Source organism: Bufo gargarizans, chromosome 2 (genome assembly GCF_014858855.1).
Source record: "Bufo gargarizans isolate SCDJY-AF-19 chromosome 2, ASM1485885v1, whole genome shotgun sequence".
In the NCBI taxonomy this organism is placed as follows: Eukaryota; Metazoa; Chordata; class Amphibia; order Anura; family Bufonidae; genus Bufo; species Bufo gargarizans.
Window position 1 is genome coordinate 241,020,509 of NC_058081.1, and position 144,179 is coordinate 241,164,687.

The 144,179-nt window shown below is 43.1% G+C and overlaps 2 protein-coding genes across 4 annotated transcripts; one reads left to right on the forward strand and one right to left on the reverse strand.

Moving 5' to 3' along the window:
* Nucleotides 1–844: 844 nt before the first annotated feature.
* PHTF2 (putative homeodomain transcription factor 2) lies at nucleotides 845–109,512 on the reverse strand. Of its 2 annotated transcripts, XM_044280139.1 has the most exons (19): nucleotides 109,267–109,512; nucleotides 63,035–63,105; nucleotides 46,848–46,904; nucleotides 43,939–43,950; nucleotides 41,547–41,616; nucleotides 40,379–40,537; nucleotides 34,030–34,195; nucleotides 31,022–31,186; nucleotides 27,787–28,003; nucleotides 27,172–27,330; nucleotides 24,347–24,565; nucleotides 21,678–21,806; nucleotides 16,196–16,468; nucleotides 14,545–14,676; nucleotides 10,429–10,515; nucleotides 8,328–8,483; nucleotides 6,252–6,347; nucleotides 3,696–3,821; nucleotides 845–2,634 (listed from the first exon to the last, which is right to left on the reverse strand). In XM_044280139.1, exons 2-19 carry the CDS (start codon nucleotides 63,077–63,079, stop codon nucleotides 2,614–2,616), a joined length of 2,289 nt encoding a protein of 762 aa, XP_044136074.1. In that variant the 5' UTR covers nucleotides 63,080–63,105; nucleotides 109,267–109,512; the 3' UTR covers nucleotides 845–2,613. The 2 variants fall into 2 exon arrangements, with proteins under 2 accessions (XP_044136074.1, XP_044136075.1); XM_044280140.1 differs by lacking the exon at nucleotides 43,939–43,950.
* A 246-nt stretch (nucleotides 109,513–109,758) lies between these two features.
* On the forward strand, nucleotides 109,759–117,149 carry TMEM60 (transmembrane protein 60). 2 transcript variants are annotated; one of them, XM_044280142.1, is made up of 2 exons: nucleotides 109,759–109,911; nucleotides 116,602–117,149. In XM_044280142.1, exon 2 carries the CDS (start codon nucleotides 116,651–116,653, stop codon nucleotides 117,053–117,055), a length of 405 nt encoding a protein of 134 aa, XP_044136077.1. In that variant the 5' UTR covers nucleotides 109,759–109,911; nucleotides 116,602–116,650; the 3' UTR covers nucleotides 117,056–117,149. The 2 variants fall into 2 exon arrangements, with proteins under 2 accessions (XP_044136077.1, XP_044136078.1); XM_044280143.1 differs by lacking the exon at nucleotides 109,759–109,911 and adding an exon at nucleotides 109,918–110,111.
* The last annotated feature ends 27,030 nt before the right edge of the window (nucleotides 117,150–144,179 follow it).

Here is a 144,179-nt window from a genome sequence, read left to right on the forward strand (position 1 = left end):
GATAGGATACACCATAAATGCCTGATAGGAGAAGGTCCCACCTCTGGGATCTGCTCCTGTCTCAAGAACGGGTCCAGGAGTGAAAGAACAGCAAACCATGCAAGCACAGCACCATGCAAGCACAGCACCCTGCATCCTATTGACATCCCATTAAATATTGCAGATGGGAATTACTCTTTAATATATTTTGCTCTTTGTGCTAAAATTTCTGCAATATTCATCTGAATAGGCGGTGCTTTTGTTACAAAAACAACTCCATTCACGTTGAAACTGACTTTCAGTTCTACAGAAATAGGCTCTGTTCACACTGGCATCACAGTTTGGAAGGGGTTGTCCACTTTTTACTATTGATGACCTATTAATATCAGATCGGCGGGGGAGGGAGCAGGGAGTAAAAAAAAAATAAAATAAAAAAACAGACATCCCCTTTAAGTCATAACTGAGCTATTAATTAAAGAAGTACTCCCACAAAAATATGTATTTTCTGACCTGTTAGAAAGGTACATGATGCAATCTGTAGTGAAGGTAATCTTCTCAACAGTAACTGTATTTGTGAGTTATAAGCTCCTTTCTGATCCTCAGCTGTGTCCTGTGACGAGCACTCTGACTTTACAACTGACACAGGACGGGACGTCAGTTACTTCTCTATTGAGGCTCCTATAGGAATACATAGAGAAACTGGCGCCCGGTCCACACATTAGATGCTGTGTCAGTTGGAGATCAGAGTGTTGGTCACATGATATAGCTGAGGATCAGAAGGAAGGTTATAACTCACAAATACAGTCTCTGGTAAGAAAATTACCATCACTACAGTTTACATCATCTACTTTTCTAACAGGTCTGACTATAAAACTTTTTATGGGAGTGCTTCTTTAATTACCTAATGGATTCTAATGAATAAGAGCATATCCCACTGATTTAGGATCGTGTCCATCAGGTTTCAGAGTTCCGGTATTTAACAGCAAGAGTATTGCTGAAGAATATAGTAATCTTAAAAATACGGGAACCACTGAAGGAAACAATATAACACAAGTGTGGCCAGAGCCTTTGCTCACTATCCTACACCAACAGAATAACACAGTTTTGATCATTTCACTTCGGACAAAATACACAGCAATAAATTGCAATATACTGATACTTCAAACTTTTTTAACCAATTTTTTTTTAAAAAGAGGTCACCTTTGATATCAGTTGTGATTAGAAAGATATGATCATCTCACAATGTTCTTACATTATAAATGTGCATTTGTTCTATTTGATGCCTTTATATTTTCCTTAATGTGAAAATTAAATAGGTCAGGTTTCTGCACTTACATAGTAAAAATGTCAAGCATTTAAAGGGGTGTTTCAACATCAATATGTTCTTTAAATTAACCTCCCACCTTGTGAGACCTGTCAAGGGACATACCTGCTCAACAACGCTCAGTTCTGGCTTTATGGGTCCTGGGCTGTCTTCTCCAGACTTCTGGTCTCTGCAGGTAAACCTCCTGCACAGAATAGGTCAGGTCCACTGCTGAAGCCGATGACTGGCTGCAGCAGTGACATGTCCCTAATCAGTATGTCACTGTTAAGTCACGTGCTGCTTGAGGGCACATCACCATTGTGATCAGTCACTGGCTGCAGCAGTGCACCTGACACAGTCTGTTCAGGAAGTGCACCTCTGGGAACTGAAGTTCAGTGAAGACAGCCCGGGACACATGAAGAGTCAGGGAACAAGTACACTTTCCTTAACAGGTCCTGCTAGGTGGGTGGCAGGTGTAATTTTAAACACACTGAAGTTGGAAAAGCCCTTCAAGATATTTCATGTTGTGAAACAACTCAAGAAATACTCATCTAAACTGGCAGTGACACTTTCTATATAGGGGATATATCATGAGCTATATAAATGAAGATGAAAACAAACAGTGATAGCGCCCCCTCACACCCCTCTTCAAGTTTTGGTTGACAAAACAAAATGACAAATATTAATTAAGAATGAATTAACCTGATCAAAAGTAATACCCCAAAAAATATAACGGCGGTTGAAATCCATTCAGTCGTAAATCTCAAATTCCAAGAAAGCCGATTAGCTTTTAGATCTGTAAATTAGATCAATTAGCTCATCAAATCCTGGGAAAACTGCTCATGCTTCTTGAACTTTTCAGTTGGCAAAACTGAGGAACAATGAAATATGGAGGCTTCATTCCTCAATAGATGACAACTTCTGAATGTCCAGTTCTGTCATATTTTCCCCGAATATATTCCTGGCACTGGATTTTCACACTGCCTTGAGTGCAATACCCTCACAACAATTAAACATGCGTCAAACTCTGGTTCTCCAGAGAGGTGCTGGTTGCCTTACCTTGAAGTGTAGGAGCATTGTCTAACACCATAGGCTGGTAAAGGCCAAGATAACAGAAACATAAAAAACATCAAACACTGACAAGGTAAAATAAATAAAGGAATTGCACAAGTCAGTCAGACGTAAACACTTCAGTTTTCAGAATCACGTCTTCCCACGAGGCCTCGGCTTCTGGACACAAGCACAGTAACCATCGTGAGGCAGCTTATTTAATGCCAGAAAGTCAGTAATCGTGCTCCAGAGAACGGGTGGAAACATCCCACTGTTCAGCGTCATGATTTGATCTTCCATAACTAGAAGAAAAAGAAGGGAAAAAAAAAAAACTATAAAATAGAGCAATTCAAAGCAGAGATTAGATTTTTCACAGCAAGATTCTGGATTTAAAGGGATATCTTGGGAGGACCCCCCCTGAACCCACCTTTCTCCAGTCTGGATGCAGCAGCCAGGAGTGGTTTGTACTATGGAAACACCCAAGTGTGCTGCTTTACGTTGTTTCCATAGCCCCCATTTACTTGTACCACCTCCAGCCAAAGCGTACAGTATGAAGAAGGAGGCCATCCCAAAATAGGTATACCTCTTTAAATAGGATAATCTTAAAACTTAAATACATCTAAAAAATGTTGGTCTCTATTTTTTTAAATCTTTCTACTTATGGGTGCATCCACCTGAACTCTTATTTCACCATGCTTGCTGCGCATGAAGACTGTTTCTGGTGTGATGATAGTGCTGTGCACCGTAAAGGTGCCCCATACACCTTTCTCCCAACTATCCCATACACATGCAGGCTCTGATCAGCCTAAAGAATACGCGTTTGCATGGGGAGAGAGGAGAAAGCCTCTGCCAGAAACCTCTGGCAGTGGCTTATATAATGGGGGAACTAAAGGGTCATGCATTAAAATTCAAAGTCCCCCATGCTTTTCTCCCGTGATATCATTTGATGGGGAGAGTTAGGGGGCACCATACATATTCGGTTTTCGTCCAGTCCTCTTGAAAACAGCAGGTTTGGCCATCAATAGCCAATTGTGTAAGTTAACTAGATTTCTCTCCATTCCTGCCCCCTCTCTCTTCACAAATCAAAGACAGGAAGAGCAAGAGAGGGAGAGAAAAAGAAAAACTGCAGCTGCATCTCCCTCCTCCTTCCTTGCATCCATTTGCTCTATTACGCTACTATTTATTTTTAGATTAAGAAAGTTTCAGAGTATCTACAGGGAGCCTTGAGGGGGAACAACTAATAAGATATAGCACAATGTTTCCTATACTTACATGTTCTACAAATTTATGTAAAAAAATAAAAATAAAGAGGTATGCTTGAAATCACATAAAACTGGAGAACCCCTTCAAATAAAAGCCTTACCTTGAGATTAAATCCCAGCAGATCACTAATAACACCAGAAACAGCAGATAGAATAACCACCTGGGTGATATTGTATAGCAGAGGATTCATTGTCAGACCGTATAACCTAAAGGGATTGTCCAATTCCTTAGAAAGAAACAAACATAATCAGGTTCGCTAGAAATTCAGCATATAAACCTAATTTTGAATAAAGGTAAATAATAAAGCATTGTGCTCGTTATACATTTTGAACAGTATTAAAGGTATTATCCAGTAGTATCAATTTGTTATGGCTCAGAGTGGCTTAAAAGTATAAAAATAAAAAAATAAAAAAATCCCCCCGCTATTGTGCCAACAGATTGGCTGTGCACTATGTTGTGTCGGACCAAAGAAGTGGTGAGTAGTGGGCACTGGGGTAGTGTCAGGACAGCCTTAGCAAGGGATCAGCGAGGAAGAGTGTGGCTTCTTTGATTTAGTTTTAAGCCACTGTGACCCATATACAAAAAATAATACTGCTGGACATCCCCTTTAAAATGCCGTCTGTTTCTGCTTGACACTTTCTGATTTGTTAGGGATTGTTCACATACCATTCTTAAAGGCATCCTAGAGATAGGAGAAGAATACAACTTGACAAATATAAAAGCTTTATCCTGCTCTATCCAAGAATCAACTTGCTGTTTAAAATAGAAAGCGAGAGCCACAGGGAAAAGCAGTGTGGATACTGTTACAGGCCCTAAAGCTGTTTGGAGCTGAAACGACTGTGTAATTTTACGTATCTGTTCTCATATTTATGCAGGAAGCAAACTGCAGCCCTTTGGGGAGAGCTGCCTAGCAAGCTTACTGTTATTTCCGACTGTCAGCACTTAAATATTACGCAACAGATAAATCCCATTACAGCTCTTACTGCTATTAATACGAGGAACATATGGGACACTGTTTATATAGACAATTTGGCTCACCATGGGAGGCGCAGAAACCAAGTAAAGCATACTGGGGGAGATTTATCAAACTGGTGTAAAGAAGAACTGGCTCAGTTGCCCATAGAAACCAATCAGATTCCATCTTTCATTTTTCACAGCTCCTTTGGAAAATAAAAGGTGGAATCTGATTGGTTGCTATGGGCAACTAAGCAGTCCTGCTTTACACCAGTGTGATAAATCTGCCCCCACTGTGTGCACTTTTATCCCTAACCCTCTCTTTTCTATTATTGTAATCTAGGGTATATTCCCATGGGTCGTTCTTCCAGTGTTGTGAAAACTGACCTTAAAAAGGCTCACTGTTCTGAACATTTGGGTCCGGTTATTGTGGATACATTTAAAAAAAAAAAAAAATTTAAAAGGGTTGTACATTGATGACCTACACTCAGGATAGGTCATCAATGTCAGACTAGCAGGGGTTGTCTGTTTGTAGAGGAGGCGTTGCGAGTGCACTTCCTCTTCCAGCTTACCTGTGTGTCATTTCGATTGCAACGGTGGCACAGATTCATTCCTTTCGCTCATCTGATTCAACTGAATGGGACGAGCAGCTGTAAATTACTCTGAGTCGTCTAAAGGCGAGACCACGTACATCTTGAAGATGAAGCAGTGCTCCCATGGAGTGCTGTCTCCTCTTCTAACAGCTGATGGGTGCGAATGTCTGGAGTCCCTATAAGTATTTTCTCATTGGGGGCACCTAGTGTCCATTGTGCCTATGACCCATGTAGTTGCTCTCAAACGACAGGAAGCCTTAACATATTTTAGGCACATGCTTAGTAGGTATTTGCACTGCTTGGAAGGCAGCAGCAGATCCACTGTACATGCGCTGAGACAGAAGACCACTGTGCAGGTGCGATAAGACAGAGCCAGATCAGATGTCTGGCCCTGTTAATCCAGAAGAAGGGGGAAGTGGCCTGAACTGTGGGGTGTTGACAAACTGGAGCTCTGAGGGCTCGGGCCGGCCCCTTGGTGCTCCAAGAATCTAATTTGCATATTAATTTAAAAAAAAACTACTTTTCTTAGGAACAGGGAAACGCATGAATAAAGGTGTCGTTTAACTCGGCATGATCAACCCTAGCAGGCAATATGAAGCCGACAGATGCTCTTTAACATAAAAATTGGATTTAAACTACAAATTGCTGGTAGAAAACAACCTCCTCTATGGGCAGAATTTATCATGAGGGGAATATTTAAAGTCTGTTTCCCTTGACTCTGTGTTTTTGTACTGTGCACGAAATTTATCTGATGCATCTTTAAAACTAACACCTTTGTCTAGCAATGTTACTTTGTTTCTTTTTACGTCGCTACTGGAATGAGTGTGTGATTTTTTTGCAAATTTTTTAAAAGTCTCAGTTAACAAATGTGGAGTGAAGCTCATTAACATATCTAACCACGCCTACTTTTTTTACAAGCTTTACAAAACTGGAGTGAGTGGTTTAAAAATTCCAAACGTCATTACCGATTAATGCAGTTGACCCCAAAATGTGACAAAGCCCCTATTCTGGGACTTTTTGAAGCCAGAATTCTGGAGCACACAGTGTGATAAATTTCCCCTTGTAGCGTATGTTAATGAGTTACAAAGGTTTCAGAAATGATCACTTACTTTTAACAACTTAGTAGCTAGTTTTAGCACATTGTTGACAAGTGTCAGCTCCTCTTTCTTGTTTGGTTTCTTCTCCATTTTCAAGTACAAATTAATCTGCGAATAAGGCAAATAGTTGCATGGTGGCTTGTTATAATGCGTCTTCGTGAATGTGATATCAACTTATCAAAGCTTACTGTGCACAACCATTCAGCAGACAGACACACCGCCGCACAGTAATAATATCATGAATATATAATATATATATAATATCAGGAATTCACTCTGCTTAATGTACTACACCTTATGGCTATGCCGTAGCTCCATTCATCTGTTTGTGGCCATGGAAAAGCAGATCATAAAAATGGCCATAAAAGTAATGGTTTTCATACAAAATGAATATTCTTAATGGTAATTAAGAATCACAGATAATTATCATTTGTGACTTGTCATAAGGCTAGGTACATATCACAATTCTATTACTAAAATCCAAGAACGTGTCTGATTTTTTTTCCCCCCCTAATTAATCAAAGAATTTAATTAAGTACCGATTTCCATGAAATGCATGAAATCATTTGAGCAGTTAGGACTAATCGTTTATATGACAAAATCGGTCACATGAGGGATTTTGTTAGTGAAAACTAACTGTGTATTAATCAAAAATACTAAATCTTAAATGAAAATGATTACATCTAAGGTCATTTTGAATCATGGCTGACTTGTCACTCCTTAAAGCAAATCTGTTGGGTGGTTTATACTGCTCTATCTGAGAGCAGGATTATGAAAGAGAGAAAGAAGCTGAGCTTTGTGAGATAGAGAGATAGAGATATAGATAGATAGATATATATATATATATATATATATATATATATATATCTATCAGGATTTCTGAGTAAGAAACAGAATAAATCCTGACTTCTAGGAGAGCCAGTGAGGGTCCTGATTACTCTCCCGCACACAGTGAGTTTGTCCATGTATAAATGTGTGTACACAGAAGGGTGCATTCACACAACCGTATGTATTTTGCGGTCCGCCAAAAATATGGATGACATCCATGTGACATCCGTTTATTGTTGCGGATCCATTTGGACAATTCCTATCCTTGTCTGCAAAAAGGACAAGAATAGTACAGGCTTTTTGGGGCTATGAAACGGACAAATGAATGCGGACAGCATCCTATCCGCATAAAATGTGGATCAGATGCAGACGAAAAATACAGTTGCGTGAATAGGGTCGAAGGCTGGTAATCATCCTATGTGGGCGGGATAATCAGGACTCTCACTGCCTCTCCTAAAAGTCCTGCCAGGATTTACTCTGCTTTATCTCAGAAATCCTGCCCCATAATATATAAACCAATATATCATAGAGCTCAACATGAGAAATCAACTGGCAGGTTTGCTTTAAGGGCTGTTTCACATGAGCGGATGCCGTGCGTGACATCCGCTCCGTGAATGACAGCCAAGACCCGATGCAGACTGCAGAGGCACGGAGCAGTAACATGACTGATAATGCTCCGTGCCTCTCTGTGACCTCTTTACTACGAAATCACAGTGAGATAAAGTTGTCACCGTGATTTCGTAGTAAAGAGATCACAGAGAGGCACGGAGCATTATCAGTCATGTTACTGCTCCGTGCCTCTGCAGTCTGCATCGGGTCTTGGCACTCTTTCACGGAGCGGATGTCACACACGGCATCCGCGCGTGTGAAACAGCCCTAACAGTTCATAAAAATAATTCTCCATAAGAAAAATGATCTCTAATGCAAAATACTACTCTGCTACGTTAATCATATCTCCTACAAAATCTAATTTTAATTAAACATATAAAAAACATAGAACAAATGACAGAGAATAGGAAATCAAGGTGGTAGCATGCAGGTATATGGTGTTCATTCCTAGAAAGCAGCACTCAATGCCCACCAGGGCCAAATAAACAACTTTTACCATAGCACTGTGTTCACTCTTGGTATATCCAAACTAGTACAGCCCGCCATAAGAAAGATAATAGAAAGAGCAGGAAGAGAGGCTCAGATGATCTAGGATTCTTTAATATAATATCAGCCAACAAGACTACACATCAAAGAAAAGGCTTTGCCTACCTGTTCTGTCAACAATATTGAGGTATTGCTATATTTTTTGCTGGTTTCTGATCCAAGTGTAACAAATCTCAATAAAAAGAGACTTAATGAAATGCACCAAATTACTAGTTCCCAGTTGTAGTGACACCCTAGAAAGGTCTCATGAATATGAAGAAGCTGGAACAGAAAAATAAAAATGTGTGACAGAAAGAAACGGAATTAAAAAAAAGTTAATTTTGACTTTAGTTTTTACGATCCTTAAAAATGTTAGAATTTTAGTTTTAGCACTTCCTTCAATAGCTCGTCAAGTGCATAATAAGCCTAGGGTCCAGTTTTGTAAAGGATCCATATTGTTTTAGGGTAGTGGGAAGGGGTGTATCAAGCAATGCCACGGAATACCTTCTTCAGAAGCCAAGTCTGAGTAATCAAATATCATGTTATACTCAATACTCGCAGCACAAAAAAGCTAATATGCCAGTTTTCCTCACTAGATGGCAGACCAATGCTTTAGCATCTAGGCCAGACAGCTTGATATTTTATGAATAAGGACTGCATGTACATTAACATTGATAGAGCTGATTGCAGACCACCCCTATTGTATGACACACAGTATAAAAGACCGTACTGACTGCCAAGTACAAATGTCGAAAATAAAGTTAGAGAAATGTCATAGAGCTGCAAGGAAACAAACGCCTTCTGTAGATATCCCGTTCACATTATTATTTGAAAATTTTCAAAAAGATTTTAGCAGGGTGGTTGAAAAATAATAAAAATTGTAGAAACCTATTTAATATATTTGTGCTGTGTGTTATACAAAATAGAGGAAAAGTTTTTCTCTCAGAGATTAAATGGGTTGTCTGCTTTAATTATATTGAAGACCTATCCTCAGGATAGGACATTAATGTCAGATCAGCGGGGGTCCGACCCCCATCTCCCTTGTCGATCAGCTCCATGCGAGCACTGCCTTCTCTTCATTGTTGACCTGCTCTCCATGTAATTACCAGTAAGCATCACTGGCCAGCCTGAAGAACTGCTGGGGGCACGTATTGATGACTTATCACCAGCTCTGCCCTCATTTACCTATTTTGTAGAGATGAATTAAAAAAGAGGTTCTATTGCCAATTCCGTTTTGTGAGAAGGGTCACCTGATAAGCTGATCAGTGTACATGGCAGCAAACGTTCAGTTCTCCTGCTGATCCACCACAAGGAGAAATTAAAGGGGTTGGCAACTTTCTAGCTACTCGCGACCAATGTGTAGGTAAGAAGACTATATGGCACTTACTAATATAGCCTTTGTAGATATTGTGTGCCATTTGCTATATTTCACAAGCCATGTCATCTTTTTAGGCAATGTTCTTTGCTGTCCTGTCCATAAGATGGCTGCTGACGGACGGTCATGTGACCAGGCGCTCCACTCATCTCCTGCATTCAGGTGCAGGATGTCTGGAGGAGATTGAGCGATGTTTCTGGTCACATGACTGCAACCATCTTATGGACAGGACCTCCGTGTGGACAGCACAAAAGAATTGGCCAACAAGAGGGCATACTTTATAAAATATAAAAAATGGTGCAGAATATCAACAAAGACTATATAAGTCAGCGCCAAACAAACACATTGGTCAAGAGTTACAAGAAATTGGCCAACCCCTTTAATATTTAGATAGTTCCATTAGGGATCACAATAGCAGTGAGGAAAACCTTAAAGGGGTTGTTCAACTTTTTGGGGGGGAAGGGGGTGGCCAGAACCCCCTCCTGGTCACACCTGCAAAGCTTACCTGCACCAAGCTCCTAAGCTGCCTGGATACTGCGCTCACATCCCCCGATGTCAACATTCACTTTGATGCTACTGCAATGGTAACTGGTCACATCACTGCAGCAGCATTCAAAGTGGATGTTGACAGCGGGGGAGCGGAGTGAGGCAGAGACATCCAGGCAGCAAAGGAGCTAGGACCCAGCAGGACCCTTTCCTGGTCTGGCCGGTAGGGAGGGGGTCTGCTCAAACTTTCTCCAAAGAGTGAACAACCCCATCAAATGGAGCAGCAGTTGGGCATGAACACTGCTGCCTCATTCAAAGTCTTCTATGGGAGGACAAAAACAGCTGAGCAAAAAAAACTAAACTCACCTGTGCACAGCAAATGAACACCGCCGATATAGTCAGCAAGAAAGCTGATGAAACTATCACATCTACTGAACGCTGGGGGCCTCTCCGCTGTAAGGAGAAGATTCTCAGTGTTAGTATGCAGAATTATGGTACATCACACATCCTCCACAGTCAAAGCAGAAAAACTGCAAACATCTTCTCGGTCTAGTCAATGGCCTAACTTGGAAAGTATAAAGTAGACATTTTCAACAGTAGCTGCTGAATCTCTACAATCAGACATTTATTTTTTAGGTCCATTCACACGAACGTATGGCCTGTGTCCTCGTGTTCCATACCGCAATACATGGGTACCGGCCGTGTGAACTCCATTTTGCGGACCCATTGACTTGAATGAATCCGCGATCTGCAAAATACGCCAAAAGATAGGACATGTCTTATCTTTTGCAATGTGGAGGCACAGACCTGAAAACCCATGGAAGGGCTTCTGATCCATGCTTCCTCTTTGCAAAAGATAGGACATGTCCTATCCTTTGCCGTATCTTGCGGATCGCGGACCCATACAAGTCAATGGGTCCGCATCCATGATACAGAGTTCCCACGGCCGGTGCCTGTGTATTGCACACCCACTATTTGCAGTCCGCAACACAGAGGCCATATGTTCGTGTGAATGGACCCTTTGGGAAAAAATAAAGGTTCAACTGTCCTAGCCAATTTCCACTGTGATATTAATAAAAGGGATAAACACCGTTAAATATGTTTTCCTAACTGTAATTGTGTGTAAAGGCCCAACTCATATGTCCTAGATTATTGTATATTTGTCCAAAGAATGCCCAAATGAACTCTTAGCTCTTATTTTATTATTTTTATCTCTTAAATGCAAAAATAAAATCCAAACACTTACTAAGGAATTTAAGCCCACTTTTCTATGCCGAACTCCTGCTACATACAATTTATGGTGTCCCCTGCTGTTCTTTTGATGCATTCTCAAATAGTCCATCTAATGTACAATGCCATTGACAAAAAGTCACTTCTAGTGTGCTAATGCCAGGCCTACACAATAGCGGGAATCACTCTGCCACCTGTGAACACATGGAGACAGAGCTACTGGGCATGTGTAGCCACCAGCATTGGGCCTACTAGGTGGACATTCTAAGAAGAACACTAGGGGGCGCTATAAGTATTTAAAAGATATCTAGACAAAGAAACAAAATATGGGGGTCATTTATTAGGCGTATTTCAGGTGCAAATTGCGGCAAAACAGCTAGGTGCATCGCAATCTGCGACTCCTTGCCGCTCACACCAGGCCTAAAATTGTGGGAGGGGAAGGGGATGGGCCGGCAAGTGCATCTCAGTTACCATTTTCTATGCCTGTTTCAGACGTAGAAAAAAGGTCTAAATGTAAGACTGCAAGGAAGCTGTCTTACATTTAGAACTGGCGAAAGATTCACCGAAGTTGTGAAGAGGCCGGCGCCGCTTCATAACTCTGGGGGATCCACCGCCAGTTTAGGGCTTTATTAAGACCGCTGTCTAAAATGCCGGTCTTAATAAATGGAGACAATTCAATAATCCACAGCAATCGCCGGTAAATGATGAAAATAGTGGTGATTTATTCACTCAAGCAGCCAGTATACAGCGACGTTTCGACCTCAGTTGGTCTTTATCAAGCAGTGATAAATGTGCACCTATGTCTTACATTTAAAAGCGCCTGTTTCAGGTGTAGAACAAGGTCTAAATTTAAGGCTACTTTCACACTAGCGTTTTGGCTTTCCGTTTGTGAGATCCGTTTCAGGGCTCTCACAAGCGGTCCAAAACAGATCAGTTTTGCCCTAATGCATTCTGAATGGATAATGATCCGCTCAGAATGCATCAGTTTGCCTCCGATCAGTCTCCATTCCGCTCTGGAGGTGGACACCGAAACGCTGCCTGCAGCGTTTTGCTATCCACTTGACGAAACTGAGCCAAACGGATCTGTCCTGGCAAACAATGTAAGTCAATGGGGATGGATCCGTTTTTTTCTGACACAATAGAAAACGGACCCGTCTCCTATTGACTTTCAATGGAGTTCATGACGGCTCCGTCTTGCCTATATTACAGATAATACAAACTGATCCGTCATGATGGATGCATGCGGTTGTATTATTGTAACAGATCCGCCCAAAATGCGAGTGTTAAAATAGCCTTAGACAGGAAGCTGTCTTACATTTAGAACTAGCGGAGGATCCACCGAAGTTATGTGCAGGCCGGTGCCTCTTCATAACTCCGGCAGATCCACCGCCAGCACAAGGCCATATTAAGACTGGCGTCTAAAACGTTGGTCATAATAAATGTACCCCTATGTTTTGTGTGATCTAAAAGACTAAATGATTATTATTTGATTGGACAACTGCTTGAAAGGAGTATTATCTCAGACATTGATGGTAGGGATCAGAATACCCATGTTATGCACTGGCCTCGTGGGCAGGGATATGTATACAGCCAAGTAGGCCAAGTTACACAGTTTCTGTAACTCCATTAGAAGTGTATAGGAGCTACAAAAACAACATACTATAGTGAACTACTGTTTCTGCAGCTGCCAAGTTAGGAGCCCAGTGTACATCGTTGTAATATGCTATTTCTTTAACTCGCATTAATTCTATGGGACTTACAGAAACAGCATAGCAGAGTCCACTGAACTGTTTCCTTAATCCCGGCCACCTCATATCACAAGTATTCAAATCTCCCATGAATGGCTAAGTTGTGAATACCCCTTTAATTCGGACCTACAGGCAGATTTTATGCTGTATCTTTCAGACCATGCCACACCCCTCATTTCTATTTGGTTTAAAGTGTAACTGTCATTTCACTTTTTGTGTGTGGACAGTGAGTGTGTTTTTTTTATTATACTTTATTGGGGATATATGCTTTTTTTTTTTCAATTAGAAAATTGTATTTAAAGTCTCTCCTTAGCAACACTGTAACTGAGCCTTACCCAAGGAGAATCTGCCTTCGGCATTCTACTGAAAGCCGAAGACGCTGGATAACTTTATGGTGCAGAGGCTTCTCAGCCTGCCTCTGGTTTCCCTGTCGCAGCCTCTGCCTCTATATATGTTTATGTAATATACAATTCTAAAAATCATGTGACATGGCTTCCCTGCAGACAGTTTATCTGCTGCCAGTGTTGATAGCTCCCCTCTAAATCCCAGCGCATTTCTGGTTAGCACTCCGAAGATAGGGAAACCAGCAGGCCTGCAGCGATCAGCACTGAAAGCAAGCATTCAGGAAAATGGCACACTTAGGCCTTGTTCACACTTCAGTGTTTGGTCAGTGATTTCCATCAGTGATTTGTGAGCCAAAACCAGGTGCTGCTCTAAACACAGAACAGGAGCAGATCTTTCCCTTCTACCTCATGTCTGTGGAGGCTCCACTTCTGGTTTTGGCTCACAAATCACTGATGGAAATCACTGACCAAACACTGAAGTGTGAACGAGGCCTTACTGTTAGTTCTGACTGTTGCAGCCTTGCTCACCTACCTAGCTTCCCAGAGACGCACTAGGTAAAAGAGAGCGCTGGCAGCAGATAAACTGTCTGCACAGAAGCATGTGTCATCATATAGGAAGACAGGGCTAGGGGGTAAGGGGACAATGACAGGGACAGGGAGACCAGAGGAAGGCTGTGAAGTGTCCACATCATACATTCAGCATTCAGTAAAAACATTGAAAAATTATCTTTAGAAACCCTCAGTTGAAAGGTTGCTAAGTTAGACACTTTACATAAAATGTTGGTATGTTAAAAAAAAAGTATATTACAAAAAAAAAAAAAAAAAAGCACACTCAAAACCCTAATTTTGTCTCTCCTCAGCAATTTGAACGTAGACTTTCTTACTGCATAACCTAGGTCAGTATCTGCTGCTTACAGATAAATGAAGGAATATTCTTTTGACAAATATCCTTGCACAGTGCAAAATTCAAGTTTTATTCAGGAATTCCAGGTTGTCCAGATGAGGCAAAAAAAATAATAAAGACCACCCAATCAACACCTTGACTGGTGGCATGATTTTCTTCCTGTCCAGGCACCCAATGTTTTACGACTGCCCGATGGATTTTAAATGTTTTTTTTTTGTGAATGTGTTATGAACAACAGAAGAGCATGTTCACCTACCTTTAGATAGGAACGAAGAGAGAGCCACATTTTTATATTTTGGACCTTCTTTAGACGGAAATGTGGAACTTCAGATTTTCTAGCTCTTCTGGCGCTAGTTAAATGACCAAATAATTTTGCAAACAGTAATCTCTGGAATGAAACAATCTGTGTCACTTCATAGCAAATAAAATTCCCTAGCAGGAACGCATCTAAACAAAAGCATACTAAAACATTGCCATTTGTTCACCACTGTTCCCATATACAGATGTCAAGCTCTTAAGTTAGTATTCAAAGTTATAGTCACTTAAATGTCACATTATTGCCAGTAAGCATACAATTCATACTGGAAATGAAAAGTTATAAAAGTTGGCAAATTCACTTTCAAATCTTATATTACTATTATGAGTGACATAAATAATAGGATGGCACTTTTGCAGGGCCATAACGAGTAGTGAAATAGTAAGTCAATTGCTGCTCGTTTAAATGGCCTTCACATGGGCCAACACAAAGTGTATGAGGGACAAACGATCATTAGCCCTCCATGAAGTTTTTGCATCTAGACAGCATTTGCTCTTGTCAGCTGCTTGGTTGGGGGTTTAGACAAGCTGTTGATCGGGTATGATCTTATATAGACTTATTTTGTAAATTATTGGCCCATGTCAAAGAGTCCTTGGGCACCACCACACACTGCTAGCTGACTCATTTTGCAGGACACACAACTAACCCGCCAAATTGGGTTTCCATTCCTCCCCAAAATAAGCAATTCTCTGGGTCCCACCCAACGTTTGTGAGTGGAATTGGTGTACAGGCCTTAATATATAGTGACCACCATGTTGATCTTTAATTGCAGGTTCTAGATTTCCCAAATGACCCATCTCTTGGAAAATTATGCACTTTATTTTAACACAATGGGGCAGATCTACAAAGACTGGGGTTTCATACACCAGTCTTAGTATAAAAAAATAAATAAAAAAACTGCCGAGATAAGATGTGCCTCTTAAAAAATGTTGTGGATCTTCCAGTAGTCCGCATGCCAGAAATACAAATCTACACCAGCTATGAGTGAAGGTTTTATGTAAATCTATTATAGTAAATCTGATGGCTGCTGCTGGCCCTGTCACCTTCTGCTAAGCCCTGCACCCTTTTCATGTTGCTTTTTGAAAAGTGTCAAGAATCGAAAAAAGTTACTAAACTGTAGCACAAATATGGCATGCGCCATGACTTACTTTTTACACCACAGAAGTGAATGAATAAATCCACTTTTTACATATTAGTATGTAGAGGAGGTCAATGAAACTCTACAGAAAAAAAAAAACTAACAAAAGCAAGAACCACGTCACAAAACAAACCACAGAAGGACGCCGCTCTTGCTACCTTAGGGTCCATGCACATGGTTTGTAAAGGTGTGTGTAAAGAACCTGGTGCCTCACAGGCCAGTGGTTCTGTAGGGCACCAGGTTCTCCCATAGTTGAAGAGTTTCTAAGGGAGAATACCTAGACGCATTTTGTTTCTCACGCATTCCAGAGAGGCACACAGAGATACAGTATGGGTCAACAGATGTGTATGGCACAGATCTATACTAGACATGGGCCTTCAGACTCATTTTCAGTCTTCTCACTGTCAATGAAGACTTTCTTTACCAGTCATGATAAAGTCCTATTAAACGTACCTGTTTGTATGTTCTCTCTGCTACACATAACAAGAAAAAGAAAATCCAGACCAGAGAAACACGGACCACAAAACTAATAACCACCATGGAAACGACCATGATGTCTGTGCTGGAACCAAAGGCAATGTTGTAAATTTCAGCAGCAGAAAGCGTCGCCAGCTGCTCTAAGTCTCGGGATTCAGATAGTCTAAAGGCAAATGGAGTCAATCCAAGAATAAGAGAGATAAAGTTTCCGAACATCTGATATCCAATTCCTGGTGTGTAGCTGTTCACCTGAAAGAAAGTACAGAGGTTTTATTTCATTGTACACAGTAACCTATAGAAACAGACTGTATTAACCAGCATCAGCAGAAAAAGGGCCCAGATACACACGTGCTCTTACCTAATCATTGGCGTAATTGCTTCCTTACCATTCTTATTCATTACTACAATAGGTGCTCCTAAACCTAATGCTGAAGCTACAGCACCAACAATCTCTAAAAAGTCATCTGTTTGAAGGAGCAATGAACGCTGACCAATGTCTATACGATGTGGTGATAGCAATCCATTTACACAGCCAGTCATTTCACAGTCCTTTAACCATTCAACACTAAAAGTACTATTCAGCTTCTTAGAGGCGAATTTTTATTTCAGTGAAATCAGATCACCATATAAGCTGCACTAGGACACAAGGGCAGCATTAATACGATCATATATAATTATATATTGCTGATCATATGCAAGCAAAACACAAAATATAAAAAGATAAAAAAATGAAACCTACAAATAATAAAAAAAAATATATATAAATATTGTATAGAACCTAGGTTTTTAACCCTTAGGTATGTGTATCGCCAGGTGGTACACACCAGAGGCAGACAGAGATAACCCTTATACAAGAACAGTGTATGGGCCCTGTCCTTGTCACGGTCACTGTCCTTGTCCTTTGCCTTTAATCAGGGGTGTGGCTAGGGGGCGCTGTTGTGGCATGTAACACTTGTGCAAGACGTTATGGGAGTACATTAGACGTTCCTTCGTCTTCCTTACTGGTGGGTAAAGATACTAACATTTTCTAGTCATGTAAATGGTGTTTTATCTTCACCTCTTTTCAAGCTAAGCAAAATGGTGATTCTTTGCAAATGCTTAGCTTTACTATTCATGGGGGATCAGGTTTCTGCATGTTGTTCTCTGAATGATCATTCTTTTCTATACGCTTTAATACATACTGATAGTTTTACTGTGACCAGACAACCGTTTTGTTCCATTCTGCTATCTCAAAGGTGATCCAACAACTTAGTTATTAAGAGCCTGAGACATGGGGGCGATAGTCTAAATGATTAATGATTCATATGATGGTTCATCCCAATTAAATGACCAGTGTAAACTAATTTATTCTCATTGAATGGGACTAAACACATACAACTGCAAATCCAGGGCAGATAGCTGAGGGTCAGACTCCGATTTCTGCTGACAATTCCACAGTGACTGAGAGAACAACGCACCCTATACATGTCCAGGGAATGAACATCAATCAATAAGGGGTTGTCTTATTTCAGCAAATGGTATTTACATGTAGAGAAAGTTATTACAAGACACTTACTAATGTATTGTCATTGTCCATATTGTCTCCTTTGCTGGCTTCATTAATTTTTCCATCACATTATTTATCCAGGGGCTATGGACCCCCTGCAGTCCAGCAGCAGTGGCCGTGCTTGCACGCTATAGGAAAACGCACTAGCCTCTCCGGTGGCCGGAACCAATAGTGTGCAAGCGTGGCCACCACTGCTGGATTGCAGGATGGTCAAACTCAAGGAGCAGTGTATAATGTGATCGAAAAATGAACCAAGCCAGCAAAGGAGACAATATGGACAATCACAATATATTAGTAACTGCCTTGTATTAACTTTCTCTACATGATAAATGCCACTTGCTCAAACGACACAACCCCTTTAACCCTTTAGTTAAGGATCATAAGGATCACTTGTCAGCAGCACATCCCCACATTTAAACAGGGGTTGGCTGCCTACAGTAATGTAAACTGTAAGCTGACTTAAAGGGGTTCTCTGGGAATTAAGAAAATGAAAATACTTAAATATTAATTTATTCTAAGTATATTCCCAAATATCTTTCATTAGTTATAATGGCTCGTTTTCTCTGGGGAGCGATCGTATATTTAATCTATTTCATTTAATGAATGTGTGTGTCGTTAAAAGATATCAACACTATCCACTATAACAGTGACATCTACAGGACCCCGCCCCTTCAGACTCCCTGACCTCCGTCTGGCGCAGGGCCTGGATGGACACAAGGATGTCCTTTTGAACGCTCACTCTCAGACAGCAGCACTGTGCTGTCTGAGTGTGAGCTTAATGCCTCATTCACATATCAGTATTTTGGTCAGTGATTTCCATCAGTGATTTTAAGCCAAAACCAGATGCAGATCTAAACACAGAACAGGTACAGATCTCTCCATTATACCTTATGTCTGTGGAGACTCCGATCCTGGTTTTGGCTCACAATCACTGACGGAAATCACTGACGTGTGAATGAAGCTTAAGGAAGAAAGTCACCGTCCCTCCCACCCCTTCAGCTGACAAGTGTTAAATTTTTAATTTAATTTTATTTTATCAATCTCTGTCGGCTGAGGAGTGGGAGGGGGTATGGCCTAACCGGATCAGGGGCATGTCCTTTTAAACAGCTCACTCTAAGACAGCAGCACAGTGCTGTCAGAGTGTGAGCTACAGGGAGAAAGTCACCCTCCCTCCCCCCCCTGCAGCTGACAGAAGTTGATTTTTACCTTAATTTTTTTTCAATCCCCGTAGGCTGAGGAGTGGGAGGGAACGTGGCCTAACCAGATCAGGAGCATGGCTAAGCGGGACCTGGGGGCTGGGTTTTAGGTTAGTCTTTTGAGGGTGGACACATTGTGGCAGGGGGCGTGTCTGGGCTCCTTCCTGCCAGAGTCATTCCCCTCTCGGCACCTTACTGGCTAATTTGCATACCAAATAAACTAGATTTTCAGAGAATAAAAACATCTATTGCTAGAACAAAGGCACATCTTGAAATAAAGTACTAAGTGCTATTAGGCCATGGCTTTACTGCAATAGCGATTATCCTGGTGACAGATTTCCTTTAAAGCTCACCTACAGCAGTGAAGAAAAATGGCTGGGTTGTTATGGAAACCTGGTGTAAAACTGTATGTGGAGGATAACGGCCTGCGAGCTTCTATTAGCTGATAATGGTCATGTGACCAAACTTCTATTGGCTAATGCATTTTTGGGAAATATCTCAGGAACGGTACGTCCTAGAGAGGCGAGACCTGGTCTAAAACCTTCCCGAACACCTGATGTACCTGTGTGCGGAATTTCGTGATTGTAAATGCGACAGTGCGGATTCCTTTAGCGGACATACATACACACACACACACACACACACACACTCTGCTTTATATATTAGATAAAGTTATATTTAAAAAGAGGACCTTTTACCGATTATGACACTGTGAACTAGGGATCGGCCGATTATCGGATTTACCGATATTATCGGCCGATATTTAGGATTTTGAACACTATCGGTATCGGCATCTATTTTGCCGATATTCCGATAGTGTATGGGGAACACAGATCGCGCTGTTGACAGCGCTCTCCGTGTTCCCCTTAGCAGCACAGGGGAGAAGGAGCAGTGTCTCCTCCCCCTGTGCTGCTCCTGCCGCTGCCGCCAATGTAAGGACAGGGGACAGGAGGAGGGGAGGAGCTATGGCCACTGCTCCACCAATGAAGATTAATCTATCATTCATTCATATACAGGAGGCGGGAGCTGCAGGATCACATAGCCGGCTCCCGGCCTCTATGAGCTGTAGCTGCGATCTGCGGTAGTTAACTCCTCAGGTGCCGCGGATCGCAGCTACTGCTCATAGAGGTCGGGAGCCGGCTATGTGATCCTGCAGCCAGCTCCCGCCTCCTGTATATGAATAAATGTGGGATTAAGCTTCATTGGTGGCGCAGTGCGACCCCCCAAGCCCCCCAGTATCAGACATTGGTGGCGCAGTGCGCCCCCCCCCCCCAAGCCCCCCCCCAGTGGTGGCGCATAGGGCCCCCCCACCCCAGTCGCAGTGCGCCCCTCCACAGGATCCCCTCTCCCTTGCTCCTCTGATCGGAGCCCCAGCAGTGTAATGCTGGGGCTCCGATCGGTTACCATGGCAGCCAGGACGCTATTGAAGCCCCGGCTGCCATGATGAGCTCCATGCTGCTGTGTGCACAAAGCACACAGCAGCAGGGACAGTGTGAGCTCCTATTCACCCTGATAGATCTCTATCAGGGTGAATAGGACAAGGGTTCTAGTCCCTAAGGGGGCTAAAAGTTAGTAAAAAAAAATAAGTTACAAAAAAAATAAAAACACCAAAATATTAAATATAAATGAAAAAGAAAGATTTACAAAAAAATAAAATAAATACACATTAACAATAAACATTAATTTTCAGCAGATTTGTGGGAATTTTTATTTTTTTTTCAAAAATGAAAATTCCCAGAATATCGGTATAAATTATCTGCTATCGGCCTGAAAGTTCACAAATTATCGGTATCGGCCCTAAAAAATCAATATCGGTCGATCCCTACTGTGAACTAAGAATACAGACATGGAGAGCAGTGCCCGGGGATCTCACTGCACTTACTATTATCCCCGGGCGCCGCTTCGTTCTCCCGCTATGCCCTCCGGTATCTCCGGTCACAAAGTTATGGTAGGCGGAGTCTGCCCTTGTTCTTCTGTAGCGCTGGCCAATCGCATTGCAGAGCTCACAGCCTGGGAGAAAATTACCTCCCAGGCTGTGAGCTCTGCGCTGCGATTGGCCAGCGCTAGAGCAGAACAAGGGCAGACTCCGCCTACCATAACTTAGTGACTGAAATCTCTGCCTACTATAACTTAGTGGCCGGAGATACCGGAGCTTATACCGGGAGAACGGAGCAGTGCCCAGGGATAATAGTAAGTGCAGCGAGATCCCTGGGTGCCGCTCTACATGTCTGTATTCTTAGTTCACAGTGTCATAATCGGTGAAAGGTCCTCTAAGTATTTTCATTTTCTTAATTCCTGGAGAACCCCTTTAAGCCCAATTTAAAGTTCAACTTTGATCTGGGCGTAAATCATCTTAGATTAAGGAGAGGTCAAAAAGCGGTGGATTTATCACAGAAATGCAGTCTGAAAGCACTATGTACTGAGAAATGCTGATGCTGAAGTAGACAAACCATGTAAACCTAAAAAAAAAAAAAATATGTTTGTTTGACATCTGTGATAAGCCAATAATAAATAAAAAAAAATGGCTTCAAAAGGTGTCCATAGCCTCCACTTTTGAATTATGTTTTAAGGTTTTCCATTATTTAAGTTACTTTATAGCTTTACTTTTTTTTTAGAGCCTTTTTACTGAAAACAATTCTTGACTTGAAAAACTTTTACACAGAGAAATATTTCACAATCTGTAGTCAATCTGAAGCTGGGTACGCAAGACACTCACCCTGTTCATGATCATTCCACTAATCTCCAAAACAGACATGTCTGCTTTCTTGCAGTCATTGCCCTCCCACACTATAGCGCTGACTTTCTCAAGCCCTGGATTAGAGCTGTGCAGCCAGGGTAAATTACTCTAGAAAGAAGAGAGACATGGTAAAATGTATGACCTGATCAGTATACAGTGCCGAGGTTACCAGCAGCCCAGTGGATTCATACAAAGGTATTACCATGAGAATGACAGCCTGTCATGAATAAAATCAGCTGTTAAAGGCTCCTTTCACACCTGCGTTCAGGTGTCCGCTCGTGAGCTCCGTTTGAAGGGGCTCACAAGCGGCCCTGAACGCAGCCGTCTGGCCCTAATGCATTCTCAGTGGAGGCGGATCCGCTGAGAATGCATCCGTCTGCCAGCGCTCAGCCTCCGCTCAGTGAGCGGACACCTGAACGCTGCAAGCAGCGTTTGGGTGTCCGCCTGGCCGTGCGGAGGCGAGCGGATCCGTTCCGACTTATAATGTAAGTCAATGGGGACGGATCCGCTTGAAGATGACACCATATGGCTCAATCTTCAAGCGGATCCGTCCCCCATTGACTTCAATGTAAAGTCTGAACGGATCCGCTCAGGCTACTTTCACACTTAGAAAATTTTTCTAAGTTATAATGCAGACGGATCCGTTCTGAACGGAGCCACCGTCTGCATTAATATGAGCGGATCCGTTCAGAACGGATCCGATCGAACGCAGGTGTGAAAGTAGCCAAACACAATGGGGGAGAGGTATCTAAACTGGTGCAAAGGAAAACTGGCTTAATTGCCCATAGCAACCACTTTTGATAAATTCCCCCCAATATGCCAAAATAAGTCTAGACATTACGTGCAGAACATTTCAATGTTGTTGTCGATGGGCTTATTTTTTTTTATCTGCCAACAGGAAGGAACATATGGAAAAATGAAGGACACATGTAACTGAAGCATAAAATCTGGCTCTACAATCTACAGTACAGTCTTTGTACAGGGGGGCCTGCGAAAAAGTAGCCCGCCAATATCTCCAAATCAAACTGCCTAATAATGAATCTGCCTTAGCTTTCCATAAGCAAACAATCAGAGCTCAGCTTTCTATTTCTCAGAGCCCAGTAGGAACTGAAAGCAGAGTTCTGATTGATGGGCAACGAAGACCGATTTACAATTAGGCAGCTTGATTTGGAGATATTGGAGGGGGCTACTTTTTCACGAGCCACCCTGAATATCTACATTATCTACTACTTAGTACATGATCATTTATTAGAATAAATACGTCAAATTGTGTAAAAATTTATTCACTTGGTTTGTTCTTTGGCCTAGTGGGCATATAGTCTACTCAACAAACATGCAACTATGAACACTGTCCATAGGAAGGGAAGTGTTCAGGTAACACCAAGGAAACCTGTGAAATTGTCCTTTTAACGCCTCATTCACACAGTCAGTGTTCGGTCAGTGATTTTGAGCCAAAACTAGTGGCGGCTCTAAACACAGAACAGGTACAGATCTCTCTTATACCTTATGTCTGTGGAGGCTCCGATCCTAGTTTTGGCTCACAATCACTGACGTGTGAATGAGGCTTAAACCAAATGCCAGAAAAGCAGACAGCAAAGTCTCCCTTTACTGTTGTGGCTTACTATAGACTCAACAAACCAGAAGAGTTTCATAGCCAGACCAGTCTCAGAGACTAAAGCGTCCAGGTCTATGACAGGAGTGTCAAAACCAATACCTACAGTAGCCATTATAGTTATCAAGTATGCCCACAATTCCACAAAGACTGGCTTAGTTGGGGGGTGGATTTTACAGAGCAATGGGTGGGGTACAGAATAAGATCATTTTTAAAGGGGTTATCCAATCCTATAAAAAGCCCCCCCAATATGCTGGGCCCCAACACTGAATATACTTACCTGGTTCATCGCTCCCTGAGCCGCTCCTGGTCCTCGCACCGACGCGACATCCGGTGTCGGGGGGGAGGAGCAGCCAATGGCAGGTGGGGGGGGGGGGGGGCATTTTAAAAGGATTAGATAGCCCCTTAAAGTCTTGACATCTTAAACCAAGGAAATGTATTCAGATCTGCAGATACCATTTGAAGGTTGTCTGATTATGTCAATATAATGGTTTTATTTTTACTCGTCTACAACTAAGGCTGGGTTCACATCACATTTTTGCCATCTGTTTAACGTATTCAAAAACCGTATAAGTTATTGAATGCCTCAGACAGATGCCATACAGTGGCATCTGTTCACCATAGGGTAGCATTGTAAAAAAAAAAAAACTTATACGCTAATGCATGCCTCAGACAGATGCCATACAGTGGCATCCATCACCAGAGAGTTCATCCCCAATGCCAATTTCTTAACATAACCCCTTTGCCACAATGAAAAGCGCTCATTGCCCATGGCTCTTCTGCTGCCCCCCCTCTTGCCCCTACCTGGTGCTGCCTGAGGCGATCGCCTCCCCTGGCCTCATTGGTGGCGCACCCCTGATTAATGTACATGTCTTTTTAACCAGACTCTGCAGGATAGAAAAGTGTGGTGTGCTACGCTTTTGAATCCTTTTTTCCAATGCACAAGTTACATGTGAACCCATCTTAACGTGTAAAATATAAAAGTACCAGTACAAACAATGACAACAACTTTTATTAAGGAAGAAAACAAGCGTACCTGGTGAAATGGATCATCTCTGAATTCCCTCTTTATGCACAAGTTTCCATGATTAGTGTCCGCATCAGTCTCACTGCTGCAGGAAGAGCGACACTCTGCACAGTGCAGAAGGTCTTCCCAGAGAACATCCTCTGTTTCGGATTCTGGCCGGGTGCTTTCGGAGTCCTGTCGAGAACTTGAGCAGCGAGAGCTACAACTGGTTCCTGATTTTTGAATGTCCTAAAATAATAATTTCTATTATTCACCATTTGTGCAATACATGAGCATAGTACAAAGCACAGTACGCCATCCTTTTCCATCCTGCAAGAGTTTATTTTTTATTTTTTTTTACAATGAAGCTCTATTGTGCACAGAGCCAACCATTTAACGAATACACTTTTTGTAGGTGTTAACCCAGCCTTCTATGGGTAATCCAAACATAGCCCTACAACCAGGAAGCCTGAGTTCTATCAATCTGCCACTAACAAATTGCTTCAAAATAGTTTGTCACAGTCAAATATCTTATGATGCCTCTTTGGGGAAAAAACTCCAACTAGCATTACAGGATTAGTTGTCTTATAAAACGAAAGGACAACTGGATATTTGTACAGCTTGTACCAATTATAAATTAATATATAAAAATTAGCAAAGATTTATGTGTGAGATAATTAACTTGAAAAAGTGGTGGTAAACAGAAAAAATATCAGAGAGAATACAACAACCAGCGAGTCATCAAACTCTTTAAGGGGTTTCCCCACCATAACAGCCATGCACAGGACAAACTCTAAGTATCTGATTGGCAGGGTCCAACCTCTGTGACGCCCACTGATCATAAAAGGTCTACTGCAAAATTTGAAATTCAATCAGGAATGGAATGCTAGGAGCATCTGGTACTTATGACTTGGCCAACAGCTGCAGGTGCCCTCTTGAGCTCAACCGTATCACCATTCTCAGGACTGTGATACAGTTGAATACTGTTATGAAGGTGGCAGTATTTTGTGCTGCACTGTGATATTTGCTTCTGCTGAGGATGTATATTGTGCTGCATTATGCTATTTGGTTCTGCTGGGGCAGTATTCTGTCCTGCATTACAGTACAGCATGTCCGCCTACTTGTGTTGCCCCACCTTCTGTCAATTTGGACCCGCCCACATGGGGCCACTTTTAGTTTGTTTTTCAGGGCCAATTTAAGTTCCTACTCCACCTCATAATTCTGAGGAGAAAAAAAAAAAAAAAAAAGCAAAATCTTCTCATAGAAGTTGTCCCAGGAAATTAGTGCCCCAATAATACTGCCAAGTGTGAACTAACATATCTATCTGATATCTAATAAAGAGATGCAATCATTAGGAACTTAAGTAAAAAATTGAAAAAGATAAAAAAAAAAAAAAAAAAATATGATTTATTTGCCAAAAAAAGATGTTTCATGTCCTAACACCTCTAATCTGGAAATTAAGGTTTTATGTCATGAAATGTGGGCTAGGCATGTCAAGATGATTAAAAAAAAAATCAATTAATACAGTAAATCCCTCCAAAAGCATCAAGAAGTTTTGTAATACCAGTGGCAATAAATTAGAAACACACTGGTAAATTTCTATATTAATAGCCGAATATGTCTTTAATTGAACATAAAATTATTTTGCTTCAGTAGTTAAAGCCAAAAGATGCAAATATGATGCTATACCTCTCCGGTGGGTGAAAGTTATGGACCTGCGTAATGAAACAAAGGAGATATCTAACCTGATTCCTTGACATTGAAAAAAGTACGCTCCCTCAATTACACTTGAAAATTTGATGAGAAAGTGAGACTGGACAGACCAGAGACCGCCTTCAATGTTCCTGCAGAGTGTTATTTTTTTCTGTATGGCACAGCGAAGCAGACAGCAAGAGTCAATGTGGAAAATGTATTAAAACAATTTTTGGGGCAAGGTCATTTTTTTGCCCAAAGATTTGCTAATATATCCTTTTTTCTTCCCACTGCTCATGGCATTTTTTTAAAGTGAGCAGTGTCAGTTAATAAATATGACTTAAATCAGCCCGCTAGGCTAACCATGACCACTTCCTCACTCACTTTTGAAAACTGGAGTGAGTGGTATCTGTCTGTCTCAGAACTAAGCTCCCTCTAGCTGAAAATCCATGACTCCATATTTCAGATCTCACTCACTTCAGGAGTCAGTAGCACTTGCAGTTCTGAATTACAGTGCTAGGAGTATTGTCTTGCATAATGCTGTAAATGGAAAACAACACTCCTAGCACTGTAATTCTAAACTACAAGTGCTACTGACCTCTGAAGTGAGTGAGCTCTGAAATATGGAGTCATGGATGTTCAGCTAGAGGGAGCTTAATTCTGAGACAGATATATAGCCACTTCTCTTTGCACGTACCGTGTCTTAGGAAAAGATCCTCTACAGAGATATTGTAGGTTCTCTTTATGTTCTATTCTTTTTCACCCAACAGTTTTAAACTCAACACAAGCACGTTCCCTATGGCTTTTTAAGATCTATTGAACCTGGTTTGATACTCGCAACAGAACAAGAACCTTTGCAATGCAGTACAATTCTACTTGACCTGAAGTTCATAACACAAGCTCCATTAACTTGTACTTCCAACTACTGGTCAATACAATAAGGATCTGCGAGCATTAACTGGCAAACCTTCAGACTTAATCACACTGTGAACATCCATTACATGCCCCCACAAGACATCAGCAATATAGAGATAATATACAAATCTACAAAAGCCAATGAGATTCCTTCATAAACCAAATTGAAATATGTAATACAGTGAAATAAACTCTGTAGACTCTAGATTTTTGGCACAGAGGAACATAGAAGAGGACTGATATTATACCTCAGTAGTATAAGGCTTTTTATAATGGTGAGGTTTTCTGTTCCTAAGCATGCTGTCTCCATGAGGCCGGTCCAAACTCCGCCGCGCCATGTATCCTGTACTTGGGTCATCTTCACTGGAGACCTCATCGGAGAGGTTAGCAGGGGACCTCTGCACATCCTAGATTTAGATACTTGCATGTGATTACATGAAAAGCACTACATTGCAATTTATACTGTCTTCTATGTTTCACATATATTTGAAGTGTCCGTTTTTCCAGGTTAATCTCTCTAAACATCCCAATACTTATGAGACTGGAGAAGTACTGTAAAGTCAAGGTTTATAAATAATTTATGGTGAAATTGCAGAGGACACCTGATGCGTCAGACAGCAGTGTAGGCACCATTAGAATACAAAACACATAATGACGATATTAGGTTTGTGGAAAATAATCTTGAACATAAGTAGGAAATAAGGCAAAAGCAGATACTTTGATGGATAAGACAAGACTCTCCATGTGCCTCTCTGTCTGATGAGACTTGTATTTTTGTACCCCCTGAAGAGCACCAGCTTCCTATTTATTCACACCTCAAATCTACAGATTAAGATAAACTGGAATCAGATTTTGGAAATTACCATTTTGGTTTTATTGTACATTGTCTTGGTTTGAGTCTGATTTGTCCTGTTTGTAACTGCCGTCCACGTCGTCTCTTCAGAGTGGATTGTTTCACTTTGGGGCTCATGCACTTGAACCCCATCCTCACTGCTTTTACCCGTTAACCTCCCCTCTAAAGACACGTAACCATTGTCAGTTTCTGTAGATTTGTCGATGGAGTTTTTTGATTTCTTTGAACTGAAGTGAAAAATATCATAAAGTTAATAGCATGAAATCATGGAATCTTCTAACCATCCCAGTGAGGAGAAGACAACTAAAGCGATTAGAAATGAAATCAGTAATAGAGAATCAAGATGTGCTTGGACAGCAGATAAAAATAAAAAAGTAAAAAAAGCTGTAATTAAAATAATGTATTAAAGTGACACGTGACCATCACAGTACGGTGAAAGCTTCTGGGTTTCCAGTCATCTCTTAGAATTCATAGCCCAGTCGTATATATAATAGTCATGTTATTTCAAAAGCTACCAAGGGTAAAAATATTCAAACTGGTCAGACTAATACATAAAAGAGAGAACATAAAAATCTACAATTTAGCAGTCAGGTCATTTACACCAACTTTTATTGAAACTATAACAATGCTGTATGTGATAAAAGGGAAGATGTGACAAGTATAATTACATAATTAAAATACTGTGGAAAAAAAAGTAGCTTGTCACAAGATTAAGGTATATAGAGTACATGGTGTGCAATTACCACATTAAGGTGTAAAAGACACCATGCTCTGCTAGAAGGAATAATGATGTACCGCAAACCTCTGTAGAATAGACTGAAGCTTGTATGCAATGTCTTTGGTAGGTTCTCTACGTTAACCCCAGGTCTTTCACTACAGTGATAGTCACAGATGAATGACTCACAACTACAAACAACGCAAAACGCAAGACCACATCCCGCTCATAAAAATTCTGATAAAGTTCATACACTACAGTGCGCACAGAAAGAAATTTAAGACAACATGGGAATTTACAGAAAAAAGAAGAGAGAGAGAGAGAGAGAGATCTAATAAAAGGCCAAAAGAGCTGATCACAACAACTTTTATGCGGCCTAAAAATTCCCATGGTCGGCAGCACATCTCAACGTGTGAATTGTATGGCGACCAAATGATCGTACTAATAAAAACGTTTGTTCTCTATGCAGACTGCACAGATGTGAGTAAAAGGCCCTTTGAACGAGCAATGATTGACCTATTTTATTATACTAACCTACTCCATGCTGCTCTGGCCTCCATCACCACTGAAGCCAGTTATTGGGTGCAGCAGCACACATGAACATGTCCATGCCTCGGGTCAGAAGAAAACAAGCCGGATAGGCAAGGGGGAGCCACTGATCAATAGAGCATGGAATTCTATGGAGCGGCAGCCGAACATTGTAGTTGACAGTCTGTGCCAGTCCTAAAGAGTTTGAATGTAGTGACAGGCACATGACAGGCCTGACCACCGCTTCTTTCAACCTTCTCCTCTATAGATTTGATGGATCTGGTCTATTAATATTATATCAGTGTGTAATGTCAACGATCAAAACACAAACACTATGGCCTTGTTTTATCATACCTTCACTACAGAATTCTGGCATCAAAGTTGCAAAAAAGGGCCTTTGTGACTATTTTGCATTCGCTTACACATAATTTATGTGATTGTGCATTTTTCTTTGACTTTTTACACTCACTTGCGCAAAATTTTACTGCTTGCATGTGTAACACCACTCACTCCAGTTTTGTAATATGGGTGGGAAAGTGGGTGAGGTGAGCCATGGTCAATGAGTTTCACTCCAGATTCATCACTGAGACTTTTTTTTTTTTTTTTAAGTCACAATCTCACTCCAGGAGCAGGGTGGAGTAGGAAAACTGGAGTAGCTTCTCTAGACAGAAGTGTTAGGTTTAAGGACAAGCCAAATTCATCAAACAACATGCAACATTTGACAAATGTGGCACAAAGTATTCCAACACAGACTGAAGTAAAAGTGACTTCAAATATCCTCCTAATGATAAATTCCCCCTATGTCAAGAGCAGCACTTTCTTCCCTGCTCAGTGCAGACTGTATCTCTTATTGCGGATTCAAAAATTTATAAAAAACTTCATCAGAATTTTTAGAACACTTGAGACAACAAACAAAAAAAGCTGCGGACAGACTGACAGAAAAATAACATGTATGAGGTACACAATATCCCTTCTCCTGGCAAGCAGACTTCTTGTGCATTTCCAAACAGAAGGAAATTAGATCTAAACCTGCCAACCATAAACTATGTATGAAGTGCTGTGCCAAACGCATTTCTGTTTCACAGCTACTTAAATTTTTAAACAGGTACAATTTCAAGATCAAATGAAGAAACAACCCGACAAATATCTTCTCTTTAGACTTCCCCTTCACCAAAAAAGTTCTTACTTTTACAGTTTTATTACAACATCAGAATAGTTTTTACAAGTCACTGATTTTCCACGTTATCATTGCTATATGCCTGTTGGTCTCTGTTTCTTGGTCCCTCTCAAGAAAGAAAGGGATGCAAATAGGCTCTTAACAAGCTCTGCCTCCAATGCCACCAGATGTAAGGCAGTCAATGTTCGGCCCTCAAAATAAGCCTTGAGGCATGACTTGGTTATTAAGTAAGCCAGCACCTCATCTGCAGACAGCTGTTTCGGGGCAATTGCCCCTCATCAGTGCAGAACAGAGTACTGGCTTAACTGGGTGAGACGCCAAAGTCAGGATTTGGGGCAGTACCCTCCTTGGGGAGCGAGCGCTCAAGAAGCAGAAAATATTTTGTCAAGCCAATTACTGGCTAAGGCGGGTCAATACGGTGACCAGTGATTGGCTGAGTGGGCACTTTCTGCATGTTGGGAAGGACCAGGAAGCAGGAAACCAGTCAGAATTGAAGTTGCTAATGGGAGAAATTGATGAGGTATCACTTTTTGTTTTTACTGTCTTATGCCATTATGAGCCTGGGTAAAAACAAACGTCATCATCTGAACAACCCTTTTATGGAACATATATTACTGCATAAATCTAAAATAGAGTTGCCACATACAGCAATAATCTTGGCAGCTGTATACAGAACGATTGTTCTACGGCAGGCTTTAGAGAGTTACTTACATAATAATGCACAGCTTCTATAATATATAGTGGATGCAAACTATAGTGCCAGGGATTTCCAGAGAAGGGATACTGCATCTCTCCAAGTACAAAAAGCTTGGAATAAATACAAACCCTGATAAAAAGAAAGCGGCATGCCAGATATCTCTGAAGACTGCGCCAATACTGTGAGAGGTGCTTGTACCGTAGTTCTGCAAAGTCCCTTCTTGTGTATTATCTGTGGTGCTAGAGCCATCGCCTTCCCTATGTACTTCCAAATGTGCTGCTTTTCTTAATTTCCTTCAGCAAGAGAGATGAAAAAGTTGGAAGGCCTTCATCATTGACTTGTATTGGGCAATGAAACAATGGTTGTAGCTAGGCTACACTTACCAATGTAGTGTAGCTAAAAAAATAAAATGATGATTTCTTACCATGAAATGTGATTTTGGATAATCTCATGATATAGTTCAGAGCCTAACAAGCCTCTGGCCATTTCTATACTGTACAGGATCGATGAAAAAGATGGTGTAAGTGGCCGGAGATGAGCAGTGAATGCTGAACCGTATACTATACTCCAACATACAATGGTACGGAAACATAAGTGACTATGCTTTTCAATACAGTAGAAGCTTAGTGGTTAAACAGACACAAAATGGGCATGTTATACATGTACACTCACTGACAAAAAATAACGCACAAAAATGAGTTGGAATTGAATTAAACTTTATATTTGTGAATGTCATGAAGATATATGCAAGTGATTATATATAGAGAAAAAGGATACGTTTATCGCGGAAAAGGAGGCTCTAGAACCCTATTAGGCCGCCTTTAGTCTGGATACATGATGAGACAGTTGGGCATATAGGTTCTATGTGGTATCCTGCGGCACATTTGCCAACAATGTAGCAGCTGGGTTTGTAGAGTCTTTACCCTCGCAGGATGCCAAAGCTGGCATCCCAGCTAGTCTAATAAATGTTTAATTGGTGATAAATCTGGCGACTGGGTAGGCCAAGGAAACGCTGCAATCTGGCCGACACCTTCCTGTGAAACTCATGCTGTGTGAGGGCAAGCATTATTCTGCTGAAAAATGCCTGTTGGAAGCCCTACCACGAGAGGCACCACATGTGCAGAATTTCCTGCACATATCGTGAGCTGTTAGTGCTCCTCGTATCACTACTAGCGGTGACCAACTGGCATATGTGATGGCTCCCCAGATCATGACACCAGCAGTTGGGGCAGAGCGTCACTCCACAGCAAAGGAGCAAACCCCAAGGCCTCCATACTCGAACTCACGCTTGTCTGGATATGGACAACAAAACTGTAGGAGCTGATCGTGCTTGTCTGCGGATCAAACAATCCACTCTTCTGGTGGTCTGTCAGGGCCATCCAGAGCCTGTTTGCCGTGTGTGCCCTCATGTAACCACTGCTCCCAACACCTCCTGACAGCTAGATCTGAACGGCTTAGATGGTGGGCATTTCGTTAAAACGACCATTCTTCTCTCAGTCCAATGATTTGCCTCATCTGAAAGTCTGTTAATTGGGCAAAATGTCTTCGAGTCATAGAGGCATGTCTACCAGTCAGCAAACTTTCCCCAAGAGGTACACTACTCAAAAGTAGCCTCTGGAAGCATTTTTACACCACAACGGGGGAACGCTCTTGTGGCAAGACCCAGTGTCTAATCAGACCACAGCTGTTCATTTACAAATCTGCTTAAGGTTTTGCAGAAATCCAACATTTCTATCTGGGTGTGTTATAATTTTTGTCAATGAGTGTATATCAAGGGGAAAATTTATTGGCGTATACTGTGAATATAGATCCTAAACATGGTGGGAAACTATATACTGTTGGGTGCAAAACCATATATATATATATATATATATATATATATATATATATATACACACACACACACACACACACTCACCTAAAGAATTATTAGGAACACCTGTTCTATTTCTCATTAATGCGATTATCTTATCAACCAATCACATGGCAGTTGCTTCAATGCATGTAGGGTTGTGGTCCTGGTCAAGACAATCTCCTGAACTCCAAACTGAATGTCAGAATGGGAAAGAAAGGTGATTTAAGCAATTTTGAGCGTTGCATGGTTGTTGGTGCCAGACGGGCCGGTCTGAGTATTTCACAATCTGCTCAGTTACTGGGATTTTCACGCACAACCATTTCTAGGGTTTACAAAGAATGGTGTGAAAAGGGAAAAACATCCAGTATGCGGCAGTCCTGTGGGCGAAAATGCCTTGTTGATGCTAGAGGTCAGAGGAGAATGGGCCGACTGATTCAAGCTGATAGAAGAGCAACGTTGACTGAAATAACCGTTACAACCGAGGTATGCAGCAAAGCATTTGTGAAGCCACAACACGCACAACCTTGAGGCGGAAGGGCTACAACAGCAGAAGACCCCACCGGGTATCACTCATCTCCACTACAAATAGGAAAAAGAGGCTACAATTTGCACAAGCTCACCAAAATTGGACTGTTGAAGACTGGAAAAATGGTTTCTTGAACATGACAATGAGTTCACTGTACTAAAATGGCCCCCACAGTCACCAGATCTCAACCCAATAGAGCATCTTTGGGATGTGGTGGAACGAGAGCTTCACGCCCTGTATGTGCATCCCTCAAATCTCCATCAACTGCAAGATGCTATCCTATCAATATGGGCCAACATTTCTAAAGAATGCTATCAGCACCTTCTTGAATCAATGCCATGTAGCATTAAGGCAGTTCTGAAGGTAAAAGGGGGTCCAACACCGTATTAGTATGGTGTTCCTAATAATTCTTTAGGTGAGTGTATATTCTGTATTTATTTTACACTTCTAGTATTTCTAGTTAGAGTAACGCATCACAGGAATTGCTATTCGGGAAAAGCAACCAAGAACCCTCATTTAACCATTTGAATGTCCTATAATGCCAGTGACATTTGTTCATTCAGCTAATTATGTATACACTGAGTAAAACATTCATAATTCCAGGCGTTAGCAAGTTTTCACACATTGATGCTTCCATCCACATAGCATCCGATGGGTTAAAAGGACAGCTGCCACACTAAAATCCATTAGTCATGAAAACTGTCCATGCAGGAAGAAAACACACGTTAGGAATGTCTTGTGTTTTTATCCTTTACCTTCTTCTTTTTCCACCTAGGACTGGAGGTGATTTAACCGTCCTTGTTGATACGATCTGACAATGAACTGTTCCAAGTAACAGCATTAACCATATTGGTCCAATAACTTCAGTTAATGGTACAGAGTGAGGTCCAGGTGATAGGATGAATAATACTACTGAGGCAACTACAAAAAATAGGTAGAGATCATCGAAAAATTGGTCAACTTCAAATATGTGAAAATACATGCCACACATACAGGAGATAGAAATGCACCGCAATCTGCGACTTTTCCCGCTCACTCCAGGGGAAGGGGACAGACTCGTCTCATTTATCATTTTCTATAAAAATGGTCTAACTCTACGCCAGCAAGGGAGCAGGAGTAGATTTAGGACAGGCAGTGGATACGCGGAAGTTATGTAGAGGCCGGCGCTCCTCTACATAAATTCAGCCCATCCACTGCCAGCTAAAGGGGTATTAACCCCTTAGTGACCAAGCCCGTTTGGGCCTTAATGACCAAGTCAAATTTTGGAAATCTCACATGTGTCATTTTAGCTTAGAATAACTGTAACTGTTTTGCACATCAAAGTAATTCTGACATTGTTTTCTCGTCACATATTGTACTTTACTTAGGTGGTAAAATTCTACCGATAAAATATGCGTATCTTTATTAAAAAAGTGAAAATTTGTGAAAATTTTAAAACAATTGCCACATTTTCCTATTTTCAACTGCAATATTTCACATCCATACATACATAAATAAATACTATTCAATATTATTTCCACATCTTTACTTTATTTTGGCTGCACTTACAAAAAAAAAACAACTTTTTTTTAAAAATTTAGATGTGGATGGGGGGGGGGGGGGGGCGCCCTAATAACTTTATTTAACACATCTAGGGGCCATATTGGGGACCCGATCAGGGCATAATTTGAACTTCTCTATCCTCTCCTGAGGAGAGAGACCTTACTGAGAGCAGCGGCGGTTAGCTTTCAGTCTGCGCATGCGCTGGGCAGCCACCGCATGCGGGTGGGGATGAGGATCGGGTCCCAGCTTAGGGCCAGAAGCGCTGGGGGACCCGATCTCTGCAGCGGAGACTTTCTCCCTCCTCTCTATCACGGCGATCACGGTCTCTGATCACTGCCCCGAGCCCTCAGCTACCTCGGGTAGCTGCGGGCACGGAGCTACAGCGCTTGATTTTATAGCTAACTTTGGCTGAAGTGCAGCCGTAAAAAGGCGGCGCTCCAGCCCAAGGCCCCTTAGTGACCACCGTAAAAACACGTATGGGTGGTCACTAAGGGGTTAAGACTACCATCTAAAACGCCGGTCTTAATAAATGACCCCCTATGCTTACCAACATAAATACCTTTTGTGAAGCTTTTATCATTTGGAGTAGTGTAAATATGATGTTTTATCCTAACATAATCTGCTCTTCAAGTGCTTTGCATCCCCTCTCCTCTGCCTTGAGTGACAGCTGTAAAGCTCTCCTAGTTGAATGCAACAGCCACTCAGACTACAGGGAGGGACTATGATGCAGGACCTAGCAGAATAAAAGTTCATATTCACAATACTCCTGATGACCAAATGGTCAAAACTGCTGACCGACTCCTTTTACAGAAAACTGCAGACTATGGACATCATGGGGGAATTTATTAAGACTGGTGTTTCATAAGCCAGCCTTAAAAGGTGTATTCCAATCTTGGACAGTGGGGGCATATCGCTAGGATCGCTAGGATACGTACAAAGGAGCCTGCAAAGTGCCGGATGTACGGCATCACAACAGTTAAACAGCCAAACACTGGTTTATTGCTACTGGCTACAAGGATACCGTTTCGGAGACAGTTTTGTAAACGTGGCCAAGACGTAACAATTTCTAGTGGGTGCCACCAAAACCAAATCATTCCATTTATATAGAAGAAATTGGTGGCGTTATATAAAATCAATAATTGGCATTTATTCTAACATGGGTAACAAAAAGGAGCAAGCTTGTTGTATTTCCAGCTTGGCTAGACTTGTTTCACATCACGTCACACAACGGACACCATTGACCTGTAATGTAGTCTGTCAGGTTCCACCAAGGTATCCATTGCCCTATAATGTAGTCTGTCAGGTTCCACAAAGGTATCCATTGACCTATAAATTTAGTCTGTCAGGTTCCACCAAGGTATCCATTGCCCTATAATGTAGACTGTCAGGTTCCACCAAGGTATCCATTGCCCTATAATGTAGTCTGTCAGGTTCCACCAAGGTATTCACAGCTTTTCTGTCAAATGTGACAGAATCTACAATGGAGCCTCTGGAGTAGAGGTGGCCCCAGCTAAGTAAAGAAATCATCCTAGGTAACAACCATTAGGTCCAGTGATCCCCCAGCCATTCTAGAAATCGACCAATCCTTTTGCTTTACGACAAACACTAGGATATTTCGCTTTGTAGATGGATAGACATACATGTAGATTTCCCCAGAGCAATGTGTTCCCACTGTGATCATTTACCATTCTGTATGCAATAAGAAAAGCCTTAGCATTTTAATCCAGACGCGGGGGGTGATTTTATCAAGGCTTTAATTGTAACCTCAATAAATGTAAAGCATATGTGCAGGGTAAAAATAAGTTACCATGGAAACAGAGACTGGTAAGGGAATGCAAATAAAAGCTACCCGGGTGCTCGCTAAAAGGTCACACATACTAGTCGCTTGATTATACCATAAATTATTTCATGTGCTTCCATTTAATGTAGCACAGGTCACCATAGGCCTTCGAATCAATAGTCCGCTGTGCCAACGGAGGAGTTTATTTTAATTGAAACTCATTTTCAGCACAATTTAACTAAATATGTGCAGCAGGAAAAAGAGCAGCTTACTGAATACACTTCTAAAAGTAAGAACGTAAAATAACGGCAAACACAATGATAGGTAGCCCGAAACTGAATATATTGTGATAACGCCACCAGGCAAAATGCAAAGAATTGCGCAGCCAGCAATACAAGTAATTAATAGGTAAATATTAGCTGCATCATCTCATTTTATGGGTAAAGTCATGCAAGGCTAGTTTCACTCTAGTGTTAAATAGATTCTGTCGAAACAGCCTGCTAGAGCTCTCTGGATTGGGCAGTGCCTGGCGCTACCCGATGCCCGCTGGTCTCATTACACCACTGGGATAGCAACCTGTGCATGGGTAGTAAACTGGCCATTCCCTGTGGCAAAGAACATGCCTACATACAGGAGTTAAAGGGGTGTCTGGGACTTACTGAGAGGCTATCCTTAGGATAGGTCAACAATATAAGATTGGCGGGGCCCCCACTTCCTGCACCTCCACTATTCGCCTGAACCAGATGCTGGAACTACACTACACTGTGTAACAGCTGAACCTAGGTGGGCTAGTTTCACACATGCAGAACAGCTATACGGCAGGCTGTTCAGGCAGAGAACAGCCTGCCGGAAGGGTCCATCGCAGATTCTGTCACATTTAACAAAAATAAAAAAAACTGTGGTGCACGCAGTGCTTTTTTCCTCGGTAGAATAATGGACACCTAGGTGGAACCTAATGGACACTATTGTCAAAGGGGTATGTCCGCCACTGATGGTGCCCATGCGTGACGGACCTGGCACTGCATTGTTTCAGTATAAACAGAAACCATGATGCGGATGTGAACACACAGGGGTACGTTTATTAATACTGGCGTTTTAGACGGTGGATGCTCCGCCACTTCTAAAAGTAAGACAGCTTCCTGTTTCAGGCACTGGGGACATGGCTAGGAGGAGGAGGAGATGGTGGAACTGGGGTGCAAGCTGATGGCACTAGGGGGGGCAGCTGATGGCACTGGGGGGGGCAGCTGATGGCACTAGGGGGGGGGGCAGCTGATGGCACTAGGGGGGGGCAGCTGATGGCACTAGGGGGGGGGGCAGCTGATGGCACTGGGGGGGGGCAGCTGATGGCACTAGGGGGGGGCAGCTGATGGCACTAGGGGGGGGCAGCTGATGGCACTAGGGGGGGGGGCAGCTGATGGCACTGGGGGGGGGGCAGCTGAATTTTTATAAAGAGAAATGTTCTTTCAATTAGTTTTTTTGTTATTAGAGTACTCAATTAATCAACGGATTAATCGATAGAATACTCTATTACAAAATTAGTTGATAGCTGCAGCCCTATTCTGAAGCTCCCATAATGTCTTTGTTCTCTTTGTAGGGAGATGCAGATCTTGTTAGTTCTTTCCCCCACAAAACAATAAAGTTACCACAGTCTACACACAAGCTGTTCATAACATAAAAAACAACGCGGTTGTAAAACCAACAACATGTTTACGGATAATCACAAGGGAGCGCTCTGAAAATAGCTGCGGCATGGTACCGTGGCAAATTGCAGACAAATTCCTTTACACTCAAATGAGTTACATTTGATTGCATTCAAATGCAGAAAATCTGGAAGGAGAAAAGCACCTGAACTTGGCTCAAGGCTGTGAGCAGAACTGTTTTTATCTGTGCCTTCTACAGAAGACCGCTTGCAATCTCAGCTATGAGTCACTGTCTGGCGCGCTGCTTGTGTTCTAAATACAAACCCGCTAGTCAAGCCAACATGACAAACATCAGGTCCTGATAAAGAAAGGCAAGAAATGGCTGCATTAGGCTTGTGTACAGCTGCGGAGAAGGGTCCGTGATGAGCCTCCATCGCAGGTCCTGTCACATTTAACAAAATAAAAAAACTGTGGTGCACGCAGTGCTTTTTTCCTTGTTAGAATAATGGACACCCAGGTGGAACCTAATGGACACTATGTCCGCCACTGATGGTGCCCATGCGTGACGGACCTGGCACTGCATTGTGGTTTCAGTATAAACAGAAACCAAGATGCGGATGTGAACACACAGGGGCACGTTTATTAATACCGGCGTTTTAGACGCCAGTTTTAATAAACCCCTAAGCTGGTGGTGGACATGCTGGAGTTATGAAGAGGCGCCGGCCTTTACATAACTTCGGTGGATCCTCCGTCACTTCTAAATGTAAGACAGATTCCTGTTTCAGGCGTAGAAAATGATAAATGAGACGTCTGAAAAATGCCTAATATAGGCGTATTTCAGCTTCATAAATGACCCCCAGAATTCCTAGAATTTTACACATATTTGAGATTTGTTTTCCATAAATACATTAGCGCTATTCGCTTTCTGTCAGGTATTTTTAAGGCAATTAAAGCTTAGTCTACACCCTAGGCTTGCAGTTAAAATCTGTCCCCATCAGCCTCCCTATCTATCTGCATATACACAAAGTGGTGGTTACCCTGATTAAAACGCTACTTTTCTTGGTTGATCTGAGGCTCTAAATTAAAGGTTTACTTTAGTTTTTAATATGCAAATTAGGCCTTTGATGCAATGAGGGAGTCATCATTGCTCTTGTTACACCCAAGCTTCGCTCATCTGTGGCCAGCACTTCTCTCGCTGATGTGCCACTGCCTTGCCCTGTCAATCAAAGCAGCGAGGGAGTGGAGGGCCACAGAAAGGACGGGAGATTGGGTGCCAGAACGGCAATAGTGACTCCCTCATTGCACCAAAGGCATATCTAATTTGCATATTAAGAAAAAGTATCATAACTCGGGAACGGAACCCTGGATCAAAAAAAGAGAGAAAAAAAATAATAACGCTTTAATAGGTTGAACCATAGCTATGTGTCTATAGAAACAGCTGGATAGGGAGGTCGCTGGTCACAGGTGTCCTTTAAAATAAACCTAAGGAACCCCATTATAAGCCAAAGGGATCCATCAGGATTAAAGGGGTTGTCTGACTGTTTACAGTTTTTTCTTTTCATTTCCTACATGCTGAGAGGGACCAGGAAGTAGAGACCAGCGGTGGGCCATGAAGCGTTGGAAGGTACACTGGTGGTGGACTAGCAAACTGAGTATGATTTCTTTTATCATTTCATACCATGTGGAGGTTATTTTGAATAATTTAAACAACCGGACAACCCCTTTAATTGGAGATCTGGTCAATAATGTGTTCTCCATTATAATTTGGAACTATCAACACAACTCAACATTTAGGTTTTATATACCCTATGCAGCATAGGGTTTATAAGTGGCAACAAATGACAGATCTGCTCGCCAGAACCTTCACAAGCCATCACAACCAGACAATTGGAATCAAAGGTGTCTGTCACTGTCTACATCATTTCTGCTTGACTACCAGGAAGGCTACTGGAAAGCTCTGAGAAAAGCACCTTAGTACACAATTACTGCATTTCCAATGAGATGTGGACATACAGTACCTAAGAGACAAGGACATGTTGAAGGTTTTACGTATTAAATAAACTAGGCCAAGAGAACAAGCCCTGAGCACAGAGCTGTAAATACAAAAATACATGCATCAATGCTTCTTGTGCATACACCTACCTTGAAGGAGATAAAGTAGAAACAGCCAAGAGAAAATGACCTTTGACGTTACTTGAAGCCACCATCGAAAGAAAAACGGAAAAAAAACTACACGAACTATTCCTTTTCTTGTAAGCGATGTCCATGGACTTTCCGGTTTTGCTTTTGCAAAAGCAGACCCTTGTGGGAAAGAACATTGGAATAATTATAAAAATAAAATGAAAAAAAAAAGCAGCACAGTTTAAGCTATATTTATTTAGGTCGACATTAAAATCAATTCAATTATTTTGGGATTAAAGAGAAGCAACCATATAATGATATCTAAAGGGGCTATCCCATGATTAAAGGGTTTCTGTCACCAGATTTTACCCTATTAAGCTAGCTGACATTACCGATGTGCTAATGTCAGCTAAACCTAACTCCCACTTGTATCTATGCCCCAATTCCGCCAGAAATCAAACTTTTATAATATGCTAATTAGCATCTAGGAGCGGGGGTAGGGGGGGGGGGGGGCTCTCCTAGAAGCTCCGTTCTCCCACCTCTGGACGCACCCCGCTGCACTTGATTGACAGGGCCAGGCAGCCTTGGTCTCCTCCTGTCAGCCATGTATCTGACAGCTGTGCCGTCCCGTTCAGTGTTTGGCACAGGCGCAGTGAGTAAAGGCCGAGTGTCCTTCACTCACTGCTCCGAATACTGAATGGGACGGCGCAGGCGCGAGATACATGGCAGACAGGTAAAGTATATAAAATAGGTAAAGTATTATATAGATCCTAATTCCATAGATCCACAAAAAGCCGGGCTTTGAATTACTCAGCCAGTTATGCAATTATAGGCTCACTCCAGCATCATCATAATGTAACCATAATATTAACCATTTAAAGGGAACCTTGCAGGAGTAATATAGAAATGCACCTGTCATTTGCGTTCATTTACACCAAATGATTCATCTAATTAATATACCCCTAGTCATCTCATAAAAGTATTGTGACGGAGGGCGCCATCACACCATCCTGAGCAACACTGCCGATATTCGTGCTGATGACTACCATTACTACGTCCTCTAAACAGTGCGTCATGTCACCTGGCAGGTGAACTTGTTTGACATTGTCCTTCCCATTGTGATCTTAGGGTAATTTAAGCTGTTAATAGTAACGCCATCCCATTGTAGAAATCCCTGTTAATACTACACCTCTCACGAGATCCACATCAATGAGGTCTGGCTTGACATGCCCAGTTTTCTTTGGCTTGTTTCTTAAACCCTGTGCAAACAGACAAAACAATGTCACCAACCAGCTTTTCCGACAAAATTTGCTAACGCAAACATTTGCATTTGTCGTAACAGTTCTAAGTCCTTATAAAACCGAGGTTGCTAGCCACTTTCTGATACCATGTGTGGTTTTGAGCCAAACGGAATAAAGAGGGGGAAAAAAAGCCTCTAACAGAAAGGGTAATATGGCTTTTAACCCAGTGTTAACTGCAAAAAATATATATGTTTATTACCCTGGTACAAAATTATATTAATAATATGGGATCACTGGTGCCCATAGTGTACAATAGTATGTACAGTACCCAACAGCTGGGAGCCACATGTAAGGGCCCAGGAGCGACCGGTCAAGAAACACTGTTTAACCAACGAAATGTAGAGTTCTTAGCCATACACTTCAGACATCTCCAAACCCCCCATTACAGAGTGAGGGCTTAGGGTACTTTCACACTAGCGTTAAAGTTTTCCGGTATTGAATTCAGTCCTAGGGGCTCAATACCAGGAAAAAAAAGCCTTAGTTTTGTCCTAATGCATTCTGAATGGAAAGCAATCCGTTCAGTATGCATCAGGATGTCTTGAGTTCAGTCACTCTTACGGTATTTGGCCGGAGAAAATATGCTTCAGTATTTTCTCCGGCCAAAATTTCCGGAACACTTGCTGGAATGCCGGCATTAATTTCTATTGAAATGTATTAATGCCGGATCCGGTACCGGATTTGTTTTTCCAGATGACACCAGAGAGCTGAATCCGGTATTTCAATGCATTTGTCAGATGGATACGCATCCGGATCCAGAAAAAATGCTATCTGTTTGCACATGGATTTCCGGATCTAGCAGGCAGTTCCGGCAACGGAACTGCATGCCGAAATCCAACAACGCTAGTGTGAAAGTAGCCTTATTCCATATAAAATGTTTGGCACAGATGTGTTTTCATCAAAATATATTGGCTGAGTCTCAGATTTTATCATATCAGAGTGAGGGCTTAGTTCATATACAATGTTTGCATCGGTTGTGTTAGTGCATTATTCTCTGTGATGTTTTCATTATAAATGTTGCTGTACATCCGCATATTTAGTTATCGTGTATTGTAGGTTGTTTTATGTTTTTCTGGGATATTTTCTAAATTAGTGTTCTTGAAGGAATGGCACCTTCAGGTGTAAATGTGCTCCTATTATCTGGGGAGTAGCATCCTTGTACACCTATTGCCTCGCCTATCCCACAGGCAACCTTGAATAGGTGGTACATATTGGTGTGCTTGCTCCTCCTATCACTCGTTGCTTGATGCCCAAAGAGGTAACTAGGAGAAACACAGTATATGTGCAGAGTGTGCTCTCCTGAATATAGATGCCCGTATGGCATAGGTAGGTCTAGAGTAGGACCTGCCTGACTGAGACCACCTTGGCGCTGGTAAGTGGGCACAGATGTGTTTTGATCAAAATATATAGGCTGAGAGTCTCAGATTGAGGGCTTAGTCCATATATAATGTTTGCATCTATTGTGTTTTATTGTGCATTATTTTCTGTGATTTTTTTCTTGACATATAAATGAATAAAATAAGCGATATCATTACAGTTTAAAAAAAAAAAAAGACAAATATGTATTACTACATATGAACAGTAAAAACAATGCTGTAATTCATACATTTGGAATGTATCTACTTGTGTGAGGGTATATGTACATACAAAATGCAACAGGAAATGTCAAATCCTTCTTAAATATCATGCATTGTAGAAAACACATGCTATGTACAAACATGTTAGCCTTCAAAGAGAAACTCATGATGGACATTCATGTGTAATATGCATGGTAACTACAGTTAGTAGGTCTTAAGCAACATAATTCTGTAACCGGTAAAGATCACTTAGATCAGAGGTGTCCAGTGTGTGAGCCAGGAGCCCAAATGGGAGGCCAGCACTGTAGACCGGGCATGAATGTAACAGATCATACTGGGCTGTGATGCTTTTGACGCAATGGACCTGTTCCAAATGGGAAATTCAGATCAATGGTGGCCTCAACATATGGAGTCCAGGCTGAGAAATAGGTTGGGTACCTCTAACCTAGACCTCCACGATGCTGCTAGATTAACAAGTGTTACTGTAGTCTAACATGCAATTAACCAAACACAGTGAGAATACGTAAACTCATTCCCAGGGATATTCACACATATTATCAGTACAAACTGCAGATCATGTTAGAGCATGGTAATACAATAACCGTCATCATAGTATCTGAGTAGTACTGCAATAGTGATATGAGGTACCAAATCATTGCCGGTTAGACACCACAAAATTCACACTATGCAGGTCTGTACTACTTACCAATCTAATGAACTGTATACAACCATAAAAAAAATACCATTAAAGAATAAATTATCTTCGGTTAGAAGCTTCACTGTAAATGCTGTGAACACTATACATGGTTAAACATACCCAAGGAACCTCGAGGGACAACCCGTATACAGCACATTTTGATGCGCCGTATGGACATTGTACAGATTGTGCTGATAAATTACATTATAAAACTATATGTCCGGCCACTAGCATACTAAATCTGTCCATATTTCTAGGCCGCCATCTCAATGACTTGCTATTCTCAGTACGTCTGCTGATGTAGTTGTTCTGGATGCTAAAAACCAACAATTGACAGATCAGCAGAACTGAGATGGTCTTCTGCTGGTGAAGTCAATCTGAACATGTCACTTGGTGCACACCTGTCGCGTGCCACGAATGACGTTCCAAGTATCGGCAATGACTACACCCAGTAATAAAAAATATACAGGGTAGGTCAACATTTGCACATATCTGTGCCTACAGAGGTGTGGACAGAAGCATAGTAGTCCGATTTGGCCTAAAATCTCTAGTGTAAGGCCAGCTATATTCTCCACAGATATCCATAAAACCCTAAAGGTGCATGTTTCATTCATAAGACAGGGCAAGTGGAAGGGATACAAACTGATTCCATCTTCCTAAGTGCCATGGACAGATCGGCCCGTAAGCTGAATTTGTGGAAGAATGGCACTAATTTGACCGGAACATTTCCTAAATGTTTGCAACAAACTCTACAAAGAGTTCACCATTTGATAGAGTGAAATTGCTTTACGGGAAAAATTAAATGATATGTTAGAACAAAATGTTTCCTACCAAAAAGGTAAAGTTAATTAAATGAAATCAGAGCAGAGAAAAAGTAGCTGTTTATCAGTCAGCTTCCATCTGTGCCTCCACTAAGGGATCATACAAGCAGTGAGTTACGTCACTAACTTAATAGAATATGAGTCAATGTAAAACAATGACAATAAAGTAATGGCTGCGGCATTATCCTCATTTAACCATCATGAGATGTAGAGACAAGATGATCCATGTCAGGTAGAATGTCCTTTGGTTTTACAAGTGCGATATATAGATGACTGAGCTTTCTATCCCTAAATCTCAACATACAACACGTATGATTAAGTAACAAATACTGCTTACATCACTAGACTAAAATCACAATTTACTCTAATAGCATATCACACTGGGCCCTCATTTAGAGGTCATAACCCCTGCTATCCATGAAAACAGCAATTTGGTCGTGGTTGAGATTTTCCATGAGGTACAAAATATCTTTAAAGGGTAACTGTCATATATTTTTTTTATTTGCTAGTTTATTAGAGCTAGGCATGTATACCTGAGTTAGTCTGTCAATGATTGCCAAATGATCTGTAATTACCTAATAACAGCTTTCATTAATGTCCCCTGTCCCTTTCCACTGGTCCCTTAAAATACCGTTGCTATGGATCATCTGTCTCCGGCTAGGAAGACGGAGGGGCGGTCCTTCACACTGCATGCGGCTTCAGAACGAGGGGGCGTGTCTCTCAGTAATCCAATCTGATTGGCTGGCAGGGAGCAAGTTTGTACATGTACTGAGGGAATGCAGTTTTGGCCTCAGAGAACTGGCAGAGGAGCCATCTTGAGAAGATCCTCATAATGTAGGATTCAAAACAGCCGTAATTAAGGGGAAAACTCTAGGAAAACAGTGGTAAGTGAAGAAACTAAAGATTGCTTTATGCATAATGCTGCTGCAGCAGTAACATATGCTAAAATTTATTTTTTTGATGAAAATATGACAGTTATCCTTTAAGAATTGTATAATTATACACAACTGGAAATCCTCTATCTTAGGTCTCATGCACATGGCCGCATTCAATTTTAGTTGGAAAAAAAAAAGTCATTTGAAAAAGGGATACTTTCCACGTGAATTGTGTTTTTGCCCCACTCCCCGCAATAGTAAGGGATATTCTCGTATGTGAAAATGGACAAGAATAGTGAAAAATCTCTAATCGGGCACACGGATCAGTGAAAAAAAAAGTGCTACCTTGATGGGCAAATTCTTCCTTCCCATTTTGACTCCTATTAGGGTCTCATGCACACGACTGTATTTTGTATGACATCCGAGTGCTGTCCACATCCATATGTCTATTCTGATCTGAGGCAATGGGGGTGATGAGGCATAAGGGCAGATAATAGGGGCTGATGAGAGGCATAAAGACTGATAATGGGGGCTGATGAGAGGCATAAGGCTGATATGGGGGTGATGAGAGGTATAGGGGCTTATATGTGGGCTGATGAGGCATAAGGCCGATATGGGGGTGATGAGAGGCATAGGGGCTTATATGGGGGCTGATGAGAGGCATAAGGGCTGAATATGTCTATTCTAATCTGAGGCAATAGGGGGTGATGAGGCATAAGGGCAGATAATAGGGGCTGATGGAAGGCATAAAGACTGATAATGGGGGCTGATGAGAGGCATAAGGGCTGATAATGGGGGCTAATGAGAGGCATAAAGGCTGATAATGGAGGCTAAAGAGAGGCATAAGGGTTGATGAGAGGCATGGGGCTCTTATCTGAGGTCTGATTGGGGGTTATTTACATTGGGGTCTGAGCTGAGGTCTGATTGGGGTCTGATCTGAGGTATTATTGGGGTCTTATAAACATTGGGTGTCCGATTGGTGGTCTAACCTGATAACCTGAGGTGTAATGAAAAATATTTTTTTTCTTATTTTCCTCCTCTAAAACCTAGGTGTCTTATGGGCCGTTGTGTCTTATAGGGCGAAAAATACGGTATTATGCACAATAATTGCGCATGGTGTGAGCATTATTTGATGTGCAGAGCTAGAAAAGAACCCCCTACTAACCCTGGCAACACCAGCTTCCCAAAACCTTTCTAGAGGATAACTATAGGTGGCATTTACCTTGATTTCTCTTTGTTCCACAGATTTCTCCCATATTTGCTGGTCATAAGCTCCAATCTAAAAAGAATAATAATTGTTAAATCTCTCTTTTGGAGTTACAGTAACAGTGAAAATATGAAAATTAAACAGTTTTAATGCATATTGTATAAAGGGAGTATTAAAATAAAGGGACTTCAATGAAACATATATAGCAGATATAATGAAGGTTAATTTTACAGCAGCACAAGTCACATCCATAAACCATAGCCGCTAAATACAACCCCTGCAGCTGAGAGCTGCCACTAAATTGTCATTACCTACATAAAACCACACGCTCTACTAACAAAAGTTGGTTTGGATGCCAACAGGCATGCTTTCTAAAATGAAAACTTTATTCCGAACAGTTCACATTTTCACAGGAGGAAAGGTATCATTACAGTATGTACCACTGTTCTAGACAGCTGCTAACACGACTTTATGAGGAAATAGAACATTGCACAACACAAAAAAATAGCAATAACCTTTAAACAAGCCAGAGGCGACATTTCAAGTTTAATCTTACAAAAGATCTGGTTCTATTTTAGCTTTATAGACACAAGCCTTTCAACGTTACTGTGACGAATACCACCTCAAGTGCCCCAACTGACGCCGGACGTAAACTACGTCGAGCTCACGAGATACGCTATGGTCACTGGTTACCAAGGCGTGACGTTACACCCTCCTGGAGGAGCGGGTAAGGTCAGTTTTGGTACAGTTTTCACAGACTCCTCTCCAAACGGGCACAGAGAGGCAACAAGCTAAGGCTACTTTCACACTAGCGGCACGGACCTCCGGCAGGCTGTTCCGTCGGGTGAACAGCCTGTCGGATCCGTCCTGCTGCTTGTGACCGTGTGCCCCCAGACTGCCGCTCAGTCCATAGTCGATGGGGACGGAGCGGCAGTCCGCAGGGCACACAGTCACTAGCGGCAGGATGGATCCAGCAGGCTGTTCACACGACGGAACACTAGCCTGTCCGTGCCGCTAGTGTGAAAATAGCCTGAGAGAGCCTTTTCACTGCCCCAGTGAAACAGCGCGTTCTCAGCCCAGAAAAACTGTCACCAGTTCGTTGTTTGATATAAGCCCGGTCCGTTAAAGGGATTATATAGGGTAAGAAACCAACCCGCGGTAGCGTATTACTAGGCCGAAGCATGGATGTGGGGATTCGTGATCGAGATACAAGACAGCACAAGATTAAATTATATATTTAATCGCCTTAAGGGCTCACTAGAAATTACACTATACACACTAAGAAAATATACAGTGGTCTGAGGTTACAAATACAGGAAATAGGGTACAACAGGGTTAAGCAGAACAATAAGTCAGTTTACTAGATATATGAGTCCTTTGGGTTGTGATGAGATCTTAGCTGTATTCACGTCGGGGGCAGTGATGTCAGCCGGTTGCAGGTCCCTCTAAACATATGACACGATGTGACCCCCTTTCAGAGAAAAGACATGCCGGCTTGCTGGCACAAGCCTTTTAAACTGTAGCCGGCCCCTCCTCTTCCCGCCTCTGGGAAGGGTCCCCCCCCTCCCTGCTGATCCTGTCAGCTCAATGATCCACAAAACTCTTTAGGGTTCATAGCTCCAGACCAGAAGATCACAGGGAGATGGTTCTGGGACCAAAAGACCCGCCTGGGTTCCGGCTACAATTACACTACGTGCAGAATAGGCAAATGAGTATTTTGACCACATCATCCTCTTTATGCATGTTGTCTTACTCCAAGCTGTATAGGCTCGAAAGCCTACTACCAATTAAGCATATTAGGTGATGTGCATCTCTGTAATGAGAAGGGGTGTGGTCTAATGATATCAACACCCTATATCAGGTGCGCATAATTATTAGGCAACTTCCTTTCCTTTGGCAAAATGGGTCAAAAGAAGGACTTGACAGGCTCAGAAAAGTCAAAAATAGTGAGATATCTTGCAGAGGGATGCAGCACTCTTAAAATTGCAAAGCTTCTGAAGCGTGATCATCGAACAATCAAGCGTTTCATTCAAAATAGTCAACAGGGTCGCAAGAAGCGTGTGGAAAAACCAAGGCGCAAAATAACTGCCCATGAACTGAGAAAAGTCAAGCGTGCAGCTGCCAAGATGCCACTTGCCACCAGTTTGGCCATATTTCAGAGCTGCAACATCACTGGAGTGCCCAAAAGCACAAGGTGTGCAATACTCAGAGACATGGCCAAGGTAAGAAAGGCTGAAAGACGACCACCACTGAACAAGACACACAAGCTGAAACGTCAAGACTGGGCCAAGAAATATCTCAAGACTGATTTTTCTAAGGTTTTATGGACTGATGAAATGAGAGTGAGTCTTGATGGGCCAGATGGCTGGATTGGTAAAGGGCAGAGAGCTCCAGTCCGACTCAGACGCCAGCAAGGTGGAGGTGGAGTACTGGTTTGGGCTGGTATCATCAAAGATGAGCTTGTGGGGCCTTTTTGGGTTGAGGATGGAGTCAAGCTCAACTCCCAGTCCTACTGCCAGTTTCTGGAAGACACCTTCTTCAAGCAGTGGTACAGGAAGAAGTCTGCAAGGTAAGAAAAACATGATTTTCATGCAGAACAATGCTCCATCACACGCGTCCAAGTACTCCACAACGTGGCTGGCAAGAAAGGGTATAAAAGAAGAAAATCTAATGACATGGCCTCCTTGTTCACCTGATCTGAACACCATTGAGAACCTGTGGTCCATCATCAAATGTGAGATTTACAAGGAGGGAAAACAGTACACCTCTCTGAACAGTGTCTGGGAGGCTGTGGTTGCTGCTGCACGCAATGTTGATGGTGAACAGATCAAAACACTGACAGAATCCATGGATGGCAGGCTTTTGAGTGTCCTTGCAAAGAAAGGTGGCTATATTGGTCACTGATTTGTTTTTGTTTTGTTTTTCAATGTCAGAAATGTATATTTGTGAATGTTGAGATGTTATATTGGTTTCACTGGTAAAATAAATAATTGAAATGGGTATATATTTGTTTTTTGTTAAGTTGCCTAATAATTATGTACAGTAATAGTCACCTGCACACACAGATATCCCCCTAAAATAGCTAAAACTAAAAACAAACTAGAAACTACTTCCAAAAATATTCAGCTTTGATATTAATGAGTTTTTTGGGTTCATTGAGAACATGGTTGTTGTTCAATAATAAAATTAATCCTCAAAAATACAACTTGCCTAATAATTCTGCACTCCCTGTAGAGTCCAAGCATGGTACCGTTATTGGGTTTCTGTGGGGATATATGTATATCTCCCTTCCCTGGCACCCGACCTCCAACCTTTGACCATGGGCATGTTCGTCTTTGCCCCAGGATCGCATAAATATATTTGACTTATGTCTGGGATGAACGGGCGATTGATGATTCCTTATAAACCGCCGATTTCATGATGTCTGGGGGGAAGTTAAAGATCTGGGCAAGGGCTGAGACCCCCTACAGAGAGGTTTTCCTGTAGGATTAGCCGGCCTCCGTCCTGGCTGGTTGAGGTGTGAATTCGTATGCATGTGGCCTCCTTGAAGCCAGAACCCTTGTGGAGTTCGCTACCTCTGCTATCTGACAAGCCGATGGTTGGAGTGAGAACTTATTTTGCAGGTACACTGACAAAGGTGAATCAGATGAATATCATGGCTGCCATTAAATAATGATCCATATTCCTCACAGTTACCAACTGTTTTATACAGGACGTGTTCCATCTTTTTTGCGGGGCTGCGGAAAGGAAGTACGGATGCAGACAACACATGGTCCCATTGAAATGAAATGGTCTGCATCTGACCTGCAAAAAATGCAGATAGGATGCAGAGCAAAAAAAAATTGCTGTGTGAATGAGGACTTAGGCTACATTCATACAACAGTTAAAAAAAAAAAATAAATACCCAGGAAAAAGTTTTTCATGAACATTTTTCAACCATTTCTGGCCATTAAAAAACGGATGAACTCAATTGGATATTTTTTTTTTAAATCCTAAGGCTATTCATTTTCATCATTAGTGGCCCACGGTTTAATTACCGCCCCCCTTAGTGCCCCTTGCCTGTATCACTAATGCCCCCATTCGTGTCCCAGTATTACTGATGCCCCCATTAGGGCCATCCAGTGTTATTAATGTTCCCATTAATGTCCCCTTGAATTATTAATGCCCCTATTTGTGGGTCCCAGTATAAAGAATGCCCCCATTCTGCTTGTGTAAACAGCAATTAAAAACGGTCCATTGATTTCAATAGGGTCCACCTGAATGTGAAAATGGGTATAAACAGCACGTCCTCTTTTTCGCCAGCTGCTATTTACTGGCCGGTAAAAAAACGGCCTGGTTCTAAAAATGGCCTTGCGATGGCCGTTACGTAAACGTGAATCACACGGCTATTTGTGTGAATGCAGCCTTATGCTGACAGCTAGATAAAGTTAGTTTCACATCTGCAGCACTGCGACAAAATAACGCTGCATGCGGTGGTATTTGTACTGCAGAAATCTGACCGTAAATGGGATCTGTTGGGCACTACTGGCACAGAACAGAACACAGGAGGGCATATGTGAACATGATCTCAAGTGTATGACTAGCTTTAGAAAGGAAAGATATCACAAAGAAAGTATCTCGTTCAGGGAAGAAAAAAAACACAGCTGAAGTATATAGCCATAAAGTACACAGCGAACAGGAAGATCTTGTCCGCATGTTTCACGTCTTCAGAAGAGATAAAATAAGTAAAAAATATATCCTGTTGCAACCTAATATCACAGTAATATAAAATGCCATTGGTAGAAATGTTGCGGCCAGATGGCCTTGCGTCCTCTTACGACAAGAGGTAGTATCAAGGTGTAGACAAATGTCGGGGCCGATTTAGACTCTGTTCCTACTGGTGTCTTGACTTTTGTTTCTACAGGATCCATGAAAGATATCATACATCCATTTATTAGATTTTTTTGTCTTTTCCTTTTTAAGAGGATCTGTCATGTTCTCACAGATATTAGGATCTATTCAAGGAGAAATCAATATTCAAGACTATTTATTTCCCTTTCATAGGCTTCAAGCCTCAATGAAACACCGAACTATCAAAAAGCAAACATGAACTTCAAGCTAAGAGGTCGGATGTCAATGAAGTTAGATGCCTAAAACCTTGAGTACACCAGTGGAAACAATCAATAATTTACGAGGCATTTGTCTGTCATTCTAATTTTGCAATCCAACACCATTAACGTCCTGGCAGTTTAAGCACATACAATTTATTGATTGGTTTCTCCGAGTTGTATGGCAGACTGATAAGATCAGTGATATAGTATATGAGGTCTTATGATCGTCTACAAAGCATTATTTCATTTACACTGTAACTCTCTGCCTTTAGCATGTATAAAAAGAGAACAAACAGATCTGGTTAGCACATACAGGTAAGCCATCACTATAAAAAAAAAATGGGGACACAAGCGATTCACACTTTCAAATTTTTTAACTGCTGGGCATCTGTGAATTTCAGTACTACCCCCATTGAAGAACACTGAACCTACAAATGAATTATAAAACAAGGAATATCAGGAACATGCCAAAATCCTACACACTAATTAGTTGGTTACACAGCACAAATTGCTGCCCAATAACCTTCCCGATATTAGCCCAGTGTAAAGAGATCTAAACAAACAGTCCTGCAGTAACCCACACAGAGGACACAGGGTTAAAGGGGTTGGCCCATATTACACACTGCCGACATATGAATGGGATATGCCATCAATGTCTGATTCCTTCTGGGACCCGCTCCTATTTCTAGAAGAGAGCCCACAAAATGAAGGAAAGCGGTCCGAGCAAGTGTGGCCGTCCTCCAATCATTTCTAAGGGAGTGCTGAAAAGGTCCCAGATGTGGTACCCACCCTTATCAGACATTGGTGACATATCCTAGCGATGGCCAGTGATTGGCCAGCAGTGGTGTCATGACTGAAGACTGCACATCACTGTGCTGTATGGTGTCAAATAGAAAGGTGGCTAGAGCCACAAATTATTCGCCACTAGAGTTGTTGCGATACCAAAATTTTTGATTCGATTTCCATACCATAAAAAAGTATTGCAATACTCGATACCACGTGAAAAAAATAAAACCTAAAAAAAAGCCACGTGGATTCTGCATTTTAAAAAAATGGCGAATTGCGCAGTTTTTATTTCTGTTCCTGTGTTCACTGCAAAGATTTTTTTTATATTTGGATAGTTTGGACTTTTCGGACATGGCGATATGAGAATATATATATATCTCTCTCTCTCTATCTCACATACACACATATATATATATATATATATATATATATATATATATATATATATACACACACACTACATACATACATACATACATACATACATACATACATACATACACACACACACACACAGTACAGACCAAAAGTTTGGACACACCTTCTCATTCAAAGAGTTTTCTTTATTTTCATGACTATACAAAATTGTAGATTCACACTTAAGGCATCAAAACTATGAATTAACACATGTGGAATTATATACATAACAAAAAAGGGTGAAACAACTGAAAATATATCATATTCTAGGTTCTTCAAAGTAGCCACCTTTTGCTTTGATTACTGCTTTGCACACTCTTGGCATTCTCTTGATGAGCTTCAAGAGGTAGTCACCTGAAATGGTTTTCACTTCACAGGTGTGCCCTGTCAGGTTTAATAAGTGGGATTTCTTGCCTTATAAATGGGGTTGGGACCATCAGTTGCGTTGTGGAGAAGTCAGGTGGATACACAGCTGATAGTCCTACTGAATAGACTGTTAGAATTTGTATTATGGCAAGAAAAAAGCAGCGGCACCTGAGGGGATAACTGCCGGCACCTGCCTCCTGTATTAAAAGTTAAAGACGACCTTTTGTGGGTTCAGACTTTGTTAAGTAGCAAGCTACATAGAGCGGCGCCCAGGGATCTCCTTGCACTTACTATTATTCCTGGGCGCCTGCTGTGCCCCAGTTACGTCTCCTGCTCCGTATGCTAATTACTACTATCAGAGCAATGGGCAGGAGACAACAGCTTCTCTCCTGGGCGTTCCTTCTCCCTGGCTGTGACGTTCTGCGCTGCGATTAGACAGCGCTACAGCCAGGGAGAACGCCCAGGAGAGAAGCAGGAGACAGCAACTGTGCCACAGCGGGCGAACGGAGCGGCGCCCAGGAATAATAGTAAGTGCAGGGAGATCCCTGGGTGCCGCTCTATGTAGCCTGCTAACTTAAATCCGGACCCATGAAATGTCCTGCTATCATTGGTAGAGCAGTGTGCCCGCCCCTAGTGGCAGCTGCAGCAGCAGCACAAGGGGAGGGAGAGACTGCTTCCTTCTCCCCTGTGCTGCTGAGGGAACAGGAGCGCCCGAGCAGCAAAAACTGCGGCTCGGATGCGGACCAGAACAACAGTCGTGTGCATGTGGCCTAAAGGGAATGTGCCAAGTTTTCAAGTTATCCAAACTGCAAGTGGCGGTTCTATTGCTTAGAATCCTACTGATCCATAGTATGGGGGTCCCATTCCCCCACCCTGATGCAGTGGCAGACTCAGCATGCACCCTGCCTCTCCATTCATTCTCTATGGGACTTTCAGAACTAGCTGAGCGTTGTACTCTCTTATATTCGGCAGTCCCATGAAAAAAAAAAAAATGAAAGAAAAAATGAAGTAGAAGGGCACATCCTCAGCCTACCACTCAATCAGGTCAGGGAAACGGGATCCCAAATCTCAGAATGGTGGGGGTTCCAGCGGTCAGACCCCACTAATCAGTTAGTTCTGATTGTTCTTCTTTCTAATGACAAAAACGCCTACACTAGGCAGAGTCATGGATGTAGATCTTATCAAAAAGTACCATGCAGTCATGTATTAATACATGCAAGGAATTGCTGTGCTTTAGTAAATACGAACATAGCATAAAGGCTGTGTTTCGGCAAGACAAAAAAAACGTTGCATGCAACTACGAACTTACCCTTAGATAAATGCCTTAGGCCTCATGCACACGACCGTTCCGTTCCAAAAAACACGGAAGCAATTTGCGGAATGGACCAGGTGGCACATTGTAAAAATGCCTATTCTTGTCCGCAAAACGGACAAGAATAGGACAGGTTATATTTTTTTGCGGGGCCACGGAACGGAGCAACGGATGCGGACAGCACATGGAGTGCTGTCCGCATCTTTTGCGGCTCCATTGAAGTGAATGGGTCCGCATCCGAGCCGCAAAAACTGCGGCTTGGATGCTGACCAGAACAACAGTCGTGTGCATGAGGCCATCCAGACAGAATAACATACAGCTAAAGCGCCTGATGGTGTGGCATCCCTTCAAAACTGTTCCATCATCTGGAATCCATATAGTCAGGAGATGTCTGTGAGCGACATAAAACTGACTGACAAAGTAAAACGAAGCCAGACTGGCCCAAAAACTCAAAAGAAAGCATTTGTAGTTGAAAAGGAGTATGAGACTTTTCATTAAAGGCACACGCTATGCCTAGTGCATGGCGTGGGGGTCCGGTGTGTGACCCAGATCTGGTGTACGTTCTGCACCACCCACCCAGGCCCTGCACTACGCATAACACAGTGAATACGTTTTATTCAGAGTGCTTCTTTCATTTCAAATGGAAAACAATGACTAATCTGCATCATATAATCTAATGATGAACAGTATGGGAATAATTACAATATGCTTCATAATGTATCGTCAATGAAAGTAATAGCAACATATGAGTTGGAGTAATATATAGAGGATGCCATATCTGAAGGTCACCAGTGCAGAGCACATTTGTTACTCTTCGGTGTGGGAGGGAAACACACACCGAGCTTAGGAAGGAAGGGGGGGGAAGAGACAGGGAATCAGGCCTGAAAACCAGGGAAGCAAGATGGACACCTCCTAGTGAAAACCCTATCCTGACTGACTACCAGTATGAACAGACCCCAAAAGGTAGGCGAGTTCATACGCAGAAATACCTAGAGTATTACCTATCTAGCCCTATAGGACCCTGGTACTAATGGCAGGGACGAGACCAAAAGGAAGGACAAACAGGAGTCTCCTTCAGGCCTAATACAAACAATAGGGAAATTCAACACACAGAACCCAAACAAAATACAAAAGGGAAAGGAAAGATTTAACTGTAAAGGAGCAATGGAAGCACCAGGAACTCAGCCGAGATCCAACCACAAACAATCCACAGGCACAGAAGCTATAAACCGCACAGCATAGTGGGAGAAGCAACTATAAATAAGGAAGGTTAAATGACCACATAAGCAACACCTGGAAGCAAGGGGTATTGCCATTACCAGAAACAACACAGACCCCTACTGATCCACAAGGAAAACCTGTCAGATTAAACCACGTGTCTCGCAGATCTCCAGCCACTCACTGTCACCAGAACGTCCGTTTGTCTCGGTACGTCGGTGACAACATTCTAGCCAGCTCACTGGCCATAGCTATAGTGAAGCTCTGCACAGACAGCCATACTGACTCACTGGATCTACCGCTTGCATAACTTTACTTTTACAAGCTGAACAACTCTTGAACTATTTTAGTATTAGGCTTGTGGCCAGAATAGAAATGCACATTGCTGGTGAATGTCACTGGCTGTGGATTACATGCGAGTGACTGCAGCCTTGCCATAAGCCGTTCATTAGTCTAGATTACACAGAGAGTGAATCACTATTGAAAACAGACAAACTCAAACTGCAGGAGAATATGAGAGCCAGGGAATCCAGTGCTTGCGTATGACAAGCCCTTCCACACAAATAACTACAGCTAAGGGTACTTACACACTAGCGGCAGGACGGATCCGACAGGCTGTTCACCCTGTCGGATCCGTCCTGCCGCTAGTGTGAAAGTACCCTAAGGCTACTTCCACACTGGCGTTTTGGCTCTCCGTTTGAGATCCGTTCAGGGCTCTCATAAGCGGTGCAAAACAGATTCGTTTTGCCCTAATGCATTCTGAATAGATACATAATGCATCAGTTTGCCTTCGTTTCGCTTCCATTCCGCTCTGGATGCGGACACCAAAACGCTGCTTGCAGCGTTTTGGTGTCAGTCTGACGAAACTGAGCCAAACGGATCAATGTAAGTCACACAATGTAAATCAATCGGGACGGATCAGTTTTCACTGACAATAGAAAATGGATCCGTCCTCCATTGACTTTCAATGGTGTTTAAGACGGATCAGTCTTGGCTATGTTAAAGATAATACAAACGGATCCGTTCTGAACGGATGCAGACGGTTGTATTATCTGAATGGATCAGTTTGTGCAGATCCATGACGGATCCGCACCAAATGCGAGTGTGAAAGCAAATAGCTTATAGGCGTTTAGCGTGTAGGCTTCTGCGTGCTGGCTGGGATCATTTACTATAGTTTTGTCCAATTTCTTCCTCTGCATTTATATAATTTTTTTTTTTTTTTTAAGATCTAAAAAATTCCAGTCCAAAAGTAAAAAAATACCATTCTTCTTCACAAATGTACACTGGTTACACTGTCATTAGGCCAAATTGATGCTTGTAGCTTTATACAGCATTGGACATACAGTCATGGCCGTAAATGTTGGCACCCCTGAAATTTTTCAAGAAAATGAAGTATTTCTCACAGAAAAGTATTCCAGTAACACATGTTTTGCTATACACATGTTTATTCCCTTTGTGTGTATTGGAACAAAAACAAAAAAGTGAGGAAAAAAAAAGCAAATTGGACATAATGTCACACCAAACTCCAAAAATGGGCTGGACAAAATTATTGGCACCCTCAACTTAATATTTGGTTGCACACCCACTGGAAAAAATAACTGAAACCAGTCGCTTCCTATAACCATCAATAAGCTTCAGACACCTCTCACCCGGAATTTTGGACCACTCTTCCTTAGCAAACTGCTCCAGGTCTCTCTTATTGGAAGGGCGCCTTTTCCCAACAGCAATTTTAAGATCTCTCCACAGGTGTTCAATGGGATTTAGATCTGGACTCATTGCTGGCCACTTCAGAACTCTCCAACTCTTTGTTGCCATCCATTTCTGGGTGCTTTTTGACGTATGTTTGGGTCATTGTCCTGCAGGAAGACCCAAGATCTCGGACGCAAACCCAGCTTTCTGACACTGCGCTCTGCAGTGCGACCCAAAATCAGTTGGTAATCCTCAGATTTCGTGATGCCTTGCACACATTCAAGGCACCCAGTCCCAGAGGCAGCAAAACAACCCCAGAACATCAATGAACCTCCACCATATTTCACTGTAGGTACTGTGTTCTTTTCTTTGTAGGCCTCATTCCGTTTTCGGTAAACCGTAGAATGATGTGCTTTACCAAAAAGCTCTATCTTGGTCTCATCTGTCCACAAGAAGTTTTCCCAGAAGGATTTTGGCTTGCTTAAGTTCATTTTTGCAAAATGTAGTCTTGCTTTTTTATGTCTCTGTGTCAGCAGTGGGGTCCTCCTGGGTCTCCTGCCATAGCGTTTCATTTAAATGTCGACGGATAGTTCGCGCTAATACTGATGCTCCCTGAGCCTGCAGGACAGCTTGAATATCTTTGGAACTTGTTTGGGGCTGCTTATCCACCATCCGGACTATCCTGCGTTGACACCTTTCATCAATTTTTCTCTTCCGTCCACGTCCAGGGAGATTAGATGGGCTGGGCCATGGCCATGGGTTGCAAACTACTTGATAATGTTGCGCACCGTGGACAAAGGCAAATCTAGATCTCTGGAGATGGACTTGTGACCTTCAGATTGTTGATATGTTTCCACAATTTTGGTTCTCAAGTCCTCAGACAGTTCTCTTCTCCTCTTTCTGCTGTCCATGCTTAGTGTGGCGCACACAGACACACAGTGCAAAGACTAAGTGAACTTCTCTCTTTTTTTTATCTGCTTTCATGTGTGATTTTTATATTGCCCACATCTGTTACTTGCCCCAGGTGAGTTTAAAGGAGCGTCACATGCTTGAAACAATCTCATTTACCCCAAAATTTGAAAGGGTGCCAATAGTTTTGTCCAGCCCATTTTTGGAGTTTGGTGTGACATTATGTCCAGTTTGCTTTATTTTCTCCCTTTTTTGGTTTTGTTCCAATACACACAAAGGGAATAAACATGTGTATAGCAAAATGTGTGTTACTGCAATACTTTTCTGTAAGAAATACTTCATTTTCTTGAAAAATTTCAGGGGTGCCAACATTTACAGCCATGACTGTATGTTTCTTTTAGGCTCCAAAGCCGCTTCCCGCTAATTAGTCGGTGGGTTAAGTGGACAGCATTGCCTCAGTCAAGACGACCCACTTAGGGTATGTTTATGGCATGTCTCACTCTTCCATCAAATGCATATGTCAGGATTATTCCCCAAAGATTTCCTCTGACTGAAGGGTCCAATGTACGCCACCATATAATCATACATTGACATATACACCCATAGGCCCCAATACACTGGGCAGTATACTTTTTTTCTGCTATGCATAGGCTGAAAAGACACTCTTTTGGCATCTGTTGGGTGAATGGGGGCTTATGGATACATTTGACATACCTGCAATAAATCTTTCCCGGCACATAAGCCAATTGAAAAGGGAAAATACTGTGTCAGTATAGCCACAAAGAGGAACCGTAACATGTCCGTTTTAGCGACTACTTGCAATTCCCATGTAATAACCATTGTGGGGCATCTATCTTGATGACTATGTTGTGCCATTCCTATATTATTGCTGCTAGAAGTTTCAAAAGAATTACTAGCAGTTTGCAGTGAAGGTCCAGATGGGTGTTAAGCCTTATTCACACTTCAGTGTTCGGTCAGTGATTTTGAGCCAAAACCAGGTGCAGCTCTAAACACAGAACATGTGCAGATCTTTCCCTTATACCTTGATGTATGTGGAGGCTCCAATCCTGGTTTTGGCTCACAATCACTGATGGAAATCACTGACCAAAACACTGACGTGTGAATAAGGCTTTACTAGTTGGAAATGTGTCCCTGCAGAGGCCGACACTGGCAGCACTGATTGGATAATGTCAGACTGTGTAGGGACACCCCCAACTGGTAACAGTTGGTTTCTAGAAGTCAGAAGGTGTTCATATGATACAGTATCTAGGCTTTCAGAGGTTAAAAGGTCTCCACATAATACAGTATCTACAGGGTGTGATTTAGTGCTGCATTTTTATGTAGATCAACACTTCTGCACAACAGGACCTGCAATATGATCATACCAACATGTTCAGTTCATAGGCTGATCACAGTGACAACAAAGTATTGCAGAAAAGTGCTTACGAGTAGCATTTTTCTGAATGGACACGAATCTTGGACTGTCAAGTATCAGTCTGATCAATGTTAAAGGGGTTCTACAGTTTGTTTTAACTTATGATCTATCCTCTGGATAGATCATCAGCATCTGACCGGTGGGGGTCTGACACCTGTTTGAGAAGGCAGCGGCGCTGTTTACCGCTGGCCCTGTGACGTCACGACTAGTATCAACTAGCGTTGGCGGGGCTAAGCTCTGTTCACTTGAATGGAGCTTAGCCCCGCCCAGGCCATTTAATACTAGTCGCAACGTCACTGGGACAAGGGTAAACAGTGAGAAGGCCGCAGCGCTGCTGGAGCTCCGCTGCCTTCTCAAACAGCTGATCGGCGGGGGTCCAGGGTGCCGGATCCCCGCCGGTCAGATGCTGATGATCTATCCAGAGGAACCAAACTGTAGAACCTTTCATATGACCATGGCAGCCCATCATGGCATGGCACTGTGATGTGAAATGTTGGTGGAAGTGACATCGCTACTTGGGCAAAACATTAGGCTGTCCCTTTCTAGACTGTAATTATGCTTAGTAGAGTTATGTTTTCATAGATACAGAAAGGGGCTTCCTAAAACTCACAAGGATCTCAGACAATCCCCTTCATTTAGTTGTCAACCACACAATGGATTGTGGTCAGTTATATGAAGTATAATCTGGTTACCAAGACCCAGAGGAATTTTACATAGCACTAGGACTTTAATGGTGTGAGCAAACAGGAATTCTATACAGAAGCGGTTAGGGTACATTCATGTGACAGTAAAAAAAAAAAAAAAAAAAGTGTCACCATTGCAGTCTATGGGTATATTCACCTACCCGATTTTTTAATAGCCTTTTATTAACGGCCATCAAAAAAATAGAAAATGTCCTATTTTGTCCATTTTCATGGCCAGGGGGCCCCCATACAATGCAAGGAGGCTGCTTTTCAGTATGGCGGCCGCTTACAGCTGTTTATCTTCACAGTGGTGTGAATGTAGCCTTGGTCAGCAATGTACTGTTGGATTAAAGGTTGTATATGCTCCTTCACACTGTGTAACAGGATAAATCCACGTAAAGAGTCAACTACATACAGTTAAGCAGTCGTCCTAAAATATACCTGTAATCTTAGTGGACAGGGGATACGTTTATTTCATGAGACAACCCCTTTAAGATAGAAAGCCATAACTACATGAGCTCACAACATATGAGGTCTACAATGTTTTATCCACAGCTGGACAATGGCTCCAGCGCATTTCATTCTCTGAGAAATATTTAGTTCAATAACCTTGTCTAATGACAACTGCAGCGTCGTTCGGCTGCGGTTACTTCATGTGTAATGTAATCAGGGGACAGGAATTAGACCGATTACCTAAAGCCAGATTCCTTTTCAGCACTTCTGCCATTGAGAAAGCGTAACAACAACTGTTTAGATATAAATCAGGCTTCATAACCTCCCATTGTATGGCAGCATAACATTAGCCGCAATTACACCTGGGGGTTTAAGCAAGAAGAGTTTACTCATCTATTAGGAGCGACCGGTCAGTGGATCTGTTCCCACGATACAGACTGGCTCCTGTTCCTCACCAGTCTGTGAGCTGGATCCCGCGTGTGGCAGTACAGCTATACATTGGGAAAGCGCGCTCTGCTCATCCATACACTGACTTAGGCTACCTTTACATTAGCGTTTTTTGGCGGATCAGTCATGGATCTGCAAAAACGCTCCCGTTACAATAATACAACCGCATGCATCAGTCATGAACGGATCCGGCTGTATTATGTCTATTGTCTTCTAAAGCCTTGATGGATCCGTCTTGAACTCCATTGAAAGTCAATGGGGGACGGATCAGTTTTCTATGGTGTCAGAGAAAACATGATGTGGTGCGGAGCAAGACAGATCCGTCCTGACACACAATGTAAGCCAATGGGGACGGATCCGTCTTGCTCTGCACCACATCGCAAACAGAAAACCGCTGCTTGCAGCTTTATTCTGTCCGCGATGGGGACGCAACCAAACAGAATGGAATGCATTTTGGTGCATTCCGTTTCGTTCAGTTCAGTCTTGTCCCCATTTACAAATCAATGGGGACAAAACTGAAGCGATTTCTTCCGCTATTGAGATCCTATGACTGATCTCAATAGCGGAATTGAAAACGTGAATGTGAAAGTAGCCTAACCTGGAATGATGTTTTCACAAATTAAAGGCGTCACAACAGGCACTACGGCGTCTCCTTCATTGAGCACACTATAGTGGGCAGTACTGTATACCTGCTAGAAAGCAATAAGCTATATACACCCAAATTCACTAAAACTTTCACATTTCCCAATACTGCTCTCTGATTTATTCATATATACTACAACAACTCCAGGTATTACTGTACACATATGGGGTTATTTATCAAACTGGTGTAAAGTAGAACTGGCTCAGTTGCCCATAGCAACCAATCAGATTTCAGATTTAATTTTCCAAAGGAGCTGTCAAAAATGAAAGGTGGAATCTGATTGGTTGCTATGGGCAACTAAGCCAGTTCTACTTTACACCAGTTTGATAAATGACCCCAGATGACTATAAGATCCAGGAAACGTTCTAGAAAGTTGGGCTCCATTTGCCAAACACCTGAATTGCTGTGATCAGCTGTGTTATTACACCTAGCTCCATTCATAGCTCTGTGGACACAGCTCGTCAGGAGGGCTGCTTACAACCACCCGATGTTCTCTGAGGGACACTATTTGTAATACATGTTATTTTACCTCAGTCTTTGTAGTTCATCAAAAATAGATTTTAAAAACCGGACCTTCACATGTAAATACAATCTCAACATAAAGGGCACACAACACTTCTTGTATAGTGGAACAACCATTAACACAGGCACATAAAACAATGACAAAAAACTGCACACACTTACAATACATCATTAGGCTGACCCATTGCACACATACAAAACATACTAAATACTCAGAAGTCATAACTCTTACCTTTTTCTGGTACCAAACTATTGCATCGGTCACTTTGGAAGCCATTTATTCTACACCCTTGACATCTTAGGCTGCAATGAGAAAGAGAGACACTTACTTCCACTCTCCTGTGATGCTGTATAAATAGCTCAGATACCTGCACACCAAAGGGCGGGTGCCAATACTTCCATTACACCCTCCCTCATTCCTATTCTACAAACGTGTCTCCAAGCTTGTTGCAACATGCTAATAATACGGACTTAAAAAGTCCATCATCATCAATCATCATATTTTCGCTGTCTTACTCATATAACATGTATGTACGACATGTACAGTGGATATAAAAACTCTTACAATGGCAGACAAATGTTTTCAGGTTCATGTCCACCTTCAATGTGACCCCTTTACTCTACACAATTCCATTGAAAACCAAACCGAAATCATTTAGCGGTGGGGTAAAATTAATAATGTGGTTACATAAGTGTGAACACCGTCTTATAATTGGGGAGGTGGCTGTGTTCAGAACTAGCTAATCACAGTACTTGTGCTGCATGCCTGAATTTTTTTTGTCCGTCTAAAAAAACGGATCTCATACGGAAATGGTGTATAATTGATGCACAGGATCCGTTTGTTTTTTTCAGGTTACAACACATCAAAGTTATTGGTCAGGAGAAGGGTACAAAAAGGCATTAGACATACCATGAAACACAGTGAAGATGGTCATCAAGAAGTGGATACAATTTGGCACAACAGTGACATTTTAACAGGGGTGTGTAGACTTTTTATATCCACTGTATGTATAGTACGTGTGTGGCTGTGCATAGATGCAGATGTCAGCCGGCCCATAGCTGGTGTAGATTAGCTTTAGGGCTCATGCACACAAACTTTTTTTTAGTCCGCATCTTATCTGCATTTTTTGCGGGTCGGATGCGGACCCATTCACTTCAGTGCAGCCACAAAAGATGCGGAACAGCATACCATGTGCTGTCTGCATCCGAATGTCCATTCTGTGACTTTTGTTGCAGATTTTTCCATAACTGAATATCAGTTCCATTCATTTGAATGGGAAGGCAAGCACATGGATTTCTGCAAGCCCCAATCAAGCCACCCTTAGGGCCCTTGCACACGACCGTATGCCCTCCGAGATATACAGTCCGTAGGGCCATATGTCCCAGAGCGGCATTGATCGCGCGCACGGGAGTACACAGCATCATAGATTACAATGATGCTGTGCACTTTGGGCCGCCCGCGGGGCTATTGGGCCGCCCGCAGGGCTATTGTCCCGCACTCATAAGATCTTATGAGTGCGGGACAATAGCCCCGCGGGCGGCCCGACGTGCAAAGCGTCATTGTAAAATCTATGATACTGTGTACTCCCACGTGCACGATCAATGCCACTCTGGGACATATGGCCCGCTCACCGACCGTATGTCTCGGAGGGCATACGGTTGTGTGCAATGGCCCTTACTGGCACACAGCTTTATTTTACTTCTTTAAATATCAACCACAGCCTGTTGTAACTGTGGGAAAAATAATTACACTCACCTGCTCCCCGACGTTCTGTTCTGGCTCCCTTCACTAGGCTTTCTGTCCCTGTCCGTAAGCTTCCAGATGACCGCTTGGGGACATGTCAACACTGAGAACAATCATTGGCCGCAGTGACATACATGACTCTGTGCATCCAAAAGTTTACAGATGGGAACTGGAGGACGAGTGAAAGGAACCAAAGAAAGAGAACCGAACAGTAGGGAGCAGGATGTTTTTCCCACCAGTGCTGAAATGAGATAAAGTAAAAACGCTGGACAAGCATCCTACTTCAACACACATCTGGTTAAGGGTCCATTCACACGTCCGTATGAATGGGTCTGCAATTTGCGGAATGGCTGCGGACCCATTCATTTCAACGGGTCCGCAAAAGATCCGGGCAGCACACTGTGCGCTGTGCGCATCTGTAGTTCCGTTCTGCAGCCCCGCAAAAAAGATAGAACATGTCCTATTCCTGTTCGCAGCCATGGACAAGAATAGGCATTTCTATCACAGAACGCAGAACGCACATGGCCAGTGTACGTGTTTTTCAGAGCGCAAAACACTTGCAGAAGTGTGAATGGACCCTAAGACTGGCATATCAAATGCCATTTGTAAATCTAAAATCCATTGTAGAATCCTTCTGGGACTTGGTAAGCTGGGAAACACTAGGATCCCACAGACCGAAAAAATGCAGACAGCGCATGATGTCATCCGTGTGCTCTCTGCCGCCATTCTGCAAATTATACAGCATGTACTATTCTTGTCCGTTTTGCAGACAAGAATAGGCATTTCTATAACAGCGAGTGAAGAAAGTGTGGGATACGCATGGCTGGTATCCGTATTTTGAAACTCTACGGTTTGTGGATAAATTTATGTATACAACCGTACATAACATAACATTTCTAAACACATTTATCCTATATGTTACAGAAGAAATGATCATGTAGCCAAAATCGACATTGGAGGATAGAAAGAATAAGTGCCCGATTGGCAGGGTTCACCATTAATTTCTATGGGACTGCTAGAGCTAGCCGAGTGCTTGTACTCTGCTATCTCTTCCAGACCACATTAGTCAGACACACGACTGTTTATATTCAAACAGAGGAATCATGGGAACCCTTTCTAGTGATCAGCGGGCACAGCAGTCAGCCCCTTTGCCAAAGACCTATACCCTATCCTGTGTTCAGAGGATAAGCTATTGTCATGGGGTTACAACGATACCACACTTGTATCATTTTTCTTGCGTTTTAATATGAATTTTTTATTTATTTTTTTAAACCTTTGAGGGAAAAAAAAATAAAAATAATCCTGAAATAGCCCGAAGCTATTTCAGTGATGTAACAGGTTCCCCGATTTCTGTCGGGGAACGTTGTTACCATAGCAGAAGCGTGCGACTTCCGCTTCCGGGCTGCAAAAATGCCGTGGTCACATTTGACCACAGCATCTGATGGGTAAAATGTATGCTTTCAGCCTTATGGCTGATCGCATACATTTGCTGCAGTTCTCTGCTATTTAAAATAGCAGAAACCCGGCGGCTATGGCACCCGCTGCATGTGTGAGCAGGTGCTATATTTTGGGACCGGACTTAAGGAGTTAATATATGCAACTGAGCAACTAGGAGCAGTGGGGGTGTTATTACAGCTAGCAACTGCTCTCTCTGCAACTTCCGCGCCCTCTGCACTTTGATTGACAGGACCAGGCAATGTAAATGTGATCATGCCTGCCTGTTCCTATAAATACAAATGCAGAGGACGCTGCAGTGGCCGAAAGAGCTGAGCCCTTAGGTGTAACGACTACGCCCCCGTTGCTCCTAGAGGCTCACTAGCATATATTAACACATCATTTTTCTCATGCGTCCAACACAGATGTCGTCAGCTGCCAAGCGCACATGTAACAGGTCAGCCAGTTTTATAGGTAGAAATCTGCTGACTAAAGGCCTTTAATGGCTCACATATAGAGTATGTATCTCCATGTCATATTGTAATGTTATTTAATAAAGTAAGGTATTTTTAGGATTTTGACAGAATTTTTTTCCTTTCTGGATAGTCTATAACTTGTAAATAATATCCAATAAAATTTTCGGAATAAAAGATAGGGAGATAAATTTTATTTTGAGTGAAATTTTAAAAGGAGATATATGACCTATACTTCTTATATTCTTAGTAATTAAAACAAGAAACTGGTTAATTCTGGTTAACTAGTTAATAGTTAACTGGAGAATTACAGTAGAAGAAAATAAAATAAAAACACAGCCGCTATACAATGAAAGGCATTGTGCTTGGTAAGCTGTAAGGAATCCTCACCAAGCATTGCGGCATCTTCTAACAGCTGATTGGTGGAGGTCCCGGGGGTCCCACCAAAGGAAAACTCCTTTAAATATATTTGTGAAAAAGGAGACTGTCACACACTTTTTGTGTTTGTATTCCCAGTAACGATGTCACAATCTAACTGTACACACTAATCTGTGATACCGGCAATTGTTATAAAACACTGTTTTTAGCAAATTTTCAATTAAGGCTCCATTCAGACGTCCGTAACGGATCCACAAAACATGGACAGCGTCACTAATAGAATATGCCTATTCTTGTCTGCAATTGCGGACAAGAATAGGACATATTCTATTTTTTCGGGAACGGAATTGCGGACCCGGAAGTGCGGGTCCGCAATTCAGTATCTGGGCAGCACATCGTGCTGCCCCATAGAAATGAATGGGTCCGCAATTCCGTTTCCGCAAAATGTGGAACGAAATTGCGGACGTGTGAATGGGGCCTTAACATAACAGGCTAAAAAAAAAAAAAAAAAAAAAAAAAAAAAAAATCAATGTGCATAGCATTAAAGGGATTATCCAATATCATACAACAGCACCCCCATGTGCCGGGACCCTCAGCACCCCATAGAGTCACCTGCGATGCTGCTAGGCAAGCTCGTCCCCACCTGCCATTGCCATTTTTTAAGAAAAAGAAAAATCAAGCAGCATATGGATATGAAGTAGTCCAAGGCACTGCTGGAGGCTCCAATAATAATATTAACGTTTATTCAGATGAATAAACATGAATATTATTATTGGAACCTCTGATTAACTCAGATATGTTCAATAGCTTCCTAAGTATCTGTGGTGGGCTAGTTTCACACTAGCAGTAAATTCATCCGGCGGAGGAACAGCCTGTCTAAATACATCGTATCCGGCATAGCCAGAAAAGACCGGAGCACCGCCAGGCCACTATACCGGTTCGTTTCCTGCATTAGTGCTGTGATTTGGCTGACAAATACCACTGCAAGTTCCAGCATGTTCAGGTAGTAAATGGCTATGCTGGATGTAATATGTACAGGCAGGCTGTTCCTCTGCCGGAACTTCATGCCGGTAGAATTTTACCGCTAGTGTGAAACTAGCCTTAAAAATCAAAGGGATAGCACACGGTTACCTTTACATCATTTACACATTTGTGACAGGCAATAAATGATTTCAACAGCCATATTTGTGCTGGAGAAATAAAACTATTTTGCCTTTGCTTGGGGGTATGCGTTTTTTGTTGATGTTTAGGTTTTACACTAAATAACTTGATAAATTAATTCTTCTGGTTATTACATCCCCGTTGATAACTACTATGGGTATTTTTTTTTTCTTTTAATGTGTGCACAATAAAATGTATTTTATATTAAAATATTGTGGTTTTGTAGACTTTTTATTGCATTTGTAGTTTTTCTAATTCTCATTATGGAATTACTATTTTAAAACTTTACAGAGGGTGCTAAGAATAGGGCATGATTAGCTGAACGGCGGGGAACCGACTTACAGCACTCCTGCCGATCAGCCGTTTTGGTGGAGCTCCTTCGCCGGAAGTACACGGCCCTGTGAACCTTGTAGTGGATGGAGCTTGTTACTACATTACTGCTCCCACTGGAGTCAATAGGAGAAACGCAGAGGTGACGATCTCCGTCCACTACATAGTAGACGGAACTGTGCAGTTCTGGTGTCGACTTCCACTGATGGAGCGACAAGGTTGAATTGAGTAGCAGAGTCTCACTGCTCTTACCGTAAAGAATCCTCTTCTATGTTTGTGTACAAACCTTCTTTCCTCCAGACGCAGAGGATGTCCCCTCGTCACAGAGTTTATAAAAAAAACTTTTGATATGCCATCTAGGATATCAAAAGTTTTGACCAGTGGGGGTCTGAGTGCTGAGTACTGGTCCCTAGAGAAGAGAGAAGTGCTTGCAAAACGTGCTCTCGCTCTCTCCAATAGAAGTCTATGTGCCCGCCTTGAGAGAGAGCGCGATAGGTCAGTGCTTTCTGTCTCATTCTAGGGATCGTGACCAAAATGAAAGCAGATATCTGGTTTAGATAACCCTTTTTAAAATACCAGATTAAGAAATTGTGAGCTCAGAGAAGAAAAAATCCCGCATTCAGGACTCTCATCTATTAGCCAGAGTAAACAGAGGCCACTGATTTCAATTGGACATGTAATGCTTAATTTTGCCTGAAGGGGCGATGTAGAGTATTGCTGCCATTTTTCCAACAGATTATAGCAGAGGAGGGAACCCTGCAATAATTTTGTCTGGGCACTTCTAAGAAATAGTCATTATTAAAGGGTTATCCAACCCCTATAATGACCCCCCCCCCCCAATGCCGGAGGACCTCATATAGGTTATACTAACCCTGCTCCCCGACACAGCAACCGCTGCATCTCCCCTTTGCACGGATCAAAATCCAGCGACAGGGGAAGGGGGTTGTGGGATTCAGCCAATAGCAGGCCGCTATGGGGACGAGCCTCCCAGCATCACGGGTGACGCTAGGGAGGCTCTTCCCCGTTGAGACCTGCTATTGGCTGTTCCCCCCGTTGCCGGATGTTTTGATCAGTGCGGCGTGGAGATTCAGCGACGGCAGTGTGGGGGATCAAGAATGACATGGGTATCTGGGAGCGGGGTAGGTATAATCTATATGAGGGGCCTAGGCATTATAGCGGTTGGATAAGGCTACTTTCACACTAGCGTTCGATCGGATCCGTTCTGAACGGATCCGATCATATTAATGCAGACGGAGGCTCCGTTCAGTACGGATCCGTCTGCATTAATAACTTAGAAAAAATTCTAAGTGTGAAAGTAGCCTGAGCGGATCCGTTCAGACTTTCAATGTAAAGTCAATGGGGGACGGATCCGCTTGAAGATTGAGCCATATGGTGACATCTTCAAGCGGATCCGTTCCCATTGACTTACATTGTAAGTCTGAACGGATCCGCTCGCCTCCGCACGGCCAGGCGGACAGCTGAACGCTGCTTGCAGCGTTCAGCTGTCCGCCTGTCCGTGCGGAGGCGAGCGGAGCGGAGGCTGAACGCCGCCAGACTGATGCAGTCTGAGCGGATCCGCTCCATTCAGACTGCATCAGGGCTGGACGGAGGCGGTCGGGTCCGCTCGTGAGCTCCTTCAAACGGAGCTCACGAACGGACCTATGAACGCTAGTGTGAAAGTAGCCTAACCCCTGTAAAACACAATAGATCACCTTTACATATGAATGCCCCCCTACAACTTGACATGCTCATTATTTACAGACTGTCCCATCATCCCTTTACCCATGTTGGACTATAACAGGACGGCATAATATCCACAGGTACTTATGTCAAAGCAAACGGCATCTTTACAGTCTGCATTATGCAAACCGCGCTATAAAACCTATTCACTTACCCATTGTAATGTGTTCTACGGAAATAATCAGCATAATGTTCCGAGCAGTCAATGTCAAGGATATTTCAAAGCATTTCCTTCGGCAGAAATAAGCACCTTACACAGGGACATATATAAGAATACAAAGGACAAAGAAGTCTCTTCTGGTGTTCGGATGGAGAAAAGCTAGAGATTTAACCCCTTCACGCTCAGCGATGTTATATTACATCACTGAGTACAGTGAGACAAAGGGCTATTCCCAGCTGGACATTTATGACGTATAGATAAGATATGCCATAGGTGTTAGGGCTCATGCACACGACAGTATTTTGTGTTCAGTATACTGGCCTTTTTTTAGTTCAGTATGCGGTACATATACTGACCATTCATTTCAATGGTTCAGCAAAAAATACTGAAGTGTCTCCGTCTGCATTCCGTTTCAGTATTTCCGTATAGTGAAAAGATAGAACATGTCCTATTCTTGTCCGCAAATCACGGTGCTTGGCTCCATTCAAGTCAATGGGTCCGCAAAAAAACGGAACACATACGGAAATGCATCCGTATGTCTTCCGTATCCGTTCTGTTTTTGCTGAACCGTCTATTGAAAATTATATGCCAGCCCAATTTTTTCTATGTAATGACTGTATACTGTATATGGCATATGGAAAAACGGAAAGGAAACAGAAACACAACGGAAACAAATAACGGAACAACGGATCCGTAAAAAACGGACCGCAAAACACTGAAAAAGCCATACTGTCATGTGCATGAGCCCTTACTGTCTAGTAGGTGCGGGTCTGTCCTATCTCAAGAACAAGGCCCCAATGTGAATGGTGAGCAAGCAATGCATATTGTACTTGGCTTTATCCGTTCACTGCTATGGGACTGAAGCGGTAAATGGAGGGGTGGGCAGGCATGCTTGGCTATTTTTGGAAGGTCCATATAAGTGAATGGAGAGCATGATGCATATGCATGGCGCGCTCTTCATTCATGTTGGGGACTAGTTCTTGAGACAGGATCAGGGCCAAGTGGAGGGACCTGTATCTGTCAGACATTTACAGCATATCCTATCTTAAGACATTAATGTTCAGATGGCACAACCCCTTAACACTCAGTGTCATAGGCGTATGTTACAGGGATGCTTGGGGCTCAAGAGTACTATACAGCAGACACCCAGCTCTCACTCTTGGGATTGGAGAGGACTCAGATCCTGGCAGTTTGACCCCTCATATGCCATGGTCAACAGCGACCACAATATCTGAGTGGTTATAAAGAGAGAGCACCCTCTGTCCTCTGATCAACACCCCACAAACTCAATTGCAGGGTGCTGCGTTATCATGGCAGTCGGGGGCCTTCTAAAGTCTTTCAGGCCTGCCATGCTCCAGGTGCTATTGTATCCTGCCTCTGTAAAAATGTATATCCATTGTAATACAGAAAAAAATAAAAATAAATGAAAATTATCAAAAAGGTCATATATATCCCAAATGGGGTAAAAAAAAAAAAAAATATGCTCACAAAAAGCAACTTACAAATGTGTATATGTATGTATGTATGTATGTATGTATGTATGTATGTATGTATGTATGTATGTATGTATGTATATATATATATATATATATATATATATATATATATATATATATATGTATGTATCTCCATCCATAATCCTTCTGACCTGCAGAATAAGGGTCCATTCACACGTCCGTTGTTTGTTTCCTGATCTGTTCCGTTTTTTGCTGAACAGATCTGGACCAGATCTGGACCCATTCATTTTCAATGGGTCCTGAAAAAAAACGGACAGCACAATGTCAGATTTTTTATCAGGACCCATTGAAAATGAATGGGTCCAGATCTGGTCCAGATCTGTTCAGCAAAAAACGGAACAGATCAGGAAAGAAACAACGGACGTGTGAATGGACCCTAAAGATAACATATCATTACTGTGCAGTGAACAATGGTGGGATTGCATTGGTTTTTCACACTGTCACCCCCACCACTCAAAATGGTGCCATTAAAAAATAAAATACAACTCATCCCTCATACGGCTATGGTGATGGAAAAATAAAAAAAAAGTTATGGCTTTTGAAATGCAGAGATGAAAACGTAGCAAACTAGGCCGCAGCCTTGATGGTTCATAAAGGTAAAAAGAGAAGCCAAGCAATACTTTACGTTACATTGCAACTGTGGTCTTTATGCCAAAGGTAAGTGCTGCTTTATGATTACTGTGACCCTGGCATAATTGCTTTGCCAGATAATGCATTATACTGATGCACGGCCAATCTAATACTCAAGGAATCACATCAATCTTCCAACCATACTTGTATTCTGCCAGGAGCAAAGTGGATCAGGTCCCTTTTCTAAAGCAATACTTAACTCTTGCCTTGGCATTTTATCATAAAAGATAGCTGCAGCTATCCTATCTACTGAACTTGTATGGGCCATAAAGCTCTATTCTATAGGGAATGATGCAAAGGTTTCCTTTATACAGACATGATCCAGTTAGGTACTTGGTACTAAATATAGAAGCTCTAACTTAGGCCTAATGCACACAAACGTATTTTCATTCCGTTTCCTTTCCGTTTTGTTTGCGGATCGTATACGGAACCATTCACTTAAATGGGTCCACAAAAAAAAAAAAACGGAAGGTACGCCGTGTGTATTCCGTTCAGCAAAAAAAAAACAGAACATGTCCTATTATTGTCCGCATTACGGACAAGGATAGTAAAGAGGCCTTAAAGAAGTTATCCAAGGTCTATAATGCCCCCTTCCCCCATATGCCCAGGCCCCTCACACAGACAGTACTTATCTCGCCCCCCACAAACGAGGATCAAGGATTTTTTTTTAGTCGAATTACTCGATTTAATCGAGTACTCGTTGCAGCCCTAATGTTAACTTTATTCTGGGGGTCAGAAGGATTATGGAGATATATATGGGCGATGAGGGGTAGGGTTTCAGCCAATAGCAGGCCGTGACAAGAATGAGCCTCTCTAGTGTCACCCGCAAGCATTTTGGGGTATATATTGTGTATTAAATAACTTTTGTTATTTAATTTTTAGGGAAAGATAAAAACTGCAATTTTAACATTATTTTGTGGATTTACAGAGTTCACTGTGTGGTATAAATGACATAACTTAATTATGTGGGTCACTACAATGATGATAATGAGTGAGGGAGCGTCTGCCAAGTGCAGGGACAGGGAGAAGTGCACACAGCCCAGGCACTGTTATCAGCTGCTGGGGAGGACCTGGCTTTAATCATTTACTTACAGTCCCTGGCTGTCAGTAATCTGACCTTGCACGCTGCTGCTGCTGCTTCTGCGTCCTCCATACTTCAACAGATAGCCGGACCATGCCTAGCAACCCTCTTTTAAAGCACAGGTAAAAGTAGGCAGTACAGGGAACAAAAAATGTGTTATTAAAGGGGTTGTCCAAGTTATATTTATTTATTTTTATTTTTTTTGGGCGGGGGTCCGACACCCCGGCACCCCCTCCGATCAGCTGTTTGAAGAGAAGGCGCGCGCGGTGTCAGCGCTGCCTCCTCTTCACTGTTTACCTTCTAGCCGTTGCATCTGCAGTGCTGAGCAGGTGTAATTACACCTAACCGTCCCATTCATTTCAATTGGACAGCTTGGGTGTAATTACACCTGCTCAGCACTGCAGATGCAACGGCTAGAAGGTAAACAGTGAAGAGGAGGCAGCGCTGACACCGCGCACGCCTTCTCTTCAAAGAGCTAATCGGAGTGGGTGCCGGGGTGTCGGACCCCCGCCCAAAAAAATAAATAAAATAAAAAATAAATATAACTTGGACAACCCCTTTAATAACACATTTTTTGTTCCCTGTACTGCCTACTTTTACCTGTGCTTTAAAAGTATATATATATATATATATATATATATATATTATATTATATTATATAATGATGTATAGTCTTGTGTACACGCAGTCTTACCCTTCGGGCCTCGATGCGCTTAGCTGACTAATGTGCTGCCACCACATGGGTGATTAAATATACTTGCTTTACCGAAGAAACCGTCTGGAGTGCTGTCCGATTTTTTCCATTGTCTACTAGTGGGTAAGCTCCAGTTACCGTACTTGGACTTTGCACCCGCTTTTTGCTTCATAGGTGGTGCTGTCGGTAGATTTTTATACTAATATATATATTATATATCTCTAATGGATGGGGGTCAAAGTCTAGGCACCAGCACTGATCAGCTAAAGGGGTCACGGCCCTCGGATCCTGAACGGATCTCACAGGCGGACCCAGAAACACCAGTGTGAAAGTAGCCTTACCTGCGATTATTCCCGACTCGATTTCTAACAGTGATTTCTCCTCTGTTGGTTGGACTTTAGGCTACTTTCACACTAGCGTTTTTTTGTGGATCCGTCATGGATCAGCAAAAACGCTTCCATTACAATAAAACAATTGAAACACCATTTGAAGTCAATAGGGGACGGATCGGTTTTCTATTGTGCCAGATTGCGTCAGAGAAAACGTTTAGCTCCATTTCGTCAGGCGGACAGCAAAAAGCTGCAGGCAGCGTTTTGGTGTCCGCCTCCAGAGCAGAATGGTGACTGAACGGAGGCAAACTGATGCATTCTGAGTGGATCATTTTCCATTCAGATTGTATTAGAGCAAAACTGATCCGTTTTGGACCACTTTTAAGAGCCCTGAACGGATCTCACAAACGGAAAGACAAAATTCTAGTGTGAAAGTAGTCTTAGCTGGGTTGAAAGCCTGGAATGTCAGCTTTCAAACAAGACCAGTTGCATGTTCCTAGCTGCTACTAATCAGGAGATATCACCATCTAAAGCAGCCCGCCCCCCTCCAGTTATCTACTTTTCCGACTGCCCGAGCTGGACTCGGGCAAAGCAGTTAGGTGGTAATTATGGTAAAGTGGAAAACTACTGATACTTTTATAAGAGCCTCTGATGCCATAGAGATCTACTAATTGAGGCAATTTTCCTGTGGAGTGAAAGGCCATGCCAAGCTAAGCATGGAGCATCAGGCTGAAATCAGGCTAAACTGCACAGTAGTTGGGGGGGGGGGGGGGGAAGAGAGATTATTTTGCTATTAGAACACAGATAAAGCGGCTTTACAAGTGGAGGTAAAAGGGTTGTGCTGGGGTTTTATATTGATGATGTATCCTCGGGATAGGTCATCAATATCTGATCGGAGGGGATCCGACACCCAGCACCCCATGAGAGCGCTGCATCCTCTTCATTACATTACACATCGCCTCCCTTACAGTGGCGGCGTAGTGTAATTACAAGTACTCGCTCCATTTAAGTACTTGCAATTACACTCGTTTCTGAGACGACAGGCAGTGAAATGAAGAGAAAGTAGAGCTTGCATGGAGGCTGCCTTCTCTTCAAAAAGCTGATTGGCGGGGTTGCCGGACCCTCTTCGATCTGATATTGATGACCTATCTGGAGGATAGGTCATCAATATAAAACCCCTGCACAACCCCTTTAAGCTGGCCGTACACATGACCTTAAAGTCAGCCGAAATGGATGACCATTGCTTGAAAAATTTTAGTTGACCATTGCTTGAAAAATTAGCGATGGACCAAAATGTCATCAGCCAGGTTGGAAAATGTCATCCATGGTAAGCCAAAACTACAGGTACATGGCAATTCAGCTGTTCATTTACACTGTGCACAAGGATCATGGAGTCCTAAAAAAATAAAAAATAAACTGACGCCATGGTTGGCCTGCTCCGTCTGACATGTTGCTGGTGGGTCAACTGCATGGTGGTCGATCATTGTGTCATGAGTAAGACCAGCTTTAGACAGTACGTGAAACAAGATGATTGTACAATCCATTGGGTCAAATAAGCATTGCGCCATGAAAAAAAAAAATATTCACCATATTAAATTTTTTCCGATTCATCACAATCCAAGTCTGCCTGCTCTTCTACATAATCCTGAATTAAAGGCTCTCCTTACTATCGGAGAGGGCCACTCAACGGCAATAAGCTATTATTTGCAGTAATAAAAGCATAACAAGCATCATAAATTCAGTAGCAGTAGGGTCATTTTCCATGACACCAACAGTAAAATCTGTAGAGGCAAGCAAGTGCATAGAGAAGAAGAATTACGGTATAGATACACAAACTTTAATTTACCCCAAAATTGCATATATCCGGCTGCATATAAACAGCGATCAATAAACAGAGGAAATTCTTACGAAAAGCACTCTGTAACTTACTATGAGACATACTTATTAAGGAAAATTGGGTGGTACTTTTGGCAAATCTGCAATTCAGCTATATTAAAGGGTAGTGCCCGAAACCTATTCATTTCCTATAACATGTCAAAACACTGAGAAAACGTATAACACATAGGCGATTTGTCTAAACTTCTGGCTACCCCTATACATAACCGATCTTCAGAAATGGTAAAGTATTGCTAGACTTTATACTGTGGAATTACTCTCTGGGTGACTACTAGTTCAGCACCATCTGCCATACTATACATCTATGCTTCTTCACAATACTCCACTGAAAAGGCAAGCATCAGTACAAAAACATGAGTGGTGAAAGATCAGCTAGGGGATATGTACGTGTTGTTAGGGTGGTTGGAAGGAGACACTGTACAAATGTACAGCCCAAACCTTTAATTATATAATTATAAGCAGGAATTCATATCACCAAGCACAACACAATGACTAAGGCCAATACAAAGTACTTTTCTCTTGGGGACACATGAGTCACACGCCTCACATGTCAAGAAGATGACAGCTGAGCGCTCTCTGGATTTGTTCCACCCATAACCAATAGCTGCTTACATAAAAGTATTTCAGAAACAAAGCCTCTGTTTTCAACAGCAGACTATGTAAATGTAATAATATTCCAGCATGCTAGAAAATAAAAACATAGTAAATCCAAAATTCGTTCAGTGGCATGTGGCACCACAGAAAAAGATACTTACAGCTCTGGAATAAATTTATGAATAATATGGAAAGCAAATCAAGTTGAAATCAGAAGCATTGGAAGCTCAGAGTGCATTACATGGTATGTACACTGCCTGTCCAAAAAAAAAAAAAAGTCGCCACCTGGATTTAAAGGGGTTGGCCACTATAAAAGTACTTTCCACTATTCAGTGGGAGGTAGGGTAAAAAAGAAAGAGTTTCTTAATATACTTTATAAAAAAAAAAAAATCTGAATAGTAATGTTTTTATAATAAGCCCCGGCCCCTCGGCCCCGCTCTGCGTGCAGCCAGTTCGTCCATCGCTGCACACAACATGGAGGAGCTTTAGAGAATGGCTTTATTCTAACTGCACATGAGCTGCTTTTCCAAATAAGAGCAGCTCAGGCGCAGTATACCCCTGCCACTAGGGCGCTCCCTGCTCCGACACCGTCTCTACAACCGGCTTATTCCTGTCAGAGTTCGGAGCGGGAAGAAAAGTAAGAGCGCGTCGGAGCAGGGAGCGCGCTTGTGGCAGGGGCAGACTGGGCATGCGCTGCTCCTATTAGGAAAAGCAGCGCATGTGCAGTTAGAATAAAGCCATGGGCGAGCGTTCTCTAAAGCTCCTCCATGTCGCATGCAGCCATGGACGAACTGGCTGCACACAGAGCGGGGCCGAGGGAGCAGGGCTCATAAAAAAAATCTGAATAGTAATGTTTTTATAATAAAGTATATTAGGAAACTCTTTTTACCCTACCTCCCACTATATAGTAGAAAGTACTTATATAGTGGCCAACCCCTTTAACTAAGCAAATAGTTATGAGCCTCCTATTGAATAATTACTGCATGGGCGATTATGTTTCAGCTGGCAGTAAGTTATTTAACCCCAACTGGTGCAATGAGTTGCTTCTCATTTCTTAAACAACAATGTCGAAAGACACATCTCGTGGTCGTGGAAAAGATGTTATTCTGTTTGAGAAGGGTAAAATTAATGGATCAATGGCATGCATCAAGCAGAGAAAACATCTAAGCAGATTGCAGAAACTACAAAAATTGCGTTAAGAACTGTCCAACGCCTTATTAAAAACTGGAAGGATAGTGGGGACCCATCGTAATCAAGGAAGAAAGGTGGCGGGAAAAAATCCTGAATGATCGTGATTAATGTTTGGTGAAATCAAATCGAAGAAAAACAGTAGAACTCAGGGCTATGTTTAATAGTGAAAGTAAGAGCATTTCCACACGCACAATGCGAAGGGAACTCAAGGGATTGGGACTGAACAGCTGTGTAGTCGTAAGAAAACCACTAATCGGTGAGGCAAACCAGAAAAAAGGCTTCAATTTGCTAGGGAGCATAAAGATTGGACTCTGGAGCAATGGAAGAAGGTAATGTGGTCTGAGGAGTCCAGATTTACCCTGTTCCAGAGTGATGGACGCATCAGGGTAAGAAGAGAGGCATCATGCCTAGTGCCTACTGTACAAGCCTGTGGGGGCAGTGCTATGATCTGGGGTTGCTGCAGTTGGTCAGGTCTAGGTTCAGCAACAGTATGTGCTCCAAGAATGAGGTCAGCTGACTACCTGAACATACTGAATGACCAGGTTATTCCATCAATGGATTTTTTCTTCCCTGATGGCACGGGCATATTCCAAGATGACAATGCCAGGATTCATTGGGCTCAAATTGTGAAAAAGTGGTTCAGGGAAAATGAGACATCATTTTTACACATGGATTGGCCACCACAGAGTCCAGACCTTAACCCCATTGAGAATCTTTGGGATGTGCTGGAGAAGGCTTTGTGCAGCAGTCAGACTCTACCATCATCAATGCAAGATCTTGGTGAAAAATTTATGCAACACTGAATGGAAATAAATCTTGTGATATTACAGAAGCTTATCAAAACAATGCCACAATGTGCCGTAATCAAAGATAAAGGCAGTCCAACGAAATATTTTTGGACCGAAAGTGTAGCTTTATATTCACATGATATAGAATGTCCTTCCCGGGACTACAGGGGATGTCACACGTATCACAAAGGGCAATGTCTAATTTTACTCTAGTGTTGAGCATATTGCACCACTGTTATAGGAAAGGCACATCTTAAATAAGAGCACCGATCACTCAGCACCAACCCTACAATTACTGTGCCCGAGCGTTATGGCAGACACTGACTGAAGGAGAGTGGCTGACTGAGTAGTCTCCTCATGAAGCACAACCCTCATGTTCTTCCCAGAAGGTCTACCAACTGAGATTATGTGCCCATATTTCAACATAAGATTTAACGTGTCACTGAGCTTCCCAAAAACTTTTTATACGTCATAGTGACATATACAATGTTATAATTGGTGGGGGTCTGAGGGGTTTGGAGACTCGCTCCGATCGCTAAAAGGTGGAGGTGGAGAGATAGGTACATAGAGCGTGCTCTCCACCTTTCTTGCAGGAGAAGGAGTCCAGACTGATCCATAGACTCTATTGAACCCGTCTTTTTCAGTAAGGACAGAGTGTGCTATATACTCTAGCAATCGTGAGGGGTCTCAACACTCAGACCCCCACTGATGAAAACTTTGGATATGTCACTACTCAGTGACACTTTGGAGATTCCATTATTTAAAGGGGACCTGTAACTGCATTTGGGACCACTAAACCACTAGCATGTCCAGGCAGCTGAGGTTTAGCTTTCCAAGATGGAGCCGTCACAACCGGCTGTTTCGAAATTATGTAATAGAAGAACGCGGCTATTATCCGACATGACTCCGACAGCTTTGGGTGCATGTGCACAGCACAGATGAAGACAAGGACAGAACACGTCGCTTCACTGTACAAGCAGGAATGGCTAGTGCTTTCCTTCTCCTCACCTAGAACATTAGTGGACAGTCATTGACTATCAGCATTCTTATGCAATGAAACAGGTTTCTGCCATCTTGGTATTCTGTCTACATTATGTAATGGAACAGAGAAGAACAGATGAAGAATACATTAAGCATGAAATGCTTGCCCTTTGGTTTAAGTGAAAAAATAATTATTTACGTAATGTATGTAGTTTCTCTGCCTGGGGGCCCACAACACCCATTTCACATCCCGTAGATAGCATTTGAATCTGGGATAAAAAGTGCCTTTTTTCATGGTACTACAGAGCAGTACTGAGGGAGAATGCCTACAACCATTGCACTGCTTGTGTACATGGAACATGTCCAAGGATCTACCTGCTAGAATATAATGGCTACATGACCGATGCAGAGGATGCAGGCTGCCTTCCATTGGAGCTACATCTGACAAAGTTGGGATTCAGACTGAAAATCTGCATTTGTTAGGCAACTTTCACACTAGCGTTAATGTTTTCCGGTATTGAGATCCGTCATAGGGTCTCAATACCGGAAAAAACGCTTCTGTTTTGTCCCCATTCATTGTCAATGGGGATAAAACGTAACTGAACAGAACGGAATGCTCCAAAATGCAGCATGCTGCGGTTTGCCTTCCATCCTGGGATGCGGAGCAAGACTGATCCGTCATGACCCACAATGCAAATCAATGGGGGTTATGACGGATCAGTCATGGCTATGTTAAAGATAAAACAACCGGATCCATTCATAACTGATACAGACGGTTGTATTATCAGTAATGGAAGCGTTTTTGCTAAACCGTGCAGGATCCAGCGAAAACGCTAGTGTGAAAGTAGCCTTACGTGTGGATCAGGTTGCTTAATCTAATACGGATTTGGCTGTGGCTTTCACCTAATGCATTAAAATAGAAAAAAAAACATCATCAACTGTTAAGGAATGCTGTGGATTTTCATTCCTGGATTCTTAACGTTCTTTGTGAATAGGTTTTGTTAAAATCCAACTCAGTTACATTGTTGCAGTATGTCAGGGCAGCTTGCACAGCAAATACCTGATGTATAAACCCAGCCTTTTACTGGCTGTATTTCGGGATGTTTTTGAGGGGACAACCAAAAAACAGCACATGAATGTGGCAATACCAATCATGTTTAGGCTACTTTCACACGTGCGTTATTAATTCCAGTATTGATATCCGGCAGAGGATCTAAATACCGGAATTAAACGGATCTGTTGTGAATTTGCACATCAGGATGCATCCGTTCCGTTAGGATGGAGTTTTTTTTTTTCCCGTTTTGCTTTCACACTGGTCTGTCACTAAATACATTGAAAGTCAATGGGTTACAGATCCGTTTTTTTGGGCTCCTAAAAAAAAATTAATAAATAAATAAATAAAAAATCATCCATCACCATTGACTTACATTGTTGCTGCCAGAATGGAAGATTCTGATGCACCCTGAACGGATCTCTTTCCATTCAGAATGCATGAGGACCAAACGGAAAGGTTTTTTCCTATTTTGAGATTAGTGTTGAGCGAAGTGAGCTTCGGATGCTACAACCTAAGTCGGCTTCATTCAAATCTTTGGATTAATACTGTATGGAGATCCATCTTGAAACCGAACTCAGCTTTGGTTCCGACTAGTACCTCAGAACCGAAGTCGAGTTTGGTTTCAAGTTTTAAATTGGTTTTCCACTTTAAATATCAACTACCAAAATTATTCAATGAAGTCACGAGTGACTTCATGAATAACTAACTTCGGCTCATCAGAGCCAATACATTCTAATACTGTATGGAGAGGGATCTCCGTACAGTATTAATCCGAAGTTTTGAACAAAGCACCAGAAGCTCGCTTCGCTCAACACTAATTGAGATCCTCTGCTGGATCTCGATACCAGAAAACAACAACGCAAGTGTGAAAGTAGCCTTATCTTTTTTATAGTTTTTTACTCAACGCTGAAAAGTAGTACATGAAATATACATAGGTGGGCTTCTCAGCCTGCCTCTGCCTTCCTACCTGTATAATATATTTTACCAAAAACTAATGTCACATGCTTTCTTGCATAACGCCCTTGCTAATCGCACCTCTGGATAGCTAGGCTGCAGCAATCAGCGCTAACATCAAGTATACAGGAACATGATAGCACTGATCTCTCTTCTCTATCTTACCAGAGACAAGCTGGGAAGATAAAAGGGAGCACTGCAATTCGGTCAGTGCAGGCAGCAGATGAAGGAACATTGTTTTTTTAGTAAAATACTGTATATTAGACATGTAGGGAGGCAGAGGCCTGCTTCTGCATCTTACAGTACAACAGAACGATGAAGATGGAATTTCCTAGGCAACATTCAGCGAGTTGCTAAGGGAACACTTTAAAGGGAACCTGTCACCCAAAAATCGCCTATTAAGCTGTTTACAGTACCTTATAGTGCTGTATAGTCGTTTCCTGATGCACTTTTTGTTAGTTTTGCAGCATGTATGCTCAGTCAGAAATCGATGTTATATTCAGCTGCTGCCCCGTGCTTCAAGTCAGGCTTGAAGTCACGGGGGCAGCGGCCTCGGCGTCTTACATGGCCCTCTCCCCGCCGCCTGCCTCTGTGACTGACAGCCGAAATCCGATTCCGGGACCGCGCTCAACGGCCGCATGCGCAGTAAAGGGCGGCAGGAGCGCGGTCCCGGCTGCCGCGCGTACTACGCGCCGTCTTACTTTCGCCGCACTGCGCATGCGCCCGACATCCTGTATCAAACGCGCCCGCGCCCAGATGCCGGGCGCGGGCGCGTTTGATACAGGATGTCGGGCGCATGCGCAGTGCGGCGAAAGTAAGACGGCACGTAGTACGCGCGGCAGCCGGGACCGCGCTCCTGCCGCCCTTTACTGCGCATGCGGCCGTTGAGCGCGGTCCCGGAATCGGATTTCGGCTGTCAGTCACAGAGGCAGGGGGCGGGGAGAGGGCCATGTAAGACGCCGAGGCCGCTGCCCCCGTGACTTCAAGCCTGACTTGAAGCACGGGGCAGCAGCTGAATATAACATCGATTTCTGACTGAGCATACATGCTGCAAAACTAACAAAAAGTGCATCAGGAAACGACTATACAGCACTATAAGGTACTGTAAACAGCTTAATAGGCGATTTTTGGGTGACAGGTTCCCTTTAAGGCCCCTTTTACGCGAGCGAGAATTCAGCGCGGGTGCAATGCGAACGCATTGCGCCCGCACGGAATCCGGACCCATTCATTTAAATGGGTCTGTGTACATGAGCGGTGGTTTTCACGCATCACTTTTGCATTGCGTGGAAAAAATATATAAAAAGATAAAATAAAATAAAAAAAAAAATCGCTGAATATAGAACATGCTGCGATTTTCACGCAACGCTGGCCCCATAGAAGTAAATGGGGCTGCGTGAAAATTGCATCGCATCCGCAAGCAAGTGTGGATGCGATGCGATTTTCACGGATGGTTGCTAAGAGATGTGGTTTGTAAACATTCCGTTTTTTATCACGCGTGTGCAAAACACAGTAAATCGCATTGCACCCGCGCAATAAAAACTGAACGCAATCGCAAACAAAAATGAATGGCTTTGTTTGCGAAATCGCGCAGTTTTCACGGAATGCATCCGGATATAATCCGGGCACGCTTGTCTGCAAGGGGCCCAAGGGTATGACCACACGGTGAGGCTGGCAGCATACGGCCAAACCATGCACGCATGCAGCAAACAACGGTCACACTATTTTGTGGTAAAATTGTGTGGTCATTGGTTTCGGACGGTGGACCTGTTTTCGTGGTATGTGGCAGCTGCACTGAGGGGCTTTATCTTAAAAGCGATTCTCTATTATAAGTTAGGGCTCCTGCACATGACGGTTGGTTTCACGGCTCTACAAAACAGGGATACCGGCCGTGTGCATGGCGCATTTTGCAGGACGGAACAGCTGGTCCTTAATAGAACAGTCCTATCCTTGTCCATAATGCGGTCAATAATAGGACATGTTCTATTTCCATTTTTTGTGGCCCCACTAAAGTGAATGGTTCTGCATATGGTCAGCAAAAAAATGAAATGGACACGGAAACGAAATACGTTTGTGTGCATGAGCCCTTAAAGGAAGTCACTTTCACTGCTAAAGCAGACACAATGCCTTGTAGGGCTAGCTCAGGTGAATGTAATAATATTTTTTACTTAGCGATCCATTATTGCAATTTGTAATCCATATGCAAAAGCAGTTAAAGGGGTTGATCAGCAATGGTGCCGCATGTTGGACCCTTGACGATCAGGTTCTGATGACCTATCCTGACGATAGGTCATCAGTATATATGGCTCTGTGCATCCTTGGACCTCCTGATTTCGCTGCCTGCGACACAAATTTGAAGCCAAATCCTCTGTTAATCTGCAAATCTGTGCGGGGTTTCGGGTGTACATGCCTCGTGGAAACCTATCTTTATACCGGCCAATTTCTGGGAACTAGCATTCATATGAATGTTCCTTCCATATTATTGGCCTGATCATCTACTGGCGTGAAGAACAGAAAAAAAAAAAAAAAACAATATTCAGATACAACATAAATAAGAAACATTGACAAATGCTGAAAAGTAGATCATTCACTGTGAAGAAGTCTAGAGCAAACCTGTACACAGTCCAGTATGGCTCTTGTTCTTCAGCAGTATCCTCTTGGTAGACATCGAGCGGTGGTTTTATACTGTGAAATGAGGCTATCCACTGTATTCCTACTCTTAAAACAAGTCCTTACAGCCTGGCTGGGAGTCGTTTTCTCCGGATGAGCTTCCAGAACTGCTAGGTACTGTAGCGAAACACTAGCACTTCCCAGAAAACGATGTCTTGAGCAGAGACTAGGTGGTAAGAAAAGCACAGTAGATGCAGTTTCTTCCCCAGGAGCCAGATAACATTACAGAGTCACATCGACTGTAAGGTCACAAGCACTTGGCAGCTTTCTGACAGACGGAGATCACTATCATACTGTTTATCTCAGCCACACCACACGCATACCACTGCCTATAGAAGTCATCGGATTACCATGCAACCCCAGGAGACACCATATACTGTAAGCGCATGACATTGGACGCTTCTTGTCTTCTGGGCAGAGACATCACAAAGTCTGAGCTACAAGTGCGAGGCTATAGTCACACACGTGACAGATTTGTTGTGGAAATTTCTGGGATTCGTCCCCTCATCTGAATGGGGTTTACAGAAATCCAGAAACCCACCCATGCTGAAGAAATCCATGTGCTAGTCGCTAAAATCACCTCACTAAAAGAGATTTTTAGTCACAGAATTTTCTGCACCTAAAAATCAGCTCCAGTTCTCTGAATGGGGCAGTGTCCAGTGGTAAACACCTGGACTTCTTCATGTGCATGGACTTCTGTAAACCCCACTCAGAAGAATGGAACAACTGTCCCGTTCTGCATTTCAAAAGATCTACATTCGCTTCCATTTTCCAGAGCAAAACTTTTGCAAGTGCATGTGATTATAAAGGGGTTTTGTCGCTTGTGGTCCCCTCTGTTCTACACTACGAGGTCCTGGCTCAACATGCTGGAAAAGCCAAGAAAGGGGAGCAGGGACCCGGCCGAATTTTTTATTTTTTTTAATAACAAGCGATCAAAAAGCACCATTTACTCTAAAATGATACCAAATGAAAAATACAAGTTGTCCCGCAAAAATCAAGCCCTCATACAACTCCATAGAAAGAAAAAGAAAAAAAGTTATGGGTCTTGGGAAGCGGCAATGCAAAAAAACATTTTTTTCTTAAGAAAAAATAAATAAATAAGGGGTTTTATTGCACAAAAGTAGTAAAATGTAAAAAAATAAAATATGTATTTGGTATCACTGTAATTGTACTGACCCAGAGAATAAAGATATCATGTTATTTATACCCAAAAAGATTTTTTATTTTTTTTAAGTTATAGCTCTTGGAACGCTACGATGAAAAAAGGAAGAAAAACGCCTGGTCAGTAAGGCCCAAAACTGGCTGGTCACTAAAGGGTTTAAAAAGTATCCTTTTAATGTATACATTTCGCATCCTTTTCCCCAAAGTATAAGTGGGATAAAATAGTGTTCAATGGGTTTAAACCTAAGTCCTATGGCCTCATGCACCCCACCATTGTTGGCAAGGAAAAATACTTCTGTAATATGGCGTATAGCAGTAACTTTTCAGTAGATATTATCATCACCACAGGTAGAATTACAATGACAAGTAACACCTCGGTTAACACAGGATTCACCATCTACAACAGGTGATATCACAGCTTATCTACTCCCTCCTGACTTCTGACCCCCCCAGATCACCGAGCATGCCTAGAAAACTCTCCCATACAAGTCAGTGGGTTCAGCTTTTGTCCATTGTGTCTATGGCCCATGCAGCTGCTTTCAAAACACAGGAAGTCTTAACTATTTTAGGCCTACTGGCTAATGTGAAAACTAAAGCATTTTAACATGTTTATTATAAATAAATAAATAAATAAATAAAGTGATTTAAACAATAGGTCATTTTCTGATGACTATTACTTTTAGGGTGCATTCACATGAATGTATGTATTTTGCAGACTCACTGTAAAAATGCCTATTCTTGCCCACAAGCTGACATGTTCTATCTTTTTTTGCAGGACTGCGGAATAGACATACGGATGCTGACAGCTAGGGCTGCAGTAAACGACAATTTTTAGTAATCGAGCATTCTATCGATTAATCGAGTACTCTAAGGCCCCTTTCACACGGGCAAGTTTTCCGCGCGGGTGCAATGCGCGAGTTGAACGCATTGCACCCGGGCCCATTCATTTCTATGGGGCTGTGCACATGAGCTGTGATTTTCATGCATCACTTGTGCATTGCTGGAAAAATCACAGCAAGCTTTTTTTTGTGCATTTTTCACGCAACACAGGCCCCATAGAAGTGAATGGGGCTGCGTGAAAATCGCAAGCATTCGCAAGCAAGTGCGGATGCGGTGCGATTTTCACGCTCGGTTGCTAGGAGACGATCGGGATGGGGACCCAATCATTATTATTATTTTCCCTTATAACATGGTTATAAGGGAAAATAATAGTAATCTGAATACAGAATGCTAAGTAAAATAGGGCTGGAGGGGTTAAAAAAAAAAAAAATCCAGCCCTATTGTACTTAGCATTCTGTATTCAGATTACTATTATTTTCCCTTATATCCATGTTATAAGGGGAAATAATACAATCTACACAACCTTGAACCCAAACCTGAACTTCTGTGAAGTTAGGGTCTGGGTACCACAGTCAGTTTTTTATCACGCGCTTGCAAAATACATTGCACCCGCGCAATATTAGCTAACAACGGAACGCAATCGCAGTGAAAACTGACTGCAATTGTGTACCTACTCGCGCGGGTTTGCCGCAACGCATCCGGACACGCTCGTGTGAAAGAGACCTAATAAGAAAAAATGAATTGATAGATTGTTTTCCCTTTATAAAAACGTATCAGACCCCAACTACCTTCGTTCTCCCCCTGTGCGATAAGCCCAAGTGCATCAGTTCCCCCCAGTGCCATCAGCTCCACTCCCCCAGTGCCTTCAGCTCTCCCCCCTTGTGCCCCCTGCCTCTCCTCCTGACACCGGAGTGCACAGCGTCATTGGTTGCTATGAAGCTGTACACTCCGGGCGGCCGGCCATAGTAGCGTCCACATACCCTCGGTGTCACCAACTTACGTTTCCTGCAGGGACACTCCATCGTTCCGCGCTGCTCTGTGCCTGACGTCACACAGCACAACAGGTCAAGGTGTGCGTACGTCAGGAGGTCAGTGCAGTGCGGGACCATGGACGTGACAAGGAGTGTCTGGAGGCCCCCTGCTGGAAAGGTAAGTATTCTAAGTGCATTGCGGGCCAGTGGGAGACCACAGAGCGGGAGTAATTCCAGGCGCTTCACTCCTGCTCGATGCAAGACATTTGCATTAGGGCTGCAGCTAACGATTATTTGAATAATTGATTAGTTGTCGATAATTTCATCGATTAATCGGGGGAAAAACACCAAAATATGGGGAGGGGGGGGATCTGTGGATGGCACTGTTATGGGCAGAGGGATCTGTGGATGGCACTGTTATGGGCAGAGGGATCTGTGGATGGCACTGTTATGGGCAGAGGGATCTGTGGATGGCACTGTTATGGGCAGAGGGATCTGTGGATGGCACTGTTATGGGCAGAGGGATCTGTGGATGGCACTGTTATGGGCAAAGGGATCTGTGGATGGCACTGTTATGGGCAGAGGGATCTGTGGATGGCACTGTTATGGGCAGAGGGATCTGTGGATGGCACTGTTATGGGCAGAGGGATCTGTGGATGGCACTGTTATGGGCAGAGGGATCTGTGGATGGCACTGTTATGGGCAGAGGGATCTGTGGATGGCACTGTTATGGGCAGAGGGATCTGTGGATGGCACTGTTATGGGCAGAGGGATCTGTGGATGGCACTGTTATGGGCAGAGGGATCTGTGGATGGCACTGTTATGGGCAGAGGGATCTGTGGATGGCACTGTTATGGGCAGAGGGATCTGTGGATGGCACTGTTATGGGCAGGGGGATCTGTGGATGGCACTGTTATGGGCAGGGGGATCTGTGGATGGCACTGTTATGGGCAGGGGGATCTGTGGATGGCACTGTTATGGGCAGGGGGATCTGTGGATGGCACTGTTATGGGCAGGGGGATCTGTGGATGGCACTGTTATGGGCAGGGGGATCTGTGGATGGCACTGTTATGGGCAGGGGGATCTGTGGATGGCACTGTTATGGGCAGGGGGATCTGTGGATGGCACTGTTATGGGCAGAGGGATCTGTGGATGGCACTGTTATGGGCAGAGGGATCTGTGGATGGCACTGTTATGGGCAGAGGGTGAGTAAGTGACATTACACCGCCGCCCGCTCTGCCTGTTACTGGAGCTTCATTGTAAGGTAATAAAGATGCAGTGATGTAAAGTTCAAGGACCTGCAGGCATAGCGCCTGACCGCCCGCATAGCAACGAATCGGCCGATTATTCGATAACGGGATTCGTTGACAACGAATCCAGTTATCGAATATTATCGATAATGTCGATTAATCGTTGCAGCCCTAATTTGCATCGAGGATTTTTTGTGTTGAATTACTCGATTTAATAGAGTACTTGTTGCAGTCCTACTGACAGCACACGGTGAGCTGTCCGCATTTTTTGTAGCCCCATTGAAATGAACGGGTCCACATCCAATCCGATCAGATGCAGACCAAAAATATGGTTGTGTGAATTGGGCAAATGAATACTGTATGATAATCAATAACACAATTATTAGGGATCACCGTTGATTATCTTCTTGATTTTGTGTGAATGGAGCCTTAAAGGGCTTCTGTCACCCCACTAAAGTGATATTTTTTTTTTTGGGCTGGTGAAATTAGTTATATTGCGATATATCACAATATAATTGTGTCACTTACTTTGATCCAGCAGTTTCTTCAAAAAACGAAGTTTTATCATATGTAAATTCGGTCTCTAACAGCAAGTAGGGCGGCTACTTGCTGGTAGCTGCTGCAGAAATCCACCCCCTCGTCGTGTTGATTGACAGGGCCAGCCGGGATCTCCTCCTCCGGCCAGCCCTGTCGGCATTTCAAAAATCGCGCGCCTCTGTGGATTCGGCGCAGGCGCTCTGAGATGAGGAGGCTCGTCTCCTCAGCACTCCCTCAGTGCGCCTGCGCCGATGACATCACCGAAATAGAAGACGTCATCGGCGCAGGCGCACTGAGGGAGTGCCTGCGCCGCATCCACAGAGGCGCGCGATTTTTGAAATGCCGACAGGGCTGGCCGGAGGAGGAGATCCCGGCTGGCCCTGTCAATCAACACGGCGAGGGGGCGGATTTCTGCAGCAGCTAGCAGCAAGTAGCCGCCCTACTTGCTGTTAGAGACCGAATTTACATATGATAAAACTTCGTTTTTTGAAGAAACTGCTGGATCAAAGTAAGTGACACAATTATATTGTGATATATCGCAATATAACTAATTTCACCAGCCCAAAAAAAAAAAAAAAAAAACACTTTAGTGGGGTGACAGAAGCCCTTTAACCACTTCAGCCCCGCTAGGTGAAACCCCCTTCATGACCAGAGCACTTTTTACACTTCGGCACTACACTACTTTCACCGTTTATCGCTCGGTCATGCAACTTAACACCCAAATGAATTTTACCTCCTTTTCTTCTCACTAATAGAGCTTTCATTTGGTGGTATTTCATTGCTGCTGGCATTTTTACTTTTTTTGTTATTAATCAAAATGTAACGATTTTTTTGCAAAAAAATGACATTTTTCACTTTCAGCTGTAAAATTTTGCAAAAAAAACGACATCCATATATAAATTTTTCGCCAAATTTATTGTTCTACATGTCTTTGATTAAAAAAAAATGTTTGGGCAAAAAAAAAAAAATGGTTTGGGTAAAAGTTATAGCATTTACAAACTATGGTACAAAAATGTGAATTTCCGCTTTTTGAAACAGCTCTGACTTTCTGAGCACCTGTCATGATTCCTGAGGTTCTACAATGCCCAAACAGTAGAAAACCCCCACAAATGACCCCATTTCGGAAAGTAGACACCCTAAGGTATTCGCTGATGGGCATAGTGAGTTCATAGAACTTTTTATTTTTTGTCACAAGTTAGCGGAAAATGATGATGATTTAATTTTTTTTATTTTTTCTTACAAAGTCTCATATTCCACTAACTTGCGACAAAAAATAAAAAATTCTAGGAACTCGCCATGCCCCTCACGGAATACCTTGGGGTGTCTTCTTTCCAAAATGGGGTCACTTGTGAGGTAGTTATACTGCCCTGGCAATTTAGGGGCCCAAATGTGTGAGAAGAACTTTGCAATCAAAATGTGTAAAAAATGACCGGTGAAATCCAAAAAGGTGCACTTTGGAAAATGTGCCCCTTTGCCCACCTTGGCAGCAAAAAAGTGTGACACATCTGGTATCGCCGTACTCAGGAGAAGTTGGGGAATGTGTTTTGGGGTGTCATTTTACATATACCCATGCTGGGTGAGAAAAATATCTTGGTCAAATGCCAACTTTGTATAAAAAAATGGGAAAAGTTGTCTTTTGCCAAGATATTTCTCTCATCCAGCATGGGTATATGTAAAATGACATCCCAAAACACATTCCCCAACTTCTCCTGAGTACGGCGATACCAGATGTGTCACACTTTTTTGCTGCCAAGGTGGGCAAAGGGGCACATATTCCAAAGTGCACCTTTCAGATTTTGCAGGCCATTTTTTACACATTTTGATTGCAAGGTACTTCTCACACATTTGGGCCCCTAAATTGCCAGGGCAGTATAACTACGCCACAAGTGACCCCATTTTGGAAAGAAGACACCCCAAGGTATTCCGTGAGGGGCACTGCGAGTTCCTAGAATTTTTTATTTTTTGTCACAAGTTAGCGGAAAATGATGATTTATTTTTTTTTCTCTTTTTTCCTTACAAAGTCTCATATTCCACTAACTTGCGACAAAAAATAAAAAATTCTAGGAACTCGCCATGCCCCTCACGGAATACCTTGGGGTGTCTTCTTTCCAAAATGGGGTCACTTGTGGCGTAGTTATACTGCCCTGGCAATTTAGGGGCCCATATGTGTGAGAAGTACTTTGCAATCAAAATCTGTAAAAAATGACCGGTGAAATCCGAAAGGTGCACTTTGGAATATGTGCCCCTTTGCCCACCTTGGCATCAAAAAAGTGGCACACATCTGGTATCGCCGTACTCAGGAGAAGTTGGGGAATGTGTTTTGGGGTGTCATTTTACATATACCCATGCTGGGTGAGAGAAATATCTTGGCAAAAGACAACTTTTCCCATTTTTTTATACAAAGTTGGCATTTGACCAAGATATTTTTCTCACCCAGCATGGGTATATGTAAAATGACACCCCAAAACACATTCCCCAACTTCTCCTGAGTACGGCGATACCAGATGTGTCACACTTTTTTGCAGCCTAGATGCGCAAAGGGGCCCAAATTCCTTTTAGGACCCCACTTTGGAAAGAAGACACCCCAAGGTATCCAATGAGGGGCCTGGCAAGTTCATATAATTTTTTTTTTTTTTGCATAAGTTAGCGGAAATTGATTATTGTTTTTTTTTTTCCTCACAAAGTCTCACTTTCCGCTAACTTAGGACAAAAATTTAAATCTTTCATGGACTCAATATGCCCCTCAGCAAATACCTTGGGGTGTCTTCTTTCCAAAATGGGGTCAGTTGTGGGGTGTTTGTACTGCCCTGGCATTTGAGGGTCTCCGCAATCATTACATGTATGGCCAGCATTAGGAGTTTCTGCTATTCTCCTTATATTGAGCATACAGGTAATGAGATTTTTTTTTCCGTTCAGCCTCTGGGCTGAAAGAAAAAAATGAACGGCACAGATTTCTTCATTCGCATCGATCAATGTGGATGAAAAAATCTCTGCCCAAAAAAAAAATGGAGGGGAAAGGCGTCTGCCAGGACATAGAAGCTCCGCCCTACATCCATACCCACTTAGCTCGTATGCCCTGGCAAACCAGATTTCTCCATTCACATAAATCGATGTGGATGAATAAATCATTGCCGGGATTTTATTTATATATATATATATATATATATATATATATATATATATATATATATATATATATACATACACAGGTCCTTCTCAAATAATTAGCATATTGTGATAAAGTTCATTATTTTCTGTAATGTACTGATAAACATTAGACTTTCATATATTTTAGATTCATTACACACCAACTGAAGTAGTTCAAGCCTTTTATTGTTTTAATATTGATGATTTTGGCATACAGCTCATGAAAATCCAAAATTCCTATCTCAAAAAATTAGCATATCATGAAAAGGTTCTCTAAACAAGCTATTAACCTAATTATCTGAATCAACTAATTAACTCTAAACACCTGCAAAAGATTCCTGAGGCTTTTAAAAACTCCCAGCCTGGTTCATTACTCAAAACCGCAATCATGGGTAAGACTGCCGACCTGACTGCTGTCCAGAAGGCCATCATTGACACCCTCAAGCAAGAGGGTAAGACACAAAGAAATTTCTGAACGAATAGGCTGTTCCCAGAGTGCTGTATCAAGGCACCTCAGTGGGAAGTCTGTGGGAAGGAAAAAGTGTGGCAGAAAACGCTGCACAACGAGAAGAGGTGACCAGACCCTGAGGAAGATTGTGGAGAAGGACCAATTCCAGACCTTGGGGGACCTGCGGAAGCGGTGGACTGAGTCTGGAGTAGAAACATCCAGAGCCACCGTGTACAGGAAATAGGCTACAGGTGCCGTATTCCCCAGAAACAGCGGCAGAAGCGCCTGACCTGGGCTACAGAGAAGCAGCACTGGACTGTTGCATGTCATTCGGAAATCAAGGTGCCAGAGTCTGGAGGAAGACTGGGGAGAGGGAAATGCCAAAATGCCTGAAGTCCAGTGTTAAGTACCCACAGTCAGTGATGGTCTGGGGTGCCATGTCAGCTGCTGGTGTCGGTCCACTGTGTTTTATCAAGGGCAGGGTCAATGCAGCTAGCTATCAGGAGATTTTGGAGCGCTTCATGCTTCCATCTGCTGAAAAGCTTTATGGAGATGAAGATTTCATTTTTCAGCACGACCTGGCACCGGCTCACAGTGCCAAAACCACTGGAAAATGGTTTACTGACCATGGTATTACTGTGCTCAATTGGCCTGCCAACTCTCCTGACCTGAACCCCATAGAGAATCTGTGGGATATTGGGAAGAGAAAGTTGAGAGACGCAAGAGCCAACACTCTGGATGAGCTTAAGGCCGCTATCGAAGCATCCTGGGCCTCCATAACACCTCAGCAGTGCCACAGGCTGATTGCCTCCATGCCACGCCGCATTGAAGCAGTCATTTCTGCAAAAGGATTCCCGACCAAGTATTGAGTGCATAACTGAACATAATTATTTGAAGGTTGACTTTTTTTGTATTAAAAACACTTTTCTTTTATTGGTCGGATGAAATATGCTAATTTTTTTAGATAGGAAATTTGGGTTTTCATGAGCTGTATGCCAAAATCATCAATATTAAAACAATAAAAGGCTTGAACTGCTTCAGTTGGTGTGTAATGAATCTAAAATATATGAAAGTCTAATGTTTATCAGTACATTACAGAAAATAATGAACTTTATCACAATATGCTAATTTTTTGAGAAGGACCTGTATATATATATATATATATATATACAAAGTGCTTGCCAAAGCATAGGAACGCCGCCTCCTCCTCAGCTCGTATGCCTCGGCAAACGTATCTGTCACTGCAGAGGAGAAAATCCCGTCTTGCAGCGCCGCATACACCGACTTGCGTGTAATCTGACAGCAGCGCAATGCTTCTGTCAGAATGCACATCGGTGCTGCAGCTAGTCAATCGGTTGGTCCACCTGGAAGGTAAAAAAATAAAAAAAAAATAAAAAAAAAATAAAAAACCAGGCCGCAACGCAATAATTTTATTAACTTTGCAACAGAACATGTAACTTTAACTTTTTTAACTGAACATTAACGTGTTTGCTTACTGGTGTGTTTTTTTTTTGTTTTTTTACCTTTATAGAACAAACCTCTCCTTCCCCATGGGTCAATGTGCAAAGCGCAAATCGCCCAAAGATGTGGCGAAGTGCGTTATGCACTTTGTCCCATGTGAAAGGAGACGTTTGCAGCAGCAGTGAGTGAATGGGCCCTAATAGCCCTGTGTGCCTGTCCTGGTGAGATGATCCCTATGCTAATAGTGTACCTGTGAGTGGTACTTCCGGAAACACTCTCCAAAGCATAGGGCAGGGTGGTCCGGACAGTCAGGACAGAAATAGCGGGTGTAACGCCTTATTCCACTCCTGCTACAGACACGACATCTTTTTCGGGGTGACGGTTGGGTTGAGGTACCAGGAACGACATTGGGGAAATGTTGCTCGTGTAGACGGCTAACTACACTGGTGGTTGGGGCCACGGAACCTCCTGGATACAGGAGGTTCTCGATGATCTCTTCCTGAAATTTGAGGAAGGATCCAGTTCTCCCAGCCTTACTGTAGAGAACAAAACTATTGTACAGAGCCAATTGAATTAAATATACAGACACCTTCTTATACCAGCGTCTGGTGCGTCGGGAAACTAAATACGGAGACAACATCTGGTCATTGAAGTCGACCCCTCCCATGTGGAGGTTATAGTCGTGGACTGAGAGGGGCTTTTCAATGACACGGGTTGCTCGCTCAATTTGTATTGTCGTGTCTGCGTGAATGGAGGAGAGCATGTAAACGTCACGCTTGTCTCTCCATTTCACCGCGAGCAGTTCTTCGTTACACAGTGCGGCCCTCTGCCCCCTTGCAAGACGGGTGGTAACGAGCCGTTGGGGGAAGCCCGCGCGACTAGTTCGCGCGGTACCACAGGCGCCAATCCGTTCTAGAAACAAATGCCTAAAGAGGGCCACACTTGTGTAAAAATTGTCCACATAAAGATGGTACCCCTTGCCGAATAAGGGTGACACCAAGTCCCAAACTGTCTTCCCACTGCTCCCCAGGTAGTCAGGGCAACCGACCGGCTCCAGGGTCTGATCTTTTCCCTCATAGACCCGAAATTTGTGGGTATAGCCTGTGGCCCTTTCACAGAGCTTATACAATTTGACCCCATACCGGGCGCGCTTGCTTGGGATGTATTGTTTGAAGCCAAGGCGCCCGGTAAAATGTATCAGGGACTCGTCTATGCAGATGTTTTGCTCTGGGGTATAAATATCTGCAAATTTCTGGTTGAAATGGTCTATGAGGGGCCGAATTTTGTGGAGCCGGTCAAAAGCAGGGTGGCCCCTGGGACGGGAGGCGGTGTTGTCACTAAAGTGCAGGAACCGCAGGATGGCCTCAAAACGTGCCCTGGACATGGCAGCAGAGAACATGGGCATGTGATGAATCGGGTTCGTGGACCAATATGACCGCAATTCATGCTTTTTTGTCAGGCCCATGTTGAGGAGGAGGCCCAGAAAAGTTTTAAGTTCGGAAACTTGGACTGGTTTCCACCGGAAAGGCTGGGCATAAAAGCTTCCCGGGTTAGCGGTGATAAATTGTGTGGCATACCTGTTTGTTTCGGCCACAACTATGTCTAAAAGCTCCGCAGTCAAGAACAGCTCAAAAAATCCCAGGGCCGAACCGATCTGAGCTGTCTCAACCCGAACTCCAGACTGGGCAGTGAAAGGGAAAACTACAGGTGCGGCTGAAGTTGGGGACTGCCAATCAGGGTTTGCCAGCACCTCTGGGATTCTAGGGGCTCTACGGGCACGTCTTTGCGGTGGCTGCGACGGGGTCACTACTGCACGTGCCACCGTACCAGCTTCAACTGCCCTTCTGGTGCTCGCTACTTCACCAGGTTGTACGGCAGTGCTGGTACTAGGTCCAGGGAGGGCTGGGCTGCTGGTGTATGCCTCACCACGTAATCCGACAGCACCAGCCCCACTCTGCTGCTCTTGAAGCGGATCCTGCGCAACCTGCGGTCTAGCGACACGGGGCCGGGTACGCCTGGTGCTATCAGGGACCTCAGCCTCCTCGTCCGAACTTTGGGTCAGTATTCTGACCCGCTGGATTCATCAGATGAGGGTTCCCACTCCTCATCCGACTGGGTCAGAAGCCTGTAGGCCTCTTCAGAGGAATACCCCCTGTTAGACATGTGGGCAACTAAATTTAGGGGTATTCCCTGAGACTACCCAAGAAAAAAAAAGCAAGCCCGTCTTACAAAGGGGAGGCTAGCGAAGTACTGGAGGCCGCTGCGGTTGATAAAAAAATATCAAAACTGATTTTTTTATCGCCGCAGTGCGTGTAAAGTGAATGTGCAGTGATCAAAAAAAAAATTTTTTTGTTGTCACTGCGGTGGGGCGGGTGTGGGCGAACGCACGTGTGGGCGACCGATCAGGCCTGATCGGGCAAACACTGCGTTTTGGGTGGAGGGCGAACTAAAGTGACACTAATACAATTATAGATCTGACCGTGATCAGTTTTGATCACTTCCAGATACTATAAAAGTACAAATGCTGATTAGCGATACGCTAATCAGCGAATAACGGACTGCGGTGCGGTGGGCTGGGCGCTAACTGATCGCTAACTACCTAACCAAGGGACCTAAACTATACCCAAAACCTAACGGTCAATAACAGTGAAAAAAAAAAGTGACAGTTTGCACTGATCACTTTTTTCTTTTCACTTGTGATTGACAGGGGTGATCAAAGGGGTGATCAAAGGGTTAATTGGGGTTCAGGGGGGTGATCAGGGGCTATAGTGTAGTGTTTGGTGTACTCACTGTGAAGCCTGCTCCTCTGCTGGATCCAACCGACGGAAAGAACCAGCAGAGGAGCAGGCAGCCATATAACAGATCATATTTACAAATATGATCTGCTATCTGGCACTTTGATTGGATTTTTTAAAAATCAGCAACCTGCCAGCCACGATCATTGGCTGGCAGGTTGCTGACGAAATACTTCTCGATGAAATGCCGGCGCAAACTGCGCACGCGCGGGCGCATACTCGCGTCATCTCGCGTCTCGCGAGATGACGCGTATATGCGTGACTGTGCGCAGCGCTGCCACCTCCGGAACGCACATGTGCGTTAGGCGGTCCGGAGGTGGTTAAATGGAACCGGTCATCAACTTTATTTTATGCTGCCTTCAGTGAGGTCAGCATAAAATAACGACAGAAATGCTGATGTCAGCGGTGTGTCACTCATGAGCTAAATGTAAGTGGTTGCCGAGAACCAGCATAATCATTACAGCCCAGGCCTTGAAAAGAGTCAAATCTACCTGAGAAGAGTCATGGTTATACATAATCTCCTGCACTCTCACCTATCTGCTGATGACTGGCAGTTCTCTCCTAGAGACAAAGGGAGAAGACTAGGTAGAAGACTGTCAATCATCAGCAGGTGGGCAGGAGAGCAGGACTTCAGGAATAACCAGGACTCTTCTCAGGCGGCCGTGACTCTTTTCCAGGCCCAGTCTGCAATAATTGTGATGTTGGATCTCGGCAACCACTTACTGTTAACTTTTAAATGACAGACCGCTGAAATCAACTCACCTGTGTCTACTTTATACGGCAGTTAGTATGGGCAACATAAAATTGATAAGAGGTTCCCTTTAAGCCAAGTTCACACGTGAATATCTGTTGCATGAAAATACAATAAGTTAAATGGAACCTGTCACCGGGATTTTTATGTATAGAGCTGAGGACATGGGTTGCTAGATGGCCGCTAGCACATCCGCAATATCCAGTCCCCATAGCTCTGTGTGCTTTTATTGTGTAAAAAACCCGATTTGATACATATGCAAATTAACCTGAGATGAGTCCTGTATGTGAGATGAGTCAGGGACAGGACTCATCTCAGGTTAATTTGCATATGTATCAAATCGGTTTTTATATACAATAAAAGCACACAGAGCTATGGGGACTGGGTATTGTGGATGTGTTAGAAGCCATCTAGCAACCCATGTCCTCAGATCTATACACAAAATCCCGGTGACAGGTTCCCTTTAAGAATGAATGGGGTTTCACACTTGCTATAGACATACTAGTGAGGACTATTTTAGAGTGAGTCTGCAGAACAAGACCAACAAATGCCCCCCCCCCCCCCCCCCCCCCCCAGGTCACCCTTCCTCCATGGTGTCTTGGGGGATTACAGTGCATGCTACACTACAATTACACGGTGGAGTACAGTTCGGCGCTATGATAGGAAAATCATCTACAGGTATATTATCTTTATGATTACATTGCACTAAGCCTAAATTACTAGGACCCAGACAACCCCTTTAAGTAATGGCATGCCATAAAAAGTCTGTGCGGGCAGTAACAAAACCATTGGACACCGCATTAGTACAGGCACTTATAATGGTTTATGCAGTTTACGCTGAGCTACATAACAGGACATTACTAGTTATATAGAGCAGAACAAATACCAAGTATAGTAATGCTCCGCTGCTGCAGTCAGGCTTTCTACAGCCATCAACCCGATCTTGTCAAATGCCATTCCTGATGCCCATGCCAGTTACCCGCCAGCCACTAGAATAAACATAGCAGAGACTTCACAGGTCCAGATGTGTGAACTAAAACCATGAAACCTACGGTAACTCAGCACGATATCCGGTGCTTCCTTCCTGCTAACTGGCAGCAGACTACAGCAAGACACAAGCAACCACAGCTAAGCAGTTGGAAGGGAAAGTGTCATCACAAAATGACCTACTGGTTAAATCACGATTTTTACCAGGTCACTATATTTAAAAAAAAAAATATATATTTAAAAAAATGTATATAATCTTGCAGTTTTTACACTGACCACTAGGCCTATGTCAAAGGTTTTGTCTCATCACAGACAATAGATGCATATTGCTAGGATATGCCACCATTTTCTTAAAGATGCAGGTCCCAACAGAACGGAGCCCCGCAAAGAGGACTCCGGTCCGGCCACCACCAAGCGCACTGCCCATAGAAGTGAAAAGGAGCACACCTAGGGTTGGGCGATATCAAAAATATTCCCATAATAACGATATAAGGAAATTTATTGCGATAACGTTGTATAATAGCGATAAATACCCATTTAGAAGAAAAAAGAATTAGAGACACTACACACTGTTTGGGAAGGCAGAGAGCCAACAGGAGACACTATATACTGTATGGACAGGCAGCAGGGTACAAGGAGACATATACCATATGGGCTGGCCGCTAGGCACAAGGAGAAATGATATACTGTATGGGCTGGCAGCGGGCCACAAGGAGACATTATATACTGTATGAGCTGGCAGCGGGCCACAAGGAAACATTATATAATGTATGGGCTGGCAGCGGGGCACAAGGAAACATTATATAATGTATGGGCTGGCAGCGGGCCACAAGGAAACATTATATACTGTATGAGCTGGCCACTAGGCACAAGGAAACATTATATAATGTATGGGCTGGCAGCGGGGCACAAGGAGACATTATATACTGTATGGGCTGGCAGCGGGCCACAAGGAAACATTATATAATGTATGGGCTGGCAGCGGGGCACAAGGAGACATTATATAATGTATGGGCTGGCAGCGGGGCACAAGGAAACATTATATAATGTATGGGCTGGCAGCGGGGCACAAGGAGACATTATATACCATATGGGCTGGCTGCTAGGCACAAGGAGACATTATATACCATATGGGCTGGCTGCTAGGCACAAGGAGACATTATATACCATATGGGCTGGCTGCTAGGCACAAGGAGACATTATATACCATATGGGCTGGCTGCTAGGCACAAGGAGACATTATATACCATATGGGCTGGCTGCTAGGCACAAGGAGACATTATATACTGTATGGGCAGGCCGCTGGGCAGGCTGTGGGCCACCAGGAGTCATTATACTGTCTGGATTATACTTTATGGGACAACAATTTGTAACCCCCCCCCCATCAGTATAATAATGTCTTGTGGCCCCCATACAGTAATGTCTTCTTGTTGCTCCAGTATGGGGGCCACAGAGAGACATTATACTGTATGAGGCTATTATACTGATGGGTAGAGATGAGCGAATTTCATATTTTGACATTCGATAGCAGTTCGTCTTGTGTTACCGCAATCAGCAGCGCACACACTCCGTTATCTTTTAGTGTAAATGGAACTGTTTTCCTGACCAACAATCACACAGTTTTTACACAATACTCCATCTAAAGGGTTGTCGTTCAAAAGTTAAGGACTCATTCCCCTCCTGCTTGAATCAATTACCTACTCGTGTAAAGGGGCCTTCAGTCCCAATTTGTCCTGAAGTCAAATTATTTTCAAGTAAATTACTGATCTACTTTTGAAATTAGGTTATGTAACATTTCCATCATAGCATGACACAAAATGCCAGAGGCCGAACACGACGCTCCGTCAACATGACTAAACAGAGATCAGGGATTTACCATGAGGTATGAGGTAATTTGGGGGAAGACACCAAGCTGATCCGCAAACAAAAAAGGCTCTTAGGCGATTGCTTTTTTGTTTGAGGATCAGATAGTTTCATAAGTAATCCTAGTGGATAGTATAGAGTCATTTAATGCACAATAACTAGACTAAAGATGGATTTACACGTCCAGATATTCGGGCAGATTACTGGAAAAGAACGTTCCAGCGAAAGATTACCGTAGTCCCGACAATCTGCCTGTCTAAATGTGCTGCTGATCACCTGATGAACAAGCAAGACGCTCGTTCATTGGGTGATCCTGTTGTTCATGCAGGCACCCAAATTACCATTTCCGGGCAGCAGATTGTGCGGTCTAAACAGCGATCTGCTGCCCAGCTACAAGGCAGCTGTATGAGGACGAGTGATGTTCCTATCCCCCACCAAAATATAAAAGGTTAATTAGTAAGGCCCATGTACCCCAAAATTGTACCAATGAAACTACATCTCATCCCGCAAAAAATAAGACCACATACAGCTACATTGGTGAAAAAACAAATGCGTTCTGACTCTTGGAATGTTTTTTTTTTATTATTATTATTTTTGCATAAGACATTCAAATATTGTGGAAAAGTAGTAAAAAACAAAACGATACATACTTGGTATCACTGTAATCGTACTCAATTACAGAAATAAAAGTAAGATGCTAATTATTTTATACGGTAAACGTTGTAAATTTTAAGTGCAAAAAACGGTGGTGGAATATCTTTTTTTTATTTTACCGTTACCTCATGCAAAAAAAAAGTTAATACGTTATATGTACCGCAAAATGGTGTCAATAAAAACTACAATGCGACAGAAAAATAAAAGTTATCACAGAAAAATACTAAAAATAATAAAGTAAAGTAAAGTAAAAAATATCAATAATCATAGTTAAAAATAATTGCCATTTTTCAGCCCTGGCCAACAGGTATAAGTTGAGAGCACATCTGATAAACATATTGAAACCAAGTGGAGAATTTATCATGAGGGTACTATTTGAAGTTTTTCTTGAGTCTACATTGGAGTACTATGGGTCAAATTTATTAACGTTTCTAACTTCTTTTCAAAACTGGCATGGTGCAAAAATGCACAAAGTTTCAAAAAGTTTGTGCAAGTGACTTCAAAAGGTCATAAAGTCCTATTTTACTACTTTTTGCAGACAGAATTTTGGAGTCCAGTTCTTGATTAATTCTCCGAACAAGTGCTTAATTATGAAAGGCATCTTTTCTACAGGTCCAACATGTTCCACGTTAATGTTAGCCAAATATTCAAAATATTGTATAATGCAATAAAGGACTGCAAATGAATTAAAAAAAAAAATGCATAAAGGAATCCAGGCATGCCGACCCATTTATTCATGTCACATCTTACGTACCCGGCAGATTACACTGTAGGTCCCAGGTACATGCTCATTCTCCCAACCAATAATATCTTTTTGAGACAGAATTATTTTACAATTGGGTGGTTTCTACGAGTCTCCGAGGTGCAGCTGTAGGACACTGACAAAGGTAAAGCGTTTTGTGACAAGTATTGAGTACTATTCCAAAGAGGGACGCCATTTGCTTTCCACAGCTTGTCTACTGACCTACCCAGTAATTCTGAGGTTTTCTTCGTATCGCAGGTAATAGATAATGGCTGCAGGACTAATGATATGCCACCAGATCATATCTACATGGCATTACACATGTTGAGCATCGGATCAGTTCATGCTCCGATGCTCAAGTCAGGGGGGCTGCCTGGGTGAAAATGGAGGGATGTCCGGGTTCAGCTCTGAACCCAGACAACCCTTTTTAAATGCCGTCACCCAGACCTTACTTTATCAAGATGGCCCCCATTAACAGGCCAAACCTGTGTGAAAGAGTGATGATTTCAGACTGAGGTGCAGTACAAGGCAGACACATACTTATGTATGTACAATAAAGGGGTTGTCAGACCTCCACCCAACGTTGATGCCATGTCCCAAGTACAGAATATCAGAGGCTAGGAAGATAAGATTCACAGTTACACTAGCACCATACCGCCGACTCCCTATAGCAGTCTTCTGCCATGGTTATAGAGAGCCTGAAGACAGCTGTCAGAGCCACAAAACCACCGCGCTGCCGTCCCTGTACGCCTGACCTTAGTGTTTATCCGCAACTAATAGCAGCAGCAGATGGCGGCCAGAGATTCCTGACAGAAAACCTGTCAAATGTTACACACCCAAGGACACAGTCAAGTCTCTTGGGGGTGACCATTAAAAGTGCTTTGAAAAGTGGTCCTCTAATCGGGTGGTCTTCTCAAAGAAGACGGTACAAAGCATAAAGTGTGGTAGAGCTGAAAATCTGGTCCACTAACAGGCTGGTCTTCTCAATGAAGGCAGACAGCAAGCATAAAGTATAGTGGGGATAAAAATCCGGTCTGCTAAGAGGGTGGTCTTCTCAAAGAAGGACAGAAAGCATAAAATGTGGTAGAGTAATAATTTATAGTGGAGATGAAAATCTGGTCTGATAAGGGGTGGTCTTCTCAAAGAGGTGGTCTCAGTCCTTTACATTATTTAACACTTCTGAATGCAGTCAGACAGTAAGAGTGACCAGACATACAGTAGAAAGGGTCCTAGTGAGTTTATACTGCACGGAATGGAGATGCTGTTCACACAATGCAGATTTTCAGGAGCATGGCCTAATTGTGCTGTCCTCTCCACAACGATTTCATTGGCAAAACAGTAGACATTTACGTGTGCTTTTATTGCTGTACCGCCAAGCAGTTCTAGAGACATTTCATGATTGCTCCCCTAATGGACCTCCATGTTTACGACAAAGTACTGCAAAACTGAGACTAAACTGCCATGTAGGCACAGAACGCCAGTCTACACCATTGAGAACGATTGCATTTCATTGCCAAGGGCTACACAGAATATGGTTTGTTCACACATAGCGGATCTGTAGCAGAAGTGTATGCGGCCTACAAATCCCTCCGTCCTGGGTGTTTCTGCAGAAAACCTGCCACATGCGGATATACTGTACGCCCAGTTTCACTGGCAACACTATCAGACAAATGCCAACATTCAAGTAGTCAATGCAGTTCAAGGGGTATTCCGGTTACGTTAAGGTATGCCCTACCTGTAGGCCATCCATGCCCGTATTGCAGACAGCAAACGGCCGGTCCGCAATATACGGGCACTGGCCGTGTGCGCTCTGTACCATGGATGCGTCTGTACTCCACAAGATACAGAGCGGTGGCACGGATCGGAAGCCCGGGGAAGCACTATGGAGCTCTTCTGTGGGACTTCAGTCTGCCTCGGCACAGCAAAAAAAAATAAAAAAATAGGACATACTACTTTTTTTTAGGTGTGGACTGTCTATTGTGGATCTGCAAACAGTCCACAGCACAGCACAGCAGACCACACACATTCGTGTGCATAAGCCCTAAGGCTACTTTCACACTTGCGTTCAGAGCGGATCCGTCTGGGGTCTGCACAGACGGATCCGCTCATATAATGCAGACGATGGGATCCGTTCAGAACGGATCCGTCTGCATTATATTTTAGAAAAAATTCTAAGTGTGAAAGTTAGTCAGACGGATCCGTCCACGGATCCTTTACATTGAAAGTCAATGGGGGACGGATCCGTTTGAAAATTGAGCCATATTGTGTCAAATTGAAACGGATCCGTCCCCATTGACTTACATTGTAAGTCTGGACGGATCCGTTCACCTCCGCACGGCCAGGTGGACAGACGGTGCCAGACTGAGGCATTCTGAGCGGATCCACATCCACTCAGAATGCACTGGGGCCGTACGGATCCGTTCGGGGCCGCTTGTGAGAGCCTTCAAACAGAACTCACAAGCGGACCCCCGAACGCTAATGTGAAAGTAGCCTTACACTGTCCCCCTCTCCTCTCATAGCATGCAGTTGCATCCCCCTTGTCTACTATGGCTGTCTCATGGTTCCAGTAAACTAAACATTGGAGGCCGGAGCGCTGGAACCCACGATAGTGACATTTCCTCTGCATCGCCTATTAGGATTCGGCTACATGGAAATCTTGGTCGTACAACAAATACTGATAGCAGTGTATGGAATCACAATGTGACCCGCACGTGAGCTGTGACCGCAACCCTACAAGTGCCAAAACCAATGCTGGATAATTTTAAACTTAGGGGTCGCGGAAAATGTGTGAGCCATACTGTGACCCTAACCATTTCTATGCTAGGAACCGCTACACTGCGATCCTTGGGAACGACAGCTGTTGCATAACCAAGACCGCCATGTAGCCGAACCCTTAAATTCAACAGGAAACCATATATTACATGATCAAGGCCTCCAGAGCAAAAGCTGTTTATTGCAGCAGCTCTCTGCTCTGCTAATATAAAGAGGTCCCGAACTGGAAACCCACGTCCACCACCTCAAAAACCCTTAACCGAACCTCAAAGGGACCCGGTCACCATGAAAATGCAGCACGTTATAGAGGAGAAGGAGCCGAGCAGGTTTATATATAGTTTATGGGAATTTTACTGAGTTTTATTCATTTAAATCTCTGCTCTTTCTGTGCTTAGGAGTCATTTCCTATCAATGACTGCTAACTTTCCATGCTTAGTCATGCACAATTAGCTGTCAGTCCCTGAGAGGGACCACCCACATGACTCCTAAGAAGAGAAAGAGCGGAGACTAGAATAAATTACAAGTTATACTGAATCTTTTCCCAGAAAACTATGCATCAGTCTGCTCAGCTCCTCCTGCTCTACAACGTGCTGCCTGCAGATTGCACTGCATTTTCATGCTGACAGGTTCCCTTTAACACACATAGAGACCACACAGAACCCCTCACATCTACTGCAAATGCAGAATATCCTAAACACTACTTTTCACCATCATCTCAGACTTTGGTAGCATCACTAGCATATATCATCATACACTGCACCCTGCTCCAATCTGTGGCATAGGAGAGGGGCATAAAAGCTTTTTAGTCGCATGAAACCTCAGAAATTGGATTAAGTCATGTGGGATGACTGTGTATAACGTACAGTAGCCGGACCCTCTAGTAATCAGGTACACTAACAGCTGGGCTTCACATTGATTTGGTTGTGGAACCAGTGGTGCAGTCATTTCTCCAAAGCGTCCCCGGGCCGCCAGGCTGCACGTTACTGCGTGACCTAAATGTGCTACCGTCACCTGCAGCGTCTCCGGGAATTGGCTCCCATCGAGCAGATCTGGGGCGCCATTGGCCGGCAACTACAGAGGGAGCGGATCTTGGTGGACATGCATTCAACGTGGCAGAAGGTTCCTCAGACAGCCATTTGTAACCTTGCCACGGTGTGCGCGAGCGTGTAGTTCTGTGCATGGCACGCATACTCAACACTGCGGAAATCCAGATGTTACAATAATCTGCTCCCATATCATTAATGTGTCTAATCGATGAAGTGACTTCCATAATTCCACAATGTTTACTTCTTGGTGTTGGAATTACAATGTTGAGAAGTGTAGAATAGATAGATAGATAGATACTATAGATATATACTATAGATAGACAGATACTGTAGATAGATAGATAGATAGATAGATGTGAGATAAATACTATAGATAGATATATACTGTAGATAGATATATACTATAGATAGACAGATAGATGCTATATATATATATATATATATATACACTGTAGATAGACATACTGTAGATAGATAGATACTATAGACAGATATTATATATATATATATACACACACACTGTAGATAGACAGATACTGTAGATAGATAGATAGATAGATAGATAGATAGATAGATGTGAGATAAATACTATAGATAGATATATACTGTAGATAGATATATACTATAGATACTGTAGATATATACTATAGATAGACAGATAGATGCTATATATATATATATATATATATATATATATATATATACTGTAGATAGACATACTGTAGATAGATAGATACTATAGACAGATATTATATATATATATATATATATATATATATATATATATACAGACGTGGACAAAATTGTTGGTACCCTTTGGTCAATGAAAGAAAAAGTCACAATGGTCACAGAAATAACTTTAATCTGACAAAAGTAATAATAAATTAAAATTCTATAAATGTTAACCAATGAAAGTCAGACATTGTTTTTCAACCATGCTTCAACAGAATTATGTAAAAAAATAAACTCATGAAACAGGCATGGACAAAAATGATGGTACCCCTAACTTAATATTTTGTTGCGCAACCTTTTGAGGCAATCACTGCAATCAAACGCTTCCTGTAACTGTCAATGAGACATCTGCACCTCTCAGCAGGTATTTTGGCCCACTCCTCATGAGCAAACTGCTCCAGTTGTGTCCGGTTTGAAGGGTGCCTTTTCCAGACTGCATGTTTCAGCTCCTTCCAAAGATGCTCAATAGGATTGAGGTCAGGGCTCATAGAAGGCCACTTTAGAATAGTCCAATTTTTTCCTCTTAGCCATTCTTGGGTGTTTTTAGCGGTGTGTTTTGGGTCATTGTCCTGTTGCAAGACCCATGACCTGCGACTGAGACCAAGCTTTCTGACACTGGCTAGTACATTTCTCTCTAGAATTCCTTGATAGTCTTGAGATTTCATTGTACCCTGCACAGATTCAAGACACCCTGTGCCAGACGCAGCAAAGCAGCCCCAGAACATAACAGAGCCTCCTCCATGTTTCACAGTAGGGACAGTGTTCTTTTCTTGATATGCTTCATTTTTTCGTCTGTGAACATACAGCTGATGTGCCTTGGCAAAAACTTCGATTTTTGTCTCATCTGTCCACAGGACATTCTCCCAGAAGCTTTGTGGCTTGTCAACATGTAGTTTGGCATATTCCAGTCTTGCTTTTTTATGATTCGTTTTCAACAATGGTGTCCTCCTTGGTCGTCTCCCATGTAGTCCACTTTGGCTCAAACAACGACGGATGGTGCGATCTGACACTGATGTTCCTTGAGCATGAAGTTCACCTTGAATCTCTTTAGAAGTCTTTCTAGGCTCTTTTGTTACCATTCGGATTATCCGTCTCTTAGATTTGTCATCAATTTTCCTCCTGCGGCCACGTCCAGGGAGGTTGGCTACAGTCCCATGGATCTTAAACTTATGAATAATATGTGCAACTGTACTCACAGGAACATCTAGTTGCTTGGAGATGGTCTTATAGCCTTTACCTTTAACATGCTTGTCTATAATTTTCTTTCTGATCTCTTGAGACAGCTCTTTCCTTTGCTTCCTCTGGTCCATGTCGAGTGTGGTACACACCATATCACCAAACAACACAGTGATTACCTGGAGCCATATATATAGGCCCAATGGCTGATTACAAGGTTGTAGACACCTGTGATGCTAATTAGTGGACACACCTTGAATTAACATGTCCCTTTGGTCACATTATGTTCTGTGTTTTCTAGGGGTACCATCATTTTTGTCCATGCCTGTTTCATGAGTTTATTTTTTTACATAATTCTGTTGAAGCATGGTTGAAAAACAATGTCTGACTTTCATTGGTTAACATTTATAGAATTTTAATTTATTATTACTTTTGTCAGATTAAAGTTATTTCTGTGACCATTGTGACTTTTTCTTTCATTGACCAAAGGGTACCAACAATTTTGTCCACGTCTGTATATATATATATATATATATATACACACACACATACATACACACTGTAGATAGACAGATACTGTAGATAGATAGATATTATAGATAGATATACTGTAGATAGATACTGTAGATAGATAGATATTATAGATAGATATACTGTAGATAGATAGATACTATAGACAGATATATATACTGTAGATAGATACTGTAGATAGATACTATAGACAGATATTATATATATATATATATATATATATATATATATATACACACACATACATACATACTGTAGATAGACAGATACTGTAGATAGATAGATAGATAGATACTATAGACAGATATATATACTGTAGATAGATACTGTAGATAGATAGATACTATAGACAGATATTATATATATATATATACACACATACACACACATACATACATACTGTAGATAGACAGATACTGTAGATAGATAGATAGATACTATAGACAGATATATATACTGTAGATAGATACTGTAGATAGATAGATACTATAGACAGATATTATATATATATATATATATATATATACATACACACACATACATACATACTGTAGATAGACAGATACTGTAGATAGATAGATAGATAGATAGATAGATAGATAGATACTGTAGATAGAGAATCCGTGGCCAGCCGTCCAGTCTCGGTGTTGTCTTCCGCACTGCTGTGCCCAGATGGCAGAGCTCCCATCTGTGGCCACTATCACCATGCCTGCTGCTCGCACATCCCGTGTAATGGATGGATCAGGGATGCACAGGAGACAGGAAGCTGCTATGTGTGCACCTCACTACGGTCTGACTGATTACCTGCTGACCGGAGCCGCCTCCTCCTCCCGCCGGGGGCACCGGACGGAGCTCTTTGAATTTTACCGGAACATGAGCCCCAAGTCTGCGCGCTCCCTGGTACCCCGAGTACGAGCCAGTCCACCAGGGCTACAGTCTCTAGGACCGCCCCTGGCAACGGCCACCGCGTCACGGAGCATGACCCTATCAGACAGCCGGCAGGTCACATGACGGCCGCAATGACCTTCCATACGTTCATTGGTTGCACAGATGGCACTGATTCCTAAACAAACATGGCGACGGCACAAAGAAACCTACCAAGGAGGAGGGCTTTCGTCCATCTTTGATTAGGGAACAGCCCACTCTTGTGCAGGAGGCAGGATATGGTTTTAGTCGCCTGCTTGGAGATTATTGGGGACGTGGTTGCCTTCAGTTTGTATCTAAACCCTAGAAAGGCTCCATGACTAAACATGTCTGCAAGCTGCGTTTCGCATGCGCAGTGAGGTCTGCGGGGAACTAAATGATGATTGGACGAGTGTTGTTTGATGGCAGCCAATGGGTGAACGAGACGGTAACAGGAAGCGAATCTGCTGCAGAGGACGCTGATGGCGGAGAGTAGTCCCTGGGTTCTGGTGACTATTTGGGGGACATGAGCGCCGCTCCGCGCTGGTGAGGAGGGCTCCCGCGTTATGGGGTAGACACGTTTGTATAGGGGGTAATATGGCGGACTTCCAACCCTGAAAGCGCTGTACCCGGAGATGCCACTGGTTACATTGGGCAGTAGCGCTTGGCTCTTACACTGCATTTCAAACGATCAGCGATGCAGTATAAAGCAGGGGGATGGACAAGAGCTTCAGAAGTGACTGAAGGTAGTGGTTCATTGCTAGGGCTATAACTGGATATATGTATAGAAGGGGCAGAACTTACGCTTATTATCATACAACCTCTTTAAAGGGGTTGTCCGGGTTAGAGTTGCCACCCATACGGAAATTACCCGGACAGTCCGGGTTTGTAATCCTGTGCCCGGGTACAGCGATCAGCTGGGAGTGATGCGATGCTAGCCCAGGGCAGCACTGACTAGACACGGCCACACTACCTTCTGTTCGGGTTTGGCTTTAAGAAAAGGTGGCAACCCTAGTCTGGGTTCAGAGCTGAACCCGGACATATCCCTATTTTCACCCAGGCAGCCCCCCTGACTTGGGCATCGGGGCAATTAATGCTCTGATGGTATTTTCTGGAGTTCCGATGACGAACCAGGCTCTCCTTCAGCCCCAAGGTTTCCGCCCAGCAGTGCCCTAGCTGTATAACGGCTAGGGCAGCGCTACAGCCCGCCCATCAGAGACGGTGACGTCACCAAACACCGCTGGGCGGAAGCCTCCACCCGGCAGTGTGTTATTGTAACTAAAAGAGATTACGCAGGGCAAGGGAGAGCATTAATGCATGAGATGCTCCAATGCTAACATCAGGGGGGCTGCCAGGTTCAGCTCTACACCCGGACCACCCCTTTAAAGATATAACTAAGGGGGTATGCACATGATCCCATTTTGCATCCACGTTCCATAAGTATTTTTTACAGATAGCACAGGGATGTCATCAATGCACTGTCCGCATCCATTGTCCGGTCCATACGTTCTAGAACAGGCATGCTCAACCTGCAGCCCTCCAGCTGTTGCAAAACTACAACTCCCAGCATGCCCAAACAGCCTACAGCAGGGCATTGTGGGAGTTGTAGTTTTACAACAGCTGGAGGGCCGCAGGTTGAGCATGCCTGTTCTAGAACATGTCCTGTACTGCAGATGAGAGCTGTACTTCCTAGTGATGGGAGTGAGAAAATGGGGGATGCCTGAAGGGATCCGCAATACAGACACAGTCGTGTGCATGGGGCCTAGGCCTCCACAAAATCCAGATCCCTTCGGTGTGCATCCCCTGTCGTTCTCACTCCCTACCATCAAAAGGACTGTTCGTGTAGTATGTGGAACAGATCCACCAAAAACGGATGTGTGCATGGCCCTATAGAAATGATGGGTAAGTACATGCAGAGAGCACACGGATGAGAAGTGCAGTCATGTGCATGAAGACTAAGAGCCCCTGTCCAGCAACACATTGGGGGAGATTTATCAGAATTGGTGGAAAGAACAGCTGGATGCGGTGTCCATGGCAACCAATTTTGATTTATTCTTTCATTTTCAAAAAAAGCTGTAAAAAATGAAAGGTGGAATCTGATTGGTTGCTATGGGCAACTAAGCCAGTTGATCATTAATCTCCCCCATTGAGTGCATGCAGGTTTTGAAGGGGTTTTCCAGACCTTTAATATTGATGACCTATCCTCAGGATTAGTCATCAATATCAGATCGGCAGGGGCCCGAATGCCAGCACCCCCAGCTGTATGAAGAGAAGGCAGCACCTTGCCAGCATGCTGTCCTCTATCTCGCCTCCTGCTTGCCATAGACATAGAATCAGCGAGAAGGAAGAGAGACGGGAAAGGGCATGGCGCGCGTCTTTCCTTCATACAGCTGATCGGCGGGGGTGCTGATTCGGGCCCCCGCTGATCTGATATTGATGACAATATTAAAATGTAGTATACGCAAAAGGTAAAAACAGGCACTCACCAGCTGGCAGGTCTATAAGTGATGTCTTTATATAATAAAATGGCATATAAAATTGCGCAAATTATTACACATAAAATTCATAAAAGTTCAAATACAAACAATATATTATTATAAATTACACTGGGGACACTGATGTAAGTCTATCTCAATGTATACAAGCTATCTAGATGGCTAAATTGATCTTCATCAATATGGAAATCCTATATATTCAAAAGGTGCTCAATTGTGCATATAATTCACTTGTGATAATAAATAATCCTATAGATCCGAATACAAATACAATAATAAGTGTCTAATAATAAAAACGTGTCCTGTGAAAAATGAAGAAAGTATAAATATATATCTTGGTGTCATATGATGAGAGTCTTTTAGAGACTTGAATACAACTCCTTATGTGGGAGTTGTAACTATGTCCATCCAATGAAACAATAGTGTCGATAGCGCTTGTGCACACAATACGCGGTTAGAGTTGGATAAGGTGCAAAAGATGGTGATCGGGTTTTGTAACTGGGGCGTCCCCCTTGTATTTCAAAACCCTCTTACCTTGCCCTTGAAAGTGACCTGTCCTTAACGGGGTTACCACTCTATGTTCTTTATATCTCCCCCATGTGTGTGGGATCCAATACTTCAGGTTCTCTGCTCGCTGGTCTCGGCGTTCCACGTGGTTACTTCCTTGCGTGTCACCGACCAGGAAGTAGTCTGTGAGTTTCGCTTGATCTCGCGATACCTTGAACCTGCTTTCCTTTTACTGGCATGTTTACAGGACGTATGTAAATCTTCCAATGTCCAACACTGTAGATAATAGGTCTATATTCGGGTTCTGTGGGTAGTTTAACACTCGCAGGACCAGCCAGACGCGTTTGGAGGGTCCGCCCTCTTCCTCAGTGGCTATAATGCGAGTACTACCCTACTTCTTTAAATACTGCGGCTTTCAGACACCCCCACCCAAAACCCGACAAGGATTATTCACATTCAGATTAACTCTTCATTGTCCCTTCATTGCATACTATTCATCTGTATCCCTATACTTATATCTTAAAACTTTAATCTGTATCCTTATATTTATATCTTAAAACATTAATACCTTTAATTTCTAGAAACTTTAAAACATAAATAAATTAAAAATGCCATAAATAGACTTCTATACTCTATTTTGTTTGGACTCCATTCCTTTCCTTTGTACTCTCTCAATTGAATTCGAGATCTATTAGCTGCATGTTGGGTCCTCCATTTCTCAATCAACATTACCCTCACAATGTCAACTATCCCTCTATTTCTTTGATATAGGAAGTCCCAGTCTTAAAATAGTCCCAGGACACAACAAAAAAACGGAAAAAAACGCATCGCATATCAAAAAAACCGCATATGCGTTTTCTCTATATTTGCACTCCCCATATCAATCTCCATAATTTCCATACAGATTAATATATTGCCTCCATAATTAAGGCCCAAATTCAAGTAATTATTGGGTGAAGGTATCTATTCAACCCTATAGCTGATCGCAGATGTTTTTTAGTGTTTGTATGGTATACAATCTTTTCAAGGTAAGGGGAGGGGTTATAAGAAACCGAACAGAATTTATCTTTAAAGGTAGCATCTTCAATTAAAAACAAAGGAAATAAATTATCCATGCAAAGCTGGTTGAACTTGAGTGGCTTTTATAGATGCGGGAAATGTGGGATCTGTAAGCTCGCATCATTCCCTAGGAAGACCACGGAAATTCAATCACGAGTGAATTCCTTTGCGTGGAAAATAAAAGGATTTCTTACCTGCAGCTCAAGTAATATTTTATACATGATAGAATGCCAGTGTAAAAAACAATACATTGGGAGAACTAAACGCTCATTGAAAAAGACTGTCAGAACATATCACTAATATAAAAAATGGCTATGAAAAGCACTCTCTTTCATTACACTATAAACAATGCCATAACAAAAATCCTGAAGGTATGGTCTTCGCGGCCTTTGAAAAGGTAGATGTCCATTGGAGGGGCGGAGACCATATCGCCAGGATGTCCAGGCAGAATCCAGGCGAATTTTTGATTTTCAAACACTCCTTCCAAGAGGACTAAATTCGGATTTTGAACTGTTCGGTTTCTTATAACCCCTCCCCTTACCTTGAAAAGATTGTATACCATACAAACACTAAAAAACATCTGAGATCAGCTATAGGGTTGAATATATACCTTCACCCAATAATTACTTAAATTTGGGCCTTAATTATGGAGGTAATATATTAATCTGTATGGAAATTATGGAGATTGATATGGGGGTGCAAATATAGAGAAAACGCATATGCGTTTTTTTTTGATATGCGATGCGTTTTTTCCGTTTTCCGGTTTTTTTTTGTTGTGTCCTGGGACTATTTTAAGACTGGGACTTCCTATATCAAAGAAATAGAGGGATAGTTGACATTGTGGGGGTAATGTTGATTGAGAAATGGAGGACCCAACATGCAGCTAATAGATCTCGAATTCAATTGAGAGAGTACAAAGGAAAGGAATGGAGTCCAAACAAAATAGAGTATAGAAGTCTATTTATGGCATTTTTAATTTATTTATGTTTTAAAGTTTCTAGAAATTAAAGGTATTAAAGTTTTAAGATATAAGTATAAGGATACAGATTAAAGTTTTAAGATATAAGTATAGGGATACAGATGAATAGTATGCAATGAAGGGACAATGAAGAGTTAATCTGAATGTGAATAATCCTTGTCGGGTTTTGGGTGGGGGTGTCTGAAAGCCGCAGTATTTAAAGAAGTAGCCACTGGGGAAGAGGGCGGACCCTCGAAACGCGTCTGGCTGGTCCTGCGAGTGTTAAACTACCCACAGAACCCGAATATAGACCTATTATCTACAGTGTTGGACATTGGAAGGTTTACATACGTCCTGTAAACACGCCAGTAAAAGGAAAGCAGGTTCAAGGTATCGCGAGATCAAGCGAAACTCAGACTACTTCCTGGTCGGTGACACGCAAGGAAGTAACCACGTGGAACGCCGAGACCAGCGAGCAGAGAACCTGAAGTATTGGATCCCACACACGGGGGAGATATAAAGAACATAGAGTGGTAACCCCGTTAAGGACGGTCACTTTCAAGGGCAAGGTAAGAGGGTTTTGAAATACAAGGGGGACGCCCCAGTTACAAAACCCGATCACCATCTTTTGCACCTTATCCAACTCTAACCGCGTATTGTGTGCACAAGCGCTATCGACACTATTGTTTCATTGGATGGACATAGTTACAACTCCCACATAAGGAGTTGTATTCAAGTTTCTAAAAGACTCATCATATGACACCAAGATATATATTTATACTTTCTTCATTTTTCACAGGACACGTTTTTATTATTAGACACTTATTATTGTATTTGTATTCGGATCTATAGGATTATTTATTATCACAAGTGAATTATATGCACAATTGAGCACCTTTGGAATATATAGGATTTCCATATTGATGAAGATCAATTTAGCCATCTAGATAGCTTGTATACATTGAGATAGACTTACATCAGTGTCCCCAGTGTAATTTATAATATATATATATTGTTTTGTATTTGAACTTTTATGAATTTTATGTGTAATAATTTGCGCAATTTTATTATATAAAGACATCACTTATAGACCTGCCAGCTGGCGAGTGCCTGTTTTTACCTTTTGCGTATACTACATTTGCTATATAGGATGAACAGGTGGAGCATCCATAAAAACAGAGCACCCCAACCATAGTAGCAGATACATGTGAGCCAGGATACGCAGACACCGTCAATATTAAAAGCCTGCAAAACCCCTTTAAGCACCTGCTGGCACTGTGTTCTACCCTATTGCATGTGAACCGCACAACTTTTTTTTGGGTTCAAGCAGTATCTGTGATATAAAGAAAACTCCATGTGAAATGAGGCCTGAGTGATCCCATAGAGCAGTGGTCCTCAACCTGCCGGTCATGTTTTCAGGGTTTCCTTAGTATTGGGCAGCTGATATCACTAGCGTCCATCCATCAGGACTTAATACAGGTATTCATTCTGTGAGATACTCCTAAGGCCTCTTGCCCACAACCGTATGACCTCCGAGATATACAGTCCGTGAGCGGGCCATATGTCCCAGAGCGGCATACATTGTGCGCACGAGGACACAGTATCATAGATTACAATGATGCTGTGTACATCGACGTGTACAGCATCATTGTAATCTATGATGCTGTGCGCACAATCCATGCCTCTCCGGGACATATGGCCTGCTCACGGACCGTATATCTTGGAGGTCATACAGTCGTGGGCAAGAGGCCTTAATCCTGACCGGCAAGGACTGGAGTTGTGGAACCCTGCTTTAGAGCACTGTACTGTAGCTTGGCAATGTGGCCATGTGTACCAGGCTTTATATGTGGGTGGGTATTGCTGAGATGTCTGATCAGTGTCCATGAAATTTAGGTTGTGTTCACACTGGCATTCGGAGCCTCGCTCACTATTCGCGGGCGCATTGTAAGTCAGTGTTGTGTCTGGCATTATACATGGAAGGCACAATGTAGATGTGAACAGAGCCTTCGATGCGCTACCCCAGGCATCCTCAAACTGCGGCCCCCCCCCAGCTGTTTTAAAACTACAACTCCCACAATTCCCTGCTGTAGGCTGTTCGGGCATCCTGGGAGTTGTAGTTTTGCAACAGCTGGAGGGCCGCAGTTTGAGGATGCCTGCGCTACCCAATTAACATCCATTAAAGCCATGTTTGTGCTCTGCTCTCCCTTCATTGCGCAGGAATCCAGCTCTTCATCTTGGCGCTGAAACCCCCTTAAAATCGGTTTAAATGAGAATGTCCCTGGCGCAGAGAGTGCTGCTGACATGGCTCTTCAGTTTACTTTTCCTGATCATGCTGGTGCTGAAGCTGGATGAGAAGGCCCCATGGAGCTGGTTCATCATCTTCATCCCCATTTGGATATTTGACACCATTTTAATTGTTATGTTAATTGTAAAAATGGCAGGCCGGTGTAAATCTGGATATGACCTCAGGAATGGAGCGCAAAACATGAAGAAAAAGTCTTGGTACCTTACAGCCATGCTCCTGAAACTGGCGTTTTGTCTTGCCCTGTGTGCCCGGCTGGAACAGTTCACCAGCATGCTGCTATGTCTGGTCTTGATTCCATTGTGGATCCTGCTCATCGGAGGACTGATTGAACTTGGATACAACGTGTTCTACGTGAGACATGACTAGCTGCTAAAAGAAGGACTTCATGTCACGGGAGCAGCGGGTTAGAAAATGGCCATCCCCATGTACAGTCTGTAAATAAAGGATACTTAATAATGCATTTTTTCAGTAAAAGTGTCATTTATCTTATGTTGAGCGCTATTCTGCTAAGCTTTCCATTCCGGAAAACAGGCTTCGTTGCCCATAGCAACCGATCAGAGTCCCTCTTAGAGCTCTTTTGGAAAATGAATGGTAAAATATGGTTGCTATGGGCAACTAAGCCAGTTTTCCTGGACATGAGTTTTTATAAATCTTTTCCAATGTCTTGTAGGTCTAACTTAGCTGACTGCAATACCTTTCATTAAGGGTCCATTCACACATCCGTGTGTGTTTTGTGGATCCGCAAAACGCGGACAGCGGCAATGTGTGTTCCGCATTTTGCGGACCGCACATTGCCAGCACTAAGAGAATATGCCTATTCTTGTCCGCTATTGCGGACAAAAATAGGACATGTTCTATTTTTTTCAGGATCGGAATTGCGGACCCGGAAGTGCAGGTCCATAATACCTGATAGGGGCCGCACAATGGGTCCGCAATTCCGTTCCGCAAAATGCGGAATGGAATTGCGGATGTGTGAAGGGAGCCTTAGGGTCTTTTTATACAGACCGGTGTATGCAATGTAAATGCAGCCCTCACCTCCACTGATGAGCAGGCAATTATCAGGAACAATTTCTTCATTTTCAATAATCTGCCTGATCATTGGTCTGTGTAAAAGGACCTTCAGAGATCTATTGCTTCATTTTGGAGAAAAAGTACTTTTAATTTATATGCAAATGAGAAGTTAGGTGCACTGGGGGTGGCCCCAAGCCACACTGTGCACCCTTGCTCCCCCTGATTCCTCCTCCATCCCCTCCCTTGATTGACAGGACCAAACAAGGTGACTATGCAAGAACTAGGCCCTGTGGATCAAGGAGGAGGGACTGGCAGAGGAGCAGGAGGAGCAAGGGTGCACAGACTTGGGCTCGCCCCTTGTGGTGCACCTAACTGCTTATTTGCATATGGAAGTACTTTTTGTCCAGAATGAGACAACAGATCGCTAAGTGAAAGGTATCATTACATTTAGCTCAGCTAGTCCTACAAAGCATTTTGCCTGGTTTACCAGTGGATTTCTTGGAGACAGATTCTCCCTGCACGTTTCCAGGATTACAAAATGGATTTGCTTTTCCCCCCCAGAAACACTAGTCCATTGACTCCCACTCAAGTCAATGGAGCTGTGCAATACCAGACACAGGCCATGGACAAGAGGGGGGCTGTGCCTGGAACAAAATTTTTTTTATTTTTTATTTTTATTTTTTTTGTTTTTTTTTTTATAATGCTGGACAGTCCTATAAGAAATGCCTTGTGGAAATGGATCTTGAAATTCTAACTATAAAGGGAAAGTGCTTATTTATTAGACACGTCCTGCCTTACGGCATACATTTATACTGCTGGTGACTGATTCTTCCTGTGAAGATCTGTAAATGTCCAGCACAGAGATGGTCTGGTTGCTGAAACTGCGTTCGTGCCATCAGTAATGGGTGTTAAATGGGTAGTCTGATTCTGTAAAGTTATTACCTATCCACAGGATAGGGGATAGCTATTAGATGGGTGGGGGTCCTACTACTGGGCCCCGCACCAATCACAGAAATGGGGACCCACGGAGCCAACCCATACACACAACTCTCTCCCTGCACGTTAAATTAACGTAGCGGCCGATCTGGCATGCACATGGCCACTCCATTCATTTCTATGGGAGTTCCAGAGTTGCTAAGCGTGCTATCTCCAGAACTCCTATAGAACGGCTGCTCACATGCCTGACCGTCCAATATAATAGTTATCCCATATCCTAATGATTATTCCTGAAAGATGAACTGAATTACATTCAATTGACATGAGCCCAACCTGCTGTAACACAGCCACTGCCCGGTCCCCCCCCCCCCCCCCCCCCCCCTTTTATTTTTCCCAAATAGTGTGGCCATAGTAGAACACATCTGAGAATCCCCTGGTCAAGGTAACCAAAAGTAAAGATGCCATTTGATCTGGTAACCCATACAAGATATTACAGAATCATGCTTCCTACAGAGAGATTCAATCCGAGCAAGTTTTCTGCAAATACAAAATTATGTATAGGGATATTAAATAAAGTCCTAGAGGTGAAAAAAACGCATACGGTATATATTAGGGCTGCGCATCTTCACTCGTCTCACGATTCGATGCGATTACGATTATCAAGTCCACGATTCGATTCGGCGATGCATCACGATGCATCAAGATTATTACCCAAGTCCCCTTGTTTTTCAATTTTACATCAAAAAATTAATTCAATCAGTCAGAAATTGCACAAAAATATTTATTTGTATCTATTGTCAGGCGGATCCGTCTGACAAATGCATTGAAATACCGGATCTGTCTCTCCGGTGTCATCTGGAAAAACGGATCCGGTGTTTATTTTTTTCACAGATTTAAAGGTCTGCGCAGATCGGAAGAACGGATCCGTCAATGCAGCAATTTTAATGCCGGATCTGGCACTAATACATTTCAATATAAGTTTAAAGCTGGATCCGGCAAGTGTTCAGGATTTTTGGCCGGAGAGAAAACTGCAGCATGCTGCGGTATTCTCTCCGGTCAAAAAACGTAAGAGGGACTGAACTGATGCCTCCTGAACGGATTGCTCTCCATTCAGAATGCATTAGGATAAAACTGGTCAGTTCTTTTCCGGTATTGAGCTCCTAGGACGGAACTCAGCGCCGGAAAAGAAAAACGCAAGTGTGAAAGAACCTGAGAGACCATCAGTATTAGGCTAGTTTCACACTAGCGTTCGTCGGTCCGTTCGTGAGCTCCGTTTGAAGGGGCTCACGAGCGGACCCGAACGCCTCCATCCAGCCCTGATGCAGTCTGAATGGAGCGGATCCGCTCAGACTGCATCAGTCTGGCGGCGTTCAGCCTCCGCTCCGCTCGCCTCCGCACGGACAGGCGGACAGCTGAACGCTGCTTGCAGCGTTCGGGTGTCCGCCTGGCCGTGCGGAGGCGAGCGGATCCGTCCAGACTTACAATGTAAGTCAATGGGAACGGATCCGCTTGAAGATGTCACCATATGGCTCAATCTTCAAGCGGATCCGTCCCCCATTGACTTTACATTGAAAGTCTGGACGGATCCGCTCAGGCATCTTGCGCACTTAGAAAACTTTCTAAGTTATTAATGCAGACGGAACCGTACTGAACGGAGCCTCCGTCTGCATTAATATGATCGGATCCGTTCAGAACGGATCCGATCAAGCGCTAGTGTGAAAGTAGCCTTAGTCCTGGAGGTTTCAGGTTGATAGATCCTGTGTATCCACAATCACCATCCTCTCAGTAGGGACTGATACACGTGTGAAGGGGCTCTGATGGTGCAGGATCAGTAACTGTCAGTAAATCTGACACCCCAGCAGTTTCAGATCCCTGCCCTTAGCTGAGAGTTGTCAGTGTGGATCACCTCCTGCTGGGAGCAATCTCCTGAATAGTGTGAGATAAATGTAGACATTCCCAGACTGGCCACTAGGGGCCGCTGTTTGACCGCCTTTCATAGACCCGGAACCTAAAGTTCCGTCCACTGTAGACGGAGGGGAAGAATAAGAAGATACACAACCGGAAAAATAAAGAAGAAACATGGCGCGGGCGGCAAAGGTATGAGAAGCGGCAATATGAGCTGTGTAGGTGGCAGGCGGTAGGTGTATATGCTGTGTAGGTGGCAGGCGCTTTGGAGGTAGATAACTCACCTCGCCGCCAGCCACCGCACGTCCGCACTGCCGCCTGCTTCTGAGTGTCTGACTGGGAGCCGGAGATGCGCGGAAACCATGCCTCCGGCTCCTCCTCACTCAGTCAGACCCGGCTCACTCAATGTTGTGGCCACCCCCTCTGACACGTCAGCGGGAGGCGGGAAAGAAGGCGCCCAAAAACTTTTTTCCGACTCGGCTGCACGGCGGACGCGTCGCTAACGTCATTAACATGCATCGATTATTTAAAGCAACCGCATCGATGCAGAATCGCCGGGGGTCGAATCGCGATGCATCGCTGCATCGATTATATTCGACAGCCCTAGTATATATATATATATATATATATATATATATATATATATATATATATATATATATATATATTCAACGCAGCACTCTTCTTGTGAAAAAATCGCAGTGTCTTTATTCACACATGTGACACAAAATAGGCAACACATCCAAAATCGCAAGCGAATGAAACGCCCGGTATTGTTGCTGTCCTGGACAAATCAGGTATACAACCAAAACTAGATTCAGAACAGCATAGATCATAGATATACAAAATCTTTTATTGGACATACACTTGTAAAAAAAACATAGAAATCCATATACATAAGCAGCATTAAATCACACAGGATGATCTCCACAGGTCTGTTCCAATATAATACATATATTTCTGCAATAAAAGATCCCTAGCTGTGCAATACAATAGTCGATCACAGCCCGCAGTCAATATATATAAAGTGCATAGTGCCTCAATTAAAACATGACATAGGGAAAATACATGCAATACAGACCAAACAATCCTGGATCCCGACACGTGTTTCGCGGTCGCTTTCTCAAGGGAAACGCGTGTCGGGATCCAGGATTGTTTGGTCTGTATGTACCTGTATTGCATGTATTTTCCCTATGTCATGTTTTAATTGAGGCACTATGCACTTTATATATATTGACTGCGGGCTGTGATCGACTATTGTATTGCACAGCTAGGGATCTTTTATTGCAGAATTATATGTATTATATTGGAACAGACCTGTGGAGATCATCCTGTGTGATTTAATGCTGCTTATGTATATGGATTTCTATGTTTTTTTTACAAGTGTATGTCCAATAAAAGATTTTGTATATCTATGATCTATGCTGTTCTGAATCTAGTTTTGATTGTATACAAAATAGGCAACGTTTCAATCCCATTCCAGGATCCTTCTCAAGCCAAGTGAGAAGGATCCCGGAAGGGGATTGAAACGTTGCCTATTTTGTGTCACATGTGTGAATAAAGACACTGCGTTTTTTTTCCATAAGAAGAGTGCTGCGTTGATTTTTCATGGATATACATGCCTGATGTCAAGGGTGAGACGCGTGCACCTGATAAACCATAAAAGCGAGTGCTGCCGGAATTAATATACAATATATATATATAATCTCCCTCTGTATTTATAAAATGCTGTTAAATCCTGTAATTGCCACTACAGCTGCATTCGCAGTCTGCCCCAGAGACCAGCCGCCATTTATTTATTTTTTATTAAAGAAACAACTAAATTAAAATTATATAATTAATCAACAGCATTATAATTCTTGTCCCTCTTCTTTTCTCTCTATTCCCAACCCACTCACCCAAACCTACCCTCCCTCTCTTGCGATGCTTCTCTAAACCCTCCTCAAAAAAAGGAAGGAAATGGAAAGTGAAAAATGGAAAGTGGGGTGGAGGGGGGGGGGGGGAACAATACAAGAGACGTATGACTTCCAACCTCCCCATATCCTAGACCATTTTTTCTCAGAATTTCTTTGTATAAAATATTCCCATATCTCTTAACCTTGTTAACCAAATATAACCACTCATTGAGGTTTGGAATATTTTGTGAGAACCAGACTCGAATGATCAAAAGTCTGGTTAGAAACAAAATTCTAATCCAAATAATATTTTTGTGCTTATGGCAGTTTACCTAAGATATGTCACTCAGTATCCAGCACTCAGGTAAAAATGGAATTACTACCGTCAAGTTTTGGGTGATAAAATCCTGATCTGAACCCCAGTAGGCTTTTAGATCTGGACACAACTAAAGCATGTGCAAAAAATCAAGTCGACTGTGAGTCACACCATGGGCAATTCTAAGTTTCTCTTAAACCAGATTTAGGCTACTTTCACACTTGCGCTTGATCGGATCCGATCATATTAATGCAGACGGAGGCTCCGTTCAGTACGGATCCGTCTGCATTAATAACTTAGAAAAATTTCTAAGTGCGAAAGTAGCCTGAGCGGATCCGTTTAGACTTTCAATGTAAAGTCAATGGGGGACCGATCCGCTTGAAGATTGAGCCATATGGTGTCATCTTCAAGCGGATCCGTTCCCATTGACTTACATTGTAAGTCTGGACGGATCCGCTGCAAGCAGCGTTCAGCTGTCTGCCTGGCCGTGCGGAGGCGAGCGGAGCGGAGGCTGAACGCCGCCAGACTGATGCATTCTGAGCGGATCCGCATCCATTCAGACTGCATCAGGGCTGGACGGAAGCGTTCGGGTCCGCTCGTGAGCTCCTTCAAACGGAGCTCACGAGCGAACAGCAGAACGCTAGTGTGAAAGTAGCCTTATTAAGCCAACTCGAAGTAATGTACACTCTGTGTAAAATATTAAAGTGCACCAATATCTGATTGGAGTTATGCGATACTAATCTTAAATAAGCAAATATATTTCCCCATTCCTGTAACGTAACCATAGGACAATCAGTTCCCCAGGCCCTCTAACCAGGGAGACAGCCTTATTAAATAGTGCCTTAACTAATAATTGATATAATTGGTAAATCTTACCCTTCCGGCCTAGACTCCCTATCACAACATTTAAGGGTGAAGAAGTGTCTGTCTCAAACAATGGAGCTTCTTTTACACTAAAAAGTACTGAAAATACCTAAACCAACTTGATTACCTAAATTCCCCATTTGTGCTAGATCAGAGAAGGATAGTACCTCTCTGTTCCTCACCACTTGTGAAACATACATAATATTACTTATCTGCCAAAACTTATCCCCGAGTTGTTTGTCAACATCCTGTAAGTAAAAATTATGCCAAAGAGGAGTGCACAAAAGACATCCCTTTATCCCCATCCTTCTTCTAATAGTGGTCTGACTCCAAGATCTAGAGAATAACTTTCCAGTCACTCTGTATTCTTGTACAACATTAATTAATCGCCCAGATTCCAGCAGGGTAAATATATTATGAAATGGGGATCGTTTCACCAAAGTCTTACACAGAGAACATTTCTCCCATTCACAAAATAACCATAACTTCCCAGCTATAAAATAACCCTTGAAGTAGGGAAGATTCAACCCTCCCTGCTCCAACGGCTTATAAAGAGTCCAGTTTTAACCTCACTCGCTTTCTTCCCCAAAGAAGATCATGAATCAGCCTCTCAATGAGTTTGAAAAACATATCCTCAAATTGGGGAATTCCTGAGAATAGAGAGAAGTTGGGGCAGAATCACCATCTTAACTAGGGAAATTCTATCAGATGTGGTTAGGAGTAATCAAAGCCATATTGTGATTTTATTTATCTCAATTTATGTATCAATGGAATCAAATTAAATTGGATAAAGTCTTCAATCCAAGGCGATATCGTCATACCAAGATACTCAAATGAATCAACAACCTTTAGCATTGTCGAAGGCCCCGCACTCAGATACTCAAAATTATCCAATAACATAAGGGTAGTCTTTGACCAGTTAATATCTAAGCCAGAGACTTCACCAAAGGAATTGACTATACAAATAATTCTTGGGAGGGTTATATTAGTACGATTTATAAAGAATAGGACAGGTGTATTGAGAAATCCGATCCTCTAGTCCCAGTACTCCAACACCCTCAATCCTTGTATCTTGCCTAACACTAAGTGCCAGAGGCTCAATATAGATGTCAAACAATAACGGAGAAAGTGGACAACTTTGACGAGTACTTTTAGTCAACGTAAAACTTGAGGTAAGACTACCATTAAGATTCAGCTTTGCGATAGGGGAGTTGTACAGAAGCCTTACCATACTTATGAATCTGGCACCAAATCCCATCCTTCCCAACACCCTCCATAGGAATTCCCACTCCACCCGATTGAACGTCTTAGAGGCGTCCAAAGACAGGATAGAGCGGGAACCCCCGCCCCGGATGACTGTATATTCGCAAAAAGTCGATGAAGGTTGTGATGAGTACCTTTATTAGGGATAAACCCATTCTGGCAGGGTGTATAATCGAGGATATAACTCTAGAAAGCCTTGTGGCCAGCATCCTTGCTAAGAGCTTAACATTCAGGAGCGATATCGGTCTTAATGACCACATCCTAAGGGATCCTTCCCCTTTTTTTAATATTAATACAATTACAGCTTCTGTCATTGACTCAGGTAAAATACCATCCTCCAATGACTCACCAATTACCTTAAAAAAACGTGGAAGAATAACCTCAGCGTACTTACGATAAAGCTCATATGGAAAGCCATCTGATCCAGCGGAAGAATTTCCCAAACAGGCTTTTAGTGTGGCCTCTAACTCCTGAAGTGTAAATTCTACTTTAAGGGATTCCCTCTGTGCGTCAGTAAGAACCGAAAAGTGAGTCCAAATAGGCATGGATATCACCTTAGCTAGAATTTTTCCCAGACTACCGGATTCACAGAATGTTTTTGTCCCTTGAAAAAGAGTCTCTGCTGGGCCTTATCAAGGAGAAATTCAGAGTACTCCTGACTTGTATTTTTTATCACCCCTCTATTCTCCTGTGTTTTTTTTTTTTTTCTTGGAGAACTGATTCATCCCACGAAGCACAGCTGTTTTTAAAGCCCTCTCTTTCACCCCATAACCCCTTCTTAAATTAGAGATATTACTAACAAATAGCCCCCTAACAAAGGCCTTAAACACATCCCAAACCAGTTGGGTTTTAACTGATTTATAATTAACATCCCAAAAGTATAGCATCTCTTGTTTCAACCAATCATGGTTATCTATTACCGACAGCCAATAGGGATTCCATCTAAAGGGAGGTACTACCCCCTGCCTATCACCAAGCATACAAAGCTCAAGGGTTACTGGCATATGGTCTGAGAGCGACCTGGCTTCATATTTCATTTGTTTAATATACAGTGAGGAACAGAAGTATTTGAACACCCTGCGATTTTGCAAGTTCTCCCACTTAGAAATCATGGAGGGGTCTGAAATTCACATTGTAGGTGCATTCCCACTTTGAGAGACAGAATAAAAAATAAAAAATCAGGAAATCACATTGTATGATTTTTAAAGAATTTATTTGTCTTCACTGCTGAACATAAATATTTGAACACCTGAGAAAATCAGTGTTAATATTTGGTACAGAAGCCTTTGTTTGCAATTACAGAGGTCAAACGTTTCCTGTAGTTCTTGACCAGGTTTGCACACACTGCAACATGGATTTTGTCCCACTCCTCCACACAGATCTCCTCTAGATCTGTTAGGTTTCAGGGTTTCAGCTCCCTCCAAAGATGTTCTATTGGATTTAGGTCTGGAGACTGGCTAGGCCACTCCAGAACCTTGATATGCTTCTTACGGAGCCACTCCTTGGTTATCCTGGCTGTGTGCTTCGGGTCGTTGTCATGTTGGAATACCCCGCCACGACCCATCTTTAAAGCTCTGACTGAGAGAAGGAAGTTGTTGCTCAGAATCTCACAATAAATGGCCCCATTCATCCTCTCCTTAATACAGTGCAGTCGTCCTGTCCCCTTCACAGAAAAGCACCCCAAAGCATGATGTTACCACCCCCATGCTTCACAGTAGGGATGGTGTTCCTGGGATGCAACTCATCCTTTTTTTTTCTTCAAAACACGACGAGTGAAGTTTAGACCAAAACGTTCTACTTTGACTTTCTCCTATGCCTCCTCTGGATCATCCAGATGGTCATTGGGCAAACTTTAGACGGGCCTGGACATGTGATGACTTGAGCAGAGGTACCTTCCGTGCAATGCATGATTTGAAACCATGACGGCGTAGTGTTCTACCGACAGTGACCTTTGAAACTGTGGTCCCAGCTCTCTTCAGGTCATTGACCAGCTCCTCCCTTGTAGTTCTGGGCTGATTTTCTCACCTTTCTTATCAGTGATACCCCATGAGGTGAGATCTTGCATGGAGCCCCAGTCCGAGGGAGACTGACAGTCGTCTTTAGCCTTTTTCATTTTCTAACAATTGCTCCAACAGTTGATCTATTTTCACCAAGCTGCTTGGCAATTGCCCTGTAGCCCTTTCCAGCCTTGTGGAGGTCCACAATTTTGTCTCTGGTGTCTTTTGACAGCTCTTTGGTCTTGCCCATGGTAGTAGTTGGCGTCTGACTGACTGTGGGGTGGACAGGGGTCTTTAAAGAGCTCAGACATGTGCTACTAAGTGAAATTAATGAGTGGAGTAGAGGTGGACTTTTTAAAGGCACAGTAACAGGTCTTTGAGAGCCAGAATTCTTGCTGTTTCTCAGGTGTTCAAATACTTATGTTCAGCAGTGCAAGACAAATAAATTCTTTAAAAATTATACAATGTGATTTCCTGAATTTTTTATTTTATTCTGTCTCTCAGAGTGGGAATGCACCTACAATGTGAATTCCAGACCCCTCCATGATTTCTAAGTGGGAGAACTTGCATAATCGCAGGGTGTTCAAATACTTCTGTTCCTCACTTGTATCTCAAGTATTTATCATTTATTAAAGCCAGATCGACCCTGGACATGCAGTTCCCAGATTTAGACACGCGGAAACAAACTCTTCTGCCCCGTCCTAGAAAACTCCAGGCATCTACAAAGCTGGACTCTTGACAGAATAGTGCCAAGGGAAACCCCTGGTTAAATACAGAACAATTAGTGTGTCCACTCGTAGAAGTCCGGTCTGTTTTGGGGTTGATCACAAGGTTAAAATCCCCATTTAGAATCTGGCCGTTGTTCCATAAACAATAATAAGCAATTAAGTACATGAAAAGAAAAAGGGGGAGGAATATAAATAAAAGCTAAAATGCATGATATTCCAACACATTTCCTATAAAGATAAACAAATCTCCCCTGCTTATCAATAGAGGACGCCTCGCAGACAAAATCAGTCTTTTTATGTATAAACGCAGTCACTCCTCTAGAGTGACTGGTGAAAGTTGAGTGAAATGCCTGCGAGACCCATCCTCTATTAATCCGCATCACAGCCTCTTCAGTAAAATGGGTTTCTAATAAACAGACAACCACTGGAAAATGTCTCTTTTTAGAGAATTCTTACAGACATATATATTCAGCTGATTCAATTCACAAAAAACCAACAACTTTGGAACCCTGACCCCCCCCACTTATCCATCCTAAGAGACGCATTACTACCCACCCGAAACACCCCAATCCTCCCCCCCGAAAGCCCATGGTCCATCACTAACAAGAAGCAGACCTCTCTACTTAGACCATCCCTCCTCACTAAACCCGCCTCCGCGAAAGGACAAAAAGAAAAAAACAAAAAGAATACACCACTACTTAAACATTATTCCGGTCTAGCCAGTCCATGACAAGGGCCGGAGTATCAAAAAAGTGGGTTAGGGTACTTTCACACTTGCATTGTGAAGATCCAGCATCACAACCCACCCGAATCCTCCCCCTGAAACCCCGGGTTGTGATCTGGAAATCCGTGTGCAATCGAATAGCATTTGTAGACGGATCCGGATGCGCATCCGTCTAACAAATGCATTGAAACACCGGATCCGTCTCTCCGGTGTCATCCGGAAAAACGGATCCGGTATTTTTATTTTTTGCATTTTTAAAGGTCTGCGCCTGCTCAGACTGGAAAACCTGATCTGTTTTGCCGGAAAACACTTGGTGCCAGCAGTAATGCATTTCAATGGAAAATAATGCTAGATCCGGAATTCCGGCAAGTGTTCTGGAATTTTGGACGGAGAAAATACCGTAAGCGTGACTGAACTGTAGAAATCCTGATGCATACTGAACTTGCTCTCTATTCAGAATGCATTAGGATAAAACTGATCAGATTTTTTCCGGTATTGAGCCCCTAGGACGGAACTCAATACCGGAAAACTTTAACGCAAGTGTGAAAGTACCCTTATTCTATTAACTATTATCCGAAATTTAGAAGGATACAAAAAAGAATACTTAATGTCTTTGCCCTGTAGACGTTTTTTTTTTAACAGTTTCTTATGTTGAATCTCTTTCGAGAACTACTATTATATAGAATAGGGGAACACTCCCTGGCCCTCTCTAAAATCATGTCTCTATCCCGGCAAACAAGAATCTTTGCCAGGAGTGCCCGTGGCTGTCTTGCAGGAATTGGTTTACCCCCGGAAATCCGATGGGCCCTCTCCACAAAGAATAAGGGCTCATGCACACGGCCGTTGCCCCACAGTGGCCGTATTGCGGCATAAGTCGGGTCCGCAATACACGGGGCACCGGCCATGTGCATCCCGCATCACGGATGCGGATTCAGTCTCTTGAATGGGTCCGCAAACCCGGAGATGTGGTGCGGAAGCACAGATCGGAACCCAACGGAAGCACTACGGAGTGCTTCTGTGGCGCTTCTGGCCGTGCCTCCGCACCGCAAAAAAGTAGTGCATGCACATTATGGGTAATTGATTCTGCCTTTTGTATTTTGCAGCATTGTTTGCACTTGCACTTTAGTTCTTAACCTCTTCAGGACACATGACATGTTGTCCTGGTACTTAAGGACACATGATGTACCGGTACGTCATGTGTATTTCCAATCACCGCCGCCCGGCGGGCGGTGATCGTAACCCAGTGCCAGCTCAAATAATTGAGCAGGCACCTTGGCTACATGCGCGGGCTCAAATCATTGAGCAGGCACCTTGGCTAAATGCCTATAATCTAATGACCATTCGAGTTTACCCAGTCAGGAGCCGTTCTCCATTCTGGCTTATAAAAGTGGTCACAATCAGAGACCCCCGCCCCCATGATGCTGGTTATATGCCATGATATATCATATGGGCAGTGGCTAGCCTTAGGCCTCTTTCACGCTAATATGTGCCCCCCATGGCCGTGCTGCGAACCGCAAATTGCGGTCCGCAATGTGCGGGCTCCGGCCGTGGGCCAGCCGCATGCGGATCGCGACCCCATTCACTTGAATAGTGTCTGCGATCCGTCCGTTCCGCAAAAAGATAGGACAAGTTCTATCTTTTTCTGGAACGGAAGCACGGAACGGGACCCCATGAAAGCATTTCGTAGCGCTTCTGTTCTGTGGTTCCGTACCGCATCTCCGGATTTGCAGACCCATTCAAGTCCTGTGTATTGCGGACCCAGCGTATGCGGGACGCAATACGGCCATGGGGGACACACGGTTGTGTGAAAGAGGCCTTATAAGACAACCTCTTTAACTGTCTGTAGTGATCCCGTTGTGATCTGGTGCTCCTCACACTTGCACAGCATTCTGTTCTTTAAGGCCCCATTCACACAACCATATATTTGCTCTGCATCCGCTCCACATTTTTAAGGATAGGATGCAGACCCATTCATTTCAATGGGTCCGCAAAAAATGCAGACGGCACATCATATGTCCATTCCCCATGTCCGTTTCGCATCTCAACGTTTTGCGAACAAGAATGGGCATTGTTACAATGGGTCCGCCCCCCCAAAAAATGAAGCAATACAGGACGTCACACAAATGTCATCTGTATTTTTTGCGGACAAACATACGGTCATGTGCATGCACCCTAAAGCTGAAAGATTTAAAATTCCAATGAGCTGGGCAGGAGAGTATCCTGGCTCTACCACATGTATATCAGGAAACCGTAACAAACACGTAACCGTATGCACATCCTGCCTGTACAAAACAGCAGCTGTCTGCTACTTACTGCTTCCAAATACACACATACCATAAGTACACAGAAGCATCCTGTCCGCAGGTTGTGATAGAAAACTACCATTCTACCACTCAATTCCTCTTAAATTGGTGAGGTTTGTTAAAGTCATAACTAGTGATGAGCGAGCATGCTCGGCCGAGTACAGCTCGAGCATCGCTAAGCTCGGCACGTGGCGGTACTTGGCCAAATACCACGTGTGCTCGTCGCATTGCTCGAGTCTTCTCCCCACACGTTTGGCGCCTTCTAAGCAGCCAATCAGCGTTCATGTAAGTAATTCCCTTCAGTGTAATGCCATAGCCATGTTAGCTATTAGCCTTACACTGGTTGGCTAGCCGGTACACGTGATACCAGTTTATATAGGAGCCGACGTCCCGCGCTCGGATCATAAAGCGTCAGGGAGAGCCGACAGTAGGCAGGGGCAGGGACAGATAGCGTTTTGCTGGAAATTCACTGATTTAACTCCAAAAAAACAATTGAAAGACCAAACAGTCCACTTAAGGACTACAGTGTGTGTTTGACAGCAGTGCAGCACCATATTTTTATTTTTTTACCAGGGGTTAAATTCAGCAGTATAAGGGATAGGCGTCTTCAGGAAGGGACAGATAATGAAGGGCTGGAAAAATCGCTTTTTTAAGTACCCAAAAGCTTTTAAAAGACAAAGATTTGATATGAGTGAGATCTACAGTACGCCATCAGAAAGCAATGTGTTTAGCAGACATTATAAAAAGGGGCTTATTTACTAGAGTGTGCCTGCTAGCGAGATGTACACCGCGCCATCAAATAAAATAAAAAATCTGGGGAAATTAACCAAATTTGTGCCACATCTGTGGCACAAAAAGAAAAAATCCACCATACCCAGTTTCATTTCACAGTTAACTGGGTGTCGCAGGACAACACTGTCCAAGTCGGACCAGTGCGACTGGGTGGTCGGTTGGATGGCAAAAGATAATTCTTCCACCCTCTCTTCCACCAAGACCAGTCTCATTAGCAAGAGTCTATTCCACAGAATCCTCACCCTGATCCTCCTTCCTCCCACCATGTAGAGTCAGGAGTCGGACAAACCGTTGATACCACACTCGGACATTCCGAGGACCTATTTTCATCGCCAAGCACGCTTGAAGAGGCACAGATCTTGTGTCCTGATTCACAACCTCTTGACCTATCACAGGGTCAAGAAAATGAGGGTGGTGAACGTAAATTATTTGTTCACGAGGCGGATGAGGATGAGACACAGTTGTCAATCACTAAGGTTGTGGTTAGGTCAAGTCAGGAGGATGGGGATGAGGAAGTGGAAGAGGAGGAGGAGGAGGTGGACGATGAGGTCACTGACCCAACTTGGGAAGGTGAAAAGCTGAGCGAGGAAAGCAGTACAGACAAGAAGGGGTTTTTAGCACCGCAACAAGCTGTAAGAGGCAGTGGTTTGGCAAAAGGGAGAAGTTGGCCCACACCAAACAGGCCCACAACCGTTACACGGAGCACCCACATGTGTAAATCTCCCTTGCCAAGGGTTAGGTGTTCCGCGGTATGGCGCTTTTTTGCGGAAAGTGCAGACGACAAAAGAGTGGTAGTTTGCAAACTGTGCCGTACCAAAATGAGCCGACGCGCGAACACCAGCAACCTCACCACCACCAGCATGATCCACCACATGGCATCCAAGCACCCTAATCAGTGGGCCGAACGCCTGGGTCTACAATCTGGGTCTGTGGGCCACCCCACTGCCTCCTCTTCCCCTGTGTTACGCACTGTGGGCCAATCCCCTGTCGAAGGCGCAGGGCCGGATGCCCCTTGCCTTGCACCTGGGTCTTCACATGCACCATCAGCAACTACATCCACTTCCCTGTCCCAGCGCAGCGTCCAATTGCCCTTACCCCAGACATTTTAACGCAATCGGAAATACCCAGCCACCCACCCACTGTCCATAGCACTAAATGTGCAAATTTCTAAATTACTGGCCCTTGAAATTTTGCCATATAGGCTTGTGGAGACTGAGGCCTTCCGCAGCCTGATGTCGGCGGCCAACCCTCGGTATGCAGTCCCCAGCCGCCACAATTTATCTTGTTGGTGTAAGGCGGGCACGGCACACCATGTGTCCCAGAACATCACCAGTGACCTGACCAACGCAGTTACTGGGAAGGTCCACATGACCACGGACACATAGACAAGTGCTGGTGGCCAGGAACACTACATTTCCCTGACCGCACACTGGGTGAATGTTGTGAAGGCCGGGAGTGAGTCGTACCTTGGGATGGCACAGGTGCTACCCACGCCCAGGATTGCGAACCCTACATCCATCAGGGTCTCCGCCAGCAGCTATGTTACTGGCTCCAACACCCACTTTTCCTCCTCCTCTTCCGCCGCTACCTCCACCACTTCTACCTCCAGCAGTCAGCCATCAGTCGGTAGCTGGAAACAGTGTAGCACTGCTGTGGGGAAACGTCAACAGGCCATGCTGAAGCTGATCTGTTTAGGGGACAAACAGCACACCGCTGCAGAGCTGTGGCAGGGTATAAGGGACCAGACCGAGCTGTGGCTGTCGCCACTCAACCTACAACCAGGCATAGTTGTGTCTGACAATGGCCGTAACTTGGTGGCAGCTTTGGAGCTCGGCAACCTGATGCACGTGCCATGCCTAGTGCACGTATTAAACTTTGTGGTTCAGCGGTTTATTAAAACATACCTAAATTTGACAGAGCTACTAGTAAAGGCACGCCGCATGGGTGCCCATTTCCGCAAGTCGTCCACAGCTTCAGCCGCTCTGTCAACACTGCAGCAGCGCTTGGGGCTTCCAGCTCACCGACTGTACGTTCTACATGTTGTCCAGGCTTTGTGAGCAGCAGAGGGCAGTTGTGGAATACCAGCTGCAACATGGTCGTCGCATTTCGAGTCAACTTCCACTATTCACAAGCGAGGAGTGGGCAAGTTTTAAGAAATTTTGATGAATCCACATCGATGGTTAGTGGCGATAACGCTATAATCAGCATAACCATCCCACTTCTGTGTCTACTCAAACGATCGATGCTCACAATTAAGGCCGACACTCTGAATATGGCAGACGTAGAAATGGGGGGACTTTAGTGTGGGTGATAGCCAGACCACCCACATTTCGTCCTCTCAGCGCGAATTGGGCCATGAGGAGGAGGAGGAGAAGCTGGAGACAGTTGCCTCTGCTACAGAGGGTACTACCGACTGAACTTTTATTCCATCGGTTCGACGTGGATGGGCACAAGGGGATGAGATGGAGAGTCATCTTGGCATGGGATGGGACACTTTCATGACACCCCCGCCAGCAACCGCACCCTGAAGCGCGGCCTACTGTCCCAAGGAGGGAAAAGTTTTGTTAGATAGTGAAGGAATACATAGCAGACCGTGTCAGCGTCCTCAATGATGGGGTGTCCAAGCTGGACACGTGGCACGAACTTGCGCTCTAGGCCTTGGAGGTGCTGGCCTGTCCTGCCACCAGCGTATTGTCTGAGCGTGTATTTAGTGCTGCTGGTGGCATTATAACAGATAAGAGCATCCACTTGTCCACTGACAATATTGACTCAGATAAAAATGAACAAGGCCTGGATTGCCTCTGACTTCTCCACTCCACCAGAGGAAAGCTGAGCTAATGAGGAACAAAAACGCAATTTAAATGTATGCTTTATAATGTACTCAGTCCACAAGATTCAAACATATACCCCTTTTTTTGCGGTGAAAAGGGTGTATGTTTGAATCTTGTTTTCTCCTACTCCTCTTCCATACAGTATATATGCCCTCACTACAATGTTTTTTAGGGTCTGCTCACCTTCAGGTCCTCACCACCAATGTTTCATACGGTCTGCTCACCTGTAGGCCCTCACCTCTAATGATTTATACGGTCTGCTCACCTGTAATGTTTTATGCGGTCTGCTCACCTGAAGGCCCTCACATATAATGTTTTTGAGCGTCAGCTGAACAGTAGGCCCTCACATATAATGTTTTAGAAGGTCAGCTCAGCAGCAGGCACTCACCCCAATTTTTTATAGGGTCACCAGCATTCCCTCGCTCCAAATGTTTTGGAGGGTCACCAGCATGCCATCAAGGATAATTTTTCAAGGGTGTGTATGATGCCCTCCTTTATGTGTAAGAAATGGTGTATTGGAGTGCCGGTTCCCTGTAAAACTTGGCAGCCCTTTCACTTTGTGCATAGGCTTTAGGAGTGTAGCAGTGTACCTGAACAATTGTACCACAATGTGAATGAGGCCCTCCTTTATGTTAAATACAGGCTGTATCAGAGTGCTTCTTCCTTGTAATTTTTGGCAGCACTTACACTGTATATACAATTGAATATACAGGAAAGAATGTTTCCTAACAATTTTTCCTCTAAAAAGGTTTGTTTTTTGTTTTTTTGGGGGGCGGGCTTTTGTTGGTCTGTAAAAGTGACGTATAACATGGTTCCCAGCAGCAACATTGGAGTCTAAGATGCATCCAGATATGGTCCCCCTGCTGTTCCTGATCGATTTCAGAGGTGTTTCCATCACTTTCAGACCTTTTCCTATGAACCAGGCACCCTCCCCTCATTCCGAGCAGGGGGAGCCTGGTTGTCTCCCATTGGCTTCTATTATATTCGGGTGCTCGGCCGAGTGCACGAATATAGCTATGTGTTCGGACCCAGTACCCAAACACTTTGGTGCTCAATCATCACTAGTCATAACGTAAGTGACACTTTGAGAGTCAGTGGGGGTCATTTATCAAAGACCAGCGTTTCGTGCAGGTCTTTGATATCCCCTCTGCTTAATTTATGACAAATCGCAGGCCTTGTTCCTATGGCAAGTCCATGCGTCTAGACTGTAGATTTAACCCCTTAAGGACGTAGGGCGTACCGGTACGCCCTATTTCCTGAGTCCTTAAGGACTCAGGGCGTACCGGTACGTCCTAACTTTAAATAGAGATTCCGGCGCCGCGGGGATTAATAGCAACGGGATGCCGGCTGAAATCATTCAGCCGGGATCCTGTCACAATGCCAGCGGGGGGTCATGTGACCCCCCCGTATCGGCGATCGCCGCAAACCGCAGGTCAATTCAGACCTGCGGTTTGCTGCGCTTTCTGCAGTTTCTGACCACGGGGATCAGAAACTTTAAAATGCCCAAAATGTCGATTTTGCACCCCCCCTGCACCCCTGCATGATTTAATGCCGGCAGGTGGTGCGGGGGGGGGTTGTGGGCGGTGCGGCCTCCTCTTGAAAATATGTTGGCGTCTAGTGGTTATACCAGGGTGTCAGCACATTGCTGACACCCTGGTATAAATGGCTGACATCTGTGCAGATGTCAGCCATTTAATCCTTTCCATACCGCGGTCCGTACGGACCGCTGTATGGAAAAGGTTAATTGTCAGGATCAGGGAGCTCCCTCCCTCTCCCATCGGGGGGCTGCTGTGCCTTTGCAGCCCCCCGATGGAGAGGGAGAGAGCCCCCCGACAGCCCCGTCCTCACCCCTTCCCAGTCTGCGAAGTTGTGGCAGACGGGGAAGGTTCCCATGGCAACAGGACGCCTTCTCAGGCATCCTGCTGTCCATGGTGCTGAACAGATCTATGCTAAAGGCATAGATCTGTTCAGACAAAGTGTAAAGTAAAATACAGTACAGTACCCTATATAGAGTACTGTACTGTATTATACAGACATCAGACCCACTGGATCTTCAAGAACCAAGTGGGTCTGGGTCAAAAAAAATAAAAAAAAATGTGAAAAAAGTTAAGATAAAAAGAAACATTTATCACTGAATAAAAAATAAATAAAAAAAATACACTACACATATTAGGTATCGCCACGTCCGTAACGACCTGATCTATAAAAACGGTCATGTTACTTTCCCTGCACGGTGAACGCCATAAAAATAAAAAAACAAAAACTATGAGAAAATTTAAATTTTGCCCACCTTACTTCCCAAAAAAGGTAATACAAGTGATCAAAAAAGTCGCATGTACGCCAAAATAGTACCAATCAAACCGTCATCTCATCCCGCAAAAATCATACCCTACCTAAGATAATCGCCGAAAAACTGAAAAAACTATGGCTCTTAGACTATGGAAACACTAAAACATGATTTATTTTTTGTTTCAAAAATGAAATCATTGTGTAAAACTTACAGAAATAAAAAGAAAGTATACATATTAGGTATCGCCGCGTCCGTATCGACCGGCTCTAAAAAAAATTCACATGACCTAACCCCTCAGGTGACCACCGTAAAAAATAAAAATAAAAACGGTGTAAAAAAAGCCATTTTTTGTCATCTTACGTCACAAAAAGTGTAATAGCAAGCGATCAAAAAGTCATATGCACCCCAAAATAGTGCAAATCAAACAGTCATCTCATCCCGCAAAAAATGAGACCCTAATTAAGATAATCGCCCAAAAACTGAAAAAACTATGGCTCTTAGACTATGGAGACACAAACATTTTTTGGGTTTTAAAAATGAAGTCATTGTATAAAACTTACATAAATAAAAAAAATTGTATACATATTAGGTATCACCGCGTCCGTGACAACCTGCTCTATAAAATTACCACATGATCTAACCTGTCAGATGAATGTTGTAAATAACAAAATAAAAAAGTGCCAAAAAAAGCTATTTCTTGTTACCTTGCCGCACAAAAAGTGTAATATAGAGCAACCGAAAATCATATGTACCCTAAACTAGTACCAACAAAACTGCCACCCTATCCCGTAGTTTCTAAAATGGGGTCACTTTTTGGAGTTTCTACTCTAGGGGTGCATCAGGGGGGCTTCAAATGGGACATGGTGTCAAAAAAAACCAGTCCAGCAAAATCTGCCTTCCAAAAACCGTATGGCATTCCTTTCCTTCTGCGCCCTGCCGTGTGCCCGTACAGCAGTTTACGACCACATATGGGGTGTTTCTGTAAACTACAGAATTAGGGCCATAAATAATGAGTTTTGTTTGGCTGTTAACCCTTGCTTTGTAACTGGAAAAAAAAATATTAAAATGGAAAATCTGCCAAAAAAGTGAAATTTTGAAATTGTATCTCTATTTTCCATTAAATCTTGTGCAACACCTAAAGGGTTAACAAAGTTTGTAAAATCAGTTTTGAATACCTTGAGGGGTGTAGTTTCTTAGATGGGGTCACTTTTTGGAGTTTCTACTCTAGGGGTGCATCAGGGGGGCTTCAAATGGGACATGGTGTCAAAAAACCAGTCCAGCAAAATCTGGCTTCCAAAAACCATACGGCGCACCTTTCCCTCTACGCCCTACTGTGTGCCCGTACAGTAGTTTACGGCCACATATGGGGTGTTTCTGTAAACGGCAGAGTCAGGGCAATAAAGATACAGTCTTGTTTGGCTGTTAACCCTTGCTTTGTTAGTGGAAAAAATGGGTTAAAATGGAAAATTAGGCAAAAAAATGAAATTCGCAAATTTCATCCCCATTTGCCAATAACTCTTGTGCAACACCTAAAGGGTTAACGAAGTTTGTAAAATCAGTTTTGAATACCTTGAGGGGTGTAGTTTATAGAATGGGGTCATTTTTGGGCGGTTTCTATTATGTAAGCCTCGCAAAGTGACTTCAGACCTGTAGTGGTCCCTAAAAATTGGGTTTTTGTAAATTTCTTAAAAATTTCAAGATTTGCTTCTAAACTTCTAAGCCTTGTAACATCCCCAAAAAATAAAATATCATTCCCAAAATAATTCAAACATGAAGTAGACATATGGGGAATGTAAAGTCATCACAATTTTTGGGGGTATTACTATGTATTACAGAAGTAGAGAAACTGAAACTTTGAAATTTGCTAATTTTTCAAAATTTTTGGTAAATTAGGTATTTTTTTATGCAAAAATTTTAATATTTTTTTACTTCATTTTACCAGTGTCATGAAGTACAATATGTGACGAAAAAACAATCTCAGAATGGCCTGGATAAGTCAAAGTGTTTTAAAGTTATGAGCACTTAAAGTGACACTGGTCAGATTTGCAAAAAATGGCCAAGTCCTTAAGGTGAAATAGGGCTGAGTCCTTAAGGGGTTAAAGGGGTATTCTGGTTGTTTGAAATTATTCCCCATTCCTGTGGATAGGGGATAACTATTAGACCAGTGGGGGTTCTACTGCTGGGACCCCCACCGATCACGAGAACGGGGGGCCCTGAGCCCCCCTGAAATTAATGGAGTGGCCGGTTAGGCATGCATACGGCTGCTCCATTTCTATGGGAATTCCGGAGAGATGGCTGAGGACAAAGTGATAAATTAGCACTGCAGTCTCTTCCTTCTCCAGATCAGTGGGGTCCTAAAGAAATATGCTGCCACTTTATAAGACAGGATACCCATTTACCCCTCACTGCTGGTTAAATCACACCCTCATTTCTTGCACCGACTTTGGTTGCAGTAATTAGTCTAAACAGACTGGACTCAGTCATAGAAAATTAGCAGAGAGTAGAAAATCTATTTCCTAAATCTGATTCTAAGCTGTCATACACTAGACCAGGGATCAGCAACCTCCAGCACTCCAGGTGTTGTGGAACTACATCTCCCATCATGGCTGTTCTCTGAACTAGAGGGAGAGGCAGGGGACAAAGTCCCAAAAAAGAAGAGTGTTAGTCACAAAATTCCTTTGGAGTAAACCAATAAAGGAGTTTTTAGAGTAACTACCGGGCGCCAACAGGGGAAAAGTTAGAAGTGGAGGAGATAATTAATGGTTACTAGGAGATAGTGGAAGGCTGCCTCAGATGGTTAGATATGTAACAAGCAGAAACATATCATCATGATTAAGGATAGGGGGAAAAAAAGGGGGGGCTAACCACCGCGTGGGCGCCAATCCACAAGAAATACTTAGGTCAAATTAGTATTCTAGATCCATGGGTCTACAATGAACAAAGTATAGAAATTGAGATCCATGCAATAGAAATCCAATAGTGGAGGTAATGCTAGAGATAAAATCTAATTAAGTTGGAGGTTCTCTATGATCAGAGTGGATAGGCGCTGAAGAGGCTTGCGCCACTCTCTAGATCTGGATCCACGTGCCCAGTTTTAGACCATCAGTTATTGCTCGACATTAGGGTAAAATAATTGATCAAGCTAAAATAACAATATTAAAATAAACGTGCAGATGCGTATTAAATAACTCACTTCACACGGGGAGATAGTCTATGGGATAAAGCTCAAGACACCCATAGGCTAAACTCCCCCGCCAGGATCGCTTGTAGTATCACAGGAATAACCGCAGCAACCATAGATGGTACTTCTGGAAAATTAACCCTTTATTGGAATCAAGGCTCGACGCGTTTACACAAACACCCCTTTCCTCAGGAGCAAATAATATGCATTAAAACATAAGACATCTTCTCTGAACTCCCATAGAACTGAATGGAGCTTGCTGGGAGTTGTAGTTTCACAACAGCTGAAGTGCCGAAGGTTGCTGATCCCTGCACTAGACCACATTGGAATGTCTTCTTGCATGTCTATTACCCTACCCATGATGTTTTTTTTTGCTGCCAAAGCGCCAGCCTCAGATGTTAGCTGAAGCTCTATGGAAAATATGAAGCGCTGAACACACAAGTTTATTTTTTTTTGTCTATCTTGCTTCTTTTCAGAAACTTAGCATGATGTAGCTCTCGGCTTTTTTCAGTTTTCACATCACTTTCTATGTAGGGAAAAACATGATCAATAAAATGCTAGCAGTAAAACGCACTGGCCCAAATTATTAATGTTTCTAGGCCTAAAATATAAAAAGCAGCGCAATTTAGTGCAACTAGGGTTTCTACAATTTTTTTCATACTTGGTCGAAAAGGGTCGGGGAGCTTGTGGGGCATGGTAGAAGATGCACTAAAATTGTGCCACAATTTTGGAGTAAAATTCTGTCTTAAAGTAAGCAAACTAATCTATAGAGTTGGGCTCATGCACATGCCCGTAGCCTGTTTTACAGTCCACAAATAGCGGATCCACATATTGATTGTGTGTGTGTTCCGCATTTTGCAGAACAGAACATCCTGCCCTCTATAGAACTGTCCTATCCTTGTTCATAATAGGACATGTTCTATCTTTTGCAGGGCCGCAGAACGGACATACGGATGCAAAAATAATTGCCTGCAGCTATGGCTTTGTTTAGCTGTGAAAAAAATGTCAAATCCACGTGTGTAAAGACCCTTAAAAGGGGGTTTCAACTGTTCTTAGGATAGGTCATCAATATCAGATCAACATGGGTCTGTCTCCTGGTCCTCTCCTCCTCCTCCTTCAGAGAAAACCTGTGCTGGGGTGATGGAGGCCTGGTTAATAGTGTGCGCATGCGCCGGGCTGATGCTGCCATCTTTCTGGAGGGCACATGGGGGGGAAGAATCTGGGGAACCCAATCCTAGCACCGGAGACTTTCTCCCTCCTCTCTTTACATGAGCATTTTTTGTGATCAGAGACAGATTGTCACCAGCGCTTGATTTAAGCATTAACTTGGGCTGAAGTGCCGCCGTGAAGAAATCAGTGCTCCAGCCCAAGGCCCCTTAGTGACCGCTGTAAAAACGCGTATGGGTGGTCACTAAGGGGTTAAGTGTGCCTATAAAAGGAATGTAACATCAGAAAATGACAAATTGTTTAAATCATGTTTTTGTTAAAAAAATAAAATCCTGCACACTGAAAATCACACTGATCACTAAGCCTAATAATAGACGCCACTTCTTGATCTGTACAGATCACTTTACCGCAGTTATCTGCTAATCATTACAGGGAGGATTGGAATGACACCACCTATATACACAGATAACACAGGATCTAGCTTTCACAATAGATGATAATACAATTTATCTACTCGCTCCTGACGTATGCACAGGTCACATAGCATACCTAGAAAATTTCCACATAAGTCCATGAGGTCCCCTCCTGTCCATTGTGTATGGCCCCTGTGGTTGTTGTAAAGCAGTTCTCTAAATGCTGTTAAGAACAGCTGAGGCAAGATGGCAGCCCCCCATAATCATGTTCAGGAAATAGAATAAAAATAATAGTCAGTCCTAGCGATATGCCCCCCAGTGTCCAAGATGGGAATACCACTTTAAGTAAACAGAAGACTGAGAGCACAAGTCTAAGGCACAAAATTGGCCACTTTAGAGCTATTATTATATTCTATTTTTTTTTTTTTAAATCAGATATTTTTATTTGATTTTCACAAGCATATTGAGAACAAAGGTAACCCAACCTACCCTCCCACCTCCCTCCCCTCCGAGTCTCGTGACCAGTTGAGTCCAGAGTCCGCGGATCGTGCAATAAGTCCGGCAGTAGATCCTCATACATATGCCATGCATATATCGTTTTCCATATTCCAGGTCATACAACACATGTCCATCTCATACTCATATATATCCCGTCAGCATTTATCATCCAATCACTCCATACTCATATCGTCCTTGCTCTTAGTAACTAGAAACATCCAGACTATACTTTACAGCATAACTGACCTATGGGCTAAATACTCCACAGGAAAACCACACTGTCTCAAACTTCTTTATGGACCCTCTCTTCTGATAGACGTACTTCTCCATTCGAACCAGATTGTGTACCCTAGCCTCTAGTTCCCTCACCATCGCTGGCAGTATATCTATCCAGTGTAAAGCTATGCTTTTTCTAGCTTGATATAGTACCCGTCCAATAGCCAGCTTCTTTTTTGCCATGCCTGGCAATATCTCAAAATATCCTAATACACATATCAAGGGTGTAACGCCAAGGCATACTTCAAACACAGTGTTTATCATTTCAATGACCCCTGTCCAATACCGCCTCAGTCTTGGACAATTCCACATGAGATGAATCAAGTCTGCATTGGATATATCGCATCTTGGGCAGCGGTCATTGTCCCTATACCTCATTTTTTTCAAGACCACAGGCGTTCTATAAACCCTATGTAGTAAGTACAATTGGGAGACTCTCTGCGCTTCACTAACAGCTAGCGACGGGCAATCCTCTAACACTTTTTCCCACTGTTCCTCAGTGAGGTCCGATATGTCCGACTTCCACTTGGCAAATAGTTGTAAAGGTGTATTTTTAACTTGCATATCAATAAATGCACTGTAGTGAAGTGAAATAACACCACTAGTGGTACCACTTGTCGCTGTGAGGTCTATAATGCTGTGTTTTGGAGCAGGGGCAACTTTTTCAGACTTGTCTTGCGTTTTTATGGCGTGTCGGAGCTGCAGGTATAAATAAAAGAATTTCTTAGGGATATTAAATTCCTGTTGTAACTGTGCAAATTCTTTCAATATACCCTCCGAGTACAACTGGGTCATTCTATTCAGGTTATATGAATTCCACACCCGTAATTCCGCAAGTTTGTCCAACTCTTTGTACATATAGTTAGGCCAAATAGGGGTATACGCCGTATACCCAGTGATCTTTGTGACATCCCTGGCCTTCCACCACACCTTGTGAATGGTGTTCAGTACTCCATATCGTTCCCCCCTAATACGAAAGGTACCATCCTCCAGTGCAGACATCAAACGTGTCCGTCCTACAAGAAATCTCACTACTTTCCCTACCGTGTTCACTTTCTCTATATCTCCCCATCCTCTAATATGTTGCAGCTGACTCGACAGATAGTATAGCCACGGGTCCGGTAAGGAAGGCCAGACCTCCATTTGTTTTTGGTCGCCGTAGAGTGCCAAGTTTAATACGGGGAACCCCTTTCTTCCAAATTAAGTCCCTAAACAGGGCATTCACTTTATAGAAAAATCGAATCAGAACCCAGCAGGGAGCATTATGTAGGAGATACAGTAACTGGGGCATCAAAATAATTTTTATAAGGTTGGTCCTTCCTACCATGCAAAGCGGCAGCTTGATCCACGTGCTCACTTTATCTTTGAATCTGTTTAGTAATGGCGTCAGGTTTAGGCTTTCGTAATCCCTAGTATCAGGGGTTATTTGGACACCTAAATACTTAAAGGAAGTTACTATCGTTAGGCCCATGGCGTCCTCCGGGTTTGGGATATCTCCTTTAGCTAATGGCATTACTACAGACTTCGTCCAGTTAATACGGAGACCAGACAATGCTCCATAATCATTAATGGCTTCCTTAAGGGAGTTTCTCCAATCCTCCATGAACAGTAATAGATCGTCAGCATAGAGAGCGACTTTTTCAGTCAGTTCCCCATACTGAAAACCCCTCACCGAGCTCGCCTGTCTCAAAGCCTCCACCAAGGGCTCCACCGCCACCGCAAACAATAGCGGGGACAGGGGACACCCCTGTCTCGTCCCTCTATGTAAGTCAAAGGGGTCCGACAAGGCCCCATTGATTCGTAGCACAGCCTTTGGGGTTGCATACAAAAGTTGTACCCAATTAATGTATTGGCACCCAAAGCCCATCCTCTCCAGTACTAGCCATAAATATCGCCATTCCACACTGTCGAATGCCTTGGACCGCATCAAGAGATGCGACCACCGCACACGGTGTGAACCTGACTCGCCTGGATATTCATGAAAAGTCTTCTGACATTAACAGCAGTGGAGGCATTTGGCATAAAGCCCGCTTGGTCTGTATGAATAAGCATCGTAATGACCCGATTTAATCTATTCGCCATCACTTTCGCCAACAGTTT

Excerpts from the sequence above, each read along its gene's own strand:
- PHTF2 (XM_044280139.1), bottom strand. The coding sequence starts at position 63,079 with ATGGCTTCCAAAGTGACCGATGCAATAGTTTGGTACCAGAAAAAG. Across the intron at positions 31,187-34,029 it reads CTAGGTGGAAAAAGAAGAAG|GAAATTAAGAAAAGCAGCAC; the intron begins GTAAAGGATAAA and ends CTCTTGCTGAAG. Across the intron at positions 10,516-14,544 it reads CTCTTCGTTCCTATCTAAAG|CGGAGAGGCCCCCAGCGTTC; the intron begins GTAGGTGAACAT and ends TTCTCCTTACAG.
- TMEM60 (XM_044280142.1), top strand. The coding sequence starts at position 116,651 with ATGAGAATGTCCCTGGCGCAGAGAGTGCTGCTGACATGGCTCTTCAGT.